Raw genomic sequence first — 120,118 nt, 5'->3', positions numbered from 1 at the left:
CTTGGTCGATGCATATTGACTTTTGGCTACTAAAATATTTAGTCGCCGAATGGGAAATAAAAAAATTATTTTTCTCTTTGGCGACTAAAGTTTTAGTAGCCAAAAACTTACTTTCAGTGGAAAAAAAAAATTAGTTGCTGTATATTGACTTTTGGCTACTAAAATATTTAGTCGCTGAATGAATAATACAAAAATAATTTTTCTCTTTGGCGACTAAAGTTTTAGTCACCAAAAACTTACTTTCAACGACCAAAAAAAAAATTAGTCGCCGTATATTGATTTTTGGCTACTAAAATATTAGTCGCTGAATGAAAAATATATATATATTTTTTTTATCTTTGGTAACCTATCTTCAGCGACTAAAATTTAGTCAGAAGATGTGTTCAAAATTTTACTGGGAAATATTTCATATTGGTGCCTAAATTTTTGCCCAAATCTATTACTTCTTCACACAGTTCTTTCCCTCTCTTGCTCTCTTTCTGTCTCTCTCTCTCTCACACAGAGAATCAATTACCACCGCCCCTCATCTCAGCATCGCACACAACCAATTGGGAAGAACCTAATCGTTGATATCAAGAGTTTTGGGGTTTCGAGAGTTTTGTTGCCGAGAGAGATATTTGGGAAGAACCCAATCATTGATATCGCTGATGGTGGCGCTCAGCCGCCGGATGTTTCATTATCGCTAGAGAATTCATCGGAATTGTATGTGTCGCCGAGTCATTTGTTATCGCCGCTGGGTCAAGAAATCTGATCTGAAGTGGCTGGGAATAGCGTACAGAGATTTGTTCTTGCTCTTTGTTGTATGGCATTGTATCTATGGGTACGAGATTGATCATTTCTTATCATAATTGTTACTTTTTTCTTTCTTTTTTTCTGAGTTTGTTTGTGTATTTTTGCAATTGATTATCATACGAGTAATTGAATTTGGGGCTACAAAATTAGCCCTTTTTTTTCTTTTTTACTCTTCTGATGATGACGTTCATTTTGTTGATTTTGAAATAATTTAGATGAAATAGGACCAATTTTGCTTGTAGAATTGCATTTTGTTGTTGTAAAAAGATTGAATTTTGATCATTGTTATCAACTCAATTGTGGATTTTGAATAAGCATATATTTGGGGTTTCTTTCTAGTGCGTGTTCATTTTGATGTCTAATTGTAACAAAAAAAATTATATAATTCTAACATATAATAAAAAAAATTTAATTAGTTGTATGTATTTTATTTTAAGAATAATACTAGCAATTTGATATGAGTAAGTATAGTATATTTTTTTGAAAGCTAATCAAATTCATTGGTTGTTGAAAAAGTCATTCAGACATTAAAATTTGAACTTCCTAGATTATTAGTTAGTGTTTCTACAAGTTAGGATAGCAACCATAGAATATTGAGTTAAATAATAACTAAAAGCCCCATTATTAGTTTATGAGTTGCACTATAGAGTTTTATGTGTACTTGACATGTTTGCTCGAGGCATGTCCAGTTAGTCATGTCAAACACATGTACCTTATCCAAGTGTTGCATGTCCAACACAACTACTTCATGCTTTTAGAGAAGTCCATGTAACATATCTAGTAAATGTGACATGTTAGAGAAATTGAAGACTCTCACACATGCATGTGTGCGCATACAATACAACTATACACCTAACTTCAGCAAAAGATATAGAGTGCTTGAATCCTCAACTTTATCATCCTAGAAGTCCAAAGCAAACCCTATCTTCTTCAAGAGAATGTCCATGATTTGCCAGCGCGTAGCCTGATTCATTCTCTTCCATAGAACAAAATTAAGAAATTAAGCCATTAATGGCTATTTTAAAATCCCCAGAGGCCTCATAATTCCACCACTACAACTACTGTTTTGTCTACTTGGTAGTAATTCTGTAATCCAAATATAATTCCAAACTCTAAAAATAAGCCCAGTGAGTTCTAGTAACCATTAATCAAATTGTCAAAGTTCTTCAACCAATCATAGAAATAGAAAGAGTTCCATTTAGTTGAGTTCAACAAAGTAATAAAATAGGCGTAACATAGCAACGACTTGAAAAAAAGAGACAGCAAGACAATTCCATTATGAATAAATTACAGGAAGTGATAGTATAGAGTGATGCATCCCATCACCCCTATAAGTCTCAAGAAGAAAGAGGAATGTTGATTGTTGTGAGACTAGGTGCATGCAGATTGTTACAATGTTACTTAAGATTAATAGTGCTAAAAGAATTTAAAAAATAGGATTTGCTACTTGGAAGATGAAGATAAAACAAAGTGAATAGAGTTTGGTGCCCCAGCTTCTAGACCAAACGCTAGCATTTCCCCTCAATATTATAAGCGCCACTATGGCCCCCTGAGCTGTTCCTAATAGGCATATTCAAGTAGTGAGGGAGAGCTCAGTGGGATATATCTTTAGCGTGATTGCCTAGAGCAACATAAACAAATATAATTATGATCTCAGATAAAATTTGACTCCGTTCAATTTGGATGATAACACCAAACAGTTTTAAACTCGCACCTCACTATGTATGTGTGCTCAAATTGTCAGTTAATGTAGAATGAAACATCAAACGCTTTGTTCCCATAGGCAATGCCTTATTCATATCAATTACAATAGATCTACTATGTGTGCTCAAATTGTCAGTTAAGGTGATTGGCTTGTTTAAACTGAAAAATTTAATATATATATATATATATATGAATGAACAAAAAACAATCTAGGGGTGATCTGGTCATTTGGACATTTCATTTCATTCTATGCAGTATTATCTACTGAATATCATGTTATAGCTCTTCCTTCCTGTCTCTCTCGATTTGGTTATTGAAATTGTAAGCAAGAAACTACACGTTTAAGCAAGAAGTTGGCTGATCTGTTGCTTATTTGTGTTGTATGTGTGTGTATATATGTATAGAAAGGATCTAGCTACTTTTTCTAAGTAATCTTGTTGTAGCCATCAATTTCTGAGGATAAAATTAGTTTTCATTTTGCCATTTCTAATGAGAATGTGAACATGTGGAATTCTAGATGGTTTTTTAAGCATGTACTAGCTATAAGGTAATCTTACTGTTTCCACAATAAGTTTCCTGAACATTCTTTAAGATTATTGGTCATTTTTTATTCTCCAAGATTGCAATTCAGAAAATTTGAATAATCACTGTGGCATTTAAATTGAACATATTACAAGGGCAAATGGCCATATCGAACTTTTGTACCCAACCAAAATAGCAGGGACTAAAATGTTCTGAAGTTAAATGAACAACACTTTGTATTTTGAGTTTTTTCCTCTTCCAAATCCCTTTAATGGCTCTCATCTTCAAATCTTGTGCATGTAGAAACAGAGAATCCACAATGGCATGGATCACACTCTGACCTAATGACACTCAAATTCTTAGTAAGCTAGATCAATTTGGTTATTTTGCCCGCCCACCCACCCACCCCCTCTTTATGTATATACATATACATATATGCATATGTGCTCCAAAAAATCAGTTCCACACCCAAGTTAGAGAACATTATCAAGGGGCTCTACTTCTATGTGAAAAGAAATAGGAAAATGCTCATTCTATATATCTTTAATTTTATGTGAAAAGAAGTAGCTTGTGAGGTGTGTTATGTTAACGTTGAACTAATTTATATATGTGTGTGTCTTTATGTAATGTCAATCAATATATATATAAGCCTTGTTTGTCACAAAACTTCATTCTATATATCTTTAATTTTTTGTGTTGGTTTTGCATCATTTTTCTTGTTAGTTTTCTATCTTTACAAAATATTAAAAATGTTGTCGGTAATTTATAACTTAAATATTTATGCTCAAGTAACTAAAAAACTATCTTAATTTGAAATGTTCAATGCCCTCTTAACCTTGATCAATGTCCTATCTTTTTTGACAAATCTGATCAATGTCCTATCTTAAGCTAGATCGACATTATAAATCACTTTGCCATATACTGTATGCAGATTTTCTGCAATCATTTTAAGTCCAGCCTTTTTTTATTTCCAGCATAGATTATGGTAATTTAGAATGCAAAGATCAAGTGCTCATTATCTCTTGAGCTTATTATTTATGCTTATTGTAATTTGGTTATCTTGTTAGGTGCAGATATTAGGGCAGAAAATACCTCAAACTCCATCTATAATTATGCAATTAGCTTGCCAAATTTAGCGATAAGGAACCTCTCATGAATGCTGCTGGTAATGTTCTTGAGGCCTCAATTTTATGAGGCACTTATGCTCTAGAAGCAGCTTGCTCCTTCCATTTTTAAGTATACAAGTCATCTGTATTTCTTGTAATGAAAGGAAAAAAAATCTAGACAACTTTCTCAGCCAAAAATTAAAATTGTGTTGTTCTGAACATATTTAAGAGTAGGACAGGACTTGGCGTAGGGGTATGGTTGCACTATTGTGATTTAGGTATTATGGGTTATTCTTTGAACATTTCTATAGGTTCTAAAATTGTCGAAATTTATGATCAGTATTGATTACTAATATTGTTGTGATTAACTGAAGGTATAAATTAATATACTTGACATTGGTCATCTACGTATTTTTCACCTCATGTTTTCAAGGTGTTGGAAGTGATTCATTTTGCTGTTATCATTCTACAGATTGCTTTCAGATAACTTACACATGTAATCATTTTAATGTAGGTTCACATGGCTCTTGATATAGTTGATCAGATGTTCGAAGCAGGTTTAACCTTATCAATAGAAACATTTCATTCCATATTACATGCATGCGGGGAGGGTTGTGACTACAACTTGGTACAACATCACTAGTTTTTAATTTCTCACTTTTCTAAATCTGATTATGTTTCTCTCAGATCTATCAGCTACCAACTCCTTTTCTCTTTCCATTATTGTACCCTTTTGGTTGTTCTATTTCAGTTCAAAACATGAGTAAAGAAAAGTTCTTGAAGATCCAGGTACTCTTTTATAAATGATATATATACTTACATACATATATGTATATATATATATAGGCATTCCCACACTATTACGTTGTTTTCTTGAAATGCTTTGCTTGTTTTAATGGAAGTTTAATTGTGTCCTCTTTAACATGCCAGACCAAAATTACAAAGTTCAGATCATCCTGATTTTCCAACAGTGACCTGTTCATTGTAACCAAAAAGATGGTTGGCAATGTTCATATATATATATAGATAGATAGATATACATCTTGGAAGTTGTTTAGTGATCTGGGCACAAACCACTATTCTGGTGTGGCTTAATACACATACATACAAATTGGGGGTTTAATGCCACATATTTAGCTTCAAAAGGAACATCTCTGCTTTCCAAATTTTATAGATGGTTTATTTACTTTTTTTGTTTTAAAAATGACATTAATTGTTACTTGCATGGACAAAGGAAATATTACTTGCGTGGATTTGGCATAGGCCAACAACCCTCTTCCATATCTGATACTGCGGCACGAGCTTCATTTTGGTTCTTCAGCTGCAATGGGTATTTGAGGTACTTCTCCAATTCTTCAATTCTCCAATTCTTTAAATTAATAGTGAATAGAGTAGTTTAATGGTTGTCAATAATCCTTTGGTCACAGTTGTATATAACCATTTAGATTTAACTAACAGACTCCATGTATTAGTTTGAATACATCATGGTTAATGTAAAAGAAATCAAATAAACTGCTAATGTTTTTTGCTGCAAATAATATCAGAGCTTTCTTGGTGGAAAATGTATGAATGATACTCTCATAAGTTTGTGGAAGAGAAACAAATGTGTAAGAATAGGAGCTTCTATTAGACATCACTTTGAGCCAATTGCCTCCGGTCTCATAGAAACCAAAGAAATTGTCTGTTTTTCTTTTTCTTTTTTCCTTTAAAGGTCTAGAATTGTATATTCTTTTATTACATCTTTTATATCCTGCTTGAGTGGAAAGTAATGCTGTGAACTGCTCCATATATGTGTGGTTAATTTATTTTTTTTCTTAAAGAAAAGCCAAAAATCTTGATTTCTTTTTTGTTTTCATTGATCAGTTTGACAAATCTTAGAAACATGTGTCCTGTTTGTAAATTTTAAGAAACATATGAACCTTAGATAAATGTAAGGTCAAAAGAATCTGTGACAACTGAATGTAGTTGTATGCCTACATAAACATGTCATTTCATTTTTACTCAAACTTATCTATTTACTTTGACAACTTTCTTTAACTTACTTAAACTTAGTCGAAAAAAGGCGTTCCGGGGATGAAAATTCAAAACAACCCCCGAACCACCGTGTGGCCCGCACGGACAGCTTCCCCTTGACTAATAGGATAAGTCATAGAAAATTCCCTATAAGGATAAGTCATAGAAAATTCCCTTAAAAAGCGAGTTTCGGGGCGAAAATTGAAAACAGCCCCCGAACGACCGTATGGCTCACATGGACAGTTTGCCCATGACAAATAGGACTTGTGACAATTGACGGAACGTCATTCGGACCCGTAGGTAGAGAGTTAGAGCCGAATACGGCCTAAACTTACTCGAAAAACAGCTTTCCGGGGGCAAAAATTCATAACAGCCCCCGAAGTTATGAATTGTGTGTTTAAGATTTGTGTGTTTATTGTCCAATAGTTATGTCTACCTCTACAAACTTATAGAAGAAATTTGAAATTTACTTTAGTTGTTTGGAAGCCCTGTGAATTTGAAATTGTTTCATTTGATATTCTTTCATGTTGACTGATTCTGTTTCTCTCTCTGTCTCCCCCAAATTCTCCCTCAGTGAGCACTAATCCATTCATGAGTGTGGATAATTTTAAATTGACTAAAAAGGGTCATCCAAGTCACCCGTATGTAGATCTCTTGATGTCTCTCTCTAATAGGTCATAACTTTTCCAAAGTTTAGAACCTTCTGCAGAGTGATAATGTACAAGGGGTTCCAACAATATTGTGGTGTGATGTGATAATGTTGCATGTTTTAGTGTCACGACCCAAACCCGGCCCTATGGGTTTAGCACCGTAACCGGCCAGTAATCCGAGATTACCGAAGGCCTGCTGAACAGTAATACAGTAAAACAGAGTACAGGGCCTGGCGGAAGCCAATACAGTAAATAAATAGTGTCCATTGAGCTGTGACAGTCTGTATGCGAAAAGGCTTTTCATATATTCACACATAAACAGTACAGAACAGTATGTACAATATTCACATCCATTCAACTAGGGACTCAACCCTACAGAACAGTACAGAAAACATTCCGTCTGTACAAAACAGTACGGTCTATACAAAACAGTAAAACAGTACAGAAGGGGGAAAACCAGACAAAACACCCCCAAGCCATAGCATGGCAACTCGGAACCTCGCAGTGAGGCACAAAGGCTGGCTTGACAAAACTGGAGTAACCCTGACGCCTCTAGTTGCGGTCTGGTGCCTGTACACCTACATATATATATGAGCAGTGAGCTAAAGCCCAGTGAATAACATAAAGCGTAAAGAGGTTTAGAATGAATGTCCTTACAGTAATGAAAACAGTCCAATTCAATCAGTATTTCAGTTGTTCAGTACAGTAAACAGTCATATGTGGTACATCCATTAGTATAACAGTAACAGTAGGTCTTAAAAGACCGAACAGTAATGATGGCCATCAGTCAGTAAACAGTAGTGGTTCCACGAGGGAACCGACAGAGATCTCTGTAACAGTAACAGTAACAGTAAACCGTAGATACTAAGGATGCCACAGTACAGTTCAGAAATAAAGGACATACATTCATTCAGTAAATAATACCAGTTCAGTAAACAGTTCAGTTCAGTATTCAAAAGATAATCAGTTGAACATATCTTTACACAATTGTTACTCACAGAGTTCTGGGCTACAGTATGCTAGAGCGTGTCTCCCCAGTCGCCAACCCTACACAGTTCACAGGTTGAACACACTAAGCTACATAGTTGGGAAATCTCATAACTTAATCCCTAATTTGCCTTGGTGTGTTCTACATCTATACCCTCATTAAGATGCCTTAAACTAGGCCTAAGAATGCCTAGGATGGGATGAGGATGCAAAAATACACTTAGAAAACATTTTGCAAACTTTGCTGAAAATAGGGGCTTCGCTCGAGCGAGACTTTATCCGCTCGAGCGTAAGTCCAAAATCAAATGCTTCGCTCGAGCGAGGAATCCTTCGCTCGAGCGGTCTGCAAAACAGTAAAAGTACTGGATGCTGAAATTTTACGCGCGATGGTCGCTCGATGGTCGCTCGAGCGGAGCCCTGGACAAAGGTGCTTGCTCGAGCGGGGAATCCTTCGCTCGAGCGAGGAAGCCAAATCTGGAATTTCCAGATCTGCCTCCCAAGCTCATACCAAGCATTCTACCACTCCAAACTCGACCTCTTGGGCCCAAATTCTGGAAAACATCATTAAATTCAATGTATAACAAGTTTCAAAGCTCAATTTATGAATTCAAGCCCCAAAGGTGAGTCAATTAAAACCACATTCAAACCCATTTTCAAGAACAACATTCAAACATGTCATGCATGAGTTTTTAAACCAAATTAAAGCTCCAAAACTTGATCAAATGAGCTCATTTCTTCAAGAACATGATGAATTCATGGAGTATGACCAAAAGATGGACATGCATGTAACCTTTTGCCATGAAAACAACTCAAATATTTACATTACAAACATGCATGCATGAAATGAGTTCCAAATCAACACAATGAACCAATTCTAGACTTGAATCACTAGAGGCTCAAGAATCTAACATGAATGAGCTCAAACACAACAAAGAGGGGTTGAATTCCTTACCTAGAGCTTTAGTTACAAGGTGAGGAAGTTAAATTTGCAACCTATGTTCCAATTCCTTCAATTTCCAAGCAATTCACAAGGTAGAACTCAATTTCTCTCCCTCTCCCTCTCTTGGTCGGTTAAGCACAAGAAAATGGCTGAGCAAATGTGTTTTGATTCAAGTATAAGGCTCAAGTGTGTGTATATGAGATAGTGGCAAAATGGTAAATATGGCAAACTCTTTAATTGGCTTATTTTTAATCTAATTTAATCATACCTAATCAGTTTTCAGATAAATATACCATAAAATCACATTAATTATGAGGGTCACGGAACATCAATCGGTTTCTAATTCGGCCGCCGATAAGGCCTTCAATTAGCAGTTTAAACATATAAACATGAACAGATAATCAGACAATCAAACAGATAGAATGCAATTAACTAACATATACTCAGTCAATTCAGTTTCAATTTCAGTCAGTCAGTTCAGTATTTCATTCAGTTCGATTATCAGTCAGTTATCAGTTCCGTTTAACAGTAATCGGTCAGTCATTAATCAGTAAACAGTATGAGGGTTGTTACAGTCTCCCCTCCTTATAAAGAGTTTAGTCCTCTAAACTCGAGTTACCTTCATTCTGGAAGAAAACAGGATTCAGTGGAAACAGTTCAGGATATCTTTTGGCCATGTCATCTTCCCTTTCCCAAGTGGCGTACACGCCACCGTGGTTTTGCCAGTCAACTTTCACTAACGGGATCCCTTTGTTCCTCAGTTTCTTGATTCGTCGGTTTACAATCTGTATAGGCCGTTCCTCGTAAGTCTAGTCATCACTCAACACTATCCGAGTAGGCTCAATCACATGGAAGGGATCCCGGAGATAGTCTCTTAACATAGAAATGTGGAAGACGTTATGCATATGCTCCATTTCAGGAGGAAGCGCAACTTGATACGCCACCGGATTGATTTTCTCAATGATCTCATATGGTCCGACGTATCTCGGTGCTAACTTGCCTTTGACTCCAAAACGAGTCTGGCCTTTCATTGGTGTCACTTTCACAAAAACATGATCACCCACTTCATACTCTCTGTCCCGTCTTCTGACATCTGCATAACTTTTCTGTCTACTCTGTGCAGTTTTCAGTCTTTGCTGTATCAGTTTCACTTTTTCAGTTGTTTCATACACAATCTCGGGCCCAAGCAAAGGCCCATCTCCAACTTCTGCCCAGCAAATTGGAGATCTACATTTTCTGCCATACAATGCCTCAAAAGGCGCCATACCAATACTCGAATGGTAGCTGTTGTTGTAGGCGAATTCAGCTAGTGGCAGATGACTTTCCCAATTTCCCTGAAAATCAAGGACACACATTCTCAGTAAATCCTCCAGAGTTTGGATGGTCCTTTCTGATTGGCCATCTGTCTGAGGATGGTAGGCACTACTCAGTCTCAGTTCAGTACCCAATGCAGTCTGTAGGCTTTGCCAAAACCTCGATGTAAACTTCGAATCCCTGTCAGAAATAATAGACACAGGCACTCCATGCAGTCTTACAATTTCATCAATATAGATGACAGCCAATTTGTCCGCATTATAGATTGTCTTGACAGGTAAGAAGTGAGCAGATTTGGTTAGTCTATCAACAATAACCCAAATTGAATCCATACCTTTTTTGGAGCGAGGTAATCCGATGATAAAATCCATCGTGATATGCTCCCATTTCCACTCTGGTATGGGTAGGGGTTGCAATAGTCCGGCAGGTCGTTGATGTTCAGCTTTGACCTGTTGGCAATGAAGACATTTGGATACAAAATCAGCAATTTCTTTCTTCATTCCCGGCCACCAGAAATTCTGTTTCAGATCTTGGTACATTTTCGTATTCCCCGGATGGATAGACAATTTCGAATTGTGGCCTTCTTGCAGAACTCTTCTTTTCAGTTCAGTATCATTTGGTACACACAGTCTTTCTTGAAATTTCAGTACATTATTCTCAAATTTGAATCCCGGCCTCGGTTTAGACTCTCTTTCTTCGATGATCTTTTTCAAGAAGTCATCCAGTTGCTGTTTCTCTTTAACCTCTTCAATCAGTGCCGGTTGAGCAGAAATAGCAGCTAAGATTCCACCTTGTTCTCTCAAAACAATTTCAATTTCAGATTTTTCAAGGTCACAAAGCAACTCTTTCTGCCCTGTAAGCAAACAGGCTAAGTTTCCAATCGACTTCCGGCTCAATGCATCGGCAACGGTATTGGCTTTTCCCGGATGGTACAATATCTGTAGGTCATAGTCTTTAATCAGTTCCAGCCATCTCCGCTGTCTCATATTCAGTTCTTTCTGTGTGAAGAAATACTTTAAAATCTTGTGGTCGGTGTATACTTCACATGTCACCCCGTACAGATAGTGACGCTAGATTTTCAGTGCAAATACTACTGCAGCAAGTTCCAGATCATGGGTTGGGTAGTTCTTTTCATGCGGTCTCAGTTGTCGGGAAGCATAAGCAATAACTCTCCCATTCTGCATTAAAACACACCCCAGACCCTTATGAGAAGCATCACTAAATACAGTATAACCATCCGTACCTGTAGGTAAGGTCAAAACTGGTGCAGTCACAAGTTGAGTTTTCAATTCCTGGAACGCAGATTCTCTTTGGTCAGTCCAGTCAAATGATGTCCCCTTTTGTGTTAACTGTGTCAGTGGTAGGGCAATTTTGGAGAAATCTTTGACAAATCTTCTGTAATATCCAGCCAATCCCAAAAAGCTTCGGACTTCAGTCACATTTGTTGGTCTAGGCCAGTTCACTACAGCTTCAATTTTCTGCGGATCAACAGAAATTCCATCTTTGCTAACAACATGCCCCAAAAACATAACATGGTCAAGCCAGAATTCACATTTAGACAGTTTAGCATACAGTTTCTGTTCTCTTAAGGTTTGCAGGGCAAGTCTCAGATGATGTTCATGCTGTTCTATACTTTTGGAGTAAATCAATATGTCATCGATAAATACAACAATAAAGTCATCAAGGTACGGTTTAAAAATTCTGTTCATGAGGTCCATAAAAGCAGCTGGTGCGTTCGTGACTCCAAAAGGCATAACTAGAAATTCATAATGTCCATACCTTGTTCTAAAAGCAGTTTTATCAATGTCTTCCGGTTTAACCTTCAACTGATGGTATCCGGATCTGAGATCAATCTTGGAAAATACTTTAGCACCCTGTAACTGATCAAACAGGTCATCAATACGCGGTAATGGGTATTTGTTCTTTACAGTTACCTTATTCAGTTCACGGTAGTCAATGCATAGTCTCAGTGAGCCATCTTTCTTCTTTACAAACAAAACTGGTGCACCCCATGGTGAGGTACTCGGTCTGATGAACTTTTTGTCTAGCAGTTCTTGCAGTTGCACTTTTAGTTCTTTCAATTCAGTTGGAGCCATTCGGTATGGAGCTTTAGAAACTGGTTGTGTTCCGGGAATCACATCAATGGTAAATTCAATCTCCCTGTCGGTCAAATCCCCTGGAAGATTATCTGGAAAAACATCTGGAAATTCGCTGCCTATAGGAATACAGTTCACGTTAGCATTATCATCAGTAGATACAGTCAGTACAGAACACAGATATCCTTTACACCCCTTTCTAATTAATTTAACAGCTTTTACTGACGAAATCAAATACGGAGGAGGTACTACTCCACTCCCATTAAACACAAATTCAGGCAGACCAGGTGGACGGAAAACAACTTGCTTGGTCACACAGTCAATAGTGGCATGATATTTTTGTAACCAATCCATCCCCAATATTACGTCAAAATGATCAATGTTCAATGGCAGTAAGTCAATAAACAGATGCATATCCCCAACAATGATTTCACATGCGGGGTACATATAAGCACATGTCATGGACCCTCCTACGGGTGATGATACGGCTAGCAGATAGTTCATGGGTTCTAAGGGTCTATTCAATTTCCGTGAAAAAGCATGCGATACATAAGAATGTGTAGACCCCGAATCAATCAATACATATGCATTTTGTGTACAGATAGAGAGAATACCTGACACAACGGTCTCGGTATTCTGCACATCTCCCGGTACTAGTGCGAACACTCGGCCTTGCCTCACAGGCTCTTTCCCGGTAGCTCTGGGGTTAGGCTTTGGTGGAGCATTTGATACTGCTGCGCTTGGTGCAGCTTTACCACTGGCTTGTGGAGCAGAGGGGCAGTCTTTAACCATGTGGCCCACCTTGCCACACCTGTAACAGGCTCCAGATATTCTGTAACAGACTCCCTTGTGCTTCTTGCCACACTCAGGACAGGGTGGTATGAATCCACTCCCTTGACTGGGGCTAGTTATCGTCCCCGTATTCTGTTTCTTATTGGCTGGGTTGTGCTTGCCTTTCTTGAATTTGAAACCTTGCCTTTTTCCATGCCATTTAGTTGTTGGTGTTTCAGATTGTTTCACTGCTGCAATGTTCGACTCGGCCATCAATGCCCGATCGAGAACACCCACAAAAGTCGGTAGTTTCAAGACATTTATTCGATCAAGGATCGCAACATTAAGGCCACCTTCGAATTTCCTGGCCTTCTTATATTCAGTATCCACCATATGCGGTGCATAACGGGCAAGTTCAGTGAATTTTGTTTCATATTCTGCAACGGACATTGTGCCCTGCTTCAGTTGTTCAAATTCAATCACTTTCCTATCCCTAACACACTGTGGGAAGTACTTTTCGAAGAAGGACTCCTTGAACTGAGCCCAAGTCATAACAGTATTTGTTTCACGGATTAGCAACCACCACCTTCTAGCCTCTTCTTGTAAGGTGAAGGTAGCTAACAATACTTTATTTGCTTCTGAGCACGGAAACACTTCAAATAGTTTTTCTGTTTCAAGCACCCAAGCTTCAGCCTTTAACGGTTCGAGGCCTCCCTGAAAGGATGGCGGTTTCATCTTGCTGAATTTATGGGTGAGAGCAATAATATCCCCATCATCCACATTCGCATTAGGTTCCGGCTGTACCGGAGGAGGAGGAGGAGGGGGCTGTTGGTTCTGTTGCTCAAGTCTAGCAGTTATCAGTTCTATCATTCTTTCCATTCTTTCCATTCTTGCCTCGGTAGACGAGGATTCAGGTTCATTTGCATTGTCCATTTCACTATAAGCAGTTATAACAGTTTTAAACATAAGCAGTCATTTGTTTAACAGTTTACCACATTAGCATGCATTCAGTCATAACATAACCACACACTTATCATGCTCATGAGATGCCCTAATGACTTTTCTAGGACACCCTATAGCTCATTCGGACACGTGTGTGCGGTATAACTCGTGGTAAGTATCGCTCTGATACCACTCTGTCACGACCCAAACCCGGCCCTATGGGTTTAACACCGTAACCGGCTAGTAATCCGAGATTACCGAAGGCCTGCTGAACAGTAATACAGTAAAACAGAGTACAGGGCCTGGCGGAAGCCAATACAGTAAATAAATAGTGTCCATTGAGCTGTGACAGTCTGTATGCGAAAAGGCTTTTCATATATTCACACATAAACAGTACAGAACAGTATGTACAATATTCACATCCATTCAACTAGGGACTCAACCCTACAGAACAGTACAGAAAACATTCCGTCTGTACAAAACAGTACGGTCTATACAAAACAGTAAAACAGTACAGAAGGGGGAAAACCAGACAAAACACCCCCAAGCCATAGCATGGCAACTCGGAACCTCGCAGTGAGGCACAAAGGCTGGCTTGACAAAACTGGAGTAACCCTGACGCCTCTAGCTGCGGTCTGGTGCCTGTACACCTACATATATATATGAGCAGTGAGCTAAAGCCCAGTGAATAACATAAAGCGTAAAGAGGTTTAGAATGAATGTCCTTACAGTAATGAAAACAGTCCAATTCAATCAGTATTTCAGTTGTTCAGTACAGTAAACAGTCATATGTGGTACATCCATTAGTATAACAGTAACAGTAGGTCTTAAAAGACCGAACAGTAATGATGGCCATCAGTCAGTAAACAGTAGTGGTTCCACGAGGGAACCGACAGAGATCTCTGTAACAGTAACAGTAACAGTAAACCGTAGATACTAAGGATGCCACAGTACAGTTCAGAAATAAAGGACATACATTCATTCAGTAAATAATACCAGTTCAGTAAACAGTTCAGTTCAGTATTCAAAAGATAATCAGTTGAACATATCTTTACACAATTGTTACTCACAGAGTTCTGGGCTACAGTATGCTAGAGCGTGTCTCCCCAGTCGCCAACCCTACACAGTTCACAGGTTGAACACACTAAGCTACATAGTTGGGAAATCTCATAACTTAATCCCTAATTTGCCTTGGTGTGTTCTACATCTATACCCTCATTAAGATGCCTTAAACTAGGCCTAAGAATGCCTAGGATGGGATGAGGATGCAAAAATACACTTAGAAAATATTTTGCAAACTTTGCTGAAAATAGGGGCTTCGCTCGAGCGAGACTTTATCCGCTCGAGCGTAAGTCCAAAATCAAATGCTTCGCTCGAGCGAGGAATCCTTCGCTCGAGCGGTCTGCAAAACAGTAAAAGTACTGGATGCTGAAATTTTACGCGCGATGGTCGCTCGAGCGGAGCCCTGGACAAAGGTGCTCGCTCGAGCGGGGAATCCTTCGCTCGAGCGAGGAAGCCAAATCTGGAATTTCCAGATCTGCCTCCCAAGCTCAAACCAAGCATTCTACCACTCCAAACTCGACCTCTTGGGCCCAAATTCTGGAAAACATCATTAAATTCAATGTATAACAAGTTTCAAAGCTCAATTTATGAATTCAAGCCCCAAAGGTGAGTCAATTAAAACCACATTCAAACCCATTTTCAAGAACAACATTCAAACATGTCATGCATGAGTTTTTAAACCAAATTAAAGCTCCAAAGCTTGATCAAATGAGCTCATTTCTTCAAGAACATGATGAATTCATGGAGTATGACCAAAAGATGGACATGCATGTAACCTTTTGCCATGAAAACAACTCAAATATCTACATTACAAACATGCATGCATGAAATGAGTTCCAAATCAACACAATGAACCAATTCTAGACTTGAATCACTAGAGGCTCAAGAATCTAACATGAATGAGCTCAAACACAACAAAGAGGGGTTGAATTCCTTACCTAGAGCTTTAGTTACAAGGTGAGGAAGTTAAATTTGCAACCTATGTTCCAATTCCTTCAATTTCCAAGCAATTCACAAGGTAGAACTCAATTTCTCTCCCTCTCCCTCTCTTGGTCGGTTAAGCACAAGAAAATGGCTGAGCAAATGTGTTTTGATTCAAGTATAAGGCTCAAGTGTGTGTATATGAGATAGTGGCAAAATGGTAAATATGGCAAACTCTTTAATTGGCTTATTTTTAATCTAATTTAATCATACCTAATCAGTTTTCAGATAAATATACCATAAAATCACATTAATTATGAGGGTCACGGAACATCAATCGGTTTCTAATTCGGCCGCCGATAAGGCCTTCAATTAGCAGTTTAAACATATAAACATGAACAGATAATCAGACAATCAAACAGATAGAATGCAATTAACTAACATATACTCAGTCAATTCAATTTCAATTTCAGTCAGTCAGTTCAGTATTTCATTCAGTTCGATTATCAGTCAGTTATCAGTTCCGTTTAACAGTAATCGGTCAGTCATTAATCAGTAAACAGTATGAGGGTTGTTACAGTCTCCCCTCCTTATAAAGAGTTTAGTCCTCTAAACTCGAGTTACCTTCATTCTGGAAGAAAACAGGATTCAGTGGAAACAGTTCAGGATATCTTTTGGCCATGTCATCTTCCCTTTCCCAAGTGGCGTACACGCCACCGTGGTTTTGCCAGTCAACTTTCACTAACGGGATCCCTTTGTTCCTCAGTTTCTTGATTCGTCGGTTTACAATCTGTATAGGCCGTTCCTCGTAAGTGTAGTCATCACTCAACACTATCCGAGTAGGCTCAATCACATGGAAGGGATCCCGGAGATAGTCTCTTAACATAGAAATGTGGAAGACGTTATGCATATGCTCCATTTCAGGAGGAAGCGCAACTTGATACGCCACCGGATTGATTTTCTCAATGATCTCATATGGTCCGACGTATCTCGGTGCTAACTTGCCTTTGACTCCAAAACGAGTCTGGCCTTTCATTGGTGTCACTTTCACAAAAACGTGATCACCCACTTCATACTCTCTGTCCCGTCTTCTGACATCTGCATAACTTTTCTGTCTACTCTGTGCAGTTTTCAGTCTTTGCTGTATCAGTTTCACTTTTTCAGTTGTTTCATACACAATCTCGGGCCCAAGCAAAGGCCCATCTCCAACTTCTGCCCAGCAAATTGGAGATCTACATTTTCTGCCATACAATGCCTCAAAAGGCGCCATACCAATACTCGAATGGTAGCTGTTGTTGTAGGCGAATTCAGCTAGTGGCAGATGACTTTCCCAATTTCCCTGAAAATCAAGGACACACATTCTCAGTAAATCCTCCAGAGTTTGGATGGTCCTTTCTGATTGGCCATCTGTCTGAGGATGGTAGGCACTACTCAGTCTCAGTTCAGTACCCAATGCAGTCTGTAGGCTTTGCCAAAACCTCGATGTAAACTTCGAATCCCTGTCAGAAATAATAGACACAGGCACTCCATGCAGTCTTACAATTTCATCAATATAGATGACAGCCAATTTGTCCGCATTATAGATTGTCTTGACAGGTAAGAAGTGAGCAGATTTGGTTAGTCTATCAACAATAACCCAAATTGAATCCATACCTTTTCTGGAGCGAGGTAATCCGACGATAAAATCCATCGTGATATGCTCCCATTTCCACTCTGGTATGGGTAGGGGTTGCAATAGTCCGGCAGGTCGTTGATGTTCAGCTTTGACCTGTTGGCAATGAAGACATTTGGATACAAAATCAGCAATTTCTTTCTTCATTCCCGGCCACCAGAAATTCTGTTTCAGATCTTGGTACATTTTCGTATTCCCCGGATGGATAGACAATTTCGAATTGTGGCCTTCTTGCAGAACTCTTCTTTTCAGTTCAGTATCATTTGGTACACACAGTCTTTCTTGAAATTTCAGTACATTATTCTCAAATTTGAATCCCGGCCTCGGTTTAGACTCTCTTTCTTCGATGATCTTTTTCAAGAAGTCATCCAGTTGCTGTTTCTCTTTAACCTCTTCAATCAGTGCCGGTTGAGCAGAAATAGCAGCTAAGATTCCACCTTGTTCTCTCAAAACAATTTCAATTTCAGATTTTTCAAGGTCACAAAGCAACTCTTTCTGCCCTGTAAGCAAACAGGCTAAGTTTCCAATCGACTTCCGGCTCAATGCATCGGCAACGGTATTGGCTTTTCCCGGATGGTACAATATCTGTAGGTCATAGTCTTTAATCAGTTCCAGCCATCTCCGCTGTCTCATATTCAGTTCTTTCTGTGTGAAGAAATACTTTAAACTCTTGTGGTCGGTGTATACTTCACATGTCACCCCGTACAGATAGTGACGCCAGATTTTCAGTGCAAATACTACTGCAGCAAGTTCCAGATCATGGGTTGGGTAGTTCTTTTCATGCGGTCTCAGTTGTCGGGAAGCATAAGCAATAACTCTCCCATTCTGCATTAAAACACACCCCAGACCCTTATGAGAAGCATCACTAAATACAGTATAACCATCCGTACCTGTAGGTAAGGTCAAAACTGGTGCAGTCACAAGTTGAGTTTTCAATTCCTGGAACGCAGATTCTCTTTGGTCAGTCCAGTCAAATGATGTCCCCTTTTGTGTTAACTGTGTCAGTGGTAGGGCAATTTTGGAGAAATCTTTGACAAATCTTCTGTAATATCCAGCCAATCCCAAAAAGCTTCGGACTTCAGTCACATTTGTTGGTCTAGGCCAGTTCACTACAGCTTCAATTTTCTGCGGATCAACAGAAATTCCATCTTTGCTAACAACATGCCCCAAAAACATAACATGGTCAAGCCAGAATTCACATTTAGACAGTTTAGCATACAGTTTCTGTTCTCTTAAGGTTTGCAGGGCAAGTCTCAGATGATGTTCATGCTGTTCTATACTTTTGGAGTAAATCAATATGTCATCGATAAATACAACAATAAAGTCATCAAGGTACGGTTTAAAAATTCTGTTCATGAGGTCCATAAAAGCAGCTGGTGCGTTCGTGACTCCAAAAGGCATAACTAGAAATTCATAATGTCCATACCTTGTTCTAAAAGCAGTTTTATCAATGTCTTCCGGTTTAACCTTCAACTGATGGTATCCGGATCTGAGATCAATCTTGGAAAATACTTTAGCACCCTGTAACTGATCAAACAGGTCATCAATACGCGGTAATGGGTATTTGTTCTTTACAGTTACCTTATTCAGTTCACGGTAGTCAATGCATAGTCTCAGTGAGCCATCTTTCTTCTTTACAAACAAAACTGGTGCACCCCATGGTGAGGTACTCGGTCTGATGAACTTTTTGTCTAGCAGTTCTTGCAGTTGCACTTTTAGTTCTTTCAATTCAGTTGGAGCCATTCGGTATGGAGCTTTAGAAACTGGTTGTGTTCCGGGAATCACATCAATGGTAAATTCAATCTCCCTGTCGGTCAAATCCCCTGGAAGATTATCTGGAAAAACATCTGGAAATTCGCTGACTATAGGAATACAGTTCACGTTAGCATTATCATCAGTAGATACAGTCAGTACAGAACACAGATATCCTTTACACCCCTTTCTAATTAATTTAACAGCTTTTACTGACGAAATCAAATACGGAGGAGGTACTACTCCACTCCCATTAAACACAAATTCAGGCAGACCAGGTGGACGGAAAACAACTTGCTTGGTCACACAGTCAATAGTGGCATGATATTTTTGTAACCAATCCATCCCCAATATTACGTCAAAATGATCAATGTTCAATGGCAGTAAGTCAATAAATAGATGCATATCCCCAACAATGATTTCACATGCGGGGTACATATAAGCACATGTCATGGACCCTCCTACGGGTGATGATACGGCTAGCAGATAGTTCATGGGTTCTAAGGGTCTATTCAATTTCCGTGAAAAAGCATGCGATACATAAGAATGTGTAGACCCCGAATCAATCAATACATATGCATTTTGTGTACAGATAGAGAGAATACCTGACACAACGGTCTCGGTATTCTGCACATCTCCCGGTACTAGTGCGAACACTCGGCCTTGCCTCACAGGCTCTTTCCCGGTAGCTCTGGGGTTAGGCTTTGGTGGAGCATTTGATACTGCTGCGCTTGGTGCAGCTTTACCACTGGCTTGTGGAGCAGAGGGGCAGTCTTTAACCATGTGGCCCACCTTGCCACACCTGTAACAGGCTCCAGATATTCTGTAACAGACTCCCTTGTGCTTCTTGCCACACTCAGGACAGGGTGGTATGAATCCACTCCCTTGACTGGGGCTAGTTATCGTCCCCGTATTCTGTTTCTTATTGGCTGGGTTGTGCTTGCCTTTCTTGAATTTGAAACCCTGCCTTTTTCCATGCCATTTAGTTGTTGGTGTTTCAGATTGTTTCACTGCTGCAATGTTCGACTCGGCCATCAATGCCCGATCGAGAACACCCACAAAAGTCGGTAGTTTCAAGACATTTATTCGATCAAGGATCGCAACATTAAGGTCACCTTCGAATTTCCTGGCCTTCTTATATTCAGTATCCACCATATGCGGTGCATAACGGGCAAGTTCAGTGAATTTTGTTTCATATTCTGCAACGGACATTGTGCCCTGCTTCAGTTGTTCAAATTCAATCACTTTCCTATCCCTAACACACTGTGGGAAGTACTTTTCGAAGAAGGACTCCTTGAACTGAGCCCAAGTCATAACAGTATTTGTTTCACGGATTAGCATCCACCACCTTCTAGCCTCTTCTTGTAAGGTGAAGGTAGCTAACAATACTTTATTTGCTTCTGAGCACGGAAACACTTCAAATAGTTTTTCTGTTTCAAGCACCCAAGCTTCAGCCTTTAACGGTTCGAGGCCTCCCTGAAAGGATGGCGGTTTCATCTTGCTGAATTTATGGGTGAGAGCAATAATATCCCCATCATCCACATTCGCATTAGGTTCCGGCTGTACCGGAGGAGGAGGAGGAGGGGGCTGTTGGTTCTGTTGCTCAAGTCTAGCAGTTATCAGTTCTATCATTCTTTCCATTCTTTCCATTCTTGCCTCGGTAGACGAGGATTCAGGTTCATTTGCATTGTCCATTTCACTATAAGCAGTTATAACAGTTTTAAACATAAGCAGTCATTTGTTTAACAGTTTACCACATTAGCATGCATTCAGTCATAACATAACCACACACTTATCATGCTCATGAGATGCCCTAATGACTTTTCTAGGACACCCTATAGCTCATTCGGACACGTGTGTGCGGTATAACTCGTGGTAAGTATCGCTCTGATACCACTCTGTCACGACCCAAACCCGGCCCTATGGGTTTAGCACCGTAACCGGCCAGTAATCCGAGATTACCGAAGGCCTGCTGAACAGTAATACAGTAAAACAGAGTACAGGGCCTGGCGGAAGCCAATACAGTAAATAAATAGTGTCCATTGAGCTGTGACAGTCTGTATGCGAAAAGGCTTTTCATATATTCACACATAAACAGTACAGAACAGTATGTACAATATTCACATCCATTCAACTAGGGACTCAACCCTACAGAACAGTACAGAAAACATTCCGCCTGTACAAAACAGTACGGTCTATACAAAACAGTAAAACAGTACAGAAGGGGGAAAAACAGACAAAACACCCCCAAGCCATAGCATGGCAACTCGGAACCTCGCAGTGAGGCACAAAGGCTGGCTTGACAAAACTGGAGTAACCCTGACGCCTCTAGCTGCGGTCTGGTGCCTGTACACCTACATATATATATGAGCAGTGAGCTAAAGCCCAGTGAATAACATAAAGCGTAAAGAGGTTTAGAATGAATGTCCTTACAGTAATGAAAACAGTCCAATTCAATCAGTATTTCAGTTGTTCAGTACAGTAAACAGTCATATGTGGTACATCCATTAGTATAACAGTAACAGTAGGTCTTAAAAGACCGAACAGTAATGATGGCCATCAGTCAGTAAACAGTAGTGGTTCCACGAGGGAACCGATAGAGATCTCTGTAACAGTAACAGTAACAGTAAACCGTAGATACTAAGGATGCCACAGTACAGTTCAGAAATAAAGGACATACATTCATTCAGTAAATAATACCAGTTCAGTAAACAGTTCAGTTCAGTATTCAAAAGATAATCAGTTGAACATATCTTTACACAATTGTTACTCACAGAGTTCTGGGCTACAGTATGCTAGAGCGTGTCTCCCCAGTCGCCAACCCTACACAGTTCACAGGTTGAGCACACTAAGCTACATAGTTGGGAAATCTCATAACTTAATCCCTAATTTGCCTTGGTGTGTTCTACATCTATACCCTCATTAAGATGCCTTAAACTAGGCCTAAGAATGCCTAGGATGGGATGAGGATGCAAAAATACACTTAGAAAACATTTTGCAAACTTTGCTGAAAATAGGGGCTTCGCTCGAGCGAGACTTTATCCGCTCGAGCGTAAGTCCAAAATCAAATGCTTCGCTCGAGCGAGGAATCCTTCGCTCGAGCGGTCTGCAAAACAGTAAAAGTACTGGATGCTGAAATTTTACGCGCGATGGTCGCTCGAGCGGAGCCCTGGACAAAGGTGCTCGCTCGAGCGGGGAATCCTTCGCTCGAGCGAGGAAGCCAAATCTGGAATTTCCAGATCTGCCTCCCAAGCTCAAACCAAGCATTCTACCACTCCAAACTCGACCTCTTGGGCCCAAATTCTGGAAAACATCATTAAATTCAATGTATAACAAGTTTCAAAGCTCAATTTATGAATTCAAGCCCCAAAGGTGAGTCAATTAAAACCACATTCAAACCCATTTTCAAGAACAACATTCAAACATGTCATGCATGAGTTTTTAAACCAAATTAAAGCTCCAAAGCTTGATCAAATGAGCTCATTTCTTCAAGAACATGATGAATTCATGGAGTATGACCAAAAGATGGACATGCATGTAACCTTTTGCCATGAAAACAACTCAAATATCTACATTACAAACATGCATGCATGAAATGAGTTCCAAATCAACACAATGAACCAATTCTAGACTTGAATCACTAGAGGCTCAAGAATCTAACATGAATGAGCTCAAACACAACAAAGAGGGGTTGAATTCCTTACCTAGAGCTTTAGTTACAAGGTGAGGAAGTTAAATTTGCAACCTATGTTCCAATTCCTTCAATTTCCAAGCAATTCACAAGGTAGAACTCAATTTCTCTCCCTCTCCCTCTCTTGGTCGGTTAAGCACAAGAAAATGGCTGAGCAAATGTGTTTTGATTCAAGTATAAGGCTCAAGTGTGTGTATATGAGATAGTGGCAAAATGGTAAATATGGCAAACTCTTTAATTGGCTTATTTTTAATCTAATTTAATCATACCTAATCAGTTTTCAGATAAATATACCATAAAATCACATTAATTATGAGGGTCACGGAACATCAATCGGTTTCTAATTCGGCCGCCGATAAGGCCTTCAATTAGCAGTTTAAACATATAAACATGAACAGATAATCAGACAATCAAACAGATAGAATGCAATTAACTAACATATACTCAGTCAATTCAGTTTCAATTTCAGTCAGTCAGTTCAGTATTTCATTCAGTTCGATTATCAGTCAGTTATCAGTTCCGTTTAACAGTAATCGGTCAGTCATTAATCAGTAAACAGTATGAGGGTTGTTACAGTCTCCCCTCCTTATAAAGAGTTTAGTCCTCTAAACTCGAGTTACCTTCATTCTGGAAGAAAACAGGATTCAGTGGAAACAGTTCAGGATATCTTTTGGCCATGTCATCTTCCCTTTCCCAAGTGGCGTACACGCCACCGTGGTTTTGCCAGTCAACTTTCACTAACGGGATCCCTTTGTTCCTCAGTTTCTTGATTCGTCGGTTTACAATCTGTATAGGCCGTTCCTCGTAAGTGTAGTCATCACTCAACACTATCCGAGTAGGCTCAATCACATGGAAGGGATCCCGGAGATAGTCTCTTAACATAGAAATGTGGAAGACGTTATGCATATGCTCCATTTCAGGAGGAAGCGCAACTTGATACGCCACCGGATTGATTTTCTCAATGATCTCATATGGTCCGACGTATCTCGGTGCTAACTTGCCTTTGACTCCAAAACGATTCTGGCCTTTCATTGGTGTCACTTTCACAAAAACGTGATCACCCACTTCATACTCTCTGTCCCGTCTTCTGACATCTGCATAACTTTTCTGTCTACTCTGTGCAGTTTTCAGTCTTTGCTGTATCAGTTTCACTTTTTCAGTTGTTTCATGCACAATCTCGGGCCCAAGCAAAGGCCCATCTCCAACTTCTGCCCAGCAAATTGGAGATCTACATTTTCTGCCATACAATGCCTCAAAAGGCGCCATACCAATACTCGAATGGTAGCTGTTGTTGTAGGCGAATTCAGCTAGTGGCAGATGACTTTCCCAATTTCCCTGAAAATCAAGGACACACATTCTCAGTAAATCCTCCAGAGTTTGGATGGTCCTTTCTGATTGGCCATCTGTCTGAGGATGGTAGGCACTACTCAGTCTCAGTTCAGTACCCAATGCAGTCTGTAGGCTTTGCCAAAACCTCGATGTAAACTTCGAATCCCTGTCAGAAATAATAGACACAGGCACTCCATGCAGTCTTACAATTTCATCAATATAGATGACAGCCAATTTGTCCGCATTATAGATTGTCTTGACAGGTAAGAAGTGAGCAGATTTGGTTAGTCTATCAACAATAACCCAAATTGAATCCATACCTTTTCTGGAGCGAGGTAATCCGACGATAAAATCCATCGAGATATGCTCCCATTTCCACTCTGGTATGGGTAGGGGTTGCAATAGTCCGGCAGGTCGTTGATGTTCAGCTTTGACCTGTTGGCAATGAAGACATTTGGATACAAAATCAGCAATTTCTTTCTTCATTCCCGGCCACCAGAAATTCTGTTTCAGATCTTGGTACATTTTCGTATTCCCCGGATGAATAGACAATTTCGAATTGTGGCCTTCTTGCAGAACTCTTCTTTTCAGTTCAGTATCATTTGGTACACACAGTCTTTCTTGAAATTTCAGTACATTATTCTCAAATTTGAATCCCGGCCTCGGTTTAGACTCTCTTTCTTCGATGATCTTTTTCAAGAAGTCATCCAGTTGCTGTTTCTCTTTAACCTCTTCAATCAGTGCCGGTTGAGCAGAAATAGCAGCTAAGATTCCACCTTGTTCTCTCAAAACAATTTCAATTTCAGATTTTTCAAGGTCACAAAGCAACTCTTTCTGCCCTGTAAGCAAACAGGCTAAGTTTCCAATCGACTTCCGGCTCAATGCATCGGCAACGGTATTGGCTTTTCCCGGATGGTACAATATCTGTAGGTCATAGTCTTTAATCAGTTCCAGCCATCTCCGCTGTCTCATATTCAGTTCTTTCTGTGTGAAGAAATACTTTAAACTCTTGTGGTCGGTGTATACTTCACATGTCACCCCGTACAGATAGTGACGCCCGATTTTCAGTGCAAATACTACTGCAGCAAGTTCCAGATCATGGGTTGGGTAGTTCTTTTCATGCGGTCTCAGTTGTCGGGAAGCATAAGCAATAACTCTCCCATTCTGCATTAAAACACACCCCAGACCCTTATGAGAAGCATCACTAAATACAGTATAACCATCCGTACCTGTAGGTAAGGTCAAAACTGGTGCAGTCACAAGTTGAGTTTTCAATTCCTGGAACGCAGATTCTCTTTGGTCAGTCCAGTCAAATGATGTCCCCTTTTGTGTTAACTGTGTCAGTGGTAGGGCAATTTTGGAGAAATCTTTGACAAATCTTCTGTAATATCCAGCCAATCCCAAAAAGCTTCGGACTTCAGTCACATTTGTTGGTCTAGGCCAGTTCACTACAGCTTCAATTTTCTGCGGATCAACAGAAATTCCATCTTTGCTAACAACATGCCCCAAAAACATAACATGGTCAAGCCAGAATTCACATTTAGACAGTTTAGCATACAGTTTCTGTTCTCTTAAGGTTTGCAGGGCAAGTCTCAGATGATGTTCATGCTGTTCTATACTTTTGGAGTAAATCAATATGTCATCGATAAATACAACAATAAAGTCATCAAGGTACGGTTTAAAAATTCTGTTCATGAGGTCCATAAAAGCAGCTGGTGCGTTCGTGACTCCAAAAGGCATAACTAGAAATTCATAATGTCCATACCTTGTTCTAAAAGCAGTTTTATCAATGTCTTCCGGTTTAACCTTCAACTGATGGTATCCGGATCTGAGATCAATCTTGGAAAATACTTTAGCACCCTGTAACTGATCAAACAGGTCATCAATACGCGGTAATGGGTATTTGTTCTTTACAGTTACCTTATTCAGTTCACGGTAGTCAATGCATAGTCTCAGTGAGCCATCTTTCTTCTTTACAAACAAAACTGGTGCACCCCATGGTGAGGTACTCGGTCTGATGAACTTTTTGTCTAGCAGTTCTTGCAGTTGCACTTTTAGTTCTTTCAATTCAGTTGGAGCCATTCGGTATGGAGCTTTAGAAACTGGTTGTGTTCCGGGAATCACATCAATGGTAAATTCAATCTCTCTGTCGGTCAAATCCCCTGGAAGATTATCTGGAAAAACATCTGGAAATTCGCTGACTATAGGAATACAGTTCACGTTAGCATTATCATCAGTAGATACAGTCAGTACAGAACACAGATATCCTTTACACCCCTTTCTAATTAATTTAACAGCTTTTACTGACGAAATCAAATACGGAGGAGGTACTACTCCACTCCCATTAAACACAAATTCAGGCAGACCAGGTGGACGGAAAACAACTTGCTTGGTCACACAGTCAATAGTGGCATGATATTTTTGTAACCAATCCATCCCCAATATTACGTCAAAATGATCAATGTTCAATGGCAGTAAGTCAATAAACAGATGCATATCCCCAACAATGATTTCACATGCGGGGTACATATAAGCACATGTCATGGACCCTCCTACGGGTGATGATACGGCTAGCAGATAGTTCATGGGTTCTAAGGGTCTATTCAATTTCCGTGAAAAAGCATGCGATACATAAGAATGTGTAGACCCCGAATCAATCAATACATATGCATTTTGTGTACAGATAGAGAGAATACCTGACACAACGGTCTCGGTATTCTGCACATCTCCCGGTACTAGTGCGAACACTCGGCCTTGCCTCACAGGCTCTTTCCCGGTAGCTCTGGGGTTAGGCTTTGGTGGAGCATTTGATACTGCTGCGCTTGGTGCAGCTTTACCACTGGCTTGTGGAGCAGAGGGGCAGTCTTTAACCATGTGGCCCACCTTGCCACACCTGTAACAGGCTCCAGATATTCTGTAACAGACTCCCTTGTGCTTCTTGCCACACTCAGGACAGGGTGGTATGAATCCACTCCCTTGACTGGGGCTAGTTATCGTCCCCGTATTCTGTTTCTTATTGGCTGGGTTGTGCTTGCCTTTCTTGAATTTGAAACCCTGCCTTTTTCCATGCCATTTAGTTGTTGGTGTTTCAGATTGTTTCACTGCTGCAATGTTCGACTCGGCCATCAATGCCCGATCGAGAACACCCACAAAAGTCGGTAGTTTCAAGACATTTATTCGATCAAGGATCGCAACATTAAGGCCACCTTCGAATTTCCTGGCCTTCTTATATTCAGTATCCACCATATGCGGTGCATAACGGGCAAGTTCAGTGAATTTTGTTTCATATTCTGCAACGGACATTGTGCCCTGCTTCAGTTGTTCAAATTCAATCACTTTCCTATCCCTAACACACTGTGGGAAGTACTTTTCGAAGAAGGACTCCTTGAACTGAGCCCAAGTCATAACAGTATTTGTTTCACGGATTAGCATCCACCACCTTCTAGCCTCTTCTTGTAAGGTGAAGGTAGCTAACAATACTTTATTTGCTTCTGAGCACGGAAACACTTCAAATAGTTTTTCTGTTTCAAGCACCCAAGCTTCAGCCTTTAACGGTTCGAGGCCTCCCTGAAAGGATGGCGGTTTCATCTTGCTGAATTTATGGGTGAGAGCAATAATATCCCCATCATCCACATTCGCATTAGGTTCCGGCTGTACCGGAGGAGGAGGAGGAGGGGGCTGTTGGTTCTGTTGCTCAAGTCTAGCAGTTATCAGTTCTATCATTCTTTCCATTCTTTCCATTCTTGCCTCGGTAGACGAGGATTCAGGTTCATTTGCATTGTCCATTTCACTATAAGCAGTTATAACAGTTTTAAACATAAGCAGTCATTTGTTTAACAGTTTACCACATTAGCATGCATTCAGTCATAACATAACCACACACTTATCATGCTCATGAGATGCCCTAATGACTTTTCTAGGACACCCTATAGCTCATTCGGACACGTGTGTGCGGTATAACTCGTGGTAAGTATCGCTCTGATACCACTCTGTCACGACCCAAACCCGGCCCTATGGGTTTAGCACCGTAACCGGCCAGTAATCCGAGATTACCGAAGGCCTGCTGAACAGTAATACAGTAAAACAGAGTACAGGGCCTGGCGGAAGCCAATACAGTAAATAAATAGTGTCCATTGAGCTGTGACAGTCTGTATGCGAAAAGGCTTTTCATATATTCACACATAAACAGTACAGAACAGTATGTACAATATTCACATCCATTCAACTAGGGACTCAACCCTACAGAACAGTACAGAAAACATTCCGCCTGTACAAAACAGTACGGTCTATACAAAACAGTAAAACAGTACAGAAGGGGGAAAAACAGACAAAACACCCCCAAGCCATAGCATGGCAACTCGGAACCTCGCAGTGAGGCACAAAGGCTGGCTTGACAAAACTGGAGTAACCCTGACGCCTCTAGCTGCGGTCTGGTGCCTGTACACCTACATATATATATGAGCAGTGAGCTAAAGCCCAGTGAATAACATAAAGCGTAAAGAGGTTTAGAATGAATGTCCTTACAGTAATGAAAACAGTCCAATTCAATCAGTATTTCAGTTGTTCAGTACAGTAAACAGTCATATGTGGTACATCCATTAGTATAACAGTAACAGTAGGTCTTAAAAGACCGAACAGTAATGATGGCCATCAGTCAGTAAACAGTAGTGGTTCCACGAGGGAACCGATAGAGATCTCTGTAACAGTAACAGTAACAGTAAACCGTAGATACTAAGGATGCCACAGTACAGTTCAGAAATAAAGGACATACATTCATTCAGTAAATAATACCAGTTCAGTAAACAGTTCAGTTCAGTATTCAAAAGATAATCAGTTGAACATATCTTTACACAATTGTTACTCACAGAGTTCTGGGCTACAGTATGCTAGAGCGTGTCTCCCCAGTCGCCAACCCTACACAGTTCACAGGTTGAGCACACTAAGCTACATAGTTGGGAAATCTCATAACTTAATCCCTAATTTGCCTTGGTGTGTTCTACATCTATACCCTCATTAAGATGCCTTAAACTAGGCCTAAGAATGCCTAGGATGGGATGAGGATGCAAAAATACACTTAGAAAACATTTTGCAAACTTTGCTGAAAATAGGGGCTTCGCTCGAGCGAGACTTTATCCGCTCGAGCGTAAGTCCAAAATCAAATGCTTCGCTCGAGCGAGGAATCCTTCGCTCGAGCGGTCTGCAAAACAGTAAAAGTACTGGATGCTGAAATTTTACGCGCGATGGTCGCTCGAGCGGAGCCCTGGACAAAGGTGCTCGCTCGAGCGGGGAATCCTTCGCTCGAGCGAGGAAGCCAAATCTGGAATTTCCAGATCTGCCTCCCAAGCTCAAACCAAGCATTCTACCACTCCAAACTCGACCTCTTGGGCCCAAATTCTGGAAAACATCATTAAATTCAATGTATAACAAGTTTCAAAGCTCAATTTATGAATTCAAGCCCCAAAGGTGAGTCAATTAAAACCACATTCAAACCCATTTTCAAGAACAACATTCAAACATGTCATGCATGAGTTTTTAAACCAAATTAAAGCTCCAAAGCTTGATCAAATGAGCTCATTTCTTCAAGAACATGATGAATTCATGGAGTATGACCAAAAGATGGACATGCATGTAACCTTTTGCCATGAAAACAACTCAAATATCTACATTACAAACATGCATGCATGAAATGAGTTCCAAATCAACACAATGAACCAATTCTAGACTTGAATCACTAGAGGCTCAAGAATCTAACATGAATGAGCTCAAACACAACAAAGAGGGGTTGAATTCCTTACCTAGAGCTTTAGTTACAAGGTGAGGAAGTTAAATTTGCAACCTATGTTCCAATTCCTTCAATTTCCAAGCAATTCACAAGGTAGAACTCAATTTCTCTCCCTCTCCCTCTCTTGGTCGGTTAAGCACAAGAAAATGGCTGAGCAAATGTGTTTTGATTCAAGTATAAGGCTCAAGTGTGTGTATATGAGATAGTGGCAAAATGGTAAATATGGCAAACTCTTTAATTGGCTTATTTTTAATCTAATTTAATCATACCTAATCAGTTTTCAGATAAATATACCATAAAATCACATTAATTATGAGGGTCACGGAACATCAATCGGTTTCTAATTCGGCCGCCGATAAGGCCTTCAATTAGCAGTTTAAACATATAAACATGAACAGATAATCAGACAATCAAACAGATAGAATGCAATTAACTAACATATACTCAGTCAATTCAGTTTCAATTTCAGTCAGTCAGTTCAGTATTTCATTCAGTTCGATTATCAGTCAGTTATCAGTTCCGTTTAACAGTAATCGGTCAGTCATTAATCAGTAAACAGTATGAGGGTTGTTACAGTCTCCCCTCCTTATAAAGAGTTTAGTCCTCTAAACTCGAGTTACCTTCATTCTGGAAGAAAACAGGATTCAGTGGAAACAGTTCAGGATATCTTTTGGCCATGTCATCTTCCCTTTCCCAAGTGGCGTACACGCCACCGTGGTTTTGCCAGTCAACTTTCACTAACGGGATCCCTTTGTTCCTCAGTTTCTTGATTCGTCGGTTTACAATCTGTATAGGCCGTTCCTCGTAAGTGTAGTCATCACTCAACACTATCCGAGTAGGCTCAATCACATGGAAGGGATCCCGGAGATAGTCTCTTAACATAGAAATGTGGAAGACGTTATGCATATGCTCCATTTCAGGAGGAAGCGCAACTTGATACGCCACCGGATTGATTTTCTCAATGATCTCATATGGTCCGACGTATCTCGGTGCTAACTTGCCTTTGACTCCAAAACGAGTCTGGCCTTTCATTGGTGTCACTTTCACAAAAACGTGATCACCCACTTCATACTCTCTGTCCCGTCTTCTGACATCTGCATAACTTTTCTGTCTACTCTGTGCAGTTTTCAATCTTTGCTGTATCAGTTTCACTTTTTCAGTTGTTTCATACACAATCTCGGGCCCAAGCAAAGGCCCATCTCCAACTTCTGCCCAGCAAATTGGAGATCTACATTTTCTGCCATACAATGCCTCAAAAGGCGCCATACCAATACTCGAATGGTAGCTGTTGTTGTAGGCGAATTCAGCTAGTGGCAGATGACTTTCCCAATTTCCCTGAAAATCAAGGACACACATTCTCAGTAAATCCTCCAGAGTTTGGATGGTCCTTTCTGATTGGCCATCTATCTGAGGATGGTAGGCACTACTCAGTCTCAGTTCAGTACCCAATGCAGTCTGTAGGCTTTGCCAAAACCTCGATGTAAACTTCGAATCCCTGTCAGAAATAATAGACACAGGCACTCCATGCAGTCTTACAATTTCATCAATATAGATGACAGCCAATTTGTCCGCATTATAGATTGTCTTGACAGGTAAGAAGTGAGCAGATTTGGTTAGTCTATCAACAATAACCCAAATTGAATCCATACCTTTTCTGGAGCGAGGTAATCCGACGATAAAATCCATCGTGATATGCTCCCATTTCCACTCTGGTATGGGTAGGGGTTGCAATAGTCCGGCAGGTCGTTGATGTTCAGCTTTGACCTGTTGGCAATGAAGACATTTGGATACAAAATCAGCAATTTCTTTCTTCATTCCCGGCCACCAGAAATTCTGTTTCAGATCTTGGTACATTTTCGTATTCCCCGGATGGATAGACAATTTCGAATTGTGGCCTTCTTGCAGAACTCTTCTTTTCAGTTCAGTATCATTTGGTACACACAGTCTTTCTTGAAATTTCAGTACATTATTCTCAAATTTGAATCCCGGCCTCGGTTTAGACTCTCTTTCTTCGATGATCTTTTTCAAGAAGTCATCCAGTTGTTGTTTCTCTTTAACCTCTTCAATCAGTGCCGGTTGAGCAGAAATAGCAGCTAAGATTCCACCTTGTTCTCTCAAAACAATTTCAATTTCAGATTTTTCAAGGTCACAAAGCAACTCTTTCTGCCCTGTACGCAAACAGGCTAAGTTTCCAATCGACTTCCGGCTCAATGCATCGGCAACGGTATTGGCTTTTCCCGGATGGTATAATATCTGTAGGTCATAGTCTTTAATCAGTTCCAGCCATCTCCGCTGTCTCATATTCAGTTCTTTCTGTGTGAAGAAATACTTTAAACTCTTGTGGTCGGTGTATACTTCACATGTCACCCCGTACAGATAGTGACGCCAGATTTTCAGTGCAAATACTACTGCAGCAAGTTCCAGATCATGGGTTGGGTAGTTCTTTTCATGCGGTCTCAGTTGTCGGGAAGCATAAGCAATAACTCTCCCATTCTGCATTAAAACACACCCCAGACCCTTATGAGAAGCATCACTAAATACAGTATAACCATCCGTACCTGTAGGTAAGGTCAAAACTGGTGCAGTCACAAGTTGAGTTTTCAATTCCTGGAACGCAGATTCTCTTTGGTCAGTCCAGTTAAATGATGTCCCCTTTTGTGTTAACTGTGTCAGTGGTAGGGAAATTTTGGAGAAATCTTTGACAAATCTTCTGTAATATCCAGCCAATCCCAAAAAGCTTCGGACTTCAGTCACATTTGTTGGTCTAGGCCAGTTCACTACAGCTTCAATTTTCTGCGGATCAACAGAAATTCCATCTTTGCTAACAACATGCCCCAAAAACATAACATGGTCAAGCCAGAATTCACATTTAGACAGTTTAGCATACAGTTTCTGTTCTCTTAAGGTTTGCAGGGCAAGTCTCAGATGATGTTCATGTTGTTCTATACTTTTGGAGTAAATCAATATGTCATCGATAAATACAACAATAAAGTCATCAAGGTACGGTTTAAAAATTCTGTTCATGAGGTCCATAAAAGCAGCTGGTGCGTTCGTGACTCCAAAAGGCATAACTAGAAATTCATAATGTCCATACCTTGTTCTAAAAGCAGTTTTATCAATGTCTTCCGGTTTAACCTTCAACTGATGGTATCCGGATCTGAGATCAATCTTGGAAAATACTTTAGCACCCTGTAACTGATCAAACAGGTCATCAATACGCGGTAATGGGTATTTGTTCTTTACAGTTACCTTATTCAGTTCACGGTAGTCAATGCATAGTCTCAGTGAGCCATCTTTCTTCTTTACAAACAAAACTGGTGCACCCCATGGTGAGGTACTCGGTCTGATGAACTTTTTGTCTAGCAGTTCTTGCAGTTGCACTTTTAGTTCTTTCAATTCAGTTGGAGCCATTCGGTATGGAGCTTTAGAAACTGGTTGTGTTCCGGGAATCACATCAATGGTAAATTCAATCTCCCTGTCGGTCAAATCCCCTGGAAGATTATCTGGAAAAACATCTGGAAATTCGCTGACTATAGGAATACAGTTCACGTTAGCATTATCATCAGTAGATACAGTCAGTACAGAACACAGATATCCTTTACACCCCTTTCTAATTAATTTAACAGCTTTTACTGACGAAATCAAATACGGAGGAGGTACTACTCCACTCCCATTAAACACAAATTCAGGCAGACCAGGTGGACGGAAAACAACTTGCTTGGTCACACAGTCAATAGTGGCATGATATTTTTGTAACCAATCCATCCCCAATATTACGTCAAAATGATCAATGTTCAATGGCAGTAAGTCAATAAACAGATGCATATCCCCAACAATGATTTCACATGCGGGGTACATATAAGCACATGTCATGGACCCTCCTACGGGTGATGATACGGCTAGCAGATAGTTCATGGGTTCTAAGGGTCTATTCAATTTCCGTGAAAAAGCATGCGATACATAAGAATGTGTAGACCCCGAATCAATCAATACATATGCATTTTGTGTACAGATAGAGAGAATACCTGACACAACGGTCTCGGTATTCTGCACATCTCCCGGTACTAGTGCGAACACTCGGCCTTGCCTCACAGGCTCTTTCCCGGTAGCTCTGGGGTTAGGCTTTGGTGGAGCATTTGATACTGCTGCGCTTGGTGCAGCTTTACCACTGGCTTGTGGAGCAGAGGGGCAGTCTTTAACCATGTGGCCCACCTTGCCACACCTGTAACAGGCTCCAGATATTCTGTAACAGACTCCCTTGTGCTTCTTGCCACACTCAGGACAGGGTGGTATGAATCCACTCCCTTGACTGGGGCTAGTTATCGTCCCCGTATTCTGTTTCTTATTGGCTGGGTTGTGCTTGCCTTTCTTGAATTTGAAACCCTGCCTTTTTCCATGCCATTTAGTTGTTGGTGTTTCAGATTGTTTCACTGCTGCAATGTTCGACTCGGCCATCAATGCCCGATCGAGAACACCCACAAAAGTCGGTAGTTTCAAGACATTTATTCGATCAAGGATCGCAACATTAAGGCCACCTTCGAATTTCCTGGCCTTCTTATATTCAGTATCCACCATATGCGGTGCATAACGGGCAAGTTCAGTGAATTTTGTTTCATATTCTGCAACGGACATTGTGCCCTGCTTCAGTTGTTCAAATTCAATCACTTTCCTATCCCTAACACACTGTGGGAAGTACTTTTCGAAGAAGGACTCCTTGAACTGAGCCCAAGTCATAACAGTATTTGTTTCACGGATTAGCATCCACCACCTTCTAGCCTCTTCTTGTAAGGTGAAGGTAGCTAACAATACTTTATTTGCTTCTGAGCACGGAAACACTTCAAATAGTTTTTCTGTTTCAAGCACCCAAGCTTCAGCCTTTAACGGTTCGAGGCCTCCCTGAAAGGATGGCGGTTTCATCTTGCTGAATTTATGGGTGAGAGCAATAATATCCCCATCATCCACATTCGCATTAGGTTCCGGCTGTACCGGAGGAGGAGGAGGAGGGGGCTGTTGGTTCTGTTGCTCAAGTCTAGCAGTTATCAGTTCTATCATTCTTTCCATTCTTTCCATTCTTGCCTCGGTAGACGAGGATTCAGGTTCATTTGCATTGTCCATTTCACTATAAGCAGTTATAACAGTTTTAAACATAAGCAGTCATTTGTTTAACAGTTTACCACATTAGCATGCATTCAGTCATAACATAACCACACACTTATCATGCTCATGAGATGCCCTAATGACTTTTCTAGGACACCCTATAGCTCATTCGGACACGTGTGTGCGGTATAACTCGTGGTAAGTATCGCTCTGATACCACTCTGTCACGACCCAAACCCGGCCCTATGGGTTTAGCACCGTAACCGGCCAGTAATCCGAGATTACCGAAGGCCTGCTGAACAGTAATACAGTAAAACAGAGTACAGGGCCTGGCGGAAGCCAATACAGTAAATAAATAGTGTCCATTGAGCTGTGACAGTCTGTATGCGAAAAGGCTTTTCATATATTCACACATAAACAGTACAGAACAGTATGTACAATATTCACATCCATTCAACTAGGGACTCAACCCTACAGAACAGTACAGAAAACATTCCGTCTGTACAAAACAGTACGGTCTATACAAAACAGTAAAACAGTACAGAAGGGGGAAAAACAGACAAAACACCCCCAAGCCATAGCATGGCAACTCGGAACCTCGCAGTGAGGCACAAAGGCTGGCTTGACAAAACTGGAGTAACCCTGACGCCTCTACCTGCGGTCTGGTGCCTGTACACCTACATATATATATGAGCAGTGAGCTAAAGCCCAGTGAATAACATAAAGCGTAAAGAGGTTTAGAATGAATGTCCTTACAGTAATGAAAACAGTCCAATTCAATCAGTATTTCAGTTGTTCAGTACAGTAAACAGTCATATGTGGTACATCCATTAGTATAACAGTAACAGTAGGTCTTAAAAGACCGAACAGTAATGATGGCCATCAGTCAGTAAACAGTAGTGGTTCCACGAGGGAACCGACAGAGATCTCTGTAACAGTAACAGTAACAGTAAACCGTAGATACTAAGGATGCCACAGTACAGTTCAGAAATAAAGGACATACATTCATTCAGTAAATAATACCAGTTCAGTAAACAGTTCAGTTCAGTATTCAAAAGATAATCAGTTGAACATATCTTTACACAATTGTTACTCACAGAGTTCTGGGCTACAGTATGCTAGAGCGTGTCTCCCCAGTCGCCAACCCTACACAGTTCACAGGTTGAACACACTAAGCTACATAGTTGGGAAATCTCATAACTTAATCCCTAATTTGCCTTGGTGTGTTCTACATCTATACCCTCATTAAGATGCCTTAAACTAGGCCTAAGAATGCCTAGGATGGGATGAGGATGCAAAAATACACTTAGAAAACATTTTGCAAACTTTGCTGAAAATAGGGGCTTCGCTCGAGCGAGACTTTATCCGCTCGAGCGTAAGTCCAAAATCAAATGCTTCGCTCGAGCGAGGAATCCTTCGCTCGAGCGGTCTGCAAAACAGTAAAAGTACTGGATGCTAAAATTTTACGCGCGATGGTCGCTCGATGGTCGCTCGAGCGGAGCCCTGGACAAAGGTGCTCGCTCGAGCGGGGAATCCTTCGCTCGAGCGAGGAAGCCAAATCTGGAATTTCCAGATCTGCCTCCCAAGCTCAAACCAAGCATTCTACCACTCCAAACTCGACCTCTTGGGCCCAAATTCTGGAAAACATCATTAAATTCAATGTATAACAAGTTTCAAAGCTCAATTTATGAATTCTAGCCCCAAAGGTGAGTCAATTAAAACCACATTCAAACCCATTTTCAAGAACAACATTCAAACATGTCATGCATGAGTTTTTAAACCAAATTAAAGTTCCAAAGCTTGATCAAATGAGCTCATTTCTTCAAGAACATGATGAATTCATGGAGTATGACCAAAAGATGGACATGCATGTAACCTTTTGCCATGAAAACAACTCAAATATCTACATTACAAACATGCATGCATGAAATGAGTTCCAAATCAACACAATGAACCAATTCTAGACTTGAATCACTAGAGGCTCAAGAATCTAACATGAATGAGCTCAAACACAACAAAGAGGGGTTGAATTCCTTACCTAGAGCTTTAGTTACAAGGTGAGGAAGTTAAATTTGCAACCTATGTTCCAATTCCTTCAATTTCCAAGCAATTCACAAGGTAGAACTCAATTTCTCTCCCTCTCCCTCTCTTGGTCGGTTAAGCACAAGAAAATGGCTGAGCAAATGTGTTTTGATTCAAGTATAAGGCTCAAGTGTGTGTATATGAGATAGTGGCAAAATGGTAAATATGGCAAACTCTTTAATTGGCTTATTTTTAATCTAATTTAATCATACCTAATCAGTTTTCAGATAAATATACCATAAAATCACATTAATTATGAGGGTCACGGAACATCAATCGGTTTCTAATTCGGCCGCCGATAAGGCCTTCAATTAGCAGTTTAAACATATAAACATGAACAGATAATCAGACAATCAAACAGATAGAATGCAATTAACTAACATATACTCAGTCAATTCAGTTTCAATTTCAGTCAGTCAGTTCAGTATTTCATTCAGTTCGATTATCAGTCAGTTATCAGTTCCGTTTAACAGTAATCGGTCAGTCATTAATCAGTAAACAGTATGAGGGTTGTTACAGTCTCCCCTCCTTATAAAGAGTTTAGTCCTCTAAACTCGAGTTACCTTCATTCTGGAAGAAAACAGGATTCAGTGGAAACAGTGCAGGATATCTTTTGGCCATGTCATCTTCCCTTTCCCAAGTGGCGTACACGCCACCGTGGTTTTGCCAGTCAACTTTCACTAACGGGATCCCTTTGTTCCTCAGTTTCTTGATTCGTCGGTTTACAATCTGTATAGGCCGTTCCTCGTAAGTGTAGTCATCACTCAACACTATCCGAGTAGGCTCAATCACATGGAAGGGATCCCGGAGATAGTCTCTTAACATAGAAATGTGGAAGACGTTATGCATATGCTCCATTTCAGGAGGAAGCGCAACTTGATACGCCACCGGATTGATTTTCTCAATGATCTCATATGGTCCGACGTATCTCGGTGCTAACTTGCCTTTGACTCCAAAACGAGTCTGGCCTTTCATTGGTGTCACTTTCACAAAAACGTGATCACCCACTTCATACTCTCTGTCCCGTCTTCTGACATCTGCATAACTTTTCTGTCTACTCTGTGCAGTTTTCAGTCTTTGCTGTATCAGTTTCACTTTTTCAGTTGTTTCATACACAATCTCGGGCCCAAGCAAAGGCCCATCTCCAACTTCTGCCCAGCAAATTGGAGATCTACATTTTCTGCCATACAATGCCTCAAAAGGCGCCATACCAATACTCGAATGGTAGCTGTTGTTGTAGGCGAATTCAGCTAGTGGCAGATGACTTTCCCAATTTCCCTGAAAATCAAGGACACACATTCTCAGTAAATCCTCCAGAGTTTGGATGGTCCTTTCTGATTGGCCATCTGTCTGAGGATGGTAGGCACTACTCAGTCTCAGTTCAGTACCCAATGCAGTCTGTAGGCTTTGCCAAAACCTCGATGTAAACTTCGAATCCCTGTCAGAAATAATAGACACAGGCACTCCATGCAGTCTTACAATTTCATCAATATAGATGACAGCCAATTTGTCCGCATTATAGATTGTCTTGACAGGTAAGAAGTGAGCAGATTTGGTTAGTCTATCAACAATAACCCAAATTGAATCCATACCTTTTCTGGAGCGAGGTAATCCGACGATAAAATCCATCGTGATATGCTCCCATTTCCACTCTGGTATGGGTAGGGGTTGCAATAGTCCGGCAGGTCGTTGATGTTCAGCTTTGACCTGTTGGCAATGAAGACATTTGGATACAAAATCAGCAATTTCTTTCTTCATTCCCGGCCACCAGAAATTCTGTTTCAGATCTTGGTACATTTTCGTATTCCCCGGATGGATAGACAATTTCGAATTGTGGCCTTCTTGCAGAACTCTTCTTTTTAGTTCAGTATCATTTGGTACACACAGTCTTTCTTGAAATTTCAGTACATTATTCTCAAATTTGAATCCCGGCCTCGGTTTAGACTCTCTTTCTTCGATGATCTTTTTCAAGAAGTCATCCAGTTGCTGTTTCTCTTTAACCTCTTCAATCAGTGCCGGTTGAGCAGAAATAGCAGCTAAGATTCCACCTTGTTCTCTCAAAACAATTTCAATTTCAGATTTTTCAAGGTCACAAAGCAACTCTTTCTGCCCTGTACGCAAACAGGCTAAGTTTCCAATCGACTTCCGGCTCAATGCATCGGCAACGGTATTGGCTTTTCCCGGATGGTACAATATCTGTAGGTCATAGTCTTTAATCAGTTCCAGCCATCTCCGCTGTCTCATATTCAGTTCTTTCTGTGTGAAGAAATACTTTAAACTCTTGTGGTCGGTGTATACTTCACATGTCACCCCGTACAGATAGTGACGCCAGATTTTCAGTGCAAATACTACTGCAGCAAGTTCCAGATCATGGGTTGGGTAGTTCTTTTCATGCGGTCTCAGTTGTCGGGAAGCATAAGCAATAACTCTCCCATTCTGCATTAAAACACACCCCAGACCCTTATGAGAAGCATCACTAAATACAGTATAACCATCCGTACCTGTAGGTAAGGTCAAAACTGGTGCAGTCACAAGTTGAGTTTTCAATTCCTGGAACGCAGATTCTCTTTGGTCAGTCCAGTCAAATGATGTCCCCTTTTGTGTTAACTGTGTCAGTGGTAGGGCAATTTTGGAGAAATCTTTGACAAATCTTCTGTAATATCCAGCCAATCCCAAAAAGCTTCGGACTTCAGTCACATTTGTTGGTCTAGGCCAGTTCACTACAGCTTCAATTTTCTGCGGATCAACAGAAATTCCATCTTTGCTAACAACATGCCCCAAAAACATAACATGGTCAAGCCAGAATTCACATTTAGACAGTTTAGCATACAGTTTCTGTTCTCTTAAGGTTTGCAGGGCAAGTCTCAGATGATGTTCATGTTGTTCTATACTTTTGGAGTAAATCAATATGTCATCGATAAATACAACAATAAAGTCATCAAGGTACGGTTTAAAAATTCTGTTCATGAGGTCCATAAAAGCAGCTGGTGCGTTCGTGACTCCAAAAGGCATAACTAGAAATTCATAATGTCCATACCTTGTTCTAAAAGCAGTTTTATCAATGTCTTCCGGTTTAACCTTCAACTGATGGTATCCGGATCTGAGATCAATCTTGGAAAATACTTTAGCACCCTGTAACTGATCAAACAGGTCATCAATACGCGGTAATGGGTATTTGTTCTTTACAGTTACCTTATTCAGTTCACGGTAGTCAATGCATAGTCTCAGTGAGCCATCTTTCTTCTTTACAAACAAAACTGGTGCACCCCATGGTGAGGTACTCGGTCTGATGAACTTTTTGTCTAGCAGTTCTTGCAGTTGCACTTTTAGTTCTTTCAATTCAGTTGGAGCCATTCGGTATGGAGCTTTAGAAACTGGTTGTGTTCCGGGAATCACATCAATGGTAAATTCAATCTCCCTGTCGGTCAAATCCCCTGGAAGATTATCTGGAAAAACATCTGGAAATTCGCTGACTATAGGAATACAGTTCACGTTAGCATTATCATCAGTAGATACAGTCAGTACAGAACACAGATATCCTTTACACCCCTTTCTAATTAATTTAACAGCTTTTACTGACGAAATCAAATACGGAGGAGGTACTACTCCACTCCCATTAAACACAAATTCAGGCAGACCAGGTGGACGGAAAACAACTTGCTTGGTCACACAGTCAATAGTGGCATGATATTTTTGTAACCAATCCATCCCCAATATTACGTCAAAATGATCAATGTTCAATGGCAGTAAGTCAATAAACAGATGCATATCCCCAACAATGATTTCACATGCGGGGTACATATAAGCACATGTCATGGACCCTCCTACGGGTGATGATACGGCTAGCAGATAGTTCATGGGTTCTAAGGGTCTATTCAATTTCCGTGAAAAAGCATGCGATACATAAGAATGTGTAGACCCCGAATCAATCAATACATATGCATTTTGTGTACAGATAGAGAGAATACCTGACACAACGGTCTCGGTATTCTGCACATCTCCCGGTACTAGTGCGAACACTCGGCCTTGCCTCACAGGCTCTTTCCCGGTAGCTCTGGGGTTAGGCTTTGGTGGAGCATTTGATACTGCTGCGCTTGGTGCAGCTTTACCACTGGCTTGTGGAGCAGAGGGGCAGTCTTTAACCATGTGGCCCACCTTGCCACACCTGTAACAGGCTCCAGATATTCTGTAACAGACTCCCTTGTGCTTCTTGCCACACTCAGGACAGGGTGGTATGAATCCACTCCCTTGACTGGGGCTAGTTATCGTCCCCGTATTCTGTTTCTTATTGGCTGGGTTGTGCTTGCCTTTCTTGAATTTGAAACCCTGCCTTTTTCCATGCCATTTAGTTGTTGGTGTTTCAGATTGTTTCACTGCTGCAATGTTCGACTCGGCCATCAATGCCCGATCGAGAACACCCACAAAAGTCGGTAGTTTCAAGACATTTATTCGATCAAGGATCGCAACATTAAGGCCACCTTCGAATTTCCTGGCCTTCTTATATTCAGTATCCACCATATGCGGTGCATAACGGGCAAGTTCAGTGAATTTTGTTTCATATTCTGCAACGGACATTGTGCCCTGCTTCAGTTGTTCAAATTCAATCACTTTCCTATCCCTAACACACTGTGGGAAGTACTTTTCGAAGAAGGACTCCTTGAACTGAGCCCAAGTCATAACAGTATTTGTTTCACGGATTAGCATCCACCACCTTCTAGCCTCTTCTTGTAAGGTGAAGGTAGCTAACAATACTTTATTTGCTTCTGAGCACGGAAACACTTCAAATAGTTTTTCTGTTTCAAGCACCCAAGCTTCAGCCTTTAACGGTTCGAGGCCTCCCTGAAAGGATGGCGGTTTCATCTTGCTGAATTTATGGGTGAGAGCAATAATATCCCCATCATCCACATTCGCATTAGGTTCCGGCTGTACCGGAGGAGGAGGAGGAGGGGGCTGTTGGTTCTGTTGCTCAAGTCTAGCAGTTATCAGTTCTATCATTCTTTCCATTCTTTCCATTCTTGCCTCGGTAGACGAGGATTCAGGTTCATTTGCATTGTCCATTTCACTATAAGCAGTTATAACAGTTTTAAACATAAGCAGTCATTTGTTTAACAGTTTACCACATTAGCATGCATTCAGTCATAACATAACCACACACTTATCATGCTCATGAGATGCCCTAATGACTTTTCTAGGACACCCTATAGCTCATTCGGACACGTGTGTGCGGTATAACTCGTGGTAAGTATCGCTCTGATACCACTCTGTCACGACCCAAACCCGGCCCTATGGGTTTAGCACCGTAACCGGCCAGTAATCCGAGATTACCGAAGGCCTGCTGAACAGTAATACAGTAAAACAGAGTACAGGGCCTGGCGCAAGCCAATACAGTAAATAAATAGTGTCCATTGAGCTGTGACAGTCTGTATGCGAAAAGGCTTTTCATATATTCACACATAAACAGTACAGAACAGTATGTACAATATTCACATCCATTCAACTAGGGACTCAACCCTACAGAACAGTACAGAAAACATTCCGTCTGTACAAAACAGTACGGTCTATACAAAACAGTAAAACAGTACAGAAGGGGGAAAAACAGACAAAACACCCCCAAGCCATAGCATGGCAACTCGGAACCTCGCAGTGAGGCACAAAGGCTGGCTTGACAAAACTGGAGTAACCCTGACGCCTCTAGCTGCGGTCTGGTGCCTATACACCTACATATATATATGAGCAGTGAGCTAAAGCCCAGTGAATAACATAAAGCGTAAAGAGGTTTAGAATGAATGTCCTTACAGTAATGAAAACAGTCCAATTCAATCAGTATTTCAGTTGTTCAGTACAGTAAACAGTCATATGTGGTACATCCATTAGTATAACAGTAACAGTAGGTCTTAAAAGACCGAACAGTAATGATGGCCATCAGTCAGTAAACAGTAGTGGTTCCACGAGGGAACCGACAGAGATCTCTGTAACAGTAACAGTAACAGTAAACCGTAGATACTAAGGATGCCACAGTACAGTTCAGAAATAAAGGACATACATTCATTCAGTAAATAATACCAGTTCAGTAAACAGTTCAGTTCAGTATTCAAAAGATAATCAGTTGAACATATCTTTACACAATTATTACTCACAGAGTTCTGGGCTACAGTATGCTAGAGCGTGTCTCCCCAGTCGCCAACCCTACACAGTTCACAGGTTGAACACACTAAGCTACATAGTTGGGAAATCTCATAACTTAATCCCTAATTTGCCTTGGTGTGTTCTACATCTATACCCTCATTAAGATGCCTTAAACTAGGCGGGGAATCCTTCGCTCGAGCGAGGAAGCCAAATCTGGAATTTCCAGATCTGCCTCCCAAGCTCAAACCAAGCATTCTACCACTCCAAACTCGACCTCTTGGGCCCAAATTCTGGAAAACATCATTAAATTCAATGTATAACAAGTTTCAAAGCTCAATTTATGAATTCAAGCCCCAAAGGTGAGTCAATTAAAACCACATTCAAACCCATTTTCAAGAACAACATTCAAACATGTCATGCATGAGTTTTTAAACCAAATTAAAGCTCCAAAGCTTGATCAAATGAGCTCATTTCTTCAAGAACATGATGAATTCATGGAGTATGACCAAAAGATGGACATGCATGTAACCTTTTGCCATGAAAACAACTCAAATATCTACATTACAAACATGCATGCATGAAATGAGTTCCAAATCAACACAATGAACCAATTCTAGACTTGAATCACTAGAGGCTCAAGAATCTAATATGAATGAGCTCAAACACAACAAAGAGGGGTTGAATTCCTTACCTAGAGCTTTAGTTACAAGGTGAGGAAGTTAAATTTGCAACCTATGTTCCAATTCCTTCAATTTCCAAGCAATTCACAAGGTAGAACTCAATTTCTCTCCCTCTCCCTCTCTTGGTCGGTTAAGCACAAGAAAATGGCTGAGCAAATGTGTTTTGATTCAAGTATAAGGCTCAAGTGTGTGTATATGAGATAGTGGCAAAATGGTAAATATGGCAAACTCTTTAATTGGCTTATTTTTAATCTAATTTAATCATACCTAATCAGTTTTCAGATAAATATACCATAAAATCACATTAATTATGAGGGTCACGGAACATCAATCGGTTTCTAATTCGGCCGCCGATAAGGCCTTCAATTAGCAGTTTAAACATATAAACATGAACAGATAATCAGACAATCAAACAGATAGAATGCAATTAACTAACATATACTCAGTCAATTCAGTTTCAATTTCAGTCAGTCAGTTCAGTATTTCATTCAGTTCGATTATCAGTCAGTTATCAGTTCCGTTTAACAGTAATCGGTCAGTCATTAATCAGTAAACAGTATGAGGGTTGTTACATTTAGGGTAGCTTACAACACTTATGATCATGGAAGAAAATAGTTCAACAAGTTCTATGGAAACAAAATAACATTTATGCACATATGTTATTAAGTTGAACTGTAACGCCATCAACCATTACACTATGTGTACTTATGAATTACAGCAATGATTTTAGAATTTATACCAGACAAAACCAAAATTTATACACCATAACTTAGTCCGAACCCATAGGTTTGGAGTTAGAGCCGAATACGCCCAAAACTTACTCGAAAAAGGGCGTTTCGGGGCGAAAATTGAAAACAACCCTTGAACGACCATGTGGCTGACACGGACAGCTTCCCCATGACAAATATGACTTGTGACAACTGATGAAATGTAATTCAGACTCGTAGGTTAGGAGTTAGAGCCGAATATGTCCAAAACTTAGTCGAAAAAGGGCATTTCGGGGGCAAAAATCCAAAACAGCTCCCGAACCACCGTGTGGCTTACACAGGCAGCTTCTCCATGACAAATAGGACTTGTGAGAATTGACGAAATGTAATTCGGACCCGTAGGTTGGGAGTAAAAGCCGAATACGCCCAAAACTTACTCGAAAAAGGGCATTTCGGGGGCAAAAATTCAAAACAATCACCGAACCGCCGTGTGACTCTCACGGGAAGTTTCCCCATGACAAATAGGATTTGTAAGAACTGACGGAATGTTATTCAAACCCGTAGGTTGGGAGTTAGAGCCGAATACGCCCAAAACTTACTCGAAAAAGGGCGTTTCGGATGCGAAAATTCGAAACAGCCCCGAACCACTGTGTGACTTTCACGAGAAGCTTCCCCATGAAAAATAGGACTTATGACAACTGATGGAATGTAATCCGGATTCGTAGGTTGGGAGTTAGAGCCGAATACGCCCAAAACTTACTCGAAAAATGGCATTTCGGGGGCGAAAATTCAAAACAGCCTCCAAACGACTGTGTGACTCTCACGAATAGCTTCACCATGACAAATAAGACTTGTGACAACAGACGGAACGTAATTCGGACTCGTAAGCAGAGAGTTAGAGCGGAATACGCCTTAAACTTACTCAAAAAAGAGTTTTTCGGGGGCAAAAATTCATAACAGCCCCCAAACGATCGTGTGGCTCACACAGATAGCTTCACCATGACAAATAGGACTTATGAGAACTAACGGAACGTAATTCGGACCCCTAGGTTGGAAGTTAGAGCCACATACGCCCTAAACATAGTCGAAAAATGGGCATTTCGGGGCAAAAATTCTAAACAGCCCCTGAACCACTATGTGGCTCACATGGACAGTTCCCCCATGACAAATAGGACTTGTGAGAACTGACGGAACGTAATTCGGACCCGTAGGTTGGGAGTTAGAAACGAATACGCTCTAAACTTAGTCGAAAAATGGCGTTTCAGGGGCGAAAATTCAAAACAGCTCCTGAACGACCATGTGGCTCACACAGATAGCTTTTTCATGACAAATAGGACTTGTGAGAACTGACGGAATGTAATTCGGACTCGTAGGTTGGGAGTTAGAGGCGAATACGCTCTAAACTTAGTAGAAAAAGGCTGTTTCGGAGGCGAAAATTCAAAACAGCCCCCGAATGACAGTGTGGCTCACACGAATAGCTTTGTCATGACAAATAAGACTTGTGAGAATTGACGAAACGTAATTCGGACCTGTAGGTTGGGAGTTAAAGCCGAATACGCCCTAAACTTAGTTGAAAAATGACGTTTCGGGGGAAAAAATTTAAAACAACCCCCGAACGACCGTGTGGCTCGCACGGATAGCTTAGCCATGACAAATAAGACTTGTGAGAACTGATGGAACGTAATTCAGACCCTTAGGTTAGGAGTTAGAGCCAAATACGTCCTAAACTTAGTCGTAAAAGAGCGTTTCGGAGGTGAAAATTCAAAACAGTCCCCGAACGATCGTGTGGCTCACACGGATAGTTTCTCCATGACAAATAGGACTTGTGAGAACTGATGAAACATAATTCGGACCCATAGGTTGGGAGTTAGAGCCGAATATGCCCTAAACTTAGTCGAGAAAAGGCATTTCAAGGCGAAAATTCAAAACAACCCCCGAACAATCGTGTGGCTCGCACGGATAGCTTCTCCATGACAAATAGGACTTGTGAGAACTGACGGAATGTAATTCGGACTTGTAGGTTGGGAGTCAGAGCTGAATACACCGTAAACTTAGTCGAAAAAGAGTGTTTCGGGGGCGAAAATTCAAAACAGCCCCCGAACGACTGTGTGGCTTGCACGGATAGCTTCGCCATGACAAATAGGACTTGTGAGAACTGATGGAATGTAAATCAGACCCGTAGGTTGAGAGTTAGAGTCGAATATGCCCTAAACTTAGTCAAAAAAGGGCATTTCGGGGGCGAAAATTCAAAACAGTCCCCGAACGGCCGTGTGGCTCACACGAATAGCTTCTCCATGACAAATAGGACTTGTGAGAACTGACGAAATGTAATTTGGACCCGTAGGTTGGGAGTTAGAGCTGAATAGGCCCTAAACTTAGTCGAAAAAAGGCGTTTCGGGGGCGAAAATTCAAAACAGGCCCCGAACGACCGTGTGGCTAACACAAATAGCTTCGTCATGACAAATAGGACTTGTGAGATCTGACGGAACATAATTCGGATCCGTAGGTTGGGAGTTAGAGCCAAATATGTCCTAAACTTACTCGAAAAAAGGCTTTCCTGGGACAAAAATTCATAACAGCCCCCGAATACGCCTTACACTTAGTCGAACAACTTGCAACACTTAGTTAAAAAAACAACAACTTTATTAAAATAACATCTACATATTCTAATAATTGCCTTATATATTTATAAGATGAAGAAATTACATATTACATTTTTTGTGCAGTTGGTTGGAATAAATATTGCATGATACATATATATATGTACTTTCTTTTATTTCCAAGAAGACATTTCTCGATTGTTCTACCTTAAATGCATGTTAGAACATGTTCCATATGGCTGACTGAATTTATATTTTGTAACCAATTCTAATATTTCGTTTTTTGTTTTTCTTTGTAGATAGCTTTGTTGCGTGGACTTGTGGATAATCTATATTGGTGTATGGAGAAGAATTTTCACTTTTGTGTAGAACTAATATAATACTTTTGTCATCCTCAACTTTTGTGTAGTTCATTATTATCGATACAGAAAATTTTTGGCAATCAACAAATAATGACTGTCATGATACATAGATCACCTTCTGTCGTGGTACATATATACCATTTGTCGGTGTACATATAGGACAATTTGTCATGGTCCATAGAAAACTTTTGTCGTGGTACATATATCACTTTTTGTTGTGGTACAGATTACGGTAATTTGTACCATGCCAAATGGTAATTTCGCTTGGTAGTAAATGTATTTTTTTGTATACGGAGGGTTTTGATTTTTGTATGATATATTTTGTATGGAATTATTATTTTAGTTTGGACAATAGTTGATTTGTATGGACTTTGATATTTAATGTTATTTATTTTTGGTATATGAATGCTGATTGTGGAATGATTGATAGTATGCATCATTTTGTTTTTATACGTATTACCGATTGCATTGTATATAGACAGGTTGTGGAGAAATTATAATTTCGCAATAAAACATAACATCATGTTTTTGACAACTAAACAATTAGTAGCTAAAAAGAAATTGGGAAAAGACATTTGGCGACTAAAAGTTTTATAACCAAAAAAAAAAGACATTTAGCAACTAAAAGTTTAGTAGCCAAAAAGAAAAAAAAAAATAGACATTTGGCGACTAAAACTTTAGTAGCCAAAAGAAATAAAACATTTGGCGATTAAAATATTTCGTAGCTAAAAACAAAAAACAAAATTATAAACACACTTTTGCCAACTAAAATTTTAGTAGCAAAAAATGTAAAACTTTAGGCGACTAAATATTTAGTAGCCAAAAGAGGAACTCTTTGCTGACTAAACATTTAGTAGCCAAAGATGGAGACTTTCGGCGACTAAATTTTTAGTAGTCAAAAAAGAACTTTTTGTCGACTAAAATTTTAGTAACTAAAAAGGTGAGACTTTAGGCGACTAAAAGTTTGATCGTCGAAAAGAGTCTAATTTAATTTAATGTCCAACTTTTTGGCGACTAAATATTTAGTCGGCAAATGAATACATTTGGCGACTAAAATAATTTTAGTCGCCAATTAGCTTTCCCGTCTACTCTTCGGCTATTAATTTTGCAACCAAAAAATTTAGTCACTAAAGCTCTTCAGCGACTAAAAATTGACTTTTGGCGACTAAAAATTTAGTCGCCAAATATGAAAATTCTTATAGTAAATATAATGCATATAAGTAATTTAAATGTCTCTATCACTATAGTTTCGTAACAAAACACACCTAATTTAATTAGGTAATACATAGATAAGCAAATGGGACAACCTAGATGACCAAAACATATGACTCCCCTATAAGGAAATTCATGAATTTGAATCTTTTATAACTAAATATTTCTTCTTCTTTTTTTTCTTGAGGCTACCTCTAGAATTTTGATTATATAATTACCTGGTATATATATATGAGATGGGAGATTACATGCATTCAAAAATTAATCGGGATAAAGTCCTTGACACTCTCATGATAAAATAAAATAAAATAATTGTATTTCATATTGTTTTGGGTATTAGAGTAAATCAACCATGTTACCAAAGTTTGGAAAGTTTCTAATTAAATGGACTCAATTTTTCTCTACATCTACCACATACATTGTAAACTTTGTAGCTTAAAGAAACTTTAAATGTCTCTATCACTATAGTTTCGTAACAAAACACACCTAATTTAATTAGGTAATACATAGATAAGCAAATGGGACAACCTAGATGACCAAAACATATGACTCCCCTATAAGGAAATTCATGAATTTGAATCTTTTATAACTAAATATTTCTTCTTCTTTTTTTTCTTGAGGCTACCTCTAGAATTTTGATTATATAATTACCTGGTATATATATATGAGATGGGAGATTACATGCATTCAAAAATTAATCGGGATAAAGTCCTTGACACTCTCATGATAAAATAAAATAAAATAATTGTATTTCATATTGTTTTGGGTATTAGAGTAAATCAACCATGTTACCAAAGTTTGGAAAGTTTCTAATTAAATGGACTCAATTTTTCTCTACATCTACCACATACATTGTAAACTTTGTAGCTTAAAGAAAAAAATTGAATGAATATTAAAGTGATTAAATTCAAGTACTAAATTTTAAACACTGTCTAATATATCACCAATATATTGATTTAATGAGTTTTTTGTTCATGTTTTATACAAATACTTTAGTATACTACTTAATATATCACCCATGAATTTGTTTAATGGGTAATTTTCATGTCTTGTACCAAACACATTACATTAGCCATACAATCAAATTTTGATACACCATACAACTAATTATGTTTTTCAGAATTAATTAAAACATTTATGTTTTAAGAGTACTTACGTGTAGGTCATAATAAGTGAATTTATTATCTAATAGGTCTTATGGAAAAAAATTTATCATAAAAAAAGTCACTAATTGTGAGTTTTACCTACAATTTATAAAAATTATGACAAAAAAAAAAAAAACTAATTGTCAATTTTATACGACATATATAAAAAAAATTATCACAAAAAAATTATTTTTAACAATAATTTTATTAAAATTTATTTATAATAAAACTTAATAAAAATTAAATTTAATTATTAAGACCTATTAATAATTTAACTGTGTTTTAGGGCTGGTTTGGGGTATCCTAAAAAAGTGCACTTTTTGTCTTTTTGGACTAAAAAAGTTGAGAAAAAAATATGGAGGTTTGGATTAACTTTTTGGATTTTTATGAAAAAATGTGTATTAAAAAATTGTATAAAAAAAATGTGTAAGAGATGATTAGAGAGTGGTGGGCCCCAGCCGTACACAATGCAGCCGTGTATTGGGGTTGGAAATTATTGGCTAATTTTTGTACAAAGCATTGGACGGTTTTGTTTGGCCCGTGGGGGTCATCACGGGTCCCATTTTAATAATCTGAACCGTGTAATGTGTGTTACTCGTCGAACACTATGTACCTACAAAAAATCATGTTAATCGGATATCGATAGCTATCTGATTAAATTTATTTATTTATTAATCATTAATTATAACACCATCCATTTGTTGTACATAACTGATTTGATCATATAGTTATCGATATCCAATTAATGTGATTTTTGGCAGACATATATTACTCGACGATTTCTACATATTGAACGGTTCAGATTATCAAAACGGGACCCGTGATGGCCCCATGGGACAAACAACGGTGTGTATAAAAATCACACCCAATCATTTCTTTTGTTCTGCACTGCCGCACACAGCCGCTGACTATTTGTCAATTCCGTGTGTACCTATTTTGAAAGAAATTAATTTTTTAATTTTTTTTTTGAAAGAATAATAATATTTTTTAAAATTTTGGAGTAACTTTTTGACTTTTTAACTGATTCAGGTTATCCCAAACCAGCCCTTACTAAAGAGTCAAAAACTGTAACCATCAATGTAAGAAAATTTCACGGGAGCCTTAAGAGTCTGGGTAGCCCATCAACATTACGCGACAATCCATCCATACTAGTGGTCGTTAAGAATTTTGGTCTTATCTAAATTAATGTGATGGCGGCTTTTCATTGAAATAGTGGACTAGATTAGTTGTACGCGTGGTCGTTAGTGTATGGCGGTGCTTTAATTAACTAGATTAGTTGTACGCGTGGTCGTTAGTGTATGGTGGTGCTTTAAGTAATTTATCACTATTTAATGACTAATCTTATTTTATAATAAGAATTAGAGGTAGATGCGGATTGGTTGTGGCCACGAAACTTTCAATCTATCATCTATCTGTCAAATTAACGGATTAGAGAAAATTAATCTGTATCCGTCCGTTAATCCGACGGATGCGGATTGACAGATGGATACGAATCGATTTCGCGATTTAAAAATTTATAAATTTTTAACATAAAATTACACACTTTCTCAAAAACACAACCTGAACATAATTTAATTGTGCGTTGCACTTCCTAAAATATTGTCAAAATATAGGTAAGCAAAAGATAATGCAAGTGGGCAATGATGTACTGCCGGACCAATTCACTTCATATATTTTTAATTCACATTCAATTCAAAAACAAATAATTCAATTCATATGGATATACTGCCAAACCAAAAACAAATAATAGTGCAAGTGGGCAGTGATATATTGCCAGACCAAATCACTTCATATATTTTTAATTCACATTTAATTCAAAAACAAATAATTCAATTCATTCACATTGATATACTACCAGACCAAAAACAAATAATTCAATTCAATTCATATTTGATATACTGCCACACCAGTGGACAATGCAAAAATAACCTGGGCAATGCAAAAATAATTCTGTAAATCTTGTTATCTGTTTAAAAAAAAAACAATTTACTCAATAAATCTTACTCAATATATATAATAGTTTACTCAAAAAAAAAAAAAAAAAAAAAAAAAAAAAAAAAACCAATCTTATTATTTGTAAATCTTATATATGCCAAACCAATATATACATCAAACCCTCAATCAAGCTCAATATATACTGTTTAGTATATACATCAAATCCTCAGAGACCGATTACTCAATGACTTAACAAATCTTATATATACATCAAAACTCAATATATATTATATACATCAAACCCTCAATCAAACAAAATTTCTAAACTCAATATATACATCAAACCCTCAGAGGCCGATTACTCAACACACGAAGATTTTCATACGATCAACTCAATATATATACAGAGAGAGGTGTCTGTAAATCTTCTATAGAGAGAGATATATATATATATACCTCAGTGTATAGATCGATCGCCGTTTAGAAGTGTAGATCGTCGGTCGTTCAATGTAGATCGTCGACCTGAGGTTACCGTTGGAGATAGGTATGGTAGAGAGAGAAAGAGAGAGAGAGAGAGAGAGAGAGAGAGAGAGAGAGAGTGTGTGTGTATGTGTGTTGTTCTTTTGTTTGTTTGTTGGGTCTATGTAATAAAATTGGTGGGCAAAAAAGGTCACGGCGCGGGTCGGGTTTGGTGGATAAAATGGTGGATCACCCGCCACCTGACCCGAACCCAAGAAACTTGAAAATTCAGGCCCGCACTCGTCCACTACACTCCATGCATCCATTCATTTGTGGTCGGGTCGGGTCGGGCGATTCTTGTAACAACTCAAATTTTTAATTATTTTGTAGAATTTATACTAATATTATTTAATCTCAGTAAAGAAAATATATAATTTATTATATATTATGTGTAATTTTTTAAAACAATATAATTATTAAAAATTTAGGGATTAAAATATAAATAATAATAATGGGTGTGGTAATAAAATAAATAATTAATTTTCTATTAGTATATAATAAAATGTAATTTAATTAAGAATTAATTTATTTATATAATTATATTAAAATATCGGGTCAAAATATAATTATCTTAAATATTTATTTAGGATAAAATTGAATCTATGAAATTATTATCAAAATATGTGGGATGAATTGGGGCTAGCCACGTGTTGGCGAGAGAAGGTTCTACCTCCCTATAAATAGGGAGGCTTTGATTCACCTGGAAGGAAGAAAAGACAAAGAAACGAAAGAAAGAAAGACAAAAAAGAAGAAAAGAAAGAGATGAAAGGAAGGAAAAAAATAGTGAAAGTTTAAAGGGTCTTTGATAGTAGAAATGGATAGTAAGGTATTAAAGTTAAGGTGAGTTATATTATAACTCAAAATATATTTTATTTATGTTTTGACTTACTATACTTATTTTATATAAATTATGTTTTATAAATTATATTAAGTTATATTATTATTTTAGCTACGTAGTTTTATTTCTGAACTCTATTTGCTTAAAAGGAAACCCACGGATATGTTTGTTTATATTTTAAAGAATATTTGACTATAACCTTATAAACAATTATGTTTTGTAAGTACCACTACGGAAGTCTCATGCTTTGGGAGACTTAAATAACCATTGGCTTCTGTTTGGTTACTTTGTGACCCTCTGATCCATTGATCTCTGTTTTGTGCGAAGGTAAGTGCTACACTATTGTGGGAGCCACTTCTAGAATCCGTACGAGCCACCTCTTGAATCCGTACCTCTATTCTGACTGTCACTTCTGTGACCTCTGTTCTATTCTGTACCGTGGTTATGGTCATTTACTTACATAATTTCTGTATTTCAGTTTTATTACTTAAATGAGCAGTTTCTGCGACTTAAATAATTTGTTTACCAAATTACCGTGGCTATAGTTATTTATTTACATAATCTCAATTTTGCTACTTAAAGGATTATTTGTTCTGACTAAGTTATCTTAAATGTTTTGGCCTAACTAACTATCCATGGTTATTTCGTGTCCCTTATACTCTTGGTATAATATTTCTCACTCTGCCATGTACTTATAGTTGTTTACTAATTTTCAGGAAACAATGAAATTCAGAAATAGCCTTTGGAGAGTCTTGGATACGGGGCTGCGGAATACACACACACGGCACTTTTATTGATATTTTTCTATGTAAATATCGGCCTTTTTGGTCAATAAATTTTATAATAAAAATAGAAATTCCAGTGATTATTTTGATACCCTCATTTAAATATTACTTCCGCTCGCGTTTATTAATTTGTTTAAGAATGGGCCGAAGGTAACTTCAGTTACTGGGAGCAGGTCGTGACAGTTCTGGCGGGTCGGTGGATCCGCTGCACAGCCCTAATAAGAATTATAATATAATTGGATTAATAAAAGATAGAAATTATTCATTTAATCTCATTTACAATCTTTTTATTAACCTATGACACAATGTAAAATAGTATTATCATTATCTCGTTTGGGGACTAGATATTTTAATTAAAAAGTCATCATAAATTGTCACATCATTTACTCTATTTTTTTAAATATCTTTTCATAAAAAATTAAAAAATTATTAAAGTAATTTATTCCCAAACGATTATTAGGCAATTGCATACTTTAATACTTAATTATCTTGGGAAATAATGGGCAAAAGTTTTGCTATAATTACATTATATGATTTGTCCAGTATTTATTATTATTATTATTATTTAATCTGGGAAAGGGACATTAGGGTTTATTATAGTAAGGTTGTTAATAATAATTATTATTTATATATGTTTTTAAATTTTAGGGCTGCATGGATACTTTATTACTGTACTATTGACATATCCTCTAGCAGCCTTTATTGTTTATATTTTAAATTATTGTAAATGTATGAAACTTATTATAAAAGATGATATAATTTAATATTATTTTGCAAACCATCCAAAAAAAACATTTTTAAATGTTTCAAAAAGTGTTTTAAAGAATGAATTTCAGTTTTTTGTTTTTTTTTTTAAAAGGTTAATGTGGTCACAATTTTTAAAACAAAATAGAAGATAATAAATTTTGAATATATATATATATATTTTTTTTTTATGCTCTGTGGACGAAGTCAAACCTACAATTTCTTGGAAGGTACCCAAAAGGAATATGCCGGATCAATGTTTTAAATGTCAAACCTGATACAGACCCCACTTCGGGTCACCCCTTCCAACACCACCACTCACCAACCCCGACTTGTGGGTGATCCTCATCAGCACCTTCTACCCATGTATACGTGGAGGTCAATGAGAGAAGGGTTAAAAAAAAAAAAAAAAAAATTTGAACCAATCAGTATTTATTGAGGGTGGCAGGGGTCGCTTCTAGTAAAATCTCACTCATTCTTATTTTAAATATAAAGGATTAATTAATATATAAGAAAAAAAATAAAATAAGAGTAATATTAAAGACCTACACATTTGAAGGGGTGATCATCAATTATTGAGTATGTAACAAATCAAAACTTGACGAAAAATACTAGCACCCCAAATGTTTTATCAATATTTCTACTAAATGTCTTATATGAGTGTGTGAGTGAACCTCACACTTATTTGAGACATTTAATAAAAATATTAATAAAATATTTAAAATCCCAATAAAACATTTGAAATATCTAACACAACTTAACTTTGACACTTATCATGACATCATTGTGGTAGAATTGTGGGTATTTTTTTGAGGGGTAATGTTAGGATACCAAATTTTCTACCAAACAAATGATCAAATGTCTCACATGGGTGTGGGGTGTGGGGTCCGTAATTTTGTGGACCCCACACCCATGTGAGACATTTGATCATTTATTTTGTAGAAAATTTGGGACCTCTAGCATTTTCCTTTTTTGAGTCATTAAACAATTTTCAAAAAGTAATGGACTAAGCTCGAAGCCCGCCCTAATTTGGGCTGGTCTCAATTTGCAGTAAGTATGGGCCAGGTTTAAAGATTCTGGGCAAATTTCAATTTGGGCTGAGCTTGATCTGTCCGTAGCTTAACCCGAACCTTAGCCCAATCTGTAGTGTAAATATGGGTTGGCATTCTTAGGCGTCTAGCTTGTCATCCAATTTCCAAATAGGTCTAGCCCAAACTACACTTTTAGAGATGTAAAGCGAAATAAGTTATTTATGCTAGATTTGTATTTGTTTGACATCAATTCATTATGTAAATAAATTAAATTTAAATATATTTTATAATTTATTAAGTTTTGTATCAAATTTAAACAATCTATCCCTTGGTTGGCTTGACTCGATTGTACTAATTATAAAAAAATTAAATTATTCAAACTTGGTTCGAGATCGACTCAATTAAAGTTTGTTTGAGATCAATTTGAAAAATAAACAAGTCAAACTTAAAATATTTTGAAACCAATTTAGCTTTAAAACTACTTTTTAATTATTTCTTATTTAATTCTACTTAACTTTTACAACCTTACTTAGTTCACTATGGCGGTTGCCATTCGTCCTAATCATAAGTTACTAGTATTAACTGCCTTGAATAATAATAATTATATTTTATCCCATTTGATAAAAAAAAAAAAGACGTAACAACTTAGGCTTTAAAAGAGTAACAGTATAAATACATATTAAATTACATGTATCATACTTTATTTTGTGTCTATTTTATCTGCGATTATTTTTTTATGGGTTGCCAAATTTAAAAAATATATTTAACTCTTTCGTAATTTGACATAAGAATACATTCAGAATACATAATAATTAAAATTAAAAAAAATATATTAATATGTGCTCTCGTGACACACACACACACACACAACCCCCCCCCCCCCCCCAACAAATCCTAATGTGGAAAACTAACGGAAATTGTTATTTTATAGATTGTGACATGCTTTTGATTAATTATTTTTTGAAAAGTTGCCATTTTAAAATCATTGACTTTCACTACCTAGGTTATGTTACCCTTTCGACCCCCTTTTAGGTACCTTTTTTTTTATTAAAAAGTACCTAAAAAAATTAATTAAATAAATTTTTATTAAAATGTACTTAAAAAAATTTAAGAGATATTATAATGGCCTTGGATTGTACCAATTGAATTGAGCTTAAGGTAAGTCGGTTTTTTATTAAATATAGGGGTGTTTTGAGAAGATGGTTAAAAATTAATTTTTTAATTTTTTTTAAAAAACGTGAGAAATAATGTGATTCAAAATAAGTTAAAAGTTGAAAAATAACTTTTAACCATCTTTTCAAAATAACCCATAAATTTAAATGTACCAAATCCCACACGAGAACTATGTACTAAAGCATTTTTATCTTAACATTAAATTATATTATGGGGAATTTTTTTTAAGATTCCTAATAATAGTAATTTAGAGGATAAAGGACACTGATGTTGGCCGAAAGGTACCACATTGAGGCCACTTAAGTTACAGTTTTAGTCTTTCAATTTTATTTATTTGGTGGAAATGATGTGCTTCGTGCACTCGTACAGATTTGGCAGGAAATATGAAACTTCAATCAAAAAGGGCGCGAAAGCAGATTCTCCGTGCGAGAAGTGAATAATCCGAGCCAGCCAGACTACCGCACGTGCGGCCCACATAGGCGCACGAGCGGTCCACCTAGGGACGCGTGCACCGAATTTTTGGTCTGTTTTGCTGCGAATAAAAGAGAGAAAAATAGCCAAACCTAGGATTCGAAAATTTAATTCAGAATAGAGGGAGGCTAGGGTTCCAAAGAGGTGATATTCTACCAAAGCTTGAAGGACACTTCCATGGGAGTTTCTTCCTCATCTTCTTCCTCTTTCCACTCCTCCATGAGTGGCTAGTCGTCTTTTCTAGGGTTTTGATGAAACCCTTGCCATGTAACGGAATTTTTCATGAGCTTTAATTGTAAATTGGTTTGAATGAATGTATGGATGATTTAGAAGTTTTTAAAAATTGTTTCGCTCATCTCTTTAAGCATTTTACTCTCTGTGATTGTTTAATGCTTTTCATACATTAGTATTCTTTGTGTTTGTATTCAAAGTACGAAACGAGTCATGCTATGAGAGACGGGTCGTTTTGCTAACATAGTTTAGAGTAAACGACTCGTACTACTCGGGATAATTCGTGCTTGTACGTTGAACGTAACAACTCTCTTGATCAATATTTCAAACTTGTAGTTGTGAAATATTGGGTAGTTCAAACCGGATTGCAATTGATGGCTGATGTTAAGTCTCATTCATGTGGTTAGTGGTGTGGTTAGTGGTGAATTCTCTGCCCTAGGATTTTTCTCAAAAATTAATATCTCAAACCTTAATTTCAATTGTCAGTATAATTCCTCAATTTCATTTAATTGCTGTTTAGTTATAAAATCAATCTTATATTTTTAATCAAAATTAATTTAGGAATTTTGCGATTGAATTAATCTAATTTCACATTTGTCCCTGTGGATCGATACCTGGACTTGTCATTATTCTAATAGAATTTGGTATAGTTTAGTGATTATTTTTGGTGTGTTCAACGACCCATCAAATTTTGGCACCGTTGCCGGGGACTTCTGGCGAAATTAGTTAATTTAAAGTTACATTCTTATTTTAATTTTTAGTTTAGGATTTTATGCTTTTGTGTTGCTAAGTGTGCAGAGCGTTTGAAATTGGAGCTATCACTGAAGTGCAAGCGGAGCACAGCCGAGCTTTAAAAATATATATAAAAAAGAAAAAAACCACAGCATTAAAGTACGTAAACAGAAGCAAACACTCAACAGCAAAGCACCAAAGTGCTAAAACGAAAGTCAAAACTCAAATAGAGGTTGGAGACAACGTCTACACGTCAAGCATCCGCAAGACGAGTAAAGCGTTTTCGTTGAACCGCTGTGAGTATTTCTCCGTTGGCATTCTACTTTCGTAACTTAATGCACAGAGTCGAACTTTTTGTGTGTGTGTGGGTAGTGTATACACGGGCGCCATTCTTGTCGGCCGAAATTGTGGAGTTTGGACCTTGAACTAGAAAAGACTCTTAGGAGACTAAGGGCCTCTGCTTGTGTTCTTCGGCTTGAGTATTCATCTTCATACATTGAGCCATTAGAGATGGCAGATCCTGATGTCCCGAATGTGCCTAACCGAACCCTTAAGGATTATTTCGCACCCACTGCATATACATCACCATCATGTATCCAATTACCCAACACCACTGCTGCTCATTATGAGATTAAGTCCAACACCATACAAATGCTCCCATCATTCCATGGACTGACTCATGATGATCCTTATAAGCATTTGAATGAATTTCTGAAAATTTGCTCGATAGTGAGGATCCAGAATTTCACAAATGAGGCCTTAATGTTGCGATTGTTTCCATTCTCATTAAAGGATAAAGCCAAACACTGGCTAAATTCTTTACCTGCTAATTCAATCACAACTTGGGATCAATTACAGCAACGGTTCTTGGAGAAGTACTTTCCCATAAGTAAAACCAACCAACTTAGGCGAGCCATCACAAACTTTGCTCAAATGGATGGCGAGCAATTCCATGAGACGTGGGAAAGACTTCGAGACCTTCTCCAACAGTGTCCCCACCACCAAGTGCCTGATTGGCAACTTGTTCAAACATTTTATTATGACTTAACTGAGCCGCACCGCCAAATGGTGGATTCGTCCTGTGGTGAGACATTCATGTTTAAAAATGATTCCAAGGCATGGCAATTGTTTGAGAACCTAAGTGATAATTCCCTTCACCATGCCTCCGCAGCCCGGCAAGTCCGGCAACCAGTAGTTAGAGCCCCGAAAAGAGGGGGCATTTATGAGGTCGGCCAAAACCTAGAGTTAGCCCAACAAGTAGAGGCATTGTCCCACAAAATGGACCAATTATTAGCTGCGGGACATGGCCCTACCCAGCAAGATCAGCCTCAATTCCGTGAGGCATGTGTTATATGTGCGAGCCCTGCTCATGACTTGAGCGAGTGCCCTTCGGAATCACAATTTCCGGAGTTAGTCCAAGAACATGTGAATGCGGCTCAAGGATTCTCCAACCCGGGTAATTATCTATACTCCAACACATACAATCCGGGATGGAGAAATCACCATAATTTTTCATGGAGACCCCCTTCACAAGGCACTTCTTACAATCCTCTACCACCAAGGCAGAATTTCAATAATTTTGCCAACCAATCATCCTACCGACCACCGCAACCTTATTGACCCCCACAACCGTACCAGCAACCACAACCCCCGCCTGTTCCTCAGGGCAACTCTGCCTTTGAGACTCAAGTGTTGGAAGTTCTCTCAGAACTTAAAGAGTTAGCACCGGTAGTTCACTCCCACACTCACTCTATTGCCAAGCTAGAGGCCCAATTGGGTAAAATGGCTAACAACATGAATCGAAGAGATGAGGGAAAATTACCAAGTCAAACTGTGGCCAACCCTAAGGGATAATACGGGGTAGAGAGTTCGGGTGGGAATGGAAAGTACCATGAGCAGGTGCAAGTAGTGATTAGTTTGAAAAGTGAGAGGGAGCTAAAGCCTCAGTCAGTTGCTTCTAATGCAACTAGAGCTAAGAAGGGTGACCACGGTGGTTCACCTAATGAGAGCAAGGGTGCAGGGGAAACACTTAAGAGAGATGACTTAGTCCCTAACACTTCACATGAGACCAAGGCACCATATGTGCCTAAGGCACCATTTTCCCAATGCCTTGATACACCGTCTCCTTTTAATAAGAAGACGGCATCTATGAAGGCAATGATGGAGGTCTTTAAACAGGTAAAAATCAACCTCCCCCTGCTGGAGGCGATTAAGCAAGTACCCTCCTATGCCAAATTTCTGAAGAACCTTTGTATGCAAAAGCGTAAATCTATGACACATGTGTTCCAAAAGGTCCTACTCACGAAGCAAGTAAGCTTCATCTTGTTGAATGACACACCTCCTAAGCTTAAGGACTCGGGTGCCCCTAACCATTGCATGCATTATAGGGGACCATTTTATTGATAGGGCCTAGTGTCAATCTGTTGTCGTACTCTGTGTACGAGGAATTTGGGCTTGGCGAGTTGAAGCCCACTACTGTTACTCTTCAGTTGGCTGACCGGTCCCTCAAAGTGCCACGTGGAATGATTGAGGATGTGCTAGTTAAGGTTGATAGGTTCTACTTCCCTATTGACTTTTTGGTGTTAGATATGGAACCAGTAGCCAATTCTAGGAAACAAATCTCGGTGATCTTAGGTTGATCGTTCTTGGCTACGGCCAATGCATGCATTAATTGTCGGACCGGAGTTATGGAAGTTTCATTTGATAACATGCAAGTGAAACTTAATATTTTCCAAGCATCCCAACAACCCCATGAGAGAAAGGAGTGCTTATTTGTAGATGTTGTGGATGAGGTTGTGGAGGAAGTTTTGCCCTCCATTCTTGTAGAGGACCCTTTAGAGACTTGTCTAGCTCATTTTGGGTTTGAAAATTTTGATATTGATGGGTCAGTTGAGGAGATGAATGTCTTGCTTAATGCTTCTTCTACATCAGATTTTCCTCCGTGAAAAGCCCGATTTGAGTCACTTCCTCCTCTGTCAAAAGAGCCTGCCATTCCATCTGTGGTCACACCACCTACACTTGAGTTGAAGCCACTCCCAGCCACACTCAAGTATGTATTTTTAAGGCCCTAGGATACTTTACCAGTCATCATTGCATCTGACTTGATTGTAGAGCAGGAGAGTCAGTTAATGAGTGTTCTCGTGGCACATCGGAGTGCTATAGGGTGGTCAGTGGCTGATTTGAAAGGGATAGATCCCTCTATGTGCATGCATTATATACACCTAGAGGAGGACACCAAACCTTCTCGCAAAAATACAACGGAAACTGAATCCTAATATGAAAAAGGTGGTGAAAATGAGGTATTGAAATTGTTAAATGCGGGTATTATATACCCCATCTCAGATAGCAAGTGGGTGAGTCCCACACAAGTGGTGCCCAAAAAATCGGGCATCACTGTTGTTGAGAATGAGAGAGGAGAGTTAGTCCCCACATGAACCACTTCTGGGTGGCAAGTGTGCATTGATTATAGGAGACTGAATTTCTCGACTAGGAAGGATCATTTTCCCTTACCTTTCATTGACCAGATCCTAGAGCGATTAGCGGGGCAGGGTTTCTACTGTTTTCTTGATAGATATTCGGGGTATAATCACCTCTCCCGAATCCTTGTTGAGTATACTAGTGACCCTCTTATTTTGCATGATTCGTTTCCGAACGAACAACTCTTTGAGCTGTCACGAGCGAGCCCTCCGTGGTTTGCACATATTGTGAATTACTTGGCCATTGGGCAACTTCCGCAGAATTGGTCTAAGCAAGACAAAGACCGATTCTTTTCGCAGGTCAAGTATTATTTTTTAGAGGATCCAGAGTTGTTTAAATATTGCTCCGACCAAGTGATCCGACGATGTGTGCCGGAGAGTAAGGTGCATAGCATTCTTACATTTTGTCATTCTTCTGCATGTACCGGTCATTTTAGTGGGCATAAAACGGCTGCCAAGATTTTACAGTACGGGTTTTATTGGCCCATAATTTTTAAAGATGCCCATCAATTTTGTAGAACTTGTTTGCGCTGTCAGCAAATGGGTTCGATGTCTCGATGTGACATGATGCCAATGTCCTCTATTCTTATGGTAAAAATATTTGATGTTTGGGGGATTGATTTTATGGGACCTTTCCCGTCGTCATTCGGGTTTGAGTATATTCTCTTGGCAGTAGATTATGTGTCTAAGTAGGTGAAGGCGATAGCTACTCGAACAAACGATCATAAAGCTGTAATCAAATTCTTGCATGAAAACATCTTTAGTCGTTTTGGGTTTCCTAGAGCCATAATAAGTGATCAAGGTACGCATTTTTGTAACCGGTTCTTTGAGTTGGTAGTCAAGAAATACTCTATCACTTATAAAGTTGGCACTCCATAGTACCCTCAAACTAGTGGCCAAGTAGAAGTCTCAAATAGGGAGGTAAAGCACATAATAGAGAAAACGGTGTGGCCAGATAGGAAAAATTGGTCACAACGGTTAATTGATGCATTATGGGCTTACCGCACTGCTTATAAGACATCCATTGGGATGTCACCATATAGAACGGTGTTTGGCAAAGCTTGCCATCTCCCGGTTAAACTTGAGCACTGAGCATTGTGGGCCATAAAGAAGTTTAACTTTGATATGGCCGCTGATGAGCTCAACCAGAAATTGCAACTCAATGAGCTGGAGGAAATCCGGAATGATACATATGAGAGTTCGAGAGTTTTTAAAGCTTGGACTAAAGAATTCCATGACAAGCACATTAATAGAAAATCCTTTGAACCCGGCCAAAAAGTGTGGCTTTTAATTCAAAATTGAGACTCTTTTCGAGTAAACTAAGATCTAGATAGGATGGACCCTTTGTGGTTGTTGAGTCATTTATTCATGGTGCCGTTAAGGTGCAAGATCCAAAGAATAGCCACACTTTCAAAGTGAATGGCCAAAGACTGAAACCATATATAGAGGGGATTGGAAATGGGGAAATGATTGAGTCCATTTCTTTAAGGGACCCTTTTTACTAGGATTGATAGATTGATTTCTTGTTCTCCTTTATTTCCCTTCTATTCTATTCTATTTTTCTTTGTTCTTGTTGTGCTTTATTTGCGTCTAGGAGACTTTAAATCCTCTAAAGGTGCAATTCCTTTGGTGTTAGCCATGCCCGAATGGCATCTAACGGTCTGGTATAGCCACCTAACCGTGTTTGTAGTGAGTTCCTAGGAGATCAACTGAGACGGTGGAAACTAGAGTTCGAATGGCAAAGCCTAGAACACAAAGGTTTAGAATTTCCAAGACTAGAGTTTGGTTTAAATACCTAGGGATGTGGAGATTGCTTCAAAACCACCCCGGTTTGAACTCTGTATGGCAACCCCATAGGTTGAGGTAGCTTTATGCGCCTCAATTTTGGATACCGAATCAACCTAGTCTGTCACCCTATTGGAGAATAAGGAAAGTTACAAACACAATTAGGGAGAAAAGTAGTACCCGTGATTTTCGCGTGAAGATTATATCTTTGGTAGGCATTCCGATATTTTCTAAAATACTATATTTATTTCGAATGTCAATTGAAGGTAGAAATGGTTAAGTATACTTTGGGCTGTACTTGGTTTTTATTTTCTTTTCTTTAATCTTTTGTAAATATAGATATATATATATATATATATATTAAAAAAAATGTTGTATTTGTTAATTGTTGTTTTTGGTCAGTAGCCAGAAAGTCATAAACTATGCTGGGTTTTATTACTTGGGGGATTCTGAAGTGGCAACTTTATGCCATAACTCTGGTGCCTTTTGTTAGGTGCTAGGAGTTAGTTTTCCATTTTCTTGAAGCATGTACGCTTGCGAGTGCTTCTTGTTTTCGTTAAACTATGCTGTTGCAATGTAGCAGAAAAAGGTCATTGCATGCGTGTGGGTGGAAGGGACCCTCCCTAGCCTGGGTAAGACCTTGATTTCTGCTATGTGGTTTATAGGAAATCAAGTATTCAACCACATTCAAAATGCTTAGAACTTTGTGGTTTTTGTCTTATTTAAGTTCCCTCTGGAATGCTTATAGCTTTGTGGTTCCAGTTGTATTTAAGCTAGTTCTAGGGTGCTTATGGTTTTGTGGCCCTAGTCCTATTAAACCATTCCTAGCTTGTGCTTTGAGGTTTGCGGCAAGCTTTGTATTTAACCTCTTTGTCAAAAAGCATGCTTTCATAGTTTATTTTCTTTGTGTTAAAAAATAAAATAAAATAGACCGCACGAGCGGTTGGGCTCACCACACGAGCGGCCTAACCCAAAATGGCTACTGCCTACCACAGCAGGAGCAGCCCAAACAAGCCACAGGAGTGGCCCAAATCAGCGCTTGTGCGGCCCCACTTGGCGCACGAGCGGCCCAGCTCGAGTGACCCATTTAAAAAAAAAAAAAAGACCGCACGAGCCGTTGGGCTCACCGCACGAGCGGCCTAACCCAAAATGGCTATTGCCTACCACCGCAGGAGCGGCCCAAACAAGCCGCACGAGTGGCCCAACACCAAAAAAAAAAAAAAAATCTATTTCTTTGTTCAACTTCTTTTATTTATTTTATTATTTTTATTTTTATTTTCGTTTAAAAAAAAAAAAACACAACTTTATCTCAACACACATAACCCACTCTCTCACAATCCCTCACACTCACAGATCTCTCTCTCTTTCACAACCCCACAAACCCACCATCTTCTTCTTCTTCTGCTTCCTTTTTCTTCCCTTTTCTTCTTTCTTCTTCCTCACCACCATCATCTCACCGCCAGCATCACTTCCCTCTCTGTCCGACGAATCTCCGGCGACCACCATTTTTTCCGGCGAATCTCCATTCTTTTTCTCTTTTTCTCTCCTTTTTCAAGGTAAAATTTACTTTTTGTTTAGATTTGTGGGCATAGGAGTAGAGAAGTAGAGTTTTGATTTTATTTTTTTGTTCAAATCTTGATCTATGTTTCGTACCAAAAAAAAAAAAAAAGTGTTTTTATACTGCTTAGCCATGTTTGTTGTTAGTTAGTTATTCTTTCCATTATTTTGTTTTATTTATTTAGCCATGTAGTAAACTAATTTAGCCTTGTTTATTTAGTTTGTTCATCTTAAAAAAACAACAAACAAAAAAAAAATCTACGTAGGAAGAAGATGAGAGCCACACGTACGGCCCTCTCCGGCGCACGTGCGGTCCAAGCCAAAAAAAAAAAAAAAAAAACTCAGCAATAATGGTACTAATAATAATCATAATTTAGTTTTTTTTTTATTTGCTATATTTGTTTAGTTTAAATTGTTTCGTTAGTGATTCTGGTTAGTTTAATTACTTAGTGGATTATTTTTATTTTTATTTTTATTTTGCTTGTTTAGTTAGTGATTTTATTTTTATTTTTATTTTAATTGTTAAGTAGTTTAGTTTTTATTTTATTTTATTTAATTTTCTGAATTTTTACTTCAGTTTATTTTATTTTCTTCTCTTCTACTAACTTAGATTGTTTAATTTTATTTTATTTTATTTTCTTATTTATTTCATATTTGTAGTTCCACTGTGAGTTTGTAAATAAATAAATACCAATCAATTTAGTGGTGTGAGAATGATGCGGTTTTGAATGATTTATGCATACACGCTATATTTGATGAGTGTTAGTATAATGGTTCCACATTTTTGGTTGTGTTGGGGTGAACTATTTTGTGCAGATATGGCTTCATCATCTCGCCGAACACCCAAACGGCCTTGCAATGCCAACATTGCATTTAGGGATATGCCAACCAATGCTTGGACCACCAAACCAGTTGCATGTGATATATCCTTTGATGTGGACTTCTTTCGTCGCCATCAAACCACTGCGTGGAGTATTTAACAACTTGAAGACCGGGGCCTCTTGGGCATCTGCACCGTCACTGAACCAGCATACCCGCGCATTGTGCGACTCTTCTATCAACATATATATATCAATGATGAGGCCCCGAGAGCTCTTTGCTCCCTTGTTGACGGAGTGGAGTTAGTGGTCTCTCCAGCTTCAATTGCCGAGGTCCTCCACTGTTCCATGGACCCTATCAATGCAAAACAGTTCTCGGTATTCACTCGGGGACTCACTATCCCAACACTGGTGATTGAGTTTTATGAGGGGCGTCAGGAGGATGACAACCGTACGAGCATCCAGCGGGCTAATTTACCACGCCACCTTCTCTTCATCGACGTGGTATTGAAAAAGAATGTTATTCCTATTGGCCACAAGGAAGAGCGGCGATGGGACTTCCTCCGTGCCTTACATCGATTTGACTTCGGGTTTTGGATTGACATCCCTACCTTGATCTACAATCAAATGCATCGAATCCTTGATGAAGTCAAAATTTGCAATACCCGGGACAGTTCTACATGGGCCCTCCCTTTTACCAACCTCATTACAGTGCTCATAAAAGCCCAAAAGACATACCTACTTCAGGCCAATGAGGTTCAGCTTCCGCCGCCCACATTTTATGGTAAAACCCACTGGCATCAAACCACTGCTCGCCTGCCGCCTCCACTAGTTCTTCCTAAGGCCCCGGGAAATCCTAATAATGCCCCAGTCGAGCCTGCCGCCACACCACCGCCATTCCGTATGACGAGGGCGCAATATCAGGCTCTTTTAGATAATCAAGCCGCCTTTCGGCAATCTATGGTTAATCTCCGGACCGACTACCAGGCTTACTGGGATTATTCACAGGCGGCATTTGATGGGTATCAGCAGTCAATTGCCTCTCTGCAAACTGACTTCTTTACATACCGAGATTCGAGTGGGCAGCGATTTGATCAGTTTGATCAGCAGTTCGATCAGCATGGCACTAGGATTCATGATGAGGTGTTTGAGACTCGGACATTGATACATGCCCTATTTGAGTAGCATTTTCCACCACCACCGCCAGAGCCACATCAGTGATTTTTGTATATTTCCTTTATTTTCTTTCCTTATTCATTTTGTTTTCTTTTCTTTTCTTTTCCTTTCTTTTTTATACTGTACCGGAAAAAAAAAACAAAAAAAAAAATTCCAAAAGTGTGTTTGGGTGTCCTTGCCTCGCTGGATGTGCACCAATGCTGTCTAGTAAGATCCTCTCTCTCATTTTACTATCTAATGTCTACTTGCTTACATTGAGGACAATGTTATATTCCAGTTGGGGGGTGAGGGTATTTGCAATTACTATTCATGTTTGTATTTGCTGCACTTGATTGCACCACTTCACTTAATGTTTACTTTGTGCCAGTATGGTAATGATATGAGCATATGTTAATTGGGGAACATAGTGGGCTTATATGAAGAGGGTTTATTGGGTAAATACTCACATGTGATGTTTGCACTAGGATAGTTGTTTGTGTTTGTGGTATTAGTACACTTGTCATGAGTATGCCTTAATTCACATGAACACACTATCATAGCAGTGACCTCTTTATTATAATCTCTGGTGTACATCATTGATAATGGTTGAGGTTGCAGAAAAGAATAAATGAGTAGCCAAGATTCTTGTTAAAAAAAAAATAAAAAATTTGACTTGTTTGGGTTCGTAACCTCTTTAACTCGAGTTATTAAGCCCGTAGGGGTGTCTCTACACCTAGTGCCCTAAAGCCGTCTAGTTTGGGAGTCATTGGCCCAATACTTGCTGCATGGGTTAATTAGAAAACTTAAGGGACCTAGACATTGCACAGTTAAGAAAAAATAAGGAGAATGACTAGTTCTGATTCGTAGCCTTTTCAGCTCGAGTTATTAAGCCCGTAGGGGTGTCTCTACACCTAGTACCCTAAAACCGTCTGATTTGGGAGTCACTGGCCTAATGCTTGTTACATGGGCTGACTAGAAAGCTTAATAGATCAGGACATTGCACAGTCTTTTAAAAAAAAAAAAAAAGAATGAGAAGCTTGGTTGCAACAGTTTAGTTTTTCTGTATATGTTGAGTGTTATTATGAGTTACACTGGGCTATTATAGTGGACAGTTAACTAATATGGAGATTGCACTTTACACCGAAGGTACTAATGATGTGTCTACTAGCATTCACAAGTACATGGGACTCTACTTTTGTATTAACTAAATTGTGGTTTAAGCTCAATATATTCCTTCATACTTGTCCACTATGCCTTCAATGACTCATCATGTTTTAATATCACACTGTAGTGGCACATAAGTTGGTTGTTGTGTGGAGTAGTGTGGTTAATTGTTGTTAAGCGGATATGAATATGTTAATGTTTGTGGGTATCATTTCTGAAAACCCTCACGAGACTATACTCATCCACTTTGGGTAACCTTGTGGTTTAAAGGCTTGTTGCATATGCTAAATGCAATCGTGATCCCTACGAAAGTGGCTGAAAGTATTTTACTTTTCTTATTTCTTGTTTTGCTTGAGGACTAGCAAAATGTAAGTTGGGGGGTGTGATGTTGGCCGAAAGGTACCACATTGAGGCCACTTAAGTTACAGTTTTAGTCTTTCAATTTTATTTATTTGGTGAAGATGATGTGTTTCTTGCACTTATACAGATTTGGCAGGAAATATGAAACTTCAATCAAAAAGGGCGCGGAAGCAGATTCTCCGTGCGAGAAATGAAGAATCCGAGCCAGCCAGACTACCGCACGTGCGGCCAAGTTTCACCGCACGTGCGGCCCACATGGGTGCCCGAGCGGTCCACCTAGGGACGCATGCACGGAATTTTTGGTCTGTTTTGCTGCGAATAAAAGAGAGAAAAATAGCCAAACCTAGGGTTCAAAAATTTAATTCAAAATAGAGGCAGGTTAGGGTTCCAAAGAGGTGATATTCTACCAAAGCTTGAAGAACACTTCCATAGGAGTTTCTTCCTCATCTTTTTCCTCTTTCCACTCCTCCATGAGTGGCTAGTCGTCTTTTCTAGGGTTTTGATGAAACCCTAGCCATGTAACGGAATTTTTCATGAGCTTTAATTGTAAATTGGTTTGAATGAATGTATGGATGATTTAGAAGTTTTTAATAATTGTTTCGTTCATCTCTTCAAGCATTTTACTCTCTGTGATTGTTTAATGCTTTCCATACATTAGTATTCTTTGTGTTTGTATTCAAAGTACGAGACAAGTCATGCTATGAGAGACGAGTCATTTTGCTAACATAGTTTAGAGCAAACGACTCGTACTACTCGGGATGATTCGTGCTTGTACATTGAACGCAACAACCCTCTTGATCAATATTTCAAACTTGTAGTTGTGAAATATTGGGTAGTTCAAACCGGATTGCGATTGATGGCTGATGTTAAGTCTCATTCATGTGGTTAGTGATGAATTCTTTGCCCTAGAATTTTTCCCGAAAATTAATATCTCAAACCCTAATTTCAATTGTCAGTAAAATTCCTCAATTTCATTTAATTGCTATTTAGTTATAAATCAATCTTATCTTTTTAATCAAACTTAATTTAAGAATTTTACGATTGAATTAATCTAATTTCACATTTGTCCCTGTGGATCGATACTTGGACTTGCCATTATTCTAATAGAATTTGGTATAGTTTAGTGATTATTTTTGGTGTGTTCAACAACCCATCAAATTTTGTCCCTCAACTAATAACGCGCACTTTTTATTTACTTCTTGGACCAAAATACCCTTCACAATCAATGAGGAACTTGAATTACATTCCGACGACTGATCAGTTCCAGACTTCACATCCAACCATCTTAACGAGCAAAAGAAGAGTAGAATTAGGGTTTCGGAATCATCTTCACTATCGACATAAGGGTTTCATCATCTTCTGCGAAAATCTTTTCCATTTCTTCCTCACAAATTTCTCTGACCCGTTTTCACTGTTCATCGTCATGTAAGTTCATCTTCATCACAGTGTATCTTCATCTTAGAGCATATCAATTCGTAATTAAGGTTTCATACTCACTCTGATAAGTTTTTCTACAATCCAACGAGTTTTTCTCTTGAAACACAGTTAATTGCATTTTATACTAGTCTTCCATTAATTAGGGTTTTAATTTCATAATAAAAGCTACATGAATTTGAAAATTGTTATTTCTCTGCGTTTTGAACTTATTCTTGAAGATTATTGTATGATTTTGTCTGTAAATTTCTCTGGTTTTAGAATTTCTCTAGCATTTGCTTGATCTGTGTTTTTTCTTTGAATTTTCTTTGGCATGTTTATTTCCTATTTGTTTCTGTTTATTCCCCCATTTTCTCTGGCTTGGCTAATTTCTTTGTATTTCTCTGTGCAATTTTCAAATTCAATTCATTCAAATTTCTTTGCTATATAAATTTTTCTGGCATTTTAATTTTCTCTAGAATGTGTAATTTTCTCAGGCATTTACATTTTCTGTGCTTGCTAAATTTATGTTTCTTTTTTGAATTTTTTCTAGCTATATTTTACATCTATATGTAATTTTAGCCTCTTGTCTGTGTCTTTGTTTCCCTGGCATTTTCATATTATGGAATGGAAATTTTCTCTCATTTGCCATGTTTAATTTTCTCTAGAATGTGTAATTTCCTCTGTCATTCTCATTTTCTGTGTTTGCTAGATTTATGTTTCTTTCTTGAATTTTTTCTGGCTATATTTTACATATATATGTAATTTTTAGCAATTATTCAAAATTTCTCTGTCATATTTATATTGCTTTGTTTATTTTCTCTAGAAATGGAAATTAACTGTAGCTGTATGTATTCCACATTACTTTTCTCCCTTGTGTCTGTCTACCATGTTTAATTTTCTCTAGTTGTATTTGTAAATTTCTCTGACATTTTAATATTATGTGGCTTGCTAGATTTATGTTTCTTTTTTAAAATTTTCTTTAGTATGTTTATTTTGTTCAATTCTTGGTTTCTCTGTTCTGTAAGTTTCTGTGGCATGTTTACGTTGTTTTGTTTTTTTTATCTTGCTAATTGTGAAATGAAAATTTTCTCTGACTTGCCAAGTTTAATAGTACTCTGACATTTAATTTTCAGTGTCTTAGTTTCTCTGACATTTATAATTTTCTCTGGCCACCTTAGTTTTCTCCCTTTATATGTAATTTTCTCTGACATGTTTAATTTTCTCTGGGTTTAATGTTGACATCTTTATATTTTCATTGTTTAGAAATGGCGAAACATAAAAGCAGTAAAACATTAGAAACACCAAGAAAGAAACAGAAACTCTTTGAGTTTTATGATCTTAGATCAAAAAGCAGCAAAACACCACAAAATGAATATCCAACTTCAAAAGACTCAAGCTCAAGGGAGCAAAACCTGTTAAACTCCAAAGAAAAAGAGCTTAGTATAGCATTCAATACCGATCCAACGTCTCATTTGTTGTCTCCTTTTTTGAAACATTTAAATTCAATTCAAACCACCTTGAAGAGCTTTAAAAGACTCTATTCTGGTATTTGATCCAAGCTTTAACCACTGGAAGGATGGATCCACCGAAGTCTATGAAATCTGATGATGATGTAATTGCAATAATCCAACGTTACAATGAAAAAATGAAAGTATTCACAGTTGGTAAAAAGAACTTGACCTTTACAACCAATGACATGACTTTGATTTTTGGTTTGTAAGGTGGTAAATAAGCCATGCCATTAAGATACTCAAAAAAGCCAAACACTGCATTTCTAAGGCGAAGATTCCCAAAGGACACAAGGTTCACTGGTCCTGTTCTTAAGAATGCCTTGGTCAAAGCAATGAAAGGCAAGCAACCAACTGACTTCAAAGATATAGCAATCATTGTTACCTTGTACTTGTGTCTCACCATATTTTTTGCAACACGTGGAACCTCTTGAATCAATGAAGTAGTATGATTGGCCACAAGCAATCACAACAACATTGATCGATTCTATCACAACATTGCACAAAACTCCAGAAAAAGTTACGGGGTGTGTCATTGCATTGCTAGTAAGTAGAATTTCCATTCAAATTTACAGTTATGATATTTACAAATTTGTGTGTTTTGTAAAATTTAATTACTTCAATTTCCATCACAATATTGGCTATGTGAACATGCGGATATCATTAACTGAGAAGACAGTAACACAACTGAATTCCCAAGATGTGCCAAGTGGAACCTGCAAAACTTGACCAAACAACTGCAGAAGACACCAGTCCACTCTTTTGCACCTCGACAGGTTAGATTTCTATTACCACTGAAATCTCAGTGAAATTCCAAAATTTCTCTGACCACTGGTTTGTTTCCCTCCTTGTGCTTTGCTTGATTTGATCAATTTTCTCTACGATACAATATCTTATATGGAATAACTTATGTGCCTTGACTGATTGAGATCAATTTTCTCTGAAATTTCAATTTATGTTGTTTTTTTTATTACCACTGGTTTATTTCTGCCCTTGTAATGAATTCTCTCTAGAATCCAAATTTCTCTGACCACAATTATAGTAACATTAACTTATATGCCTTGATCTATTTTCTCTGATATCTAAATTATGTTGCTTGTTTCATAATTTTCTCTGGCCCATAAAATTATTTCTCTTTATGTGTAATTTTTTCTGGCCCATAATTTATATGCCTTGACTGATTGAGATCAATTTTCTCTGAAATTTTAATTTATATTGCGTTTTTTATTACCACTAGTTTATTTTTGTTCTTGTAATAAATTCTCTCTAAAATCCAAATTTCTCTGACCACAATTATAGTAACATTAACTTATATGCCTTGATTGATTTTCTCTGACTACTAGCATTTGGTTGATCTTATTTGAATTTTTCTCTCAGTAAAATTTTAATATTTCTCTAATAAAAGAGCCTCCTGTTACAGATAGATAACAAGGAGCTAGTTAAAACCCCATTACAGAAGTTTTTTCTTAGTAAAAAGAAGAAGAAAGAAGCAAAAAAAGCATTGTCCAAATTTAAGGAGACATTAAAAGATTCATTTAAATAAGAAGAAGATAATGAAGAAAGAGAAGGCAACAAAGAAGAAGAAGAAGCAAGCAATGGAGAAGAAGATCAAGCAAGCAGTGCAGAAGAGGAAGCTACAGAAGAAAATAAAGAAGTAGAAGACAAAGAAAAAAATGAACAGAAATAAGAAGAAGACAATGAAGAAGAAGATGAAGGCACTGAATCTAAAGGGGAAGAAGAAAATAATGAGAAAATGGATAAAAAGAACACAATGAGTTGATGGATCAACATCATGATAGCATTTGTGGCTCAACAATACATCAATCTCAAGAATCTAAGAAATCAAATGATGCTCAAATTGCTAATCTACCTCAAAGACTAAAGGCAATTTCTAAATTCAAAATAAAAGAAGAGAAAAATTGGAATGAATTACTTCAAGAAAAGGATATTGCAATAAGAACCTTGACATCAAATAACTCGGAACTTCAAGAAAGAGATAGCACAAACCAAATGAAACTAAGGATGTTGGAGATTCAAAAAGAAGATGATAAAAAAACAACTCAACAGTTGAGATGTTCAATTTCAGAGCTTGAAACTGAAAATGCTAGATTGCATGAACAAATTCAAGAACTATCCATCCAATTGGCAACACAACCTTACCGAACACCAACATAAGTTCAACTCCAAGGTCAGTGAAAATCTTGCACCACATAATCGGAGAAATTTCTATTTATTATAATTTTCTCTATCAATGGTAATTTTCTCTGGAAGTTAAATTTCTTTGATCACATTAGTTTGGCCAATTTGATTTCTGATGCTTATTTGATTTTCTCTTTCTATTTGGTTCCGTATGTGTGTAATTTTCTCTAGATTTTGTAACTTCTCTGACCATGTTGATTTTTGGGGCTTGTTTGATTTTCACTGTATATAGTTGGAATAGAAATAGAACAACAACCAATAACTTAACAAGAAAAAGTGGCACACAAACAACAGCCAAAACAAAAGACAAAAGTCTATGGCAATTGGAAAATATTGAATCAAATCAATTTACATATTGAAATATGATCTGTTACTAAATTTAACTTTTACTGATATTTTCACTGTTTATAGCAAAAAAAGATCCTACATCAATGATAAAGAATTTAAAGCAAAAGAAAGGAAAGAAACGTAATATACAGACTTTCAATATCCCAAAGTTGTAAAGATGACTAGAGGTTCAAAGCAAACTGCAAAGACAATAGAGCAACCCACCAAAGACAAAGAAGTACTTGATGCCGATGACTATATCTTACCTCAACCAACAAGCATCAGAAAAATCTTGGGTTTTTTCACAAAGTCTACCAGTTGCAAAATTGGTTAAAAAACATGTCAAAGATATCTTGCAGCACATATCAAATGTGTCTGGACTAGAGTAAGTACAACAAATAAAATAGAAGACAACAAATAAAAATTTACAAACTTATATTACATTAACAATATTAAATCTCTTCTTTGTCATCTTGTAAGGTTTTAATCTGGACAAGTGAGTTGAATCTCATTACTTTTGAAGATATCGGAAACCTAATAAAGAAAAAAGAAATTGCCAACAATATAAGTCTTTCATCAAATTTCTCTGCAATGTTCCATCAGCCTCTAGAAACCAATGTAATAATATTTTTCAAGTCATTGATGGTTATGGAGAGATACTATTTACCGACCAAAGGAGAAAAGGACAACAACCAACTTCATTTTTTTTCACATGCATGAGCTTGGTATGTTACTAATATTTCATTTGATTTTCTCTGGAATTTACTTACTATTTTCTTGTCACGACCCAAACCTGCCCCTATAGGTTTAGCATCGTAACTGGCCAGTAATCCTTGGATTACCAAAGGCCTCTTGGCATAATGACATGCAACAGGGGCTGTGGAAGCAATTAATCAAGACATACATAGTCCATAGAGCTGTGTAGACATACATGGAGCAGATAACTTAAAACTTTTTATAACAATAATGCAAACTTCACACATTACTTCCAGATATACATTACTAGACGTTATGTCCAAACACAACATAGTATAGACATAGCCTAACATGATTACAAAAACAGCTATGGAACTAGACTTCAATCGGAACCTCCTCGGGAGACACAATGGTTGGTTGACAAAACTGAAGTGTAGGCCATCAACTCTGGGTCTGATCTTGTGCTTGCTCACCTACATATATAATATAAATAGTGAGCTAAAACCCAGTGAATAATAACAGAGTAAAGATTTTAATGAATGATGCCCATAACATATCTCAAATCTCATAACAGAGCAGAATCATAATCATGTCCCTATTCAAATCATGTGTGGTACATCCCTTAGCACAAACATGTCTCTTGGGTCAAGCTTATCAAGTTCCATGAAGGAACCTCCGATACCGGGTAACATATCTCATACATCGGCCACGGTATTATTTCTCCCGGGCGAGGGCTTGTGCCACGGTATTGTTTCCCCCGAGCGACGGCCTGGGCTACGGTATTCTTTCCTCCGGGCGAGGGCCTCATGACCATAAGCCACAGTATTATGTCCCTTGGGCGAGGGTCTCGGCTAAGGATACCACAATTACGTTTCAAAGAAATTGGACAATCATTCATTCATACAAAACATAGCATTTCAGAAACTTATCATTTCATATCATCATAAAATAATTGAAGTTAAACATAACTTTACAGAGTTATTACTCACAGTTGACTTCGGGTGCAGATAAACTGAGCAGATTAATCAATTGATTCGAGGCACACGACCAATACGAACATATATACAAATACACACTTGAAACACTTGTTCGAATTATTCATAACTTGTTTATTTGTTCTAGGCGTGTTTCTAGTCTTTATCCTCATTATAGTGACTCAAGCATGGCCTAGGATGGAAACAGGATGCAAAAATGCACTTTGAAACATTTCCCAAATTTTGCTGAAAATAGGGTCCACGCTCGAGCATGGATTTTCCCGCTCGAGCGAACTGCAAAACTCAACAAAAGTACTGGATGAACGATTTTCACGCTCGACAGACGCTCTACCCCTGCTCGAGCATGAGACTCAGACCTTCGCTCAAGCGTGAATTCCCTCGCTCGAGCGGACTACAAAACATATGAACTTCTGGGTATATGCATTTCACGCTCGAATGTGATTCATGCTGCTTGAGTGGAAGTGCATGTACTTAGAGTGCACGCTCGAGTGTGAAATTCCCCGCTCGAGCGTGGATCAAATTTCTTGAATTTCCAAACTTGATCCACAAGTTCAAATCCAACCTTCAAGCCTTCAAGACTTCAAACTTCATTTTTCTGGGCCAAAATTTTGGAAAGCTCATAAAGACTCATAAAATAACATGTTTCAAGGATCAATTCAAGAAATCATGGCCCAAAAGTTTGCCAATTGAACAAAATTTAACATGAACTCAAGGATGTTTTATGGACATGACATGCATGGACTTCCTTGGAGCCCAACACTTCAAAACATAATCAAACATGATTGTTTGATGGAAAACATGGTAAACTCTGAAAATGTAAATGAGATGAGCACATGTATGGAAGTTTTCTTGACAATTAAACTCAAAACATGGGAATTTATGCATGCATGCATGGAACAATTTGACTTCCTTCAATCCTAGCCCAAACCTTACATGAATTCATTTAATTATTTGGAGTCTAGGAAAAATCTAGTTCAATTACGCAGCCAAGAACTTGATGCCTTACCTAGTGACTTGAACTCACAAGGGTTGAAGTTAGAGTTCTCTAATTCTTCTTAATTCACCAACAATCCTAGAAATTCCAAGGTTTGAATCCAATCTCCTTCTCACTCTCCTCTCTCCCACATTTGTGTATGTATGAGGAGCTCAAATGTGATTAACCATCAAGAAAAGAGTTGGGTGGGGTCTAAATAGAGCCTTATATAGGCTTCATTAGAGTTAATTTAATAAGACTAATCAAATGGGTATTAAATTGATCTAATTTAATCGTTCCAAATCGAATTTCAATTGAGCCTACTACAAAATTCTAAAAATTATAAATAGCATGCAAATCAAGTCAATTTTTGTATCGAATGCCGATAAGGCCCTCAATTTGCAAACTGAAACGAAAAAAAGGACAGATGTTCTTACGTTGGACAGATAAAACACAAAAATAATGCAATGCACATGTAATTAACTCATGATCTCTTCTTAATTACTTGTTAAGCACACTTAAACATGAATTAACGTTAATTAAGGGTCGGGGTTGTTACAGTCTTCCCCTCTTAAAGAGTTTGGTCCTCAAAACTTGAGTTACCTTTATTCTGGAAGAACACTGGATTTAAAGGGAACAGTTCAGGGTAACTTCTCATCATGTTCTCTTCTGTCTCCCAAGTTGCATAAGTTCCTCCATGGTTCTGCCAATCAACTTTCACCAATGAGATTTCTTTATTCCTCAATCTTTTGATCTGATGGTTCACAATTTGTATTGGTCTTTCCTCATAGGTATAATCATCCTTTAGAAGTACATAAGTCGGTTCTATGACATGGAGCGGGTCTATCAAATACTCTCAAAGCATCGATACATGAAATACATTGTGCATATGCTCCATTATCGGAGGTAGGGCTACCCGATACGTTACCGGGTTGATCTTTTCAAGAATTTCATATAGGCCAATATACTTTGGCGCCAACTTGCCCTTTACACCAAAACGAGTTTGACCCTTCATCGGAGTTACTTTGATAAATACGTGGTCTCCAACTTCATATTCTCTATCACGCCTGCGAACATCAGCATAACTCTTTTGCCTGCTTTGTGCAGTTTTCAGTCTCTGCTGAATCAGTTTTACATTTTCAGTTATTTCTTGTACGAGTTTCGGTCCCAACAATGATCTGTCACCGACTTCGACCCAGCAAATCGGAGATTGGCATTTTTTTCCATACAGAGCTTCGTAAGGGGCCATTCCAATGTTTGAATGGTAGCTGTTGTTATACACAAATTCAGCCAACGGTAAATAGGTCTCCCAATTTCCCTGGAAGTCTAACACATATTCTGAGCATATCTTCCAAAGTTTGGTTAGTCCGTTCAATTTGTCCATTTGTTTGAGGGTGATATGCACTACTCAACCTTAGTTCAGTCTCCAAGGCCTGTTGTAAACTCTGCCAAAATCTTGACACAAATTTTGAATCTCTGTCAGATACAATAGACACTGGCACCCCATGTAATCTCACAATCTCGTTCATATAAATATGAGCCAATTTGTCAGCATTGTAAATAGATTTAATAGGTAGAAAATTGGCAGATTTCGTTAAATGATCAACTATAACCCGGATAGAATCCATACCTCGAGAAGAGCGAAGCAGTTCCACGATGCAGTCCATGGTTATGTGCCCCCATTTCCATTCCGGTATTGGAAACGGTTGTAACAAACCAGCAGGTCGTTGATGTTTAGCTTTAACTTGTTGGCAGTGTAAATAACTAGCCACGAATTCTGCAATACACTTTTTCATTCCCGGCCACCAGAAGTTTTGTTTCAAATCATGGTACATTTTCGTGTTCCAAGGATGCACGGCGAATTTCGAATTGTGGGCTTCAAAAATAATACGTTTCCTCAGGTCATAATAGTCAGGTACACAAAGACGATTCTGAAATTTCAGCACGTTATTCTCAAACACAAACCCCAGCCTCGGTTTTGAATCAAATTCATCTACAATCTTTTTCAAGGACTCATCTTCAAATTGCTTTTCTTTGATTTCTTTAATGATTGCGGGTTGGGCAGAAATGGCAGCTAGGATCTCACCTTGTTCACGTATCACAATTTCAATTTCATTCTTTTCCAGGTCACATAACAACTCCCTCTGACCAGTAAGCAAACATGACAAATTCCCTACTGATTTCCGGCTCAAGGCATCTGCTACAGTGTTAGCCTTACCTGGGTGGTACAAAATCTGTAAATCATAGTCTTTGATCAGCTCTAACCATCTCCTCTGTCTCATGTTTAATTCCTTTTGGGTGAAAAGGTATTTCAAACTTTTATGGTCAGTATACACCTCACAAGTTACCCCATACAAGTAGTGACGCCAGATTTTCAAAGCAAACACCACAGTTGCTAGTTCAAGATCATGAATCGGGTAATTCATTTCATGTGGTCGGAGTTGCCGAGAAGCATAGGTAATTACCCTCCCATTCTGCATTAACACACAGCCCAAACCTTTGTAGGAAACATCACTGTAAATCTGAAACCCATCAGTACCATTAGGTAAGGTCAGGATTGGTGCAGTTACTAGTCTGGTTTTCAGTTCTTGAAAAGCTGATTCACGTTGATCATTCCAATCAGACTGTACCAATTTGATCAACTGTGTTAATGGCATTGCAAGCTTTGAGAAGTCTTTCACAAATCTTCTGTAATAACCAGCTAATCCCAAAAAACTTCTAACTTCTATTACATTTGTCGGTCTAGGCCAATCCACAACAACTTTGATTTTCTGAGGGTCAACAAAGACATCGTCTTTATTGATTACATGCCCCAAGAATGCTACACTGTCAAGGCAGAATTCACATTTGGACAACTTAGCATACAATCTCTTTTCTCTCAAAACCTGCAAGGTAGTTCTTAGATGGTTCTCATGTTCTTTCCTGTCTTTAGAATAAATCAGAATGTCATCAATAAACACAACAATGAAGTCATCAAGATATTGTTTGAAAACCCTATTCATTAGGTCCATAAAGGCTGCAGGTGCATTTGTTACCCCAAAAGGCATTACCAAAAATTCATAATGTCCATATCTAGTCCTGAATGAAGTTTTCTCTACGTCTTTTGCTTTAACCTTTGATTGATGATAACTAGACCTAAGATCAATTTTTTAGAACACTTTGGCTCCTTGGAGTTGATCAAACAAATCGTCTATTCGGGGTAAGGGATATTTATTCTTAATGATCACCTTGTTCAATTCCAGATAGTTAATATATAGTCTCAAAGACCCGTCTTTCTTTTTGACAAATAACACTAGAGCACCCCAAGGTAAAGTGCTCGGGCAAATGAATTTCTTATCTAAGAGTTCTTGAAGTTGGACTTTTAGTTCCTTCAATTTAGAAGTCGATATCCTATACGGAGTCTTGGAGATGGGTTGTGTTCAGGTATTACATCAATGGTAAATTCAATTTCCCTATCAATTAAATCCCCGGGTAGATCATTGGGAAACACATCAAGAAAATCACAAACTACAACAATAGTTTCGACACTGGCACTATTCGAAGGCACAGTCAACACGCTACACAAATAACCCCGACACCCCTTTCTTAACAGTCTTTTGGCTTTCATAAATGAAATCAAGTATGGCGGAGGGACTACCCCATTTCCAGTGAAAGTAAACTCAGGCATACTAGGTGGATGAAATATGACAGATTTATTCACACAATCAATGGTGACACAGTATTTAGTCAACCAATCCATACCCAGAATACAATCAAAATAATCGATGTTCAAGGGTACTAAGTTAACATACAACGTCATTTTGCCAATCATAAGATCACATGCAGGATATACATAAGCACATGTCATAGAACCCCCAGACGGTGTAGTTACAGATAATGCATAGTTCATAGGTTCTAATGGTCTAGTTAATTTCTGAGAAAAAGCATGCGATACGAATGAATGTGTAAAACCGGAATCAATTAGCACATACACATTCTGAGCACAGATAGAAATGATACCTAACACTACTGATTCAGTGTTTTGTACATCGCCAGGCACCAAAGCAAATACTCTCCCTTGTCTCAGTGTTTCATTCCCATTGTTGCCCTTTGCATTAGTTCTGACGTTTGATTTTGCCACTGAAACAGACCCAGCTGAACTTGCTGTAGGGCGACTGGCATCCCCGAATCCTACTGGACAGTTTTTCATCATATGGCCAACCTTGTCACGCCGGTAACAGGCACCTGACGCACGATGGCATACTCCCCTATGTCTCCTGCCACAATCTGCACAAATTGGTATAGACCCATTACTCTGGCTGGAACTACTAGAGGATCCAGTGTTTTGCTTCTTCGAAAATGATCGGGCCTTTCTAAAATTAAACCCGGCTCTCTTGCCTTTCCATTCAGTTGGTGGATTTGTAATTTGTTTCTTTGCTGCTATTGTGGCTTCTGCCATTAATGCTCTGTCAAGCACCTCAACGTAAGTAGGCAGTTTCAGGACACCCACTCGATCAAATATCTCCAGGTCTAGTCCTCCCTCAAACTTTCGTGCTTTCTTGTAATTAGTGTCTACCATGTGTGGAGCAAAACGAGCTAGTTCAATAAACTTAGCTTCATATTCGACCATAGACATTTTGCCTTGTTTGAGTTCTTAGAATTCTGAAACTTTTCGGTCCCTGATGCATTGGGGAAAGTACTTGTTGTAGAATATCTAGTTGAATTGTGCCCACGTCATGTCCCTATTGTTATTTCGAACCAATAGCCATCATCTCCGGGCTTCATCTTTTAAGGTATAAGTAGCCAAAAAGACTTTCTGAGTTGCAGAGCAAGGAAACACTTCGAATAGCTTTTCCATTTCTAATAACCAGGTCTCTGCCTTCAATGGTTCAATACTACCAAAGAAGGTCGGCGGCTTCATTTTCATAAATTTCTGAGTCAAGTTGATGATGTCATTATTGTCCAGTTCGGCTAGCACTGGTGGAGGCGGAGGAGGTAAAGGTTGTTGTCTTTGTTGTTGTGTCATAGCTTCCGTCAATGCCGCAAGCATTTGTTCTATTCGGCTCATGTGAGTCTCTGAAGATTCACTTACATCATTTCCCCTCGCATTCTCCATGTTGCTATAAAGACACCAGATGATAATAAACATAGGAATATTCTCATTCATTTCTTTCAATTCATTTACTTAGATTCACATTCAGTTTCCATATCCATTTAGATTACCACACACTCACTCATGCAGATGGAATGCCCCTAATTCTTACTAGGACATCCTAAGCTCATATGGACTTGTGTGTGCAGTAGAATACGTGCTCTGATACCACTCTGTCACGACCTAAACTTGCCCCTATAGGTTTAACATCATAACCGGCCAGTAATCCTTGGATTACCAAAGGCCTCTTGGCATAATGACATGTAGCAGGGGTTACGAAAGCAATTAATCAAGACATACGCAGTCCATAGAGCTGTGCAGACATATATGGAGCAGATAACTTAAAACTTTTTATAACAGTAATGCAAACTTCACACATTACTTCCAGATACACATTACTAGACGTCGTGTCCAAACACAACATAGTATAAACATAGCCTAACATGATTACAAAAACAGCCATGGAACTAGACTTCAATCGGAACCTCCTCGGGAGACACAATGGTTGGTTGACAAAACTGAAGTGTAGGCCATTAACTCTGGGTCTGATCTCGTGCTTGCTCACCTACATACATAATATAAATAGTGAGCTAAAACCCAGTGAATAATAACCGAGTAAAGACTTTAATGAATGATACCCATAACATATCTCAAATCTCATAACAGAGCAGAATCATAATCATGTCCATATTCAAATCATGTGTGGTACATCCCTTAGCACAAACATGTCTCTTGGGTCAAGCTTATCAAGTTCCATGAAGGAACCTCCGGTACCGGGTAACATATCTCATACATTGGCCACGGTATTATTTCCCCCGGACGAGGGCTTGTGCCACGGTATTGTTTCCCCTGGGCAAGGGCTTGGGCCACAGTATTCTTTCCCCCGGGCGAGGGCCTCATGACCATAAGCCACAATATTATGTCCTCTGGGCGAGGGCCTCGGCTAAGGATACCACAATTACATTTCAAAGAAAATTGGACAATCATTCATTTATACAAAACATAGCATTTCAGAAACTTATCATTTTATATCATCAGAAAATAATTAAAGTTAAACATAACTTTACAGAGTTATTACTCACAGTTGACTTCGGGTGTAGATAAACAAAATAGATTAATCAATTGATTCGAGGCACGCGACCTACACGAACATATATACAAATACACACTTGAAACACTTGTTCGAATTATTCATAACTTGCTTTATTTGTTCTAGGCGTGTTTCTAGTCTTTATCCTCATTATAGTGACTCAAGCATGGCCTTGGATGGAAACAGGATGCAAAAATGCACTTGGAAACATTTCCCAAATTTTGCTGAAAATAGGGTCCACGCTCGAGCGTGGATTTCCCTGCTCGAGCAGACATGCAAGATATAAAGGCTCGCTCGAGCGTGGCTTTCCTCACTCGAGCGGACTGCAAAACTCAACAAAAGTACTGGATGCATGATTTTCACGCTCGACAAACGCTCTACCCTCGCTCGAGCGTGAATTCCCTCACTCGAGCGGATTGCAAAACATATGAACTTCTGGGTATATGCATTTCATGCTTGAGCGTGATTCACGCCGCTCGAGCAGAAGTGCATGTACTCAGAGTGCACGTTCGAGCGTGAAGTTCCCCGCTTGAGCGTAGATCAAATTTCTAGAATTTCCAGACTTGATTCACAAGTTCAAATCCAACCTTCAAGCCTTCAAACTCCATTTTTCTGGGCCAAAATTTTGGAAAGCTCATAAAGACTCATAAAATAACATGTTTCAAGGATCAATTCAAGAAATCATGGCCCAAAAGTTTGCCAATTGAACAAAATTTAACATGAACTCAAGGATGTTTTATGGACACGACATGCATGGACTTCCTTGGAGCCCAACACTTCAAAACATTATCAAACATGATGATTTGATAGAAAACATGATAAACTCTCAAAATGTAAATGAGATGAGCACATGCATGAAAGTTTTCTTGACAATTAAACTCAAAACATGAGAATTTATGCATGCATGCATGGAACAATTTGACTTCCTTCAATCCTAGCCCAAACCTTACATGAATTCATTTAATTATTTGGAGTCTAGCAAAAATCTAGTTCAATAACACAACCAAGAGCTTGATGCCTTACCTAGTGGCTTGAACTCACAAGGGTTGAAGTTAGAGTTCTCTAATTCTTCTTAATTCACCAACAATCCTAGAAATTCCAAGGTTTGAATCCAATTTCCTTCTCACTCTCCTCTCTCCCACGTTTGTGTATATGTGAGGAGCTCAAATATGATTAACCATCAAGAAAAGAGTTGAGTTGGGTCTAAATGGAGCCTTATATAGGCTTCATTAGAGTTGATTTAATAAGACTAATCAAATGGGTATTAAATTGATCCAATTTAATCGTTCCAAATCGAATTTCGATTAAACCTATTACAAAATTCTAAAAATTGTAAATAGCATGTAAATCAAGTCAATTTCTGTATCGGATGTCGATAAGGCCCTCAATTTGCAAACTGAAACAAAAATAAGGACAGATCTTCCTACGCTGGACAGATAAAACACAAAAATAATGCAATGCACATGTAATTAACTCATGATCTCTTCTTAATTACTTGTTAAGCACACTTAAACATGAATTAACGTTAATTAAGGGTCGGGGTTGTTACATTTCTCTTGTTAAGATAATTCTTGAAGCCACTTGTGTCACTAGTCTAATTTTCTCTTGTTACTTGTGTGCATTTAAAATTTCTCTATGTATATTTTTGAAATTCCTGCCATTTCAACTTTCTTATAACCATTTTTTGATTTTCTCTGACCGCAGAACTTTATCAAGATGATGGAAAATCAAACTTTTCGAGTCTTATTATTTGACAAGCATATTGAAACCGCATGGAGGAACTACAAGTTTCTCAATTTCCTAATAAATATTAGGGGCAATGAGAAATCAATAGATGGGAATCACTGGATCTTGCTTGTCTTGGACAAACAAGACAATTTATGGAGGTACTACAACTCACTAAGGCCAAGGAGGAATGATGCACAAGACAAATATATCAAAGATGGAAAATAATTGGTAGTGAGTGCAAATTTCTCTGATCTATGATAATGTTTATGTGATGATAATTTTCATAGAATCCCATTAATTTGTGTGTAAATTTCTTTGTTATTTAAAAATTATTTTTTTGTAGCAAGATTATGTGGAGAATTTTCTAAGAGCTTGCCTTGAAAGAGAGGCACAATCACAATTCTCTTTCAAATTGATAGACTCACAAAACATAAATTATGACTTTCAATATGTTGACAATGCTCCACAACAAGCCAGTGATTCCTAAGTTTCATACAACTTCTATAAATAAGATAATCTAATTTGAATGTTTCTTAAAATTAACTATACCTATAATTTGTATACAGTGAGGATTGTGGCCTCTTTGTATGCTACATAATGAGACAATATAGCAACCATGAACCTATCAGCTCGACATTGTCAACACAAGATGTAAGGTTGATGATGACAGAAATCATAGAGAGATTTGCAACCGAAGTTGGCCAGTCATGGACAGAACCAATTCAAATACTATCAGAAAAAGAACCAAAAGTATAATAGTGAAAGGAAAACAATGCCCATAATGTAATTAGGAATAACCCTTCAATTTTTTTTTCATACATTGAAGGAAATATGATATTTGACATACATGTATATATCTTTTTTTGACTAATGTAACTTTCATAGCTATCAATGGTTAAATATATATATTTTTTTATAATGCATGCTAAGTGGTGATTGTCAACACAATCCACACAGAGAAAATTGTCTGAAGAAATTTCTCTGGTATGAAGTTACTAGAATTTCACAGAGAAATTGAACTCATATCGTGCCAAGAGGGTGCCTATATGATCATGTAATTTGTAATGCACTGTGTTGGTATAAAACAATCATCAAATTCAAAAAACACAATGCAAATAGTAATTTTCTCTGCTATTAGAAAATTTTTTTGGATGAATTTGGCCTCACAAAATACAATGCACAGAGTAATTTTCTCTACTAGTGACAAATTTCTCTGGATGAATTTGACCTCATAAAACACAATGCATAGAGTAATTTTCTTTGCTAGCCGCAAATTTCTTTGGATGAATTTCACTGGTATTATAAATATATTGCATATAGTATGTTTCAACAAACACAATGCACATAGTAATTTTCTTTGCTATTGGCAAATTTCTTTGGATGAATTTGACTGGTATTATAAAGGCACTCCCAAAGTATGTTTCTAAAAACACAATACAAAAAGTAATTTTCTTTGCTATTGAAAAATTTCTCTGGATGAATTTGATTGGTATTATATACATGTTGTCCAAAAAGTACATTTCAAAAAATAAAATACACAAAGTAAATTTCTCTGCTACTAGCAAATTTATCAGAATTAATTTGACTAGTATTATAAACACACTGCCCAAAGTGTGTTTCAAAAACACAAGTGTCTTGATCCAGAAATTACAAAAAAAAAAAATTCAGAGGAAATACTAAACACAACGCAAAACAGACAAGTTATTTTTGTAATAAGATCTTCTAATATCCTTAAATGTATTATTCAATCAATAAAATGTATTATCCTCAACTATTTAACAAAGGTTCCTTGTATGTCCTCTTATTATGACAGCCAATACTCTCACATCGACTACACTTCATCACCTTTTTAAACTCTCCAATAGAAGCAATTTTGTTCTTCTTTGGCCTCCCAACAAGTCTCTTACTCAATGGAGGTAAAATCATAGCATCATCAATGCTACACACAAGTTTTTCAACAGTTAAAACTGGCCCAATCGAAAACGAGTATGCTTGACGATACATATCAGTATGAAAAAATGGTTCAACAAATGAATTTAAATTCTTTTCACTCCTAAAAATGGCAACAACAGTATGTTGACATGGATACCCATTTATTTTCCATTTTTGACGTGAACAAGTTCTCAACCCAAGATCAACCATAACCGAAGGAAAACAATGCACTTCAAACACATTATCAGATGATAAACTCACATTCCATGTCCTCCCATCCATGAAAGCCTTCTCCAACACACTATTCATACGAGGATAGAGAACTTTATCCCATTTACTAGAAAACAGCCTCCTATCAGACCTCATATTCATGATTTGCAATCGTATCATGTCCATCAAATTTGTTATTGGCAATTGCCGAGCTTCTCGTATCCATGAATTGAATGACTCAGCAACATTTGAATACATTTCACCATATTGTTTCCCCTCAAAATATGCATCATTCCAATTTTTATATGGTAAACTTCTCAAGAAAACACTTACAATGTCTCCTTCCTCACTTTTTAATTCATTTAACTTGAAATGGAATGATGCCTTTATTTGTGCATATGTATATTTTGAAAACTTGCACACAATCGTCTCCATAACCAAAATTATATTTTCACATGATAACCTATCTCTCAAATTTCTCTTTAGATGTTCAAGACAAAATCCATGATAGCAATTCCTTCCACAATACCACAATGTCGATCTGATATGAAACTTATCACCCTCTCCGATCCCAATACTTTACATAAATGTTCAAGGAACCAACACCACTTGTCTTTATTCTCAACATCAACAACGACAAAAGTTATAGAAAAAAAACCTACAAAACAAATAGGAACAAGCATATTAGATGTAGAGAAAATTAGAACAATAAATAATTAGAGAAATTTGACACTTCCAAAGTCCAAAGAAACTTCACACAGTGGCCAAATCCAAAAAATATTTACATAGTGGCAACATCCCGAGAAAATTCACTAAAAATTTACATAATGGCAACATCCAGAGAAAATTCACCTAGTCACCAACTTTAGAGAAAATTCACACAGTGCCAACATCTAGAGAAAATTCACACACTGACAAATCAAGAGAAAATTCACACAGTGGCACATCCAGAGAAAATTTACACAGTGGCCACCTCCAAAGAAAATTCAAACAATGACCACCTCCAGAGAAAATTCAAAATGTTAGAGAAAAATCACAAAACATAACCACAAAAATAAAAAATTCACTCAATTCCCATATGTATAGAAAATTCACATACTTAGAGAAAATTAGATATATTTATAATTACTTTCATTCCCATTTTTCTTCGTCGCAGCATGCATAACTCGTTTGTATCGTCCTTTCAAAAATATTCCATCAAGAAACCACAATGACCGACAATATTTGAAAGCAGCAATATATGCATGAAAAGCCACAAACACCCTTTTGAAACGTTTGTTATATTCAGAATCTAACTCAAAACGACTACCTGTATTGTTCTTCAATGCCTTATCAAAATACTACCGTAATTGATCGAATGATAAACAAGAATCCCTATATGTACTACATTTTGCTTTTTTAACCCCCAACCAACCACAGTTATAACTGATTGAGACCCCATACTTGTTTTTTCATTTCTTTGACAACCTTATATGCACATTCTGCCGTAACTCTCAGCTTGTCATTTTTAACATACGTAAACTGAAAATTAACCTTAATAGCATACTTGCATAAAACAGTACGAAACTCAACCACACCACCCTCAAACTTTGTCCAACACTCGTAAAATTATTTCGCCAACCAGCTGACAATAACACCTTTTCTTAGTGAGAACAAAACTTAGAGAGTAAATTCCTTTCAATAGCCACTAGCCTATCACATTTACCATGCACAACATCTACCCAATTAGACCCCATTTCATCCTCTTGATCAGAAGTACTACACCTAATAACTGAAACATCAACTATATCAATACCATATGCACAAACAACCCTCAACATATTCAAAAAATAAATATTATTTTGAACCATGCAATTTGAATGGCCCACAATAGAATATGAAATACGCATCGTCTTAGGTTTCAAATTCTCCCATGTTTTACATAAAATGTCAACCAATTCCTCAAAATTCAATTTACATAAAACATTAATGACAATCGTATCATTCCCATATTTGCACAACAACAACACTGCACTGTCCATCGAAATTGAAAAAAAAAACACGAAAAATAACTTGTTCAATATAAAAACACTTCACAAGAACAACATAAAAGTCCAAAGAAATTTCTAATAATTATAATTTTTTCTAGATTATAATAACGATCTTATAATTTTCTCTGGACCCAAATAAAAGTTCAGAGATATTTACAAACTTATATTCACCTTCAAGATAACAAAAACAAAGTCACAGAAAACTTACGCTATGTTTGGATTGAGTGATTTGAGAGAAAAGAAAAGAAATGGAATGATATGTATTTCTCTTATTTGTTTGGATAACCTAAGTAGAGAGAAATGAGAAGAAATTGAGAGAAATGGAGAGAAACTCATTTCTCTTATAAGCCTCATTTTCAATCTTCCCACAAGTGGAGAGATTGAGAGAAAAAAGAAACCACTATTTTCATGATACCAATTTTGTCCTTATAAAAATAAAAGAAATAAAATGATTGAAAATATAAAAAGGTTATTTTGGTAATATAACATAAAATAATTTATTTTCTTTTCTCTTAATGAAACCTAACCAAACAAGAATGAGAGAAATCACAATCATTTCTTTTATTTTATTTTTTCCTTATCCAAACAAAAAGGAGAGAAATCACAATTATTTCTTTTCTTTTCTTTTCTTTTCTCTTATTACTTAAGTAATCCTTTCTCTTCTTTTCTCTCCTAAGTTCCCAAACATAGTGTTAATGAATCCAGAGAGAATCACAGAGAAATTTAATGTTAACTATTAAACACAATCATAGAAAAAAATCACACAGAATATCTGTTATGAAATTATAAGCTTCTTTGTAATTTTCACTGGACTACAAGCTTACAATTTTCTCTGTGTGATTGTATAGTATTGGACTCAAATCAAAATCCAGAGAAATTTACGAACTTATATGCACCTTCAAGATAACAAAAAAAAATACTGTACTGTCCATCTAAACTAAAAGGAAAAAAACAAAAAATAACTTTTGCTCAAATGAAACATTCAAATTTAATCACAAAACATTCAATTAAATCCTCAATCCATATATCTAGTCTAGAGAACATTAAAAATAAAAAATAACAACATTATAATAACATGTCCAAATAAAATTATGATTTTTTCGGAATTATAATGACAAACTTATAATTTTCTCTGAATTACAAATAAATGTCCAGAGAAATTAAGAACTTATATTCGCTTTCAAAATCACAAAAATAAAAAAAACATTAACATCAAATTGACAAAAATGCTAACTATTCCACAAAAACTTAGAGAAACTGATAGAGAAGATCTGTTATACTCACAAAACATTCAATTGAGAAAATAAAAAATAACAAACTTATAATAACATGTCCATAACAAATTACAATTTTCTCTGTGATATTTACTGGATTACAAACTTTCAATTTTCTCTGTGATTTTCATTGAAACACAAACTTACAATTTTTTCTGTGATTCTATCTGCATTAGAAACTTATAATTATATGTCCATATGAACTTATAATTTTCTCTGTGATTTTCGTTAGATTATAATAACAAACTTATAATTTTCTCTAGACTACCAACAAAAGTGCAGAAAAAAATATAGAACAAAACTTAGAGAACAAAAAATGATAAGAAATTTTCACTTATCTCTGGTTTAAAAAAATAGAGAACAAAACTTATCATTGATAAGCATGTTGATGAAAAAAGAGCACGAAAAATGAACTCTAAAAATCAAAATCAACTCCACTATCAACTCTCTTTGAAATTGATAAAAAAACAAAGAATGAAAAATGAACTCCAAAAATCAAAATCAACTTTATCAAGCTGACCTCTTTCTAAAATTGATCAACAACAGAGAATGAAAAATCAACTCCAAAATTCATAAACAACTTCACTAAGCTGACCTCTATTTTAAATTAATCAAAACTGAAAACAAAATCCTAATGCAAAATACACTCGAAAAACTAATATGAAATCGGAATCTTTACATACAATTCAAATCAAAAATCGAAATCCATATGAAATCTCCATCGAAAACATACTTGATTCAACTCCATTGAAAATCAAAACAAAAACAATCAACACCACTGCAACAGCTAGACGATCATAGCAATCTCCATCGTCGAGTCCATTGTAACACTTGCAAAATCCCTACAAAATCTCCTACGAAATCTCCACCGTGAAGTCCATCCCTCATGAAATCTTCTACAAAACAGCAATTGAATATTCAGTTTGCCAAAATCCAAACAAACGTATTTTATAAAGAAGGGTAAATTAGGTATTTTACAACCTAAAATAAGGTTGAAGGTCCTTAGGCATCAGAAAAATATTATTGCGGACCTTTCCTCCTACCAAAAGTTGTGTAAAGATCTTAGACCAATTTTTTCAAATATTATATTAAGAGGTTGTTTGGTTTTTAAGTTGGGTTAAAAAATCACAAAAGGATAAAAAAAAGTCAAAAAATTACAAAAGGGCAAAAAAAAAAAAAATCCATTATTCCAAAACTAAAAAGCCAATCAAGAATGTCAAACGAAAAAAAATGTCTTAGGCTAAAAAAATTAAAAAAAATTTAAAAATTAACTAAAAAAGTCATTGCCAAACGAAGGTTAAATTAAATGAAACAATCAAAGATTAAACATTCTCTTTAATTTTTAGTCCAACCAAATCTTATTTGATCTAGGTAGTTCAATATGTGTGTCCATTTCATTTTTTTTTGTTCTTCAATGGGAAATGGGAAAATAATCATGATATGGTATATTACATAAATATTCTTTTAGTTGTTTTGGCCTAAGATGTTGAACATACAAAAAAAAATAAAATAATAGTAATAATAATAATAAATAAATAAATAAAAGTAGACGGGTTTATTTATTTTTTCAATATAGTCATTGTTTTTCTAATGTTTTTTTTTTTTTTAAATTTCCAAGAGATGCTAAAAGCATATATAGAAAAAAAGTCAACAAAGTTATTTCAACTTTCAAAAATCAAATTAATCTAAAATTTAAAGGACTGTAAAGGGGTTGGTTGGTGCAGATTATGTGAAATAAGTACTTATAATTGTTTTTTTTTTTTTAAATTTTTTGTTCATTTTTTATTTACAATTTGTTAGACATAAATAAATTTAAAAAATTAATTATTTAAAAGCAAAATAAGTATTTATATTTTTATTATAAATTTTTAAGTTAAAAAAAGTACACTAAAATTGCCAAAAATACAGCAAGAAGTAAGTACAATTGGTTAAAGCACAAAATGTTCTGATTTGGCAGTGTCTAGGTGTCCACGCTGCACATTCCCGCGTAGGATAACTCCTCACATTATCTTTTTATTTTTTTTAATTTTTATTTCCATTTTGTTCCCAAAGTATGTTTTTAGAGGGCATAAAAACGCTTGCTTGCTTGCTTTAACCCTTCTCTCTCTCTCTCTCTCTCTCTCGCTCGCTGTTCTCTCGTTTCCATCTCTCTTGCTCTCTCTCTCTAACGCCAACTACTACAGAGCCCGAAGACAAAAATATCGAGCTCCCTCCAACAAATCTAAATTCCTCCTCTCATGCCTTCACTGTTGTTTATCTCTCTATACACTCAAACCCATACATATATATACCTTTCTCTCTCTTGAATTCTTCCAACTCTGTCGATCCCATTCGTTAGATTCACAACCAGGAAAGCTCGACGTTGTGTTTCCCACCGAAGGTACTTCCATTTATTCTCTCAATTGAATTGAAAGCATTTTGTATTTTAGGTTTTGTTTGTTTTGCTTGCATGTCTTCGATTGGATCTCATTTGGGTTTTGCAACATTCCTTGTTTGAATGTGCATTTTGATTGTTTTGTGGTGCTGTGAAGTGAAAAATGACCCTTTTAGTTTGGGGGTTTCTTTGATTTTGCAGTGGATTATGGGTTATTGTGGCTCAGGGTTTTGGAACCGCGGAGGTCAATTTCGGGTTTCTGGTGATTGTCCCTCCGGTTAACTTCTTCATAGCATTTGAAAGGTTCGTTTTTTTTTTTAATCCGGGTTTTAATTTTATTATATGTTTTGTTCTTCAATTGCTTACATTAGGCACTTGTGTGTTGCATTGTTTAAGATGTATTTTATGCCTAATTTTCACTATGCATTTATCAATTTTCATGGTTGTTAATTGCCTTTTTTCCATAATGCTGAGATCTTTGATAGTGTCACTCAATGAAAATGCACAAATGAATCATGGGTCAGGTTTCTTTTTGTGGGTTCATCATTACATGCTACAGTTAGGGGTTAGAGACAATTGATTTGAATGGACAAGATATCATGGGCCAATGCAAGTGATAATAGTCAAATTTGTAACAGTACGTTAGAAAGGTAGGCTGGTGGGGGGAGGGTATGGATTAAATAATTTGTCAGCTTTGATGTGAGGATGCATGGAAAAGCTGGAAGGGGAGTTATAGGAGCCTACATGCATTGGCCAGTTTGAATTCCATGTTTAGTTTCAATTAAACCACTAACTCTTAGCCAGATGTGTTGTCAGAGACTCAAAGCTTAAGTTGAGAAAACATTAAGTTAAGGGCATCCCTAACTACTCGTTTATGGCATCTTTCTTGTAGATTCTTTAACATTGAGTTTGAGGTATATAGAAATGGGGATTTTCAGAGGATGATGAGATGGGAGTAAGAGCAGAACATAAGCTTGTTTTCCATTATTGGATGATGCCATTGAGGGTAATTGGTTGGAAAGATCTTTTAATGGGGAAGAGATTAGGTTAGCTGTTTTTGAGTGTGATAGGGGACAAGGCTTAGAGACCTGATGAATTTACTATGTCCATTTTATGGATAAACAAATATAATAAATAGGCTTTGGAAGCCTAAAGTGAAGGCTATGTGTCCCACTATCATGAAGACACCTTTAATTTGGTAATGGGATCTTATATTAGTTATAAAGTTTTCCATGAATAGTATAGAAGTGCAATTGCTGAGAATAACTAGAATATTGACAAAGAATCAGGATGATGAGATTAGCATTCAGTAATAGTCTGGAGTTTAAATTTGAAATAATCATAAGAATAAAGGTGATGTTCAGAATTGCAACAACTATAGAAGAATCAAGCTAATGTGTCATATAATGAAAGTGTGGGAGAGGGTGATAGAACGCCGATTGCGAGAAATAATAGAGGTGTCAGATAATCAATTTGGGTTTATGCCTGGTAGGTCAACAATGGAAGCGATCTATCTTTTGAGGAGAGTAATAGAAAAGTATAAAGAAAAAAAAAGAGACATTCATATGGTGTTTATCGACCTTGAGAAAGCATATGATAGAGTGTCCCGGGATATAATATGATGGGTGTTAGAGAAGAAAGGGCTGACAAAAGGTTACATTGACGTGATTAGGGACATGTATGAAGGGGTGGTGACCACTATTAGATCGCCAGCTGGAGAGACAAATGAATTTCCTATCACTGTAGAGTTACACCAAGGATCTACCTTAAGTCTTTATCTTTTTGCTTTAATTGTGGACGAGTTGACGAGAAATATTCAGAATGACGTGTCATAGTGTATGCTTTTTGCAGACGATATTGTGCTAGTGGATGAGACTAGAGAAGAAGTTAACACAAAGTTGGAGATTTGGAGAACAACTTTTGAATCTAAAGGATTCCGGATAAGCAGAATTAAGACAGAGTACGTGGAGTGTAAATTTAGTAACAGTAACAATGAAAGCAGAGGAGAAGTGAAGATTGAGAACCAAGAACAGCCTAAGAGTGAATATTTTCGTTATTTAGGGTTGATTATCACAACAGCGGGATAGATTGATGTAGATGTGGGCCATACGATTAAGGCGGGATGGTGTAAGTGTAGAAGTGCTTCTGGGGTATTGTGCGATAAACGAATACCCACTAGACTAACGAATACCCACTAGACTAAAAGGTAAGTTCTATAGAACGGCTATTAGACCAGCTATGTTGTATGAGATGGAGTGTTGGGCAACCAAGAAACATGTAGATAAGATGAGTGTGGCTGAGATGAAGATGCTAAGGTGGATGTGTGGTAAGACTAGATAAGACAGAATTATGAATGAGTGTATTCGGGAATGGGTAGGAGTAGTACCAATAGAAGATAAGTTGAGAGAAAATCGATTGAGATGGTTTGGTCATATTCAACGGAGACCAACAGAAGCAGTAGTGAAGAGATGCGATGCTGTAACGGTAGATGGAAGTGTTAGGGGACGGGATTGGTTTAGATTAATATTGGCTAGCGTTATAAATAGTAATAGAGATATACTTAATTTGATTAATGAAATGGTCTTTGATAGGGTCACGTGAAGAAGAAGGATTCATGTAGCTGACCCCATTTGATGAGATTTAAGGCTTTGTTTGGTTTGGTTTATTTCATTTCAGCCTGCATTAAATCCAAATTTCACTAGTTCGTTCAATCATGATAGCTCTGACCATAATTACTCACAACCAGTAGGAATTGTTAACAGTTTTTCAATTGCTGGGGCATTGATGGAATTTCCTGGATGTGCTTGATGTTTTACTTTTATCAGTTTATGTGATACAAAAGAAGAAAATAATTCTTACCTTTCTTTGGGTTTCTATCAAATCCATTTTTTTGGTCAAAATTTTGAACCATGATAAGATCGCATTGTATGTTAAACTCTGTTGGGTTTTTGTTCTTCATGTATGTTCTAAATTAAATGCTTTATGAACTCTGTCTGTTGTTGTAGGAAATATGGCGCTGCGGAAATATGTTCCTTCTTGTGATGCACCTTCTGTGAATATGAAACCGTTGAGTTTTTCTAAGAAGGAAAATGAGAAAGCTAGGCTTACAAGTCCAGATGCAGAGACTGATGTAGATATTGACCTGAGAGAGGTTTATTTTCTGATTATGCATTTCCTATCAGCTGGGCCTTGTCACAGGACTTATGGACAGTTTTGGAATGAGCTTTTGGAACATCAACTTTTACCTAGAAGGTATCATGCTTGGTATTCCAGGAGTGGAGTGCATAGCGGGGATGAAAATGATGATGGCCTGTCTTTTCCATTAAGTTACAATAAGTTGGTGGAGAGGTATTTATGCTTCTTGTAACTCCAAGTTGTAACATTTGTTTCTATCAACTTTTTACGATGTTCACATTATATTGTTTTTGTGCTAATTAGTTACTTGAACAATTTGTAGTCTTCCACACAAATAGACAATTTAAATAATAATTTTGAGGTATCTTCCTGTATGCATGAATTAACATACGATGTTGCCAGGTGCATGTTCGGATATGTTGAATTGTTGTCCCATTCCCTCCCTCCTTTGGTGGTATATTTGATTGATTATGGTCATCTTTTGTGCTTCTATAGGTATCCTCATGTTGAAAAGGATCATTTGGTAAAGCTTCTGAAGCAACTGATATTGAATGTGTCTACTCCGTCTGGATGCATGGTTGGTGGGGGTACTTTTGGTGCTGCTTCCGTTCCTACTCTTGTGGGAACTGGTTCTTTTTCGCTTCTAAGCCGTATGTGATGACATTTCTTATGATACTTTGAGTATTGAGCATTATATGTATTTGCACGGGACACCTTTGATTCCTGGAGTCATATATGTTTTATTGACAAAATAAACACTAACCCATCTATTGAAGAACATGAAATAATTTATTTCCCTTTTGAAACATGTGGACCATTTTTAGTTATTATTACTGTTCTGAGTTCATACTGTTATGGAAAGAGTTCCCTCCTGTCCAATCTCTCCCTTGTTATATTTCTTGCTAGCCACTAATGCTCTCTCTCTCTCTCTCTCTCTCCAGATGATCAAAATAAGGTAAACAATGGAACAAAACCACCCCCGACTTTCCTGCGTTGGCCCCACATGCAAGCTGATCAGGTGCGCGGCCTGAGTTTGAGGGAAATTGGTGGTGGTTTCACAAGACACCATCGTGCACCATCCATTCGTGCAGCATGTTATGCCATTGCAAAACCCTCTACTATGGTGCAGAAGATGCAAAATATTAAAAGGACTAGAGGGCACCTAAATTCTGTCTATTGTGGTAAGGTTCCTCTCTTCCTTCCCTTTTCAAGTATAAAGTCAACATCTAGACTTTTAAGATAATTGACATGTATAAATAACAAAATCATAGCATGAATGGTTAATTACTAATACTATCAAATTGTACTAGGTTACCTTAAGCCTTTCAGATTCTTTGTTCACATATAGCTTGTATCATTGAGTAAACTTGACAAGGAGTATATCTAGGTAAATTTAGCCCATGCTTTGGGAGTGAACTTGTGGAAGCATCTTTTGCAATTACTAGACCAGACCAAACCAAACCAAACCAAACCAAACCAAACCAAACCAAGCCAAGCCTTAAGTCCCATCAAATGGGGTCGGCTACTACGAGAAATTTACTTTCTAATTTTTTCCCTACATGACTGATGATATTGATACTTAGCCTGACTTCCATTGGAACTTCTTGGGGATGCCAAGCACATCTAGATTCCAAATTATGCAAGTCATGAAATGCGAACTTAAACATTACTTACGCTGAGGCTTTGTTTTGTTTAGCTTTTTATTAAAATTTCTGGTAATCTTCCTTCACAGTCTTCTTCTAGAGTTTGTGTTGTTGCTACTTATGTTATTTCTGCACTTCGATCATTTTCTGCTTGTTCATGGAGTCTACATTTGAAGCTGGTAAGACTACTTCTTAGGCTTTATGGTTGTTGAGGAAATTGCACTTGATGGTGGATATTCTGGTGAAATATATATGTATATATAAACATTTTATTTGTTGTTATTAGGAGGAGTACTGGTTTGGTTGGAATATGAATGAAGCACAGTCTCTTATATTTCATTGTTTTGTATTCCACCCCTATTACAGGATAATACTATGTCACGTGAACTCTGGGGATAAACTCTGATTTTAATTTGAATCAGAGTTTGCAACACCATTAAAACAGAAACAGTTCTTTTTCCCTGTATTATGTGGGAGCAACTCCAAATCGATGATTGTGCCTGGAATCTATACAGTTATGGGCATTGTTATATATGTACCCTTTCGTGCTTTTTTAGAAAGATTATGTTCAGGAGTAAAGTTGCATCATTTATTGTTGGATGGTCATCAACACAATGCTTGTTTATGTCAACCATTTATCTTTGCTCACCTAACATATTTACCTTTTTCTACTTCAACTAATGTGGTCGTGTCAATACTTGTTCTTGTCTCTCTTTCAAATTTTGTGAATATAAATCTTGGTCTGGGGACTGATGGTGTTGGGTTGTATCTGAAATTTGCTTGCATGCAGCCATATTTGATCGATCAGGGAGATACGTTATTACTGGCTCAGATGATCGCCTAGTAAAAATCTGGTCAATGGAAACTGCTTATTGTTTGGCCAGCTGTCGTGGACATGAAGTGAGTTAACATCCCAGCAAACAGAATTCACCTGTTGTTTCTGTGTGTGTGTATAATTATATATGTGTGTGTGTGTGTGTGTGTTTTTTTTTTTTCCACCTGGTGCTATAATCCTCATATTTCATCATAAATGTTGAAAGGGTGATATTACTGACTTGGCTGTAAGCTCTAACAACACTTTGGTGGCTTCTGCGTCAAATGACTACATCATCCGAGTTGTGAGTTTCTTTTATTTTTCAATATAAATATGCTCATTGGTTCTCTCTCTCTCTCTCTCTAAATTTGCTCATTGATTATCTGATTATTCCCTTTTGTTTTTGATAGTGGCGTTTACCCGATGGGCTGCCAATTTCAGTTTTGCGTGGTCATACTGGAGCTGTTACTGCCATTGCATTTAGTCCTAGACCAAACTCTGCATACCAGCTTCTATCGTAAGTTTAATGCCTTGAGAGTTGTTTTTACTTTTTAACTTCATTGAGCATCGTTATATAGATTTTTTTGGTTAGGTGTAGATTTTTGTTTTGTTTGTTTTATGAATTTGTCTTCACTATAACTTTGAAGATTTGTATCCCTTTCATGGGATTGTGTACTTTAGATCTCCCTGCTTACATAACCTCTGTCCTCTGCTAGAAAGACAACATAGAACAAATTGTTTTTAGTTGCTTCCCAAGCAAGCACATCCTGAGCCCCCTCCTGGACTGAAACATAGTATAAATCAGTTCAAACAAGCCTTTCATGGAATAGAAGACATTCCTATTCTGCAGTCCCCTTCTAAACTGGGGGACCCATAGTTAGCAATCAGAATCTTTGTTTTTAGGTTCATTTCTCTCTGTAAATTATTTTAGTATTTTTTATTCCTTTGTAGGTCGTCGGATGATGGAACATGTAGGATTTGGGATGCCAGATACTCTCAGTTCACTCCACGTATATATGTTCCTAGGCCTCTTGATTCTATAGCTGGTTAGTCAATGCTTTGTTTTGGCCTGGTTATTTACCAACTGATTTATTGGTGAAACGACTTATGTACTAAATACGGACAGGTGCAGCAAAGAACAATGGTCCATCTTCTAGTGCTAGTCAACGGAGCCATCAGATTTTTTGTTGCGCATTCAATGCTAATGGAACTGTCTTTGTCACTGGTAGCTCAGATACTCTTGCAAGGGTACATCTGAATATTTTCTCCGGGTTATTTGATTTTCCATATATTTTCTGATCCTTCTTCCCGTATTTTGTCTCTTGTAGATGAAGTTTTCATGCAAACGTTTCATAGTGAAATCTACGTAGCTATTAAAAAATCTAATCCTAAAGGAGAGCTATTTACGTGCAGGTCTGGAGTGCTTATAAATCAAACACAGATGAGTCAGAGCCGAATCATGAGATTGATATTTTAGTCGGGCATGAGAATGATGTCAATTATGTGCAATTCAGGTTTGTTTTCCCCACTCTGTCTTCCATTTTTCCTTGATTGACTTTTGCATGCTGACAATGCATGCTCATGATGCAGTGGCTGCAATGTGGCGTCTAGATTCTCTATGGTCGACACATTGAAGGAAGAGAATATTCCGAAATTTAAAAACACTTGGTGCGTTTGTATTTTTTGTAACTTCATCAAAACGTATAAGGTCTATTTGCTGCTGTTGTTGTCGTTGTTGAAATTTCATCATACGTTCTATAATTGCTTCATATATATTAAAAGCATAATCATGAGCTCATTACATTTCAGGTTTAACCATGATAATATAGTTACCTGTTCTCGCGATGGTAGTGCAATCATTTGGATTCCGAAGTCACGTAGATCACATGTGAGCTCTTCTTTCATGTGCTTTTTTATCTTGACTTCTGTATTCATGTTTAAGTTGCTTGCTGCTCATGTCCTTGGGTGTGTTCCATTTTATTCTCTTGACCATGAAGATCTATGGGTTAAATTTAAACTTGATTTGACTAGTATCTTGATTTTTGCTTTGCTTTTTTTTTTTTTTCTTCCTTTTTTTCTTTTTTTTTTTCTTTAGGGGAAGGTTGGACGGTGGACACGTGCATATCATTTGAAAGTTCCACCACCGCCAATGCCTCCTCAACCTCCACGAGGTGGTCCACGCCAGAGGATTCTTCCAACTCCTCGCGGTGTGAATATGATTGTGTGGAGTTTAGACAATCGTTTTGTCCTTGCTGCTATCATGGGTAAGATGCTCGTGTGCACATCAGTGTATAACAGAATACGTTTGCTGTGTTTCTCATATAATTTTATCCTCTGGAAAATTATCGGTTAATTATTATGCTCCTGTTTTTCTATTGTGACTGGTTCTCATATCCATTTTATATACATGGGCTTTTCCCCTGGTTTTCCTATATAGGTTTTAATTTATAATAAAAATAATAGGATACATTATTCAGCTGGCTGTACATTACTGATTTCGTTTGTTTCTTTTTTTATCCTTCTCGGTGTTATGTTCTAACATTTTCTTGGCAGTTGGCACTCATCAAATTTGACTGTTTGCACCATTTTCTCATGGATTTTCCCCCTTAATCACTGATGAAATATATTTATATATTCTTTTATTTAAAGAAATCTCAGAGGGTTGAAACTAAACCCATATCCATGGTCTAGATTGGTAGGAACTACCCTATAGGCAGATCTTTTTAGAGGATATTGCTGTTGATAACTTGATTTTTCTTATTGTAATTCTCCTATCTGCGCTAAGTGTGATGTTGAGTAGTTCTCATTATTTTGGATGAATTGTTTAGCAATTTAAAAGCAATGTGCTGCAATGAAAATTTTGCAATATCCCCTTCGTGTCCGTGCCTTGATTTATTTGAAATTGCCGTGCCCCTTGTTCGTATCCATGATTCCTAGGTTTTGAGTCTTGGTCGGCTTTGTGTACATAAGTAGATTCAGATGTGCAGTTCGGCATGGCATGCTGTATTGGAGGACTTCTTGTACTTCTGAGAGTGAGTTTATTATGTGGTGGTGTCCTTGTCTGGCAACCTTGAGAATTAGGACATTGACTCTAGTAAAAAGTTGAAAACTGAGATTTCAAGCACCCAATAGAGGGGAATAATTAGAGAGTAGACAAATTTCTTTTAGTTTCGAATGCATCTATTGTCTAATTATGTCAGGTGTCACCTCAGCACCTCCCCACTGGGATGGGACTCGTCATTCTCCATGTGAGTTTGGTTGCCTTTCTGTATATACTGATATGTGAACATAGAGTGCTTTGTATGTGTTTGTGTTTAAAATTTCTAAAACTTGTTTCAAACCTTAGTTTGAATCTTTCATAAAAAATTTGCAGATGACATTGTTCTAATTATGCAGATTGCAGAATCTGTGTCTGGAATGCTGTTGATGGTAGTTTGGTTCATTCTTTGACTGGTCATAGTGATTCTGTAAGTGGTGTACACATTTAATCTTTACAATTTGCATTTTGATTTTTCTGAAAAGGATAAGAGAAGGAGAAGGTAATTCTGTAGTAGTCCTATTTTACAATGCGGGATAACTGGATGTCTTAAGTATTTCTTGCTTAGTTTCATTGCCTTGTTATTCTGAATACGTTCTGTACAGACTGACAGATATTCATCAGATGACCTTTCCGCGCCATGTAATGGATGCTGTATCGTTGCCTTTCATATTATAGCTGCCCCTTTACTTGCCAACATTATGCTTTAGTAATGCCAATAAAAATCTACGTTGTGAACAAAAATTCTGTAATGGATATGCCATCTAACTTGATTTCACCTCCTTTGTCTCATACTGGTGATAGATGATGAGATTTGATATAAGAATATGTTGAATAAGTAGATTTTATTTTTTTATGTTATTTTTTCTTTTTTCAGTGCACCATCAAAATCATTGTCGTGTGGCAACTTCTTACGAGAATGATATTCTTACATTATATTGATAATTTCTTCTGCTCTAATGACTAGAATAAGGCATCAGCTTATACCATCTTTTGAAAAGCTCAATTTTCAGAAAATCAGTCTAAACCAAACAAGGTGACTAGTTCTGCAAAATTTGAACTAAAATCTTTAGATTTTGAAGTATTTCTTGTATATGTAAGCATATCCATGATCACATTAGTTTTAAACTGCACAAACTTTTCGTTTCAATTAGAATTTTGCCAAATGCAGTCAAGGAATTCTTAACTCGAGAAACCAAAACTACTTGTGAGACAAACCCATGTATTCGCTTTATATAATAGAAATTAGAATAGATTTTTTTACAATATAATAGAATAGAAATTAGAGTAGATAACATTATGTACGAGGTAACCCCAAGGGTTTGGCCTTGTGGAAGAGGCCTGAGGCCTGGGACTTGGGGGTGTGCTCCCTCCAAGGTCTTAGGTTCAATTTCCCTCGCCAGCCAAAACTCTTTGGGCCACGTACCGCAAGGCATAAACCTTGTTTCAGAAGGCTTGTTCTGCCGTAGGGACTGTCTTGTGCGTACATGCTGGCCGACGATACCCTACATATTTTTTTTAAACAAAAATGTATACGAGGTTCTGGTTTTCACTAACAAAATTTTGGTGTGTATAGAAGTGTGCAGAGATGGATTTGCATTTTAGTTCCGTTTTACATTTTTGCACTTGGGGACTCCTTAGTGCTCTTTGTGTTCCCACCTATATATGCACACACTACATGTAAAAATGATTTCAACCAATTGCAAAAATTTTCCCTTTGAAGTTGAATGTAGCTAACTCCTTAGAGTGGGCTTAATCTTTTCATAGTTATATAGTGCTATGAAGAACTTCTATATAGCAATGATAAGTTAAGCACTAGATGTTGATAGTGATGGTCAATTTTCTTGCTGGAATCTGTTTCCTCATTGGCCAGCATTGTGAGCTCTTTTTATGGAATAGGTATTAAGTAGTCTATGAGAGGGCCTACATTTTACTGATTATACTTGAGACTTTGTGTGACCCTCATCCTCTGCAAATCAGACGTTAATATGGCAGAGCTTCATGTCCCTGTTGTCCTGATTTCTGTCACCAGAATCAGACATCTATTTATTTACTTTTCTTTGATTTTGCTGCAGTTCTCACTGATGCAATTGTTTGTTGCTTATGTCGCCCCTAGTTTGTCTGCTTGTTATTTGGTCATCTCTGACAATGTTACTTGTGTTTTGGTAGACCTATGTTTTGGATGTTCATCCTTTCAACCCCCGAATAGCTATGAGCGCTGGATATGACGGAAAAACAATAGTGTGGGATGTGAGTTTCAAATTTGTAAAGCTCTATAAAGTCAGGTTTCCATGTTATTAAATTCTTCCATGTTTACTGAGTTGCCCCTCCTTTGCATTAGATATGGGAAGGAACGCCCATCTGCATATATGAAATTGGACGCTTCAAGTTGGTTGATGGAAAGTTTTCTCCGTAAGTTGACAAAGATGTTTTGCTAGTTCTGACTACTTTTTTTTTTTTCTATTTATTTGTTGATTATTTTATAATTTCTTGTTAACCTGGTTCTTTCAGTTTATGTTTTGAATGTCCTTGGTATATGTTTGATGTCATTGTTTATTCTTTGTTTATCGATATTTTGATTCTCAGGTTATGTGGGCATCAATAAGTTGCTTAGTTGATATTTGAGTTTCTCTTTTGGCCAGATTATGTGCAAAACAAAGGTTTCGTATTTGTAATGACTTTTTGCTTGACTTATTATGCTGATTGGATGAGAGATTTTTAAGGATTCAATCAGCATAACATCTGTTTAGACTTAAGTTCTGTACTTGGTCAACCATTGATGAGATGTCAAGCAGTATTGCCCTCTATGTTACATGGACTTGGGTATAGTGGTTGGGTGTAGGTTTGTGTCCAAGTGCCAGATCCATCTAATTCTCATGTCAAGGACACCAAGACACATAGTTCATATTTGTTAAACACTTCTATTATTTTTTAGGATAAAATAATGTTTACAAACCAAAAAATATATTCTATGTATAAAATAAAATAATTTTTATGTATAGTAATATAATAAAATAGAAGTTTTATAGTAAACTCGATTGTTTATACAAACTTGTTTGGTGCACCTCCAACTAGGCATATCAAAACACACATCACATATCTTTACCCAAGTGTTAAAGTGTCCAACATAGGTACTTCAGAAATTGAGAAGAGTCAATGTAACATTGGTTGTCTTATAATCATGAACGTAGGCTAGGGCTAAAGTTAACAGGGTTTGTGATTGATTGGGTTAAGATTAGGGTTGAACATCAAATTTTTGAATGATATGGCTGAGGTTTATTATAAGTTATTTATGCAATTTGTAGGAGTTGTAGGTTTGGAATGACCTAATGTTTCGTGCGGCAAATGAAGTCGGCTTGCGCCGGCGGATCCTCTTCTTTGGTGGTCGCACGTTTGAGTTAGAGGAGTCTTTGGTGGATTCTATACGTCGTCGAAGTCAGTCGATTGTGGAGAGGTCAGGGGCTCCGACAGGCTGTTGTTTTGGTCGGGTTTGATATATGCTGGCTTGTGAAGAAACTAATGATGGCATTGCACGTACTAGTTCATCTCTGGTATCTAGGTTGCCTTAGTGGAGGTAGACGAGTTTAGCAGTGTGGGTTCGTGGGGAGGCCAGAGGAGGGTCTTCTGTCCAAATAGTGGTGACTGTGGGGGTCTGAAGGGAGCAAGTCTTCATTCCTATGTCAGATTATGGGGATGGTTGGGAGGGTTTGGCTTTGGTTATGGAGGGCTTCAAAATGGGGGATGGATGGGTGAGACGGTCTGTTGGTTTGAAGAGTAGCGATGGTGAAGGAGGCACAGTTGGAAGTTCCATTTGGCAAGGTTGATTCTGATGGGGACTTTGCGACGCCTTGTACTGAAGTGGGCTGGTTCAAGATGCTGGACAGATCTTTGGTGGGTATGGTGGGGAGACATGTGGGTTTGGGGGCTATGTGTGCTTGGGTCAACTGGTGGTGGAAGTCTTCAGGCAAGGTGGAGGTACGTTTGTTAGGGAACCAGGCTTTTTTGTTTGTGTTCTCGTCAAGGCGTGAGGCAGACTCTGATGAGGTGGCGGTGGACTGTTAAGGGGAGCGATCTGAACTTGGAGTGATGGTCGACTTTGGCTCTTTGCGCTTCCAATCAGATGCCGGCTCCGGAGAAGAGCGTTTGGCTTTGTGTGATGGGTCTTCCTGTCCATCTTTGTGGCGACAAGGTGTACCGTGATATTGGCGACCGGTGTGGAGGCTTCGTGGCGGCCAACGAGTCAACGGCTGATCTGGGCTGTATTCGTCTGCAAGTACGGAGCTCTGAATCTACGCCGCCACACATTTTGGTTCGGTGGAGATCGTGGCCGGTCACTCTTCCGATGTGGGTGGAGGTTGGGCTGTCAGTGGAGTGTGTGGTGTCAGTGGTAGGGTTGTGTGACGGTGATGGGTTTGGCTTGGAATTATGTGATTTGAGGTGTTATCAGGGGGATAGAGTGCGAAATTTGGGCATGAGTGATTATCTTCAAAGATTTGAGGGAGATTTTAAGGGTAAGGGCAAGCGGGGCAACCTAACCCGAGAGGGGTCCAGTCGGGGAAGGGTTGGTTTTTTGGGCCACGTTGAGGCCTAAATTGCTGTGGGCCAAAAGGTGGGTCAACAATGCTAGGTTTTAAAAGAAGGAAATTTAGGGGTGAATCGTGGGCTTAATGTTTTGGGCCATTTAGGCCTGGTTGTTAGGTCTCCGAGTGGGTCAAGTAGTGGTTCTAGTTCAGACTCGAACCATTATAGCTCAGTAGATCCTTTTGTGTCAGTGGTGGCGAACGACGGATCTGGGCCTCGATAGACGATTAATCCAAGGCTAGGATCCATGTCGACGACACGAGACATGGCGGGGGCTGTGGGGTGGTCGTCACCTAATCTTCGACAGGCCGAAGGTACTGATGTTTTGGGGGTTGTGCCACGATCGATGGTGGGCGATCTCTGAGAGGTCGACGGTTCTGTTGTTTCGGGGAGAGTGCCGCGATTTAGGTCGCCGATAGTGGGCGAGCATCTTCGGGAGGTGTCGGCTGTTCGAGAGAAGGGTATCGCAGTAGAGGTGGAGGACACAAGTCGCTGGGCTTGTTTGACAGAGGAGTTGGCTCTGGTGGTTCAGCCAGGGGTAGGGATCACTGAGATAGATGTAATATACACTGGTTAAATTTGATGGCCTTGCGACAGAGGTGGATTTTCAGGGTGCTGTTCCTCCGCAGCCTGAGGTGGTCTCGGCCTGGGTGTTATCTCACATCACTGGGGTAAGTCAGCTCTTGGGTGTTTCTTTTGAGGGTCATGAAATTGAGGCTCTTAAAGTATTTTCGGCCATTGAGGAATCTTGGAGGGGAGTTGCTCCATTGCAAAAGGAGATGCCATCGGGAGGACATAATACGAAGAATGCTAGGGAGTTGCGTAAATTTGAGTGTTCGATAAATTATGATCAGCACAAAGGTGGGGACAATTGTGTTGTCAGAAAGGTCGAGGAGCTCAATTGTTGTTGTCATGCGGTTAAAAATCTAATTTTGGAATGTGCGTGGTTTGAATGATAGGGAGAAGAGGGTTTCAGTTCGAGCTCTACTGAGAAGTGTTAAGGCGGATGTGGTGTGTATTTAGGAAACAAAAGTTGAATGCATTGGGAGAGAGACAGTTAAAGAGCTATTGGGGAGGGGGGACGCTTTGTGGATTGGACTTTCTTGCCAGCGGTGAAGGTGGCATGGGATGTTCTTCTTTGTTGGGATCGGCGGGTGCTGGAAAAAGAGGATGAGGAGATGGGGGCTTATTCGATATCTTGTTTGTTTCATAGTGTTGCGGATGATTATCGATTCGATAGGCCTTCACTGGGGTATATTGGCCAGTAAGGGAGTGAAACGGGTCAGCTTTTGGGAGGAGTTACAATGTGTAGCTTTTCGATGGGGGGTTTCTTGGTGTGTGGGGGGTGATTTTAACGTAGTGCATTGTATGGTGGAGAAGAAGGGGGTGACATCAGTTTCAGGATCCATGCGGGCTTTCTCTTTGTTTATCGATGAGTTGGATTTGGTGGATTTGCCGTTACAGGGTGGTGGTTATACTTGGTCTGGGGGCAGGGTTATGTCTCGTATAGATAGATTCCTGGTTACTGGAGACTAGGAGGAGCATTTCTCATAGGTGACACAATTGAGGTTGCATCGGCTTGTTTTTTTATCATTGGCTAGTTTTATTGGATAGTGGGGGGATTAGGAGTGGTCTGACGCCATTTCGATTTGAGAATATGTGGCTTGAGGCGAAAGGGTTTGGTGAGATAGTTCGAGGGTGGTGGGGCAGTTATATGGTGCTTGGAGATCCCAGTTCCCGCCTCTCTCGGAAGTTGAAACTCCTTAAGTCTGATTTGAAGCAATGGAACAGGGAGGTGTTTGGGCGGCTGGAGATTCAAAAAGCAAGCGCTTTAGTAGTTATACAGGGATTGGATGAGAAAGAGGAAGTGGGTTTTTTGTCAGGAGAGGATATGGTTCTTCGAGATGTGGCCCGTAGGGACTTCGGGCAGGTGGCTCGTATGGAGGAGATTAGCTATCGCCAAAAATCTAGATGCTTGTGGCTGCAGGACGGGGATCGAACACAAGGTTCTTTCATCGTATGGCTAATACACATCGACGGGTGAATCAGGTGTCGAAGATTCAGGTAACTGGGGTGGAGTTTTCGTCGTCAAAGAAGATCAGGGGGGCTATAGTGGGCTTCTACGAGCATCTCTTTCGGCTGGATGGGGATGTCTGGAGGCCACGGTTGGATGGGGTTGTGTTTGATGCCATCTCTGAGGTGGATTGTACTATGTTGGAGAGGGCATTTACGGAAGAAGAGGTGTTTGCAGCGTTGCGGAGTATGCCTGGCGATAAGGCACCTAGGCCAGATAGTTTTTCCATATATTTTTTCCATCATTGTTGGGGTGTGGTCAAAGAGGATGTTATGGTTATGTTTGAGCAGTTCGATCAGACGGGATAGTTTGAGAAGAGTTTGAATGCCACTTTTATAGCATTGATCCCAAAGAAGGGTGGAGCAGAGGATATTCGGGACTTTTGACCTATTAGTCTTTTGGGGAGTATGTATAAGTTGTTGGCAAAGGTGCTGGCAAACAGGCTTCGAGTGGTGTTGGCGGGGGTGGTTTCGGAGTCTCAGAATGCTTTTGTAGGTGGCAGGCAAATCTTCGATGCGGTCTTGGTAGCCAATGAGTGTGTGGATTCAAGGTTGAGGCACGGGAAGGAGGGGATCATTTGCAAATTAGACATTAAGAAGGCATATGACGACGTTAACTGGGATTTCTGGATGTATGTGTTGGATTGGGTGGGTTTTGGGGCTAATTGGGGACGGTGGATTCGTTATTGTATTTTGACTGTGCGGATGTCTGTTTTGATCAATGGTTCTCTAGCAGAATTCTTTCCTATGTATCGAGGCTTGTGGCAAGGAGATCCTTTATCTCCGTTGTTGTTCATTCTGGTTATGCAGGATTTGGGTCGTTTGTTGTCCAAGGCAGTTCCTGGCGGTTTGTTAAAGGGATTTGAGGTGGGTTCGGGTCATGCGTCTTTGCTGGTTTCACATCTTTTCTATGCAAATGATGCTTTTATATTTTGTGATGCAGCTGTAGACCAGATTGGACATCTTCAGTGTGTGTTGTGTTTTGAGGCCGTGTCAGGATTGTGGGTTAATCTTTCAAAGTCTGAATTGATTGTGGTTGGGGAGGTGGCATGGTTGCTGATTTTGGCAGCAATTCTGGGGTGTAAAGTGGTGGTGTTGTCGATATCGTATCTTGGTCTTCTTTTGGGAGCCTCTTTCAAGGCTTGTGGGGTATGGGATAGAGTGATAGAAAGGGTGCAACAGAGGTTAGCTAGTTGGAAGCGTCAATACTTGTCAAAAGGGGGGAGGCTTACCTTGATCAAGAGTGTCTTGTTGAGTATCCCGACTTATTTTATGTTTGTTCGTGTGATTTCGGTGGCAGCGGCTAGAAGGATTGAGAAGCTGCAGCGAGACTTTTTATGGGGTGCTGAGGGGGTGGTTTCTCATTCCCATTTGGTGGCTTGGGATCGAGTGTGTGTTCCAAAGGAGTTAGGGGGTTTGGGGATTAGGTGGCTAGTCTGGTTTAATTTAGCTTTGTTGGGTAAGTGGTTGCGGTGTTTTGTGGGAGAGGGAGCATTTATGGAGGAAGGTGGTTGTGGCGAAGTATGGTTTGGGTAGAGGGGGGTGATGTTCAAGAAGGGTGGGGCTGACTCGTGGTCGGGGTGTTTGGAAAGGCATTTGGTTGGGTTGGGAGGCGTTTTGGCATTGGGTTCGGTTGAAGGTTGGAGTGGGGGATAGAGTGCGTTTTTGGCGTGATAGGTGGTGTGGTGATATTCCTTTAGACCAGATGTTCCCGTTGATTTTTGGGATTGCTGAAGATTGTGAGGTCATGGTGGGGGCTGTTCGGCTTGGCTAGGGACAAGAGTGTGTTTGGAATGTTCATTTGCGCTGTTCTGTTCAAGATTGGGAGGTGGATCAGCTCGTGGAGCTGCTGGGTTTCTTATATGGGTTGCGCAGAGGGGGTGTAGAAGAGGATTTGTTGGTTTGGTCTTGCTCGGGTTCCAAAGGGCTATTTTTTGTGTCTTCATTCTATGATGCGCTTGTTTCTGTTGAGACGAATCTCTTTCCCTGGAAATGTGTGTGGGTCTCAGGCACACCTTCCAAGGTAGCTTTCTTTGTCTGGATGGCAACTTTAGGCCGTATTCTGATCATTGATAATTTAAGGCTGTGTGGACATATTTTAGTAAATTGGTGTTGTTTGTGTTGTGGCGATACCGAGTCGGTGGATCATTTGCTTATTTATTGCCCAGTTGCTTCTAGGCCATGGATGCTTCTTGTTGCGACTTTTGGTTTGGTATGGGTACAGCCAGGCGCAGTGTCGGCAGTTTTACAAAGTTGGGCTGGGGTAGGGTTGGGCGGAGGTGTAGGAAAGCGTGGATGATAGCTTCTCACTGCTTAATGTGGCTTCTTTGGTTGGAGCCCAATAGGTGGGTTCTCCAAGGGGTGTCACATTCAGTTCCTTAGTTGGAGAGACGGTTGCTTATGGTGTTATATAATTGGGTTACGGGGTTGGTTGATCCTAATGTTTTGGCTTTTGTAGTTTTTGTGAAGGATTTATTATCCTAGTCTTTCTTTAGGGGACTGTTTTTTGTATTCTTTGTATCTTTTTGATGCTTTTCTAATAAAGTTCGCATATTTATCAAAAAAAAAAAAATTACATTTAGTCAAACCTTTTGGAGTTCAAATCTTTGAACTTTTTGATCCTGTATTGAAAAGATGTGGCCTTTATTAAGTAGAATGGCAGTTTATTGCAAGTTTTCTGGCAGAAGCTTGCTCTAGAAAGGAATAATAAGTTCAGGATTTTTTAAATGTAATGAATGTTGCTGTTTAATATCAAAATATTTTTGAAGAGATGTGTACTGTTTGGATTGGGTCCTGAATTCTGAGCTCCATCATATTATCCTCTTTTCTGGTTATAAATTTTTCTTAATTACCAAAAAAATATAATTTTTGTTTTGTTTTGTTTTGTTTTGTTTAGATGGATTTTTGATTCTGTAGTGCTGCACTTCTTTGCTTTATGTCAGGATAAGGACAGATGTGTACTCTCTTGTCACATCCACATTGTTCCTCTGTTGTGGATTTTATTGACTTTTTATATGATCCAGGGATGGGACATCAATTATACTTTCAGATAATGTTGGTCAATTATATATATTAAGCACAGGCCAAGGCGAGTCCCAAAAGGATGCGAAATATGATCAGGTACTACAAACCAAAGAGTAGATGAATACTGTTCATGTCGTTAGTATTTGTGCGACCCCTTATGGTACTGATGTATGTATATACCTGTTAACAGTTCTTCCTTGGGGACTATCGTCCCCTTGTCCAAGATACTCATGGGAATGCTCTCGACCAGGTTGGTTAATCTCTTTATTTTCATCACTTAACTTTTACTTTATGTGTTAATGAGTTTAGACAGTGCACCGCACTCATTTAGTCCGCTTATTTTAAGAAACTAGCATATATCATGATTCAGGATTTTAAAGTACTATTGCCTACAGGATTTACCAGGATTGGATTATGTATTGTATGTTGTTACTGTGTTCACGTGATGAGGGCTGTTATTCTTTTCCCTTTTCAGTAATTGATTATTTGTAGTATTTATATTACCATGAATGTATTCAACACATTGGATTTACTCTTAAAGCTTAATCCATTATTTGAATTGTATGCTACTTCTAATCCTTGTGTTGAAGAACCATTAAAGAACCATTTTGTCTTAAAGAACCATTTTGTCTCAGCTGCCCTAGCTTTAATGTTGATAATCATTATCATTCTGTCTTGTCTCTGGCTTTGCTAACTTCATTCCTGACTTTACCATATCCTATTGATGGGATAGAGATCTTTATTTATTATATAAATTTTTTGAGGATCTCTTAATTTAAAAACTTAGCTAACTTCTGATGTTTTGATGTAGGAAACTCAACTTGCACCGTATAGGAGGAATATGCAAGATCTCCTGTGTGATGCGAGTTTGTTCTTGCTTCTTTTGCTTTCTGATGAAACTTTCATTCTTGAGATATTGTCCTTTGATACTTCTCTTTTTGTAAATGCTGTTTATGCATTGGTAAATGCTAGGCATGATTCCATACACAGAGCCTTATCAAAGCATGTACCAGCAACGGCGGTTAGGAGCTCTGGGAATTGAGTGGCGCCCATCTTCTGTAAGATTTGCTGTTGGGGCAGACGTAACTCTGGACCAAGATTACCAAATGCTTCCCATACCAGACTTGGATTTATTGATTGATCCACTACCAGAGTTTGTAGATGCCATGGATTGGGAACCAGAAATCGATGTGCAAAGTGAAGACACTGATTCAGAATATAATGTTGCTGAAGAGTTGTCTTCCGGAGGGGAACAAAGAAGCTTAAATTCTAATTCATCTGGTGATCCAGAGTGCAGTTCAGAAGAAAGTGGGGATGAGGACACTCATAACGATGTCCTCCGCCGATCAAAAAGGAAAAAGCAGAAGGCAGAAGTAAGAGTTCTCTTTATTTTATTTTAATTTTTCCTCCTTTTTTCCCAGATGCTAGAATTGATATTTCATCTTTCACCTTTTCAGGTTGAGATCATGACTTCTTCTGGGAGGCGTGTTAAGAGGAAAAATTTGGACGAGTATGATGGCAATACACAAAGAAATAACCAAAGGAGGAAGTCAAGACATGGCCGAAAAGCTTCAAAGAAGAAATCTTCTTCATTGAAATCATCGAGACCTCAGAGAGCTGCTGCTCGCAATGCTCTGACTTTGTTTTCCCGAATTACTGGAGTGTCTACAGATGGAGAAGACGAAGATGGATCAGAAGGTGATTCATCAGAAAGTGAATCTATACTGCAGGATTCAAGCATCGATAGTGAAGAATCTGATAAATCTTTGCAACATAAACAACATGAGCATTCAAAAGGGAAAGAAATATGTGTGGATGAGTCTGAGGATGTGGTTAAAACTCATGAATGCTCTGAACCTCCTTTGAATGCTGGAAACAGGAAGCGATTGGTCCTGAAATTGCCAGTTCGTGATTTAAACAAGTCTGTATCTGCAGGGAACACATTTCTCGAATGTGACAAGAAACCTGTTCTTGTAGGCTCTTCATCTAAATTTCCACAGGAAGCTAATGAAGTAAATCAGATTTACTCTCCGGATCCAGATTATTCATCTGGTGGTCAGAGGGGGGAACATGCAAAAGTTGAACATCGTTTAGAGCTGTTTGAAAGATATGATCGAAAAATTAAATGGGGAGGGTTCAAGGTCCGTACATCCAAACGTTTGAAAATGGGGGAACCCTTGCCAGTAACTGCTTATGCTGGATCAAGTTTATGCCTTCAAGATCATGCCAAGATTGAGAATGTTGCCAGTGGACACCCAACGCTTGAAAAGGAGTGTGGCAAAATTTATTCCAGTTTAGAAACTCAACAGCATGGTGGTCAGACAGACGATCTGGTTTGTATGAACCAGAAACATGCTGAGAATGGTTCTACTGAAGATTTGGATGGTGGAAGGAATGGAATAGAGAACTCTAGCTTCGATGAACATGGGGATTATGATGAATTAGAAAAACAGGACTATGAGTTTGTTGTTGATACAACCACATCTCTCTCCTATACCAATGGAATCGAAAACCCTCCTGAATTGAAAGAGAACCTGACACCAATTTCAACAAAGTTTAGGATAAGGTCAAAAAGGATTTCAAAGCATGATGAAAGTTGTAAGGCGAAAATTGAATCTTTCATGGAAGATGGGAGAAATGGTGGAAGTCATGCTCTATCCGAAAGCCCAGACATGAAGCAGAATCTAAATTCAGAAGTGCCTGATTATGATGATGCTGTTGGACCCAGTTCAGATCATGGAGTCCAGGAAGGCCTAGTAAAATCAGTGGCTCAGATTGATAGTACTTCCATGTCTGCCTTGCAAGACTCACATAAGTCAAATTCACATGATAAGATGTATAATGCTGTTTATAGAAGGTCAAAGTCTTCTAAGGCTAGAAGTAATCCAGAAGGTGACAGTGGAGGTGTAGCAAACACTTCAAATGTGAACAATCGTAATCTTGATGTTGGAGTAGACTTCTCTGAAGCCACACCTAATGTGGTTCGTCGGACACGGTCCATGGGGTTGAAGGCAACCACCCATGATGCAAATGCCATGGGATGTAACATCAAATTGAGGGAAGACGATGATGGTTCAAAAGATGCATCAGCAAGTGTCCAAAAATCTTCCATCAGTGCATGCAATGAACGTCCCTATGAAGAATGGGCATCTGGCTCAAGGGTTAGCGTTGGATTAAGGTCTACAAGAAATAGGAGAAGCAGTTATCACATTCGTGACACTAGTCCACCAGATCGAAGGACTTCGAAGTCACATCAACCAGGAAGAAACTCATGGTTGATGTTGTCAACACATGAGGAAGGCTCCCGATATATTCCCCAGCTAGAGGATGAAGTTGTATATTTGAGACAGGTGTGTACTAAATTTGATCATATTATATTGGGTAAATTACACTTCCACCCCCTACGTTATGGGTCATTTCTCACTTTGGTCCTTCAAGAAAAGGTTCTCCCACATTGGTCTCTGATTATTTGTTGTTTCCCACTTTGGTGCAATTATTAACTTCAGCCATGATTCATGGTAAAGGGGCAATTATAGAATTTCAAATTTTAAGTTTCTTACCGTAGTGCTTAAATTTTTGAAAGTTTTTTCACTTTGGTCCCAAAAAAAATTTCTCACTTCAGTCAATAAATCCAAACCCAACCTAATCTCAAAACCATCTCCACTCCCAAACCCACCCAATCTCAAAAATCAACTTTATATCAGACGGACATTTTTTTTTACAGTGGGTATGTGTCATTCGAGGAGCAAAGAGGCTCTGAATCATAGTGTGGTTAGTGGAGGAGATGAAAGTGTTGCGCAACAACATTTTAGTGGAGGAGATTAAATTATTGTATTTTATTTTATTTTTGTAGTTAGACCATTTTTTGGGGTTAGGGATCATAGTGTGAATATCTTTTTCTTTAAGGACCAAAGTGTGAAAAGGCTTATACTTTATGAGGTAAAAGTATAATATATTTTATTTCCCTAATAAAAGTATAATGGTCGATGGTCAGAATTTGGACCAAAGTGGGAAGAATTTGATAGCTTTAGAATGAAAGTGAGAGAATCTTTTCTTTAGGGACCGAAGTGAGAAAAGCTTCATACTTTAGGGGGTGAAAGTGTAATTTACCTTATTTCTGTTTGTTATTAATGATTGCCTTTTGGTTTGGCTTAATGTTTGATTAGGATGATAATTTTACTCGTTTACATTGGGACCCTTTTGATTTCTCAGGGGCATCTGGAATATTTTAGCCATAGTGGTGAAAAAGATGTAGGCCCTTGGAAAACAATAAAGGGAAACGTCAGAGCTGTGGAATTTTGTAGGGTTATGGCCCTCAAGTATTCGACACGTCCTTCTGGGGAAAGCTGCTGTAAAATGACACTTCTGTTTGTAGATTCTTCTTCCAGTGTTGATGGTAAATCATTTACATTGACTCTGCCTGAAGTAAGAGGTTTTCCAGACTTCCTTGTTGAAAGAACTCGGTACGATGCTGCTATCCAGAGGAATTGGGCTTTTAGGGATAAATGCAAAGTCTGGTGGAGAAATGAAGGAGAGGAAAATGGGAGTTGGTGGGAAGGTCGGATTGTTACTGTGAAACCTAAATCTCCAGAATTTCCAGACAGTCCATGGGAAAAGTATGCTGTTCAGTACAAGAGTGACCCCACTGAAACACTTCTACATAGTCCTTGGGAGCTTCATGACTCTGAGACTCAATGGGAGCCACCTCGCATCAATGATGAGATCCGAGACAAGTTGCTCTGTTCGTTCGAAGAATTGGAGGAATCGGGTTGTGAAGATCAGGTAATCTAGTTTTTTTCTTTTTAAACACAGTTATATCAGGTAATCTAGTTCAAGCCTTCAGACTTATACATTATTTGAATGTTTAAATTGTGAAGGATGATCAATATGAAAACTGAACAATGACTACTGATTTCATTTGTACCACTGCAGGATCGTTATGGGATTCGAAAAATGAAACAAGTTTCACAGAAGACAAAATTTGTAAACAGGTATCTCGATGCATATTCTTGTTTGAGTGTTTCGGTTCTGTTTTGCATGTTTCCAACACTCGGACATGGTTACCCAGAAGAGAACCCTTTTCCCAACACAGATATTTGCATCCTTGTGCCCGGAAATATTTGTGAATATACTTTTATTATTTGAATTTCTTCTCTGATGAGTGGATTGGGAAGTTGAAGTTGTATTTTGATCCATTGAAATTTTGCAGGTTTCCTGTTCCCTTAACACTTGAAGTGATCCAGTCTAGACTAGAGAACAATTACTATCGAAATTTGGAGGCAATGAAGCACGACATCTCGGTGATGCTATCAAATGCTGAATCATATTTTGAAAGAAAAGCAGATCTTACAACAAAGATGAGACGCTTATCAGACTGGTTCACACGGACATTATCATCTTTATAGGTTACTTGGATACAATTTTGTAGAAAAATCAGCCACTTTGAGGTTGAATATTCCCTTCTGTTTTCTTGTAGATAATTTGTCTTTATTTGTTTATTCATTTTTTTTTTGCCCTTTTGCTTCAATACCAGTTTATACAGTTTAGGGAATTGGTTTGGGTCCTTAATCGAGGGTAGGGAGGTATCTAAAGGAAAATTAGCTGGTCACTGGGGTAAAACAATCCACCAGAAATTTCAATTGTGTATAGACAAGACACAGAAAACAATGTGATCATTACTTGATAATGGCAGTCAAAAGTTTAGTCCCTCCTTTTTCTGGCTCAATAACCGTGGGAATGATTATGTTTTTGTTCAAGTAATTTTCAATAGTAGCCTTTATGTTTTTGGAAGTTCCTCCGTATTTTGATCTGCAAAATCATGATTATATTTGTTATTCCTTTTCTATTTGTAAGTTTGATAGCAGTAAGTTGTTTAAGTTTGAATTCAATTTTAACTTGTTTATTTAACAAGACGATTTTAATTTTTTAATAAATCAAATACAAATCAAAGTTGACTGAGGTTTTTGTTTTACGATCTTATTTTTGGTTTGGTAATCTTTAATCAGACATCCAACAAATATTTCTCAAGAAAACATTTGTCTAGACAATAATTTTTTTCACGGGTGATTGGTTTAGATTGTCACATGATACTAGTACTATAGAATAATTATCCCAAAAAAACGTGTCTAAACAATAAATTTTTTCACTAGTAATTGGTTTAGATTGTCACATGATACTAGTACTATAGAATAATTATCCCAAAAAAACATGTGTCTAAACAATAAATTTTTTCACTAGTAATTGGTTTAGATTGTCACATGATACTTGTACTATAGAATAATTACCCCGAATTCACAACTTTCGAGATTGGTGGACCGAGTTTTAACTAACAAACCATGATTTCGTGGTTTCATACAAAACAAAAAGATAATTGCAAGACATGAAAGCACCTAACGAACTGAAAGATGTTAACTTGGAAAGAAAGAATAAGACTACGAAGGAATCCCTGCTTCATATTACATGACCAAACTATGAAATGAAAGTAGAAAAGCACCAAAACAGGTTAACAGAGAAAAGCAACAACTGGTCTCAAATTATTACATGCATCACACATTTGCTAAGAAGACCAAAAGGTAAACATCTACTACATTGAGGGTCAGTTTGAAACATGCCTAAAATCATCATCTAGTAACCCCCACAGTTACAAAAAGCCTAGTAGGCAGAGATAATGCAATGCATTCCCAAGATACAGATGTTATATCAGAACTTGTTCCTCTTTATTTTAACTTCCTAGTGCTTTCTGCTGTGCCTCCTGCTCTTCCTCCGGCTGCTCCTATTCTCAGAATCAGATTCTGAATCCGACTCGGAATCAGAAGACTCCGAAGAAGAACTATATCGCCGGCGGTGCCTCCTCTTTGTCTGCTTCTTTTTCTTCTTCCTCTTCCTCCTCTCTTCCTCCGAATCAGTAGATGAACTGTAGCCTGAATCACTATCTGATCCAGTAACAGACGATGACCCACTATCAGACTCAAAAACTGAAGCCTCACTATCACTGCTAGACTCTGTATCAGACCTATGCTTCCTTTTGCTTTTCTTTGAACGCTTCTCACCCTTTGGCTCGTTTGGAACATCTGGGTTATCCAAATCATAAGAAATTGATAACTTCATCCTCAATTTTGGATTTTTCAGTTGCTGGGTACGAGAGGGTCGTGAGATGTAAACCCTTTCATTCTTGCATTCGTAAGTCCAATGCCCAGTTTGGAAACATTTCTGGCATTGTGAAGTTGTGCCAGCAACGGCAGACATTGATGTCTTGAGGTCTTTCCTTTCACCCAATTTTACTTGTTTCTCGGTACTCATCAAATACATCTGTCTCTTTGCTTCCTTCCGCTCCTGCCATCTACTGGGACCTTCTTCCTTTTGCCCATATGCATTGACATTTCTGGCAGCAGCTGCGGCTGCTCGCTCAGCCTGAGCACGGCTAAGGCCCTTTGCTGCTGTCAAAGCAGCAGCCTTAATTTTTTCCGCTGCATCATGACCACCTTTCTCTTCTTTCTTACTTGACATCTTTTTATTGCTCAACAATTAGATCAGAATACACGGGATGTTTTCACTTCCAGAAAACCCAAGGCTTGAATTTGAAGTCAATATTAGGCCACAATCCCTTAAAGCTCTTCCTGAAAAACCAAATGAATTAGTTCTACACAAGCTCAGGAATCCTTCAATCCCAATTCATTAGGTATAAAAGCAGACAAATGAAACTTCAAGAAAACGGCTGAACTATACAAAATGTAATAGTTAAAATTGCAGGTGAATTTAGATGGAATGAACCACCAAACAAATTCATTCACTCATTAACTTTGGGTTTAAAAAAGAAAAGAAAAGAAACTGAAAAACAACTGTGTAAACGGAATTGGCAAACAAATTTAGGCCAAAACAACACAGGAAAGTGAATTCACTCTTTATAGAGTAAAGAAAAGGCAAAATAAGCAAAGCCAAAGCAAGGAACAAATGGCTATCAAATAATAAACAACACACTAACAACCTGTTTGGATTGAGTGATTTGATGAGAAATGATAAGATATGTTTGATTTACAAATTAAGCAAGAAATTGTGGGAAATGGACCGAAAGAAAACTCTCTAATTATGCCACTTTCATTTCTCATCAAAATTTGTGAGAATTTGTGAGAAACCAACTGCTTGGCAGTATATATATATATATATTTTACAATACCAAGATTTCCATCAAAATATCCAAAGGAAGAAAAGAAATCTCACCCATATCCCTATTTCACATTCTTTGTTTTCTTTGCTCTCTCCAAAACACAATCAAATCTTTTCTTTTCTCACCTAATATTCCAAACCAGGCCTAAACCACCTAATCATAGGTTATAATCAACCTCTCAATTGCAAAGCTGAAAACCATAACTTTCTGATGAAACAGGGAAAAACCACCAATTCCCATCAGGGGGGGTTGGAAACCCAACAAATCAAACAACGAGTATTAAAAAATGGGACAAATTTGGAAGACAGCGCATCGAAACCCTAAATTCTGATTTTGAGCAATATCAAAACCCTAGATACGAAGGTCCTTTGCTAGAAACTAGAATTGAGATCGCGACAATAAGCAACACAGATACATTAGCGTGTAAATAAAGGAGTCCTCAAAAATAAAAATAAAAAGAAAAAGAAAAAGTATCGAAGAGCTTTTGAATTGAAGCACGTACGTACCATCTCAGATCGCAAACACCCAAGAGAGAGAGGAGAGAGAGGAGAGAGAGAGAGGAAATTGGAATTTGGGAGTGAGGTATTATCAAGGTCTGCCACTTATACTTTGATCGACTACGCTACGCTACTAAATTTTTTTTTAAAGATAAAACATTAATATGTTAAAATATTAATATATTAATATTTTTTTTTGAAATTGTCAAGTGTTGCATGATACATGGATTATGTGGTGTTCGAAATGTCTAAGCACCATGTATGGAAAATTATAGATGCACTAAGAAATACCTTTGACCCTTTGCAGAATCAACAACTATGGACCAAGATGGATATCTAATCTATCGTCGTTGCAATAGTGGTCAAGTATATACTGTGAGAGGAAAGGAAGTTGATAATAGAGATGTGCACCATACAATGCATATCTTTCTAAACA

General features: G+C 38.1%; 2 protein-coding genes and 2 long non-coding RNA genes across 7 annotated transcripts; 3 read left to right on the top strand and 1 right to left on the bottom strand.

Moving 5' to 3' along the window:
* The first annotated feature begins 463 nt into the window (after positions 1-463).
* On the top strand, positions 464-48,089 carry LOC114264453 (uncharacterized). The gene is made up of 5 exons (XR_014333814.1): positions 464-820; positions 4,639-4,752; positions 4,876-4,913; positions 5,359-5,463; positions 47,638-48,089. It is a non-coding gene; the product is annotated as an uncharacterized LOC114264453 (long non-coding RNA).
* A 5,130-nt stretch (positions 48,090-53,219) lies between these two features.
* Positions 53,220-54,225, top strand: LOC114277481 (uncharacterized). Its single transcript, XR_003634599.2, has 2 exons — positions 53,220-53,351; positions 54,066-54,225. It is a non-coding gene; the product is annotated as an uncharacterized LOC114277481 (long non-coding RNA).
* Positions 54,226-92,393: 38,168 nt separating this feature from the next.
* On the top strand, positions 92,394-116,731 carry LOC114277588 (uncharacterized). Of its 2 annotated transcripts, none has more exons than XM_082875862.1 (25): positions 92,394-92,720; positions 92,916-93,017; positions 95,720-96,062; positions 96,345-96,499; positions 96,791-97,030; positions 98,283-98,392; positions 98,533-98,610; positions 98,717-98,823; positions 99,258-99,352; positions 99,433-99,554; positions 99,720-99,820; positions 99,897-99,974; positions 100,116-100,194; positions 100,402-100,570; positions 101,703-101,773; positions 103,513-103,593; positions 103,685-103,755; positions 111,021-111,117; positions 111,212-111,271; positions 111,833-111,887; positions 111,994-112,394; positions 112,479-114,371; positions 115,234-115,803; positions 115,954-116,012; positions 116,231-116,731. In XM_082875862.1, the coding sequence occupies exons 3-25, from the start codon at positions 95,725-95,727 to the stop codon at positions 116,424-116,426; spliced, it is 5,226 nt and encodes a 1,741-aa protein (XP_082731988.1). In that variant the 5' UTR covers positions 92,394-92,720; positions 92,916-93,017; positions 95,720-95,724; the 3' UTR covers positions 116,427-116,731. The 2 variants fall into 2 exon arrangements, with proteins under 2 accessions (XP_082731988.1, XP_082731989.1); XM_082875863.1 differs by having other exon boundaries at positions 92,409-92,720; positions 99,439-99,554.
* A 716-nt stretch (positions 116,732-117,447) lies between these two features.
* On the bottom strand, positions 117,448-119,916 carry LOC114256822 (uncharacterized). 3 transcript variants are annotated; one of them, XM_028196505.2, is made up of 2 exons: positions 119,239-119,916; positions 117,448-118,637 (listed from the first exon to the last, which is right to left on the bottom strand). In XM_028196505.2, the coding sequence occupies exon 2, from the start codon at positions 118,525-118,527 to the stop codon at positions 117,751-117,753; it is 777 nt and encodes a 258-aa protein (XP_028052306.2). In that variant the 5' UTR covers positions 118,528-118,637; positions 119,239-119,916; the 3' UTR covers positions 117,448-117,750. The 3 variants fall into 3 exon arrangements, with proteins under 3 accessions (XP_028052306.2, XP_028052304.2, XP_028052305.2); XM_028196503.2 differs by having other exon boundaries at positions 119,692-119,846; XM_028196504.2 differs by having other exon boundaries at positions 119,688-119,799.
* Between the last annotated feature and the right edge of the window lie 202 nt (positions 119,917-120,118).

The sequence above is a fragment of the Camellia sinensis genome, chromosome 6, assembly GCF_055761805.1.
Source record: "Camellia sinensis isolate YWXY chromosome 6, ASM5576180v1, whole genome shotgun sequence".
In the NCBI taxonomy this organism is placed as follows: Eukaryota; Viridiplantae; Streptophyta; class Magnoliopsida; order Ericales; family Theaceae; genus Camellia; species Camellia sinensis.
Note: the sequence above shows the minus strand (reverse complement) of the source record. Positions and strands in the feature narration are given on the sequence as shown.

Excerpts from the sequence above, each read along its gene's own strand:
- LOC114256822 (XM_028196505.2), bottom strand. The coding sequence starts at position 118,527 with ATGTCAAGTAAGAAAGAAGAGAAAGGTGGTCATGATGCAGCGGAAAAA.
- LOC114277588 (XM_082875862.1), top strand. The coding sequence starts at position 95,725 with ATGGCGCTGCGGAAATATGTTCCTTCTTGTGATGCACCTTCTGTGAAT. Across the intron at positions 99,975-100,115 it reads CCGAAATTTAAAAACACTTG|GTTTAACCATGATAATATAG; the intron begins GTGCGTTTGTAT and ends ATTACATTTCAG. Across the intron at positions 111,118-111,211 it reads AGGATGCGAAATATGATCAG|TTCTTCCTTGGGGACTATCG; the intron begins GTACTACAAACC and ends ACCTGTTAACAG.